General features: G+C 41.0%; 9 protein-coding genes across 27 annotated transcripts in view; 4 read left to right on the top strand and 5 right to left on the bottom strand.

Annotated features, from left to right (window-relative positions):
- Positions 1 to 3,311: 3,311 nt before the first annotated feature.
- Positions 3,312 to 10,540, top strand: adm2b (adrenomedullin 2b). The gene is made up of 2 exons (XM_019273803.2): positions 3,312 to 3,684; positions 8,798 to 10,540. The coding sequence occupies exons 1-2, from the start codon at positions 3,581 to 3,583 to the stop codon at positions 9,192 to 9,194; spliced, it is 501 nt and encodes a 166-aa protein (XP_019129348.1). The 5' UTR covers positions 3,312 to 3,580; the 3' UTR covers positions 9,195 to 10,540.
- A 3,927-nt stretch (positions 10,541 to 14,467) lies between these two features.
- miox (myo-inositol oxygenase) lies at positions 14,468 to 17,813 on the top strand. Its single transcript, XM_010729747.3, has 10 exons — positions 14,468 to 14,617; positions 14,706 to 14,786; positions 15,355 to 15,435; positions 16,015 to 16,177; positions 16,282 to 16,349; positions 16,467 to 16,576; positions 16,863 to 16,930; positions 17,032 to 17,081; positions 17,228 to 17,340; positions 17,422 to 17,813. Exons 1-10 carry the CDS (start codon positions 14,600 to 14,602, stop codon positions 17,528 to 17,530), a joined length of 861 nt encoding a protein of 286 aa, XP_010728049.1. The 5' UTR covers positions 14,468 to 14,599; the 3' UTR covers positions 17,531 to 17,813.
- lmf2a (lipase maturation factor 2a) lies at positions 17,768 to 24,671 on the bottom strand. 2 transcript variants are annotated; one of them, XM_010729748.3, is made up of 14 exons: positions 24,443 to 24,671; positions 22,133 to 22,386; positions 22,021 to 22,049; positions 21,617 to 21,810; positions 21,326 to 21,504; positions 21,076 to 21,214; positions 20,665 to 20,793; positions 20,464 to 20,569; positions 20,238 to 20,334; positions 19,909 to 20,091; positions 19,590 to 19,758; positions 19,066 to 19,177; positions 18,797 to 18,905; positions 17,768 to 18,705 (listed from the first exon to the last, which is right to left on the bottom strand). In XM_010729748.3, exons 1-14 carry the CDS (start codon positions 24,534 to 24,536, stop codon positions 18,274 to 18,276), a joined length of 2,226 nt encoding a protein of 741 aa, XP_010728050.3. In that variant the 5' UTR covers positions 24,537 to 24,671; the 3' UTR covers positions 17,768 to 18,273. The 2 variants fall into 2 exon arrangements, with proteins under 2 accessions (XP_010728050.3, XP_027128855.1); XM_027273054.1 differs by lacking the exon at positions 24,443 to 24,671 and having other exon boundaries at positions 21,617 to 21,833; positions 22,133 to 22,310.
- Positions 24,672 to 25,530: 859 nt separating this feature from the next.
- Positions 25,531 to 46,579, bottom strand: c2cd5 (C2 calcium dependent domain containing 5). 15 transcript variants are annotated; one of them, XM_027272604.1, is made up of 30 exons: positions 46,087 to 46,579; positions 45,525 to 45,633; positions 45,345 to 45,431; positions 45,050 to 45,221; positions 44,864 to 44,959; positions 44,411 to 44,566; positions 44,048 to 44,285; positions 42,682 to 42,797; positions 39,693 to 39,781; positions 37,731 to 37,839; positions 36,216 to 36,269; positions 34,097 to 34,211; positions 33,858 to 33,956; positions 33,613 to 33,724; positions 33,364 to 33,443; positions 32,971 to 33,157; positions 32,718 to 32,882; positions 32,530 to 32,574; positions 31,866 to 32,006; positions 31,720 to 31,783; positions 31,523 to 31,584; positions 31,249 to 31,347; positions 31,053 to 31,142; positions 30,865 to 30,943; positions 30,077 to 30,169; positions 29,496 to 29,528; positions 29,062 to 29,193; positions 27,697 to 27,890; positions 27,445 to 27,591; positions 25,531 to 27,345 (listed from the first exon to the last, which is right to left on the bottom strand). In XM_027272604.1, exons 2-30 carry the CDS (start codon positions 45,612 to 45,614, stop codon positions 27,226 to 27,228), a joined length of 3,264 nt encoding a protein of 1,087 aa, XP_027128405.1. In that variant the 5' UTR covers positions 45,615 to 45,633; positions 46,087 to 46,579; the 3' UTR covers positions 25,531 to 27,225. The 15 variants fall into 15 exon arrangements, with proteins under 15 accessions (XP_027128405.1, XP_027128401.1, XP_027128403.1 ...); XM_027272600.1 differs by lacking the exon at positions 42,682 to 42,797 and adding an exon at positions 41,769 to 41,929 and having other exon boundaries at positions 46,087 to 46,574; XM_027272602.1 differs by lacking the exon at positions 42,682 to 42,797 and adding an exon at positions 41,769 to 41,929 and having other exon boundaries at positions 29,062 to 29,163; positions 46,087 to 46,574.
- Positions 46,580 to 49,318: 2,739 nt separating this feature from the next.
- Positions 49,319 to 68,202, bottom strand: b4galnt3b (beta-1,4-N-acetyl-galactosaminyl transferase 3b). 2 transcript variants are annotated; one of them, XM_027272599.1, is made up of 21 exons: positions 67,717 to 68,202; positions 63,966 to 64,021; positions 63,742 to 63,825; positions 62,311 to 62,406; positions 61,749 to 61,839; positions 61,533 to 61,633; positions 61,353 to 61,420; positions 59,909 to 59,987; positions 59,690 to 59,756; positions 59,343 to 59,477; positions 59,120 to 59,229; positions 57,136 to 57,230; positions 56,704 to 56,771; positions 56,032 to 56,590; positions 55,330 to 55,959; positions 54,712 to 54,974; positions 53,967 to 54,120; positions 53,797 to 53,869; positions 53,542 to 53,695; positions 52,320 to 52,446; positions 49,319 to 50,920 (listed from the first exon to the last, which is right to left on the bottom strand). In XM_027272599.1, exons 1-21 carry the CDS (start codon positions 67,850 to 67,852, stop codon positions 50,809 to 50,811), a joined length of 3,258 nt encoding a protein of 1,085 aa, XP_027128400.1. In that variant the 5' UTR covers positions 67,853 to 68,202; the 3' UTR covers positions 49,319 to 50,808. The 2 variants fall into 2 exon arrangements, with proteins under 2 accessions (XP_027128400.1, XP_019129243.1); XM_019273698.2 differs by having other exon boundaries at positions 55,330 to 56,590.
- Positions 68,203 to 72,220: 4,018 nt separating this feature from the next.
- Positions 72,221 to 77,517, bottom strand: fkbp4 (FKBP prolyl isomerase 4). The gene is made up of 11 exons (XM_010729733.3): positions 77,070 to 77,517; positions 76,492 to 76,636; positions 76,261 to 76,403; positions 76,062 to 76,182; positions 74,944 to 75,100; positions 74,663 to 74,753; positions 74,459 to 74,542; positions 73,757 to 73,942; positions 73,514 to 73,657; positions 73,335 to 73,430; positions 72,221 to 73,224 (listed from the first exon to the last, which is right to left on the bottom strand). The coding sequence occupies exons 1-11, from the start codon at positions 77,166 to 77,168 to the stop codon at positions 73,123 to 73,125; spliced, it is 1,368 nt and encodes a 455-aa protein (XP_010728035.2). The 5' UTR covers positions 77,169 to 77,517; the 3' UTR covers positions 72,221 to 73,122.
- Positions 77,518 to 77,761: 244 nt separating this feature from the next.
- ddx11 (DEAD/H (Asp-Glu-Ala-Asp/His) box helicase 11) lies at positions 77,762 to 86,275 on the top strand. 2 transcript variants are annotated; one of them, XM_027272562.1, is made up of 27 exons: positions 77,762 to 77,861; positions 78,137 to 78,272; positions 78,368 to 78,595; positions 78,677 to 78,763; positions 78,850 to 78,986; positions 79,088 to 79,145; positions 79,257 to 79,364; positions 80,013 to 80,100; positions 80,404 to 80,606; positions 80,744 to 80,818; positions 81,847 to 81,924; positions 82,005 to 82,051; positions 82,151 to 82,230; positions 82,341 to 82,382; positions 82,471 to 82,538; positions 82,631 to 82,669; positions 83,039 to 83,177; positions 83,555 to 83,689; positions 83,780 to 83,892; positions 83,977 to 84,049; positions 84,510 to 84,613; positions 84,722 to 84,871; positions 84,956 to 85,024; positions 85,116 to 85,301; positions 85,410 to 85,485; positions 85,606 to 85,760; positions 85,868 to 86,275. In XM_027272562.1, the coding sequence occupies exons 1-27, from the start codon at positions 77,851 to 77,853 to the stop codon at positions 85,898 to 85,900; spliced, it is 2,718 nt and encodes a 905-aa protein (XP_027128363.1). In that variant the 5' UTR covers positions 77,762 to 77,850; the 3' UTR covers positions 85,901 to 86,275. The 2 variants fall into 2 exon arrangements, with proteins under 2 accessions (XP_027128363.1, XP_010728034.3); XM_010729732.3 differs by lacking the exon at positions 77,762 to 77,861 and adding an exon at positions 77,878 to 77,943.
- Positions 86,276 to 86,423: 148 nt separating this feature from the next.
- Positions 86,424 to 93,709, bottom strand: wash1 (WAS protein family homolog 1). The gene is made up of 11 exons (XM_010729731.3): positions 93,529 to 93,709; positions 92,968 to 93,108; positions 90,825 to 90,936; positions 90,541 to 90,687; positions 88,754 to 88,890; positions 88,522 to 88,657; positions 88,214 to 88,406; positions 87,949 to 88,110; positions 87,564 to 87,722; positions 86,980 to 87,051; positions 86,424 to 86,883 (listed from the first exon to the last, which is right to left on the bottom strand). Exons 1-11 carry the CDS (start codon positions 93,534 to 93,536, stop codon positions 86,741 to 86,743), a joined length of 1,410 nt encoding a protein of 469 aa, XP_010728033.2. The 5' UTR covers positions 93,537 to 93,709; the 3' UTR covers positions 86,424 to 86,740.
- Positions 93,710 to 94,033: 324 nt separating this feature from the next.
- Positions 94,034 to 124,824, top strand: part of iqsec3b (IQ motif and Sec7 domain ArfGEF 3b) — a 31,067-nt gene continuing 276 nt past the window's right edge. Inside the window, exons 1-15 of one of the 2 annotated variants that reach the window (XM_019273690.2) lie at positions 94,034 to 95,647; positions 101,077 to 101,148; positions 104,901 to 105,018; positions 106,024 to 106,425; positions 107,138 to 107,862; positions 108,575 to 108,736; positions 110,421 to 110,543; positions 115,364 to 115,530; positions 119,020 to 119,159; positions 119,313 to 119,444; positions 119,551 to 119,650; positions 120,780 to 120,938; positions 121,042 to 121,134; positions 121,779 to 121,825; positions 122,815 to 122,948. In XM_019273690.2, coding sequence (XP_019129235.2) covers positions 95,127 to 95,647; positions 101,077 to 101,148; positions 104,901 to 105,018; positions 106,024 to 106,425; positions 107,138 to 107,862; positions 108,575 to 108,736; positions 110,421 to 110,543; positions 115,364 to 115,530; positions 119,020 to 119,159; positions 119,313 to 119,444; positions 119,551 to 119,650; positions 120,780 to 120,938; positions 121,042 to 121,134; positions 121,779 to 121,825; positions 122,815 to 122,850 — 2,997 coding nt within the window. In that variant the 5' untranslated portion in view covers positions 94,034 to 95,126 and the 3' untranslated portion in view covers positions 122,851 to 122,948. Of the gene's footprint in view, positions 95,648 to 101,076; positions 101,149 to 104,900; positions 105,019 to 106,023; positions 106,426 to 107,137; positions 107,863 to 108,574; positions 108,737 to 110,420; positions 110,544 to 115,363; positions 115,531 to 119,019; positions 119,160 to 119,312; positions 119,445 to 119,550; positions 119,651 to 120,779; positions 120,939 to 121,041; positions 121,135 to 121,778; positions 121,826 to 122,797 lie in introns of both variants that reach the window. The other variant, XM_019273687.2, reaches the window with a different exon arrangement.

The following is a 124,824-nucleotide window of genomic DNA, read 5'->3' as shown; positions in this document are numbered from 1 at the left end:
TCCCCCCAAAGCCCTCAGCTTATGTACTGCAGTTCAGAAACGTTTAGCATGAGAAGTAATCTAATCCCAAAAGTAGGCTATCCAACACAAAATAACATAGAATCTGTACAATTTTGGTAATAACATATCCCAGACACCCTGGTCTTTGTCAATATACTGTGTGTTTCCAGAGGGGAGAAATCTGAGAGCTTTTACAGATGACATCAAGAGACAAATCCTGGAGCTGCAGTGCTACCAGAGAGCACGTCTGTGTGCACTGACAGCACTGTGAGATAAGCTGTCTTTGTCTGCCTTTTGCTGTCAGTCACAAAAACAAAAAGAATATCCAGGGCCGAAGGCAAACTGATACTGAGACCATGACGTCCCTCAGTTTCACAGTCATAGAGCAGGATACTGTGCTACATACATTACTGGCAATGCAGTAGATGCACAGATAGTTGTTCTCCTCTCTCTGGGAGTGCATCTGTTCTAATCAGACCTTTGCAGAACGCTGCAACAACAAAGGCGAATCATATCTTGAGAAATGTTTTTGTTCAGATATTATGTCACCCACTTACCCTGAATGGGATAAACTGGGAAGATGTGATCAAAGAATTATTGATATCAGTAAATGTGTGTTGAGTTTTTTGCAATTCTGAGCCTGTAGTCCCATATTTCACCACACAGAGGCACCATGTTATAATGGAAACATTTTTAAAAAATACTTGTATATAAACATTTTTTTTTAATTAAGCGGTATCGTATTATTAGAATTTAAAGAACAGTATTTCCTTTCCTTAAAGAGATAAAATATAATTCCATTAAAATTGCAATATTTTAATAGGAATAAACTGCCCATAGCTGTAGAATTAGGTGGGATTTAGTGCTGAAGTGACTTATCCACTGAAAGGTTTCTGGAAAAAATATTTCTTCAGTATAATTGCAAATGCCCTGCAAAGTATGCTCCAATGAAAGCATATCTCTTTCGTCTGCACTTCACTGCCACCTTTCTCTACCTGTGTGCTGCACTCACTGAACCTGTCAGCGAACAAATCTCCTCCTTTAAACACAGCTCATTTGAATTGTGCAATATCAAATCCACATCCAAAAACTGGTCTCTTCAGATTTGACATCAGAATTTGATCTTCACAAGCTTTTTATTCCTAGACTTGCCACTGACGAGTAAAGCTGAAAATTACTTTGATGATACTTACAGATTGTGAATGTAGCCAGACATCTGATTTCCTCTCTGATTTCAACCCAAGGTGTCCGGCAGGCTCGTCAAAGTTAAGACTAAGTCTGAAACTCAGCCTGCATTGAGAGCCAAAGCGCCTTTGCCTGCTAAGAGGGAGAGGGTATGAGTCTGTGTGGACAATCATGCACACACACACACATACACACACACACAAACACACACACACAGACAGGTTTGTTCTGAGGACAGATAGGAGATGTGTTAATGCACATGTTGGACTCAGTTGAGGCTCACGGTGTTGGAAACTGAGCTTAGAAGGTAATACTGCAAACCGCTGAGTCACAGACACACACACTCAGCTCTTTAATTAAGGCCTGAAGCCACCTCCACATACAGAGCATTCTTTTAATCAGGTTCAGACTCTGAGCTTCTCATCTGTGTCCTCCTTCCCAAAAAGAGAATAGTTTTTGTTATACCAGGAAAATGAGGAGAACAGGATCACTGCGACTAAGGCAGAATCAGACCACCTCTCAGTATCTTTTCCTTTCCTTCTTTAGACGTTTGTAAATCAAGGGGCACCCTGACAATCGTAGCCAGGCTGGCTGACTTAAGCCGGTGACACAACTTTATTAATTTCTCTGCACACACACACTTTAATGTCTGATATGAGATCTTTTTTTACATACAACAAGGCATGCAACAGGATCCGTTTAATCATATGATTCCCAACCTTTTTGCCATTTGACCCTCAAGCAAAGACAGCCCGTTGTCATAAGATACATATTTCTATGGGTCGTGACCATTTTGAGGAAAGGCTTCTGACCTTCTTCTGAGGCTATTTCATTAAAATATCAGATGCCTGAAGTTGTCAAACAAAATCATTATTGTGGGTAACTTTATTGTGGTTCAGTGGGTTGCAGTTTGTACAGCGACATCCCCAAAAAACAGCTCTGAGGAGGGGGATTCATACACACTGCTGGACCCCCACATTAATTCATATACTGCTGCACTACAGTCACTAAAATGCAGCAATCTTTGTAAGACAGATCCACATGAGCCCCAAGGGTGATCCCTTATTTTTGGTCTTTATTGAGATTGAATCTTGTGATGGGTTGAAGAGATAAATGTCAGGTTTTGCAGTTAAACTTACAAATGTCACACAAGCCCGCCCTGCACTAGAGGTGCAGCTTTTAAAAAGGGCAAGTTGGCATGAATCTAGACTGACAGGTCAGATGTCAGACAACATGTGATTCGTCTGTTGGGTAATAGGAAAGAACCAGGAATTGTATTGTAAGGCCATTCTTTCATCTCTTATCAGCAAAGTTTCAATGTGAGCTAATTATTGATGGATAATTGTATTTGTCAGTTTACAATCCATTCAGTCCACAATCACATTCACACTTCAAGGACTCACTTAACACCTGCAGGCTTTCAATTTAAAGCTATATAGCTTAATAGCAGTTTGCTACTCTTGATTTTGGTTCATTTATCACTTTTTAAACCGTATTTACCCAACATGCACCCTCTGCAGGATCTATCCTTTTGTAACTCAGCCAGTCTTATTTCTTATTTAGTCAGTTTAACAAAGTGTAAAGCTGGAAGAAACAAGAAAAAATGACACAGGTGCCTCATAATCATTCAAAAAATACTGTTATAGAACATTTTCTTTCAAAACATGACATATAAATACAGTAATGTTGCAACACATAAAACACTGATAAATAGATGGACTTTAATATGACCTCACTGTGTTAATGGCGATGATGATCTAAGTGGGTCAAGCTAAAAAAGAAACTAAATCCAATAATAAAATCTAACCATGACCTCACTTTTAAACAAGACAAAACACCTAAAACAACAAATATGGAGAATGAACTTTTCCTCTATAACCAAGGTTATGTGAGAAGACTGGATCTCATGAGGTTTAATTAGGTTGTGAGGTTTATTAGAGGTAAGGTTGTTGAGTAGGACAGACAATAAGCCTTCTTCCTCCCCCCTCCTCCTCCTCCTGTTCTTCCTCCTCCCTCAATCAGGCTTTATAAATGAGCGAGCTCAGGGCTCTAGTTGTTCCCGATGTGAGCTTCAGTGACTTTCCACATCTTTTTTTTTTCTCTCCTCTCTCTCTTTCGCGGATTTAGTTTTTTTTTTTTTTTTAATAAAGCGAGAAGGCCAGTGTGCGGAGAGGATGCAGCAGCCGAAACTGATGATGCTGTCAAGGTCACTCATCTATCCGGGACAATTTAGTTCTTAGAAATAACTTAAAATCTCTGAACTCCGAGAAAGTTTTCACTGGATTCCTACGCCTTTAAAAAAAAAAAAAAAAAACCCAGCCTATATCTTTATAATATTTTTCTTGTCTGAGATCCGCCTCCCTCCCCTCGGGCAGTGTGTTTTTAGTGCGCCGCCATGTGTGCATTGCTGCCGGCGTGGCTTTGCCTGCTGCTCGGCTTCCTGCCTCTGGAGATCCAGTCCCGGGCTTTGACTCTGCAGAGCCTCACTCACAGACACAGGTACCACTGCTTCAGTCGACATGTACACACTGTAGCGTGAATGCTGCTCTTGTTGACAGTGACTGACTTTTGAAACAAAACTTTTGAGTTTTTTTGTTCAAGTTTTTATGTTTTGTGATTCAGGGAGTCATTTCTACATTGATTGAGAGGTACATTTCTACAGTAGAGTAAATTTATAAGCAATAATTTTCCATGTAATGAATGGTTGAAATTCTAGAATGGAAAAATCCTCAACAAAATATTGAGAATGTTGGTATTTAAATCCATTAGGGACTGTTCTCTATCTATCTATGTCACCCCTTCTCTTTTATTTATATAACCACTGTATATGGATACATATATGCCCCGGATTACATATTTTGTAATTAAGTGGCATTCTTTAATGAAAAGTCAATTTATTTACCCATAATTTCACTTATTTGTCTGGTTTTCCGTCATTCTGATAATCCAATAATCGTTTAAGTTATTTATCAAGAAATGCTTTTCTCTATACGGTTATTGCAGAGTGAATATTTTCCAGTTTCTGACTTTTGGTTGAACAAGATGTTTGAAGATGAGCTTGTGATGGGAATTTTTTAGATTTAGCTAAATTCAAAAAATGATCATTCAAAAAACTAATGAAGAGCTTCACCAACAATGAAAATAATTAAAGTCTGTGTATTGCCCTCTGGCAGTCATTAATGTGAGAAAAAGGTCCAGTAGCAGAATGAGGTAATTCCTCTCAGCAGCAGGAGGTGAGACAGAGGTGAGGGTAATTTAGTGGGATTTGGGACAAATATGGATATACAGGACATACCGAGGGGGCTAAGCAGAAAACAAGCCAGACTCAAAGAGTAAGGTAGAGTCACACCACAGAGACAGCAGTTTGTTGGCTGTGATAGTTGCTGCCGTGAGGGCATCTTGTGACCGAGCATTGTAGGCACAGCATCAATTTCTATCACATGCAGACCCATGCATCATCAGTTTATTTTCCAGTTGACTCTGTGGTCAGATTTTTTTTTTAACTGTGTTATTTGAGAAAGGTCTTTGAGTCTTATATAACTTTCATCACACTTAGATCACAAATACAGTTTGCACAAGCAACGAGAACAATAACAACAGAACATATTATTTTCTCAAGATTAATGATGAGTTGCATTTGTTTTTACAGCAGAAAAAGGAGCTCTGTGAAGGTTTTAGTAACTTGAAGTGAAGTAGGTGTGATAAAAAAACACCCTGGCTGAAGAAAGACAGGAGACAGGGTCTCAGTGTGATTCAACACTGATGGATGTAACATAATACTGCTGCTAGCACTTAACACATTCTTTTAAAAGAAATATAGGGCGAGGAAGAGAAAAATCCAAGGATCCTGTCGTAATTTTAAAAAGACAGAGAGAGAAAGAGAAGGAAAAAATAATGAATGGAGCCATTAACAATAAATGTTAGTGAAACAGTGGGGATCTGATCGGGACAAAAAGTTTTCCTTGCACAAAGTAATTTTAAGGAGCTACGACAGGAAAGTGTGTGTGTGTAGGTGTGTGTGTGTGTGTGTGTGTGTGTGCGTGTGTGTGTGTGTGTTCAGTTGCTCTGAAGAACCCCATGCTGCGCTCTAACTTGGGAGGAATGTTGGAGAAGCTCCTTTTACTCTCAGGCTCTCCACAGGTTTACAACCCGAATTACTATACAATACACACACACACACACACACACACACACACACGAGAGAGGTCCCAAAAGAAAGTGCAGATAGTAAAATAGTAAAGTACAAAAACAAATGTGTGTTCTCCTCAACTGTGCTGTCACGTATTATTTCTCAAATCCTTCTTTTATTTTCCTGTGATTTTCTTCTCTAGCACCACCAGCAGGTCAAAGTTTTAACTTATTCTCTTAAATATTGGCATCATCTACTCCATGTACTGGCACAACACTTTGCACAGACTTTATTGATTCCCGGTTGATCCTAAAAACTTTGGTTATCCCCTGACTTATCACCTGAGTGCCATGATTAGGTTTGCTAATTAACAAGTGTTAACACCCAGGCCCACCAACGATCCACATCTTTGCCCATTTTTAGATTGGCCGAGAAGTGGCGGAGGCAGGACTGCCAAGATGGCGTCTATATTTATGCTATCTATGGTTGAACATGGTGAAGATTAAACCCGCTTCATATCAACCTGTTAATATCATCACTGTGAGCATGTCAGCATACTGATATCAGAATTTAGCACAAGCACATCGGTGCCTCACCGAGCCACTAGCATGCCTATAGACTTGTGTTGCCTTAGTGCTATGCCTGTGTCACGTAAAGTTTATTGCTCTGTGTTGGTGCAGATATTCCACCTGTATTAGTTGTGTTGCACTTGGCAGGCTGTTCAGTGCCCTACATTTCCTTGTTTTGGGAGGCACCTCTGCACCAAATGCTTGTCCCTCCAGAGACCACTGTGTTTTAAACCTCACCACAGGTGGCCTTTTAAACATGTATGTGTGTGTGCATGTGATAAAGACAGTGGAAAAGTACACCTGAGCATGCACATGTAAAACACGCATTGTATGTTAGTGTTTATACTGTATGTGTGCATGTTTTTGTGTCGCTAAATCTTGTCTGTTGCCAGGCAGTCACATGTCACTTGCACGTGTGTGAATGCCTAACCAACCAACACAACCAACTGTGTGTGTGTGTGTGTGTGCTGTGTGACTTTTGTCCAGTTTTACCAGAATTCAGAATCCATTAAAAACAATTCAAAGCTAATAGAGTTGGGCAATCTCACAAGCTCCCAGTCACAATAGTAAGTTGGTTAGTGAGTGGGTGGGTGAATAAGTAAGTGTGTTGGCATTGAAAGGAGAAGGTACCCAGCCAGAAGAGTGATCAGAATACCAGTCAGGATTACAGGATAAAGATCATAGATATTCTGGCCCACTTCTCACTCCAAACAAACACAAATCTCACTCCATCTCCGTTTATTCTTTGAGGAGGCGACAAATATACACACATACAAGGTGATTTTCTCTTTCATAGGACAGCTGTACATCATGTAAATTCAACACGAGAAATCACTGGAAATGATTATCTGTGTGATTGTCTTGATTAGGAAAGGGTCTTTTTCAGATAGATACACAGATAAACGGCTGACTTAATCTAACTGGGCTTCTGCAGGGTTCAAGACAAATGTAACACTTTCTAATGTATTGTTTTTTAAGACTACCTGTTATATGGTCATGCCGGTCAAATTATAAAAGTACAACAGAAAATAAGTAGGCATGATTATGTATTATTTTTCAGTACTACTTTCAGTACCCGATATATTTAGTCCATAATAACATGACCTGGATAAGCAGCATGACATGGATCCATGGATTTAATCATTCAAAATAAAACTTGCTTTAAGCTTCTTTAACAATCTACACTCGGTGCACCGCATGCTCCTTGTCGCCTGTTTGTTGCTTTTTACGTGATCTATAATAAGTATTGCACAATTTCTGACCGGTCACATGACCAAACAGACCAGCTCTATGCGGCGGCTGAACTCTTGAACGTCTCAGAAAGTGTGAAAAAAAGAGGTATTGTGACAATGTGAGAAAAAAACAGAAAGGCTAGACGGTGGGTAGGTGAGAAAGAAAAGTACTTACAACACACTCAAAAGGAGTGGCGGTGTTAGGAGCCTCTTACTACCATCCACATTGTGCTCTGTGGTTTTCATTGTCTTGCTCTCCTCCTCCGTCTCTCCCTCTCCTGTTATAAGATTTGTCAGCTCAGATATTGTTGTTTATTAACTGGGAATATCATTTTTTAGCCATGATGGTGGACTAAAGTGGTTTAAACCGGCGGATTCAACAAAGTTCATACACTGTTGAATCCGCCTGTTTAAACCACTTTGGTCCAGATATATACAGGAAGCAGAGCAACCTTTAGGGGATGCTCATGGGCATTTTAGACTGTTGGTCTAATATCTTAATTATTGACTAAAAGACATAAAAAAGAAACAGACTGTTAATCTTTAACTGTGTTTTGCAGGTCCACGTCAAGATGAGTAAGCAGTACTCAGTTTTACAGTGCAAGTTTTTGCCTTGTTTTGCACAATTCTGAGGCAATTCACGAACTAACACATGCCAGTGAGCACTAGTAGAGATTCATGCATTCATAAGACTCAGATTGTCATTTCTGCTGGCTCTATGTTCGCTAACTGTATCTCTCTGCTATTTAGTGCTGAGCAGGTAGTACCAAGTGGATTATCAGAGCTTTTTGGCTAAAGTGCAGCTGCCTGCTGTGACCCGAAAACTACAATACGAGATTGACAAGAGTGACCCAAAACAGTAGCAGAGAATTTTATACTAAAAAGATTGTAACTTCATTGATCTGACTCTGACTGATAACCTCTGGAATACATGATTTTTACATCTCCCATCAATTACACAAACGGCCAGTGTGAGCATAAAATTTTGATCTTAAAACAATGCAATCAAATGCGGAGAAAAATAGCGTTACTCTGGCAAACCGTGGTGTTGATTTCTTGTTCGTAAGTATCACATAGATCTATAAAGTGCTATGCTGGATTCAAATCATATGATCAGATGTTTTGTTGTAGCTCATTTGAAGTGTTTTAAACGCACTGATTTTGTGGCACCACCAGCTTTCTTCAGATATGTGTAATAGACATAGACTAGATCACACACACACACACACACACACACACACACACACACACACACACACACACACACACACACACACACACACACACACACACACACACACACACACACACACACTATCAGATACAGAGACAGTGAGGCTGGATACGTCAGCCACAGTAGTAGACTAGCACCTGTTCACCACCCTCTGTCTATCTCTCCTTCTATCTTTCCTTCTCACTTTCTCTTTCAATCCACTCTTTCTCTGCTTCGTAACCTCAAGAAAAAAGGAGGGGACCACAGGTTGAGTACAGTCGACATTCCCGCAGTACAAGACTGACTTCTTGTGAGGCATTTCATCTTGTTGTAGTGATTCAGTTTCACACAGAAACCCAAGCAGGTGAAACACGCATGACTGGCCAGCATCATATGTAGACAGGCTTTGTGTGAGGGTATGTTTTAACATAAAACTTTTTCTCTCCTTCTCTGTTTCTCTGAATCTCAGGTTGAATTTACCCAGAACCTCTAAATACCCAAAGTCTTCTTATACCACCATCATGCCTACTGCGTCTGATCTCTCATTTGCCATTGACAACCACATCCCCCAGAGAGACAGACAAATCATCTGGAGGACCCGGCCCCCGCCGAGGTTGTCAAGCCCGTTGTTTGACCAAAGTGACAGTCTGTCACGAGAAGCGCCGGTCTGGCAGCGTGGATCACGGGGTCGTCGTCATGCCAACAGTGGCGGGGCGAGGAGCCACGGACACCTGATGAGGGTCGGGTGTGTCCTAGGCACCTGTCAAGTTCAGAACCTCAGCCACCGTCTCTACCAGCTGATTGGACAGAGTGGGAGGGAAGACGCTTCCCCCATTAACCCTCGCAGTCCTCACAGCTACGGCTAAGACCTCGAAACTAGTGAAACGCCTTTTAATGACATAAGATGACAAGTTACCCAGGTCATCTGTTGCATCTGTGACACAAGTAGGGACAAAAAATAAGGCTTTGCAACCCTAGAAATTGCATTTATATCATACTAAATCATTTCTTCAATTGTGATGTGATCGCTGGCAGGATTATGAGCACTACATTTATGTACCATCACAGGGAGGTGGTCAGAGTGGATCCCAGGTGTACAAAGTGCAGGACTTTGACACCGCAGTTTGGAATATGTTGTCAGTGAACATTTTATCGATACGTTCAGTATCAACATTTTCTCATTATGTTAGAAAACATATAATTTCTTGGAGACAGGGTTGCACCTGAATCATCTGCTCTCAGCTGCTTGGTTGTAGAAGGATAATTATGATTTATAACTTATTTTTGTTGTTTTGACTATCATTCTCAATGGTCATAATGAAATCATACTCATCAAGTACATTACAGACCTTAACAGTCAAACTCAAATATTAAACAAAACTCCAAACGGGAATAAAGACAAGGAACAGTAGAAATACACCCAGACTGTTTGTTGCTTTAAAGGCCTAGGTCACATGACATAGAGACAGCAGCTATCAACAGCAGTCCAATGTAGTTTTTTAGTCATGAAAGTCAGGGTGGCAAAGGATAACATTGTATTTGCCAGAAGTGAACATCCTAGCAGATTAGCACAATAGTACTAGCCCAGCTAGTCCTGTTGGACACGTGACCCTTGCTTTGCTGGTTGTATCTGTCTCCCCACAGTTTACAGGCCAACTTCCAGGTTACACTTATCACGACCAACATTTTTGGTGTCCTCACATGTGGTTTTACCTCCAAATTAAGCATTTTAGGTGGCTAAACATTTGGCTCAAGAAGATACAAGGAGTTTCTTGCCCCATCAGAATATGGATGTACTTCGATGATAAGTACGATATCGTAATAACCTATGAATATGATGGTCAACACTAAAAATAAAACAATCCAGAATCTCTGAGAGTTTCTTTAATATTATGGTCTCTAGTTTCACAGTGGTTGCACAGATTAGAGTGTTTCCGCCCATTACCACCAGTTAACTGCAGTGAAACTAGAGTCCTAGGCTGTTTGGCATTTAAAGGACCAGTGTGTATGATTTAGTGGCATCTAGCGGTGTAGTTCCTATTTGCAACTCTTTGCCTCATCCTCTACTTCCTACCATGAAGGAGAAACTACATGAACATTTCAGAGGGCCCAGTCTAGATCCAGTGTTCAGTTTGCGCTCCCTGGAAGAGGATCCACAGCCTTTGTAGATATAAACATTCATTCTAAAGTAACATAATGATTCTTATTTTCAGCTGATTACACATTAATGAAAACATAATTATGCATATTATGTTTAATTTCTGTCATATTTTCTAGATAGAGGTCCATAAATCTTACACACCAGACCTTTAAAGAGTAACAACCATTTAGACACTATGTATGTAAACATGGAAAAGTGTGAACCAGAGAAACCTCTGTCAAACTGGCCTACCTATCTACTGTCTGCTATCGTCATCAATGGTGATCCTGTTGTACCTAATGTACTTCAGCTCAGAGCTAATCCACCTTGTCTCTCAAAAGCACCTTCATCTCCGTGTGTGAACAAGTAGCTTTACTTCAGTGTGGGCAGAAACCAAGAATAACCTCCAGTCAAACCCAGTTAACCCTTCACCCAAAACCCCACAGTGTGCACAATTAGCCAAAATAACCACTAACCCTAATCCACAAACTGCCGATGCGCTTCTTAACAGATGATTGTCTCTTAACAAGTTGAACCAGAGAGGAAAATACTGTAGAGTGCTTTTTACTTGCAAACTGTAAATCTATGGTGCATTATTTTGTCGTCACTATAAAGTCTGATTTTAAGCCTTAATGGGTTTAATCATCTGTAAGGCCTTATAATGTTTTGCCTTTCAATTATCCATATTAAGCATCATGGTAAATGTTGACTATTAAAGTGTTATTTGAAGCTTTATAGTCTGCTTTTCTCTGTGTGTTAGTTCAGTATAACTCCAGTATCGGTAGTTCTTAGAGGTCAAATGTTAATAGGAAAGCATGAAAGCACTTTATTGTTCTTGACATTCAGTATGACTTGAATTTGTGTTATTTAACTTAAAATGAATGAGACTGTTTTGCTGTAAATACCCAACTTTACTAAATCTACATGTGACACTCCCCTCAAGTGTCCTTTTGTAAAACATCGGTGTTGCTTTTATCTAATATCATCTCTGTTTTTACAACAGCAGTGTTGTGTAATAAAACTCCCGTCAAACCTTCTTCACGTGTCTGTTATCTGTCCAACAGCAGTCTGAGGTGCAACTGTGATCTTAATGTCCAAGCTCATATAGTCTAGTCTGTAAATGGAAAATGGCTCACACAATATTAATGATAATGATTTTTAATCTGGGTTACTACACACACACACACACACACACACACACACACACACACACACCTCAGTCCACAGTCCAAAGCAAGTTCAAACCAGTGCCACATTTAACAAGTTCAACATGACATGTGCATATCTATGTTCTTCTTCAGACAGTAAAAAACATTTCAGTCTTGTTATCATAGAATTAATAATTAAGCAAGCCTATGAATTAAATTAACTGGACTAATTGGGCGTTGTGAAAGAAACATTGTCATGTACAGATTTGCTTTTAAGTGGTAAGAGTAATTTAAGACAATTTGTGTCAGTCCAAACCTGTGGTACAAAGCATGAATAGATTGTGTGATCTGGTCTACACAAGAAGGCATAATAATTGTGGCTCAATCTAAATAATGATCCATGTCGAAGGTTTCTATTTGAACCTCCTTGAAATTTGCACAAAAAAAAACAAAACAAAAAACAGATGTAGTCAGAAAAATAGTGATGACGGTGTTTATCTTTCAACCCCCCAAGGTGCAAACAGTTCAAATACTTACAAAACTAATAAATTAATGAATGAATGATTAAAACAAAATATTCTATATACAATTCCAAAACCAAAAAGAAGTCTCTAGCAAGCTCAAAAGACGTTACCTCCACTGTCACCACACAAGACTCCTCTCACCTTGGCCCAGGCAGCCCAATTTATACTTGAAGCCCTCTCACTAGGTCTAATATTTCTCTAAGAAAATAGAGAAAACATCTTTTCCATATGATATTAAACATTTATTGTCGCCGTCTCCAAATCTCCAAAATGCACCAGGTAAATTATAATAATCTGTATGAATGTATACAGGTGTGCATGCAAGTGTGCAGCCTTGGCCGTGTTACTAGACAGCGACGAAGAGGAATGTGCAAATGAGTGGAACAGGTAGCCTTACATTACACGCGTGAATATGTGGCTTAACGGGCTCACACAAGCGATTTACAACAATTTTCTACAGTCAAGAGACTTTGGAGAATCTGATTTGAAACACCTGTACAAGCAAGCCTCAGAGAAAAGTAAGAGATCTTCAGGATAAGATGATGAGAATGTTCCTGCACGAAGCCCATTGGCTGATAAATCAGAAGGAAAAACTGAGTAGTTCTTTCAAGGTGATGCATGCAGTAAATGTGAGACATTTTCTCCACTGACCCTGAACCAAGAACCGAGGAAGGAGTCAACGTTGTGCCAGGCCTTTTATGAGTTTCATGTGATTCTAATAAAGGGCAGCTAAAAATCCTCAGGAACACACATGAGAGAGATGTATTTTAGTTCAAATGTGTGTTTCCAGTAATGCAACTTGATGGCATCTTTCATTAGACACACCCTGCCTGATGGTCTTATAAACTCCAGCTTGTTTCACAGGCTTTCTTTTATAAATATAGTCTGTTTTCACTGGGCGAAGTAATACTAACATAACAAATAACGAGAGTTATGAATGTTATCATTCTTTCTCCTTGTCAAGAACTTGGCGCCTTCATTACCCACAATGCAACTTGAGCTGCCAAAAATTGTGGGTGAGATTCAGTGTTTTATCCGAGCAGAGGTGAGGAGCGGGCTCCAGTGGTCTGGTGCTCACCACACCATCAGATTTTTATTATTATCAGACTTATAGGCAGCACCAACCAACACTGACTCAAATGACATCACTTGAGGCAATTCATTACGTTTCATGTGGCTCCCTCTGGATGTCAGATGTCTAAAATTGTTTGCGTTCCACTTTAGGTTAAAAACGTGGTGAACTTGACCACAGTTAGCCAGTAATATGGGCTTTGAGGGTGGCTTCTAAGAGGACCAATCAGATTTCAGGGTCAGACCAAGCCTCTTCCACCCCGAGGCACGTCCCAGAGTTAAGCAAAAGTAAAACAGGTACTTTTCTGACTCATATGTCTGGTTTGATACCAAACATAAAAGCAACAGATTAGTAGATGTGTTCAATTTCAGTGTTCACATCGACAAACAAATGATACAAAACACTCAGACCCTCAGAAGGAAACAGTAGGGCAAGTCAGCCAAAGGTTAAATTCTCATAAATCCTACACAAATCCATGACATGTAACAGATAACGTGCCTCTTTTACTATGCTTTAAACTTATTTTATGAACACATTCAGTCCAGTGTGTGTGAGAGGGACACCTGGTGGCCTGCCGTGCCTCATGACAAACAAGGCATCTGGTCATAGGAAACAACACATTATATATCAGTGCTGGGTCAATGACTGAGGGTTGTTTAAACATTGTCGTCAACTTTACCTCTGATCCAACAAACAGAACTGATTTGCCCCCTAAAAGAAGTCTGTTTGTTTGTCCTCACTGACCCAATAAAACTGGACATTTGATACTAAGAACTCACTGGTTGGGGGCATTGTTTAGCTCAGTTGGTAGAGCAGCTGCCCCAGGGTCAGTCCATGTCGCAGAGTTTGAATCCAACCTGCGGCCCTTTGCTGCATGTCATTCCCCCTATATCTCTCCCCACATTCCTGTCACTCTTCAGCTGCATCTGTACAATAAAGCTTGAAAAAAGGCCAAAATAATATCTTTAAAAAAATAAATAAATAAATCACTGGTTGGATCTTGTTGTATGTCTTATATAATGCAGTCAATACCCCAAAATCAAGATGAATCTATTTAAACTTATTCAGTTTTACTTGTGTTTTCTTTTCTTAAAGAAATATATTACGTGGTTAAAAAATAAACAACTTTACTGTGGAACTAAGAACTACTGAGTCACTCTACATCGGCCCAAACAGGTAACCTGCTGATCATTGAAAAACTCTTCCTGGGATGGACACACACACACACACATTTTCAAGGACAAGGTTCAACACAGGGTACCCCGTTAGCTGCAGTTTAGTTAAAGTGTGACTGAACATTGGTGCAGGATATATACAGGGAGGAAAGTGTTTGGTCATCGCCAGACAGCAAGACAACACAACACAGACTTCACCACAGACGTCAGCCATGAGGATCGTTAACATCGTATGTATGGCTTCAATGCATACACTCAAGTTTTGACTGTTGCTCTTGGCAAAAATGTTGTTGTTTTTTGTACTGTCTGTTATTTCAGGGTCCAGATCCGTCTCTGTCATATCGTCCAAATCTAGAGAAGAATGAAACTAAACAGAAGCAAGACTACAGAAACTTTGAGGTAAGCATTCAACACTCTGGCTGATGACACTCATTTGATGCTGCATTCATTTAGAGGTAAGAAACACACCGTTATCGGTTAAAATGTTCCTGATGACTGGACCAGAGCCTCTAACTGAGAGGACAGGCAGGACGAGGATGCAGAGCTGCGTCCGTTTCAATCAGCCGATCGTTGTTCCTTATTTACCCCAAAGACACTAGTTTTTGAAAGTCGTGCTGGTATATGAACTTATTTTCACTAATCATGTTTCGACAGTGACTCATCATTTTTGACATCCTATTTTATTTTATTTGTATATTTATTTGTAGTAATAAAAAAATCAGTTTGTGTTCATTCATGGATTATTTTTTCCTTAAATAATGTGTAGTAATGTTTCACTCCATCTACAAATTATAAAACATTGCAAGGGTGGGATAATTATCTTGTTTAATCCTCTGTGATTTCTGTGTGAAAGTAATACAAAGTAATACAGTGATACACACAGGACAACGGAGAGTGAACGTGGGTCTAAACCTGAGATGCTGTAAATCTGTTTAGACTGAGGTGTGTGTGTGTGTCTGTGTTTCAGAGTGGAAGTCTAATTGAGCGTGTGTTTAACACATACAAGCTGATGCACACCAACCAGACGGTGGACTTTGTAAAACAAAAGGTGAGCAAACCAGGAGCACATGCACATAAATTCAGTCACCTAAAAGGCTCTTTACTGAGATACTAGGGGAATAAAATACATCTAATATACAATTTATTGTGATGGTGCATCAAAATATTTGTTGTCAAATGTCAGTGTTGTAATTTTATCTTAGTCATTTTGTATTTTCTTTTGTATTATGCTCTGTAACACTGAGCAAGCAAAGAGCTAACGGACTAAGGACTAAAAGTTATTTAATGTCACTTTCACTTAGGTTACACACAGAAACACCTCCCTGTTTTTAGAAATGTGACCCAGCTATGGTCACCTGCTCTGGGGCTGTTTTCTGGACTCTGTGGGATATTTGAGAATGTTGTTAATATTAAAAGAGGGGCTGCCCTTTTAGTTTAAGGTGACAGATGATAAAAACATTCAGTAGATAGGCGTCATCTGAATAACAGATTACCCCATTTTAAAGTATATAAAGTACAGATGAATCTAATCTGTTTATCCATAAAAGTCAACAGAAAACAATATTTAAAAAAAACATTTGAGAAAGAAAAGCTTCCCTCTAAGGCTGTGACGCTTACCTTCATGCAGTACTCCGAATGGACCAGCTGCAAACGCACTCAGATGGGGATGATGGACACCGTCATGTCTCTAGACCAGCTGGTGGACGAGTCCGATCCTGATGTGGACTTCCCCAACTCCTTTCACGCCTTCCAGACTGCTGAGGGCATCCGCCAAGCACACCCAGACAAAGGTACTATAACAGGGAGAAAGACAGAAATAGACACAGAGGCCGTGTACAAGAACATACAGTATGATATACCAATATTAAATATCTGTATTCACTTCACCTTCCAGACTGGTTCCAGTTGGTAGGTCTGATCCATGATGTTGGGAAGACAATGTCTCTTTGGGATGAACCCCAGGTAGGAGACAGGTTCAACACTGGTAGTGTTGGTAATGTTAGGCATGCATTCACTTTATGTGACATATATGGAGAGATCTTATGAATTCTAACAGCTGTCTATGCATGCGTCCTACAGTGGGCTGTAGTAGGCGACACTTTCCCGGTGGGCTGCAAGTTTCAAAACTCGATTGTGTTCAGAGACAGCACCTTCCTGGAAAACCCAGATGACAAAAATCTCAGATACAAGTTGGTAACATGACGAGTCTGTGAATAGCTGGCTTAGATCCTTTCAAAACACAAGCTATGACAGTTATCTGACCAGTCACCACAGTGTTGTAATGCCAGTTTAAGGATTTACGCAGAAACACAGCATTTATTATTTGAAACAATAAAATAGACTTTTGAAGTTTTTGCTTTAAAAACATTGTTAAATTACCCCCTCGATATCTGAAGTGCATAATCTATCAGTTTTAAATGAAAGGAACAAAATAAAATCAAACGTTTTACATAAGGATTTATTTTCTCCTTTTAGTACTGAATATGGGATCTATGAACCAAACTGTGGGCTCGAAAATGTCCTCATGTCTTGGGGCCATGATGGTAAGAGGCACACAAACACCCACAACTTTTAAAATAAGAAAATGTGTCCTGACTGTTGTGACCTGACTGTTTATCTATGATACTCTTACTTTTGTCTTTAGAGTATCTCTACAGAGTTATGAAGTTCAACAACTGCCCCATCCCAGAAGAGGTGAGTAATTTATTACATGAAATGATTGTTTAGTTGTACCTTCAGTCTTTACTGGTCTTATATTAGAAGAATTAAAAATTAGAGCAGAAAGGGTCCAAGGATTTTCTTTCCTCACCCTCTCTTATGGATCTTCCGTCTTTCTTCAGGGGTTGTACATGATTCGCTTTCATTCATTCTACCCTTGGCACAGCCATGGAGACTACATGCATCTGTGCAATGATAAAGACCGGCGCATGCTGCCCTGGGTTCAAGAGTTCAAGTAAGTATATCCCTATTATGTTTCTAGTATTATCCTACTTACTGCTTTGACCTGAAGCTGCATCTTACATCCCTTCCACAGCAAATTCGACCTCTACACAAAGACCACTGAGTTGCCCGCCGTCGAGAAGCTCAAGCCATACTACCAGTCTCTGATCGACAAGTACTGCCCTGGAATACTGAAGTGGTGAAACAGACAACGCAGAATTCAACAGCAACATTATGTTGTCAGAAATCAAATGATCCAGAGGATGATTAGAGTTGTTGAGTAACTCATAACGTACACACATTACTTATCTCCGGATTTATAACTACTCATAGTATAACCTGAGTGACCGTATCTATCTTATATGTAGTGACAATTCATGTTAAAATGTAAATATATATATGTACATTTTCAAATTGTAAAAAATCCAGAGAAGCCTTTATATTTTTCTGTATTTTAATATGATATAAAAAGACATTTTAAAAGCACCACACTGATTGTTTGATGGTTCCTTGCTAATGGAAACAAAAGACAGAAACTCAAAGGCAAAAGTGCAGATTTTAGTTCTATACATACAGTAAGAGACCACAGTGACAAATATAAAAGTGCAACAACAAACACCACAAAGAAGAGAAGAGTACTATGAACACCACATATTTATTCTCTTGATGGGAGAAACAGAACCCACCGTATATTTTTATATTCCATACTTCTCTTTACTTCTGTTCAACACGATTTGATCTGGTGACTGGATTTCACATTGAATGTTTCGACATAAGTTGGAACCAACCAGGGGTGGAAGGTTGGAGAAGGCAAATAAGAGATATTTTTTTCCATGAACAGCTGATCAGGAAATACAAACATTACAAACAACATTTTTGGTCATTTTGGTAACAATTTACAAAAGGCAGGTGGTGACAGTCCACTATGGTTTTTCCTGCATCTTATTTAAGGCCTTCTCTTTCGGACAATCTCAGTTTTTTCGTCTTCCTCTTCTCTTTCATCCTCATCATCATCCTCATCCTCATCATCTTGTGCCTCATCCTCTTTGTCATCACCAACAGTGTCTTTCTCCTCTCCCTCGCCCTGCTCCACTTCATCTTCACTGCCCTCCCCATCTTCCTCCTCCACCTCCTTCGCTGCCTGATGTTCACCTGACTTCCCACAATGGTCTGAAGAGCCATCAGGTACATTTTCTGCATGATCACTCACAGTTGTGCATTTTTTTCTGCTTTGCAATCCCTGGAGCAGACAGAACATGACGCCACAACCCATGAGGGTCCAGATTAGTATGTGGGCAGGAACACCTCTCACCTGAGAGCGAACCCACCTGACCGCCTGAGCAAGAGGCTTGTTAGACAATCGTGCGGGCGATTTGTCCTACACACAAATAAAGATGAATATTAATCACTATAGATTAAAGTTTTACATAGTTATTCAGAGTTTTACTATCTCGCTTATTAAAATATACCTTAAGTCCATACTGGGTGATCATGCTGTCCAGGAAGGTGTTGCCCAGGTGCACTGTGGGATAGAATTCCTCATCATAGACCCTCCTCCACCAACGCTGCGGGTAAGAACTGACAAAGACCAGCCAAACAATAAACATCCTGCTTGTTTGTGTGAGGTTACTTATAAAAGCAGGGCTAAGTTTGAATTGTATTCGCTTCTCTCAGTGCATGGTGTTACCTCAAAGCCAAGTATTATCAGATTTCAGAGGGAGAAAGAGAAAGCACTGACCCGTCAGCCTTTGGTTCAGTAAACCAGTATCTGTAGCGGTGGGCTCGCAGGTACGCTGGAGGTTGCTCGTGAAACGGATACTGAGATACATCTGTCTGGATCAACTCTATCACTGCAGGACATGAAACAAAGCATTCAGGATTCTGCTTGTTCTTACTCATTTTCAATTGTAATTGACTGAAATATTTAAAAAAGGTGGAGAACACAGAACATTTGCCCTATTGGAAAATTATTTTACTCAATAGTACCACTGGGAGGCACCAAAGACCAATTTTCAAATTTTGCACACGGTGTCTTTAAGTGCAATGTTCCTGCACAGATGTGCTGATCCAAAGTTAGATTCTTTCATCAATTAGATGGAGGCATTGGCAATAAAATGATAAAACACCTACTTGGACAACACTATTTGTGTTTGGTAAGAAGTGTAACTTCTAACTTATAAAAGAGCAGTTTGATTTGTTGAATTGTTCTTCAGGGAGATAAAAGAGTGAGGACACACAGCAAAAACAAAAAACAATGCATACCATCTCTTTTGCCCTGCAGCAGTCTGTGCATGAGGCTGGTGAACCATGGAGACTGTGTATGAGGCCCCAGGGCAGCAAACCACATTTGCCAATCCAACCTGGGCTGGTGGGGTGTCAACACGGGAGGAGGTGCACTTAGATTACCTGGTTTATACATAAACTCAATCTCCTACAAGAAGAAAAAAAAAAGAAACACGCTGAGATGAATAACTTCATACAATCACGCCTCCATTACTGTACAGTACAGCATTGCACAGAGCATCACAGAGCGCCCTGTCATCTCTATTCTGTTTAAACCAGAATAACTTTTGTCCCTCACCGTCCACGACACGCCATCGTTGCTTCCCTCGATGACAACCTCTGGCCGCCCGCTGACCCCAGTCATTCTCCTGAACAGGCCATATGAGTTGACGAGCTGGTAGCGATCCACCAGATCGTAGGCCTGACGCACTCCTGGCCACAACCTAGCGTTAGAGTCAAACTCTATGTAGGTAAACGGCACCTGGAACAGAAGAACGTGAAAAGAAATGAGAAATCATTACAATGGATGAAAAAGGTGGTCTTCAACTTGCACCAACGCCAAAATAAACACTGATAACTAACAGATTTGCTTAATTATGAGGCTCAACTGCCCAACATGTCACCCACCAGACTGATGGTGAACATAGCAGCGGTGGCAGCGGCAAACACAGTCCACTGGACAGTTCCACAAAGCCTCTTCAGGAAACCAGAGACACACGCACACCTAGAAAAACACATTCCATTTTATTTTTGTACCTCTGCTAAGCACTTTCCTATAAAAAGAAACCTCATTAACATGCAATGTAGAACCGCATAATGAAGCACCCATCTGCACACACAGGGAGAGACCTACCTGAACATGGATGTGACAATCTCCCAGGTGAGAGAGAGGACACCGATCCAAACACAGGGAATAGTGACAGTCTTCAGAAACTGGTTAAACTGGTGGTATGTGAATGCTGCAAGCAAAACAAAATGTAAACAGAAAAAAATGGCAAAATGCAATTTTCTCTTATTCACATACATGCACGCACACACACAAACACAGACGCACCTATTCTGGAGTTGACGAGTTTCTTTGTTGTATCCACCTGCAGATCAAAGAACACAATTGCACCGAAGATCATGAGAGCCCAGACTGCCAGCTCCAGCAGATAACACAGCCACGTCCACAGCTTGGAGTCTGAGCAGAGTAGAGAGAGATAAACAGACAAACAACTCAGGTCCAAATTCAACATTTGAATGTGTGCCCCTTTGGAACAGGATTCAGGTGTTTTACCAGTTTAAAAAATGAAAACATAGTGTTTTTGTAGGCGATAGAGGTCGCTTGATAAGCTGATGAGCCTACAGCTGTGCAAAATTTTTTATTTAAATCCTAAACTTCAAAACCTAGGCATTGTGATACTAATTTTCCTCATTTTTAATTTTTTTGTAGCCTCATTGTGTATACAGCCGTTTATCATACCATTGTTAGTGATCTTTTCCGCCTTGCGTAGCCAGAAGTGTACATGCTGGTCATCCAGAAGCGACAGGCAGAGGGCCACAGTCAGTAGGTTGAAAAAATTGTAGTTGCCAGTCAAAATGATGAGCACTTGAAGGAACACCTACACAAGAAAAAACACAAACTTAACCAGTAATTCTTAAAAAAACCCCAAAATGTTTCTGAACAAACTAAACTGAGACAACAAAAACAACAGAAAGGTATTTCTATTCACCTGCATGTAAAAAGCCCCGAGCCGGAGTCTGCGCAGAGGGCTGAAGAAAAGCGGGGGTGCAGCAATCTCTATGACGAAGGTTGCCATCACACTCAACTTCTGCCACCACACGGGCAACTGGTGGGCAAACCAGGCCAGCCAGGTGGGGATACACTGAGTCTCATAGTGGTAGGTCAGAGCTGTTAAACACACAGTGAATGTTAATCAAAAGAACAACAGCAGCTGGGATGTTCCCCCTTTAGGGATGTAAAGCCTCAACACACACACTCTGCAACTAATTTGCATCCTTACCTGTAAGGCCCCACCATGTGGGACAACGTGACGTGAGTTTCACCACACCAGAGGCAAACATGAGCCTGAAGAGCAACCAGCGGGTCAGCCAGAAGGTCACACGATCGTGCTCTCTGACCCCTCGTGACCCTCTGATGATTGTCAGTGGAGCAACGAGGATACAGAGAAAACCCGTCTCCAGAAGCAAGTTGTCCCTGGACAGCAGTGAGTAGAAAAACTATTAAATAGATGGAAAGAGCAGCGAATGAGGGGGCACTGGGGTGTAGCGATGGTCACAGTGTCAAACATTACTATGATGCTACAAACAGTGGATGACACAAACCTATCAGCAAACTGCCAATGCTATCTTGGGATCTTTTAAAAAGCTTTTACTTGTAGCACCAAATTTACAAATCATCACTCACCACTGGAAGTAGAGAAATACCTGGCCCACCTGAAATGAGAAGAAAAGGACAGTCAGAGATGGGACAGCAACTACAGCAACCTATGAAAGAAATCCATGTGCTGTAAACTCACCTGGTACATGGACAGGTACAAAACCCAGAGGCATAAAAATACCACGCTGTCTCGGAGAGCCTCAAATAGCATAGCACCGAGGCTCAGTGCAGCCCCTATAAGACACAGCAGCTCCATAGCGGTGTGCGTGTCCAAGCCGAGCCGAGGTCCCAGCCACAGCAGGGTGGGAGAGGACAGCAGCTGTTCCCCCAGAGGCTTACCGCTGTATCGCAGCTGCCAACGAGCAGGCAACAGCCCTTCATTACCATAGAGACCTGGACATAAACATAGGATGCAACAACATCAATCAACATAAAGTGTCTCAGTAAGTAGCGTTTAAGGCTGCGAGGCTCCAAGTAGCTCAGGGGATGAACACCATTCTTCCAAAACAAATCTGGTGTTTTGATGTGTTAGGGTTGAGCATCATGAGTGTTACACTCTCTTTAATTGAGACTGAATCATGGATTGAACACGTTTGCTTTAAAAAGGATCAGTGTGTAAAATTTAGGCAGCATTCAGACAGGAAAACACAGGTTTTTCCACTAATCCTGCGGCACAGCCATCCCTGCGACCAACTTTTGGAAAAAATGCAGCCCAATGTCACACTGCGGCCACCAATCACATGCTCGGATCGGGCAAACGTTCACAGTAAGCATGAAGTGTCTCTGAAAGATAGACAGATAGATACCTTATTTATTAGGGATGCACCGAATATTCGGCAACTGAAAGTATTCGGCCGAATATTGAAAAAAAAAAAAAAAGCCACATTCGGCTTTCGGTGAAGTGGCCGAATAGTGGCGTGACGCAATTGATGCAATGAAACAACGTGCGCGGGTGATCGGCCAGGGTTGCTGATTCTTTTCTCAGTCACACACATAAAACCCACCAGGATATAGGAAGCAAACAAATACACTGCCTCTTTAGCGAAGCTGTAAACTTCTCTCTAAACTACGGCGTCTCACACATGCGAGGTGCGTTCAATGACCGTCGGAATGACTATGATGCGTTCATAACATGAGAAAAAATTCACGGAAATTAATAAAACTAAATAGTTTTCTTTCAAGAACAAATTAACAGTGATTAAAACAACATGGGCTTTCTAACAATAAATGAATAATAAATTATACTAACTGGAATTCTACTGGAATATTTGAAGGATATTAAATAAACATTTACTTTCTTTGAAAAAAACATGTCTACAAATTTATTCTAGGCTATTTATGCAATAGTAAAAAAAAAAATTGTGAAAAATTTAACAACCGCATTTCATATTTGGTTTCGGTATTCGGCCAACCATTTAATTTTTATTCGGTTTCGGCCGAACATTTTCTTTTTTTTTTATTATTTATCCCAAGCTGGGAAATTACAGAAACTGACCATGCAGCTGGATTCATTGACTAAACTCTGCTACCTGTTGTATTGTGGCTTTGTTTATTTCCGCATAGCCAGCTTCTAAATCTGAGTCTGGCTTGCAATTTACTATGCAAAATAGAGACTAGACAAGAAGTTTAATTTGATTTGTGCCAGATTAAAATGTCCAACTTCACAGCAGAAATAAACCTGCCTGGTTCAGACACTGGTTCAAATGATATTAAGGCTTAAAGTTGCGCATAATTAACAGTGTGGCTGCTTGTAAGTGACAGATAAGTGCTGTTACAGATGACTTATTATAGCACGCATTAGATGCACGTCTTTGCCAATATTTAGATTAGCCGGGAGGTGGAAGAAGCAGTGTCGCCGTCTCCTTCTAATAACTAAAAACAATGGTGGCGGAAGGAAATTACAAAAAACATTATTGGCCCTGTCTGAAGTCACTGTTTAGTTTGTCTATTCTGGGCTACTGTAGAAACAAATCAATTCAACATGGTGGACTCTATGGAAGAGGACCCACAGCATCTGTAGATACTCATGCTGAAGTGGTAGTAGTATTTTTCATGATTACACAGTAATGAAAACATATTATATATCATATATATATTCCATGTCTGCCATGTGAATAGTGCACACTGGACCTTTAACACATGGGGCGTGGGCGACGTCTGGACTACTAAAATAAAGCGTCCTTAACTGATGAAAACCGAGGTTTTATGGGTAATGTAGTACAATTACTATCATGTGTGCGCATTTACAACAGGTTGTATCCGCTCCGTTTCCCCGCGTAATGCTCGTGAAGTTAGCCAGCAGCAGGGAAACCTTTAGAGAAACTTCAGGCGTCTGAAGTGTGAAAGCACAGGAAGGCAGCCCGCCAAGTCCCCAGCTAACAGGCTAACAGACCTCCAGCAGCAGCTGTGGGTAAGTTAGCTCCCACAAAGCAAAGTTAGTGAGTCTCACCTGGCATCTGCACGTACAGGGACACAAAGGCAGCCAGGTAAATGACCGCCATGCACCAGAGGAACATGCGCCGTGGTAGGATGATTTCCCCCATGTCTGACGGGACAGTCGCTGCCTGTTCCTGGGGGCTGGACGGGAAGCGGGGAGCGGGATTTAACGTAGCCGCCGGGGGAGGAGAGGAGGACACGTAGCGATGAGCGGCCGGTGAAGAGTTCAGTCGAGCGGCCTCAAGGGGGCGCTGCGCCTCGTTTGAACGCTATGGTGCATTCACGTGGCGTCGGAACAAGCAATGCTGCGTTCAAATGTCGTCAGTAGATTTTTTAAAAATTATTTCTAATAATACACTCATAGCGTTAACTATTAACGTTTACTAACTTTACTTATTTTCGTGCTGTGGGTAAAGCAAACACTCACTTATATTACAGGTTAGGTGTACCATAAAATATAGTTCCTGTTCTGAATTAAGTACTTAAATATAAATATTTATTAAATTATACTAATAGTAGTGTATAAAATAAATCTTCACAAAAATATATCTACATCTTCACACAGTTACACTTACAATTAAAGAACATGTACATTAAGAGAATACATAAAATATTAATAATATAATTAACACACAGGGTTCATATCCACGTGAAGATTTTCAACATTGTACAGGTTGCTATAGTTTGAATTCATTTTTAGAGAATATCGGATTAAATAAATGTGTTGTTTGAACTCATTATTAAATGCAAAGCATTGTTTCCTACCAGTAAGTTTACATTCATGGATATGGAATTTGGCAATTATAGTAATAAGATCAATGATTAATCGTGTACACAAAAGAGTCCTGCTACTCCAACAGACTCGATATTACACATTTCCTAGGCAAAACAATTATTAGTAGATTTTATTTGTTCTTAATCACCACTCTCAACAGTCCTTCCTGTTTTCCACACTTTTATTGCAAGACTTTTACCTGTTAAATAGTCTTACATTGTTATATTTGTACTTGTACTTAAAGGATCTGAATACTTCCGTCGTCTTCGTCTGTTACAAGTGTGTGTTGACAGCTTTTTTTATTAAAGATGATAATCAAACAGACGTATCTGTGTTTGAGTTTATTGTGCAAGACGTATCAGGCAAACATACAGATTCATGGCAATAAAAAGTGTGTCTGCATGCTGCTAGTCAGAAAGCATTTAAGTATGTACATTCAAGTTTTAGACACACGTAAAGGAAACCGATCACACAAACAGATTAGAGTACCACTAAGTCTGACACTGACTGAAAACATCAGGAACTGATTGCACAAGCAACACGAGCAAGTAAGTTTCATAAATTTTATGTTACAAAAATACTAAAATCTGATTTTTAGAGAACATTTACACAGTTTATTTTATAGGTGGCACCTACACCAGAAGATTCTTTTTCCAGCATTGGACATCAACAATGGACAGATCAGTAGCAGGACTATTACTCAGAAAATGAATGTCAAAGCAACAATGATGACACCTGACATAAGGTATCTGAAATTTAACGATGACAGCAAGAAACATCAAGAACAGGAAGTGATCCTTGAACAGCATGTAAAGCAAGAATAGCTTCAAAACACACAGCTAAAGGTTTACTTCAGTAAAATCGACCTCAAAGACTATCCTATAAAATGTCCTTGCTGCTAGACCCTAAAGGGCTCCATTACAACCAAACTCCATGTCTGTTTCGTTTATATCCAGCTGGCACCATACCCATCACCATTTGCCCATTCAATCCAGATATAAGTGAATATAATGCATACACATCATGCCATTTGAAGCCATTTTTAAGATAAAGCAATAAAAAAATCCCAGTAGTTTTAATTTATAAAATAGTCACTGGAATAAATGTTCTGACAGGGAACGTATTGCCCTACAAAAATATGTTCATATGCCTGTAATCCTTTACTGATGCATGTAAAAACAAGACTGTAATCTGTGACATCATGATTTGACACTTTCTGAAGAAATTTGGTTACTTTAGGATACTGCCTGTGAGCAATACTGTGACAGTAATTAGGAAGATTACCCATTAAAACAAAATCTAATCTTAGATAAATATTAGAACGGGACACCGATTAACTAGTAGATAATTATAACAAAATGGCATCACAGGTTTGTCTGGTTTCTGGATTCTAGTGTGAACTTTTCTATTTTAAGCAGCAGCCTTGTTAAAATTTAAATACTAGTCCTGCCTGACATAGTTACTATGGGGCCACTCTGATATGAACGGACGGGAAACAACCGAACACTGAATGAGAATCTGAATTGAAATTATTCGATGGTATACAACTGTGTCCCTTTTGGCATGGCCCTTTATTGACTCCTCCTGGGAGCTGTGGATGGACAGATTAGTCATAGCTGCCTAAAAAGCATCATTTGTGCCCACACACAACAAGATGGCCAACATACTGTAGCTTTGAGTGACTCCAGTATGGACAGTTGTAATACATACATTAGATGCAGAGGGAGGGGTCTTTTGGCTGTTGTTTGAAGTCTGGAAACACTCTTAGATTACCTTATTTCCAAAGAGCTGTATCAATATATCCTGCACAAATTCTCTTTCAACAAACAGAGGAACATCCCACACTCCTATATTTATACAGACTGCATGTTTGTGAGTGTGTGAGTACTTGTTCTTTATTACCTGTCTCCATACCTTTGGATCTTTTACAGAGTTTTAAGGCAGATCAAAATGACTCCTATTTGGACGGCTAGACTCAGATTGTGTGCCCTGCAGACAAAGTGAGGCTCTGCGTTTCACTGTCATGTAGCCCCATCTGTTCCACTAGTACAAGTTTGTCCGATATTTGAGGGAACGGACTCCTGGTCAGTTTCCCTGACGCAGATGACGGCATCGCCACTCACATTGATGAGACACTGAGCCTAAAGGAGGAACAAGGACAGGGAGGTTAAACAGACTAATAAATATGAGGACTTAAGTGTGTTTGGAAATGATAAGCATAAGTTTTTCAGAGTCAGTACCTGGTTCTTGTTTGGATTTTCCATAAACACACACTCTTTCATGCTGTAGGACACAACTGCATTGCCACCCAAAGCTGCTACGTGGGCTCGAACCATGGCAAACACCTCTGCTATGAATGAATGAAGGAAGCCACTGACGCCGCCTTCCTGTAGAGGACAAACACACGCATTTCATGTGTTACAGGTATGTCTACACGTTGCACAAGATAATCCTGGGGCTAATGCATATGTAGTATGTTCTTGCAGTCGTACCTCCCGCAAAGATGTTGTCTCTCTGATAAAAAACATGTTGATGATCCCAAGGTATTTAATGATGCGTGTCCCAGGGAGGAAGGAGAGAGGTGTCATCTTCACCACAGTGACTGAACTTCCCCCAAATGAGCGGTTGGAGCGCAGCGAGCGGGATCGTCCCTCAGGCAGTGGACTGGATCGCTCCAAAGATGAGACTGCAGGTTCAGAGAGAGCAAGTAGACGTCCAAAAGAGAGAGAGTGATATGAAAAGAAGAGCAAAAGGAGGAGAGGAAGAGAAAAAAAAAAGACAAAAAAGGGAATGGAGATACCAAAAAACACTCAAAAGTAGTGGAAAAATTAAAAGCCGATATGAACTTTAAAGCAGAAAGAAATGTGAATGTGGAATGTGCATGCAAAAAAAAAATCCTGAATCCAGAAATCCTGTTATTGTTTGCACAGCATCAGTAACACGTGTGCACGTTTATATGTGAGTGAGTCAGTTGTCTGTGTGGTCATAGGTACATGTGTGACTTGACATGCAGTGGTGCTGATGTGTGGTGCCAAGACAAATCACGTGGAAAGCGTGTGCTGCCATGCATGTCATGCAGTTGAGGCAAACGGACAAGACAGTTACACAGTGTCTGCAGACAGACAGACAGACCTGGGCACAGCTGTATATGCTTACGTGTGTGAATACAGTATTTGCAGTACATGAGAGAGTATTTATATCTGTTTGCATTGGTGAAAGAGGTTTGAGAAATGGAGACGGACAGAGACAGCTATGAGCTGAGCTGGGCACATGTGCACGAGCCAGAGTGTGAAAGATGTTCCATTACTTTTATTTAAATTTACCTGATGTGGCTCACATTCATCAAACCAGGAACCTTCAGAGCCACACATTAGATTGTAGTTCACTTACAGTGCACAGGAGTGAAAATCATACCAGATCTTGCAGAAAAGCATTGCACCCCCCACCCCTCCACCCCACTGTGATTTCTGTACAGTATATTTCACGTGGCAACTTCTCAGCTTAAGCAGATTCACGAATGCAAATGCACAGAAAAAAAAAAATCAGAGAATTTCCATCAGATTCTTGCAAGGTAAGCGCGCTGAATGCAAAAACAAGCCTCCTAATTCATTTAACATCATGGTTACCATGGCTACCATGGCTTCAGGCGTTTCAAAGCCAAGCTGCCGATTGTAGATCCATCTGAGGGGCGGGGCTTCAACTTTCACACTCTAAAAAGCTGGTGCTTGATTAAGATGCTCCGCCCCCCAGCGGCATGCATGGAGGGGTGTGTGAGTGTATGCGAGCGTGTGTGTGCGTGTGCGTGTGTGTGTGTGTTTGCTTGTGAAACGGTGTTCTGTATTTGTGGGTATGATCACCAGAGTGTGCTAGAGACTGTGTCCTCCTACTTGTCTTAACTGATCCTCGTCTTATGGTGTGAGCTTTCAGCCTAAGCAGCTCTAGCCAGGTGCTGCATCTGTCTGCAAAGGAACCGTAATCAACGGAGGCAGCTGGAGAGAACACACACACACACACACACACGCACACACACACAAATACACACGCACACACAGCCCACACCCGAACATACACAAACGCAACAACAAGGGGAAAAAAAACACAAAAAAATAAAAAAAGAAACAAGACACGAAAAACAAACGAACAGAAAAGAACAAAAGTGGATGAGGTTTGGGAGCGGTGCAAGATAACTCTGTCCGAGACAAAAGGATGAAAAGTCAAAACAGGGCAGTGTAGTAGTTTTGGGAGTGGGGAGGTGGGAAAGGGGGAGATGTTTGAGGAGAAAGGGGCTTACCTCTAGTTGAGACGTTGGCAGTCTCTGGGACACCTGTCACACACACACACACACAAACACAAACACGTCACAGTCTACCCTTGTCCTTGACAGAGTTCAGGGTTAATCCCTTGTCCTTGCCACAAGGCTCCACAGCACATGCTACTTAGCTTTCCCCTCCAATATCTATCTATAGTCAGTACTTGCTAGGGTACTCTTGTTACAGTGTTCGTTTCATGTGAATGGAAAGCAAGTCATGCAACTTTAGTCAAGTCAAGCCAGAAATCACAATTTGGCCAAGGGGGCTTTACAGCCTGCCCTTTAAAGGAGCGAGATGTCTCATCTACATCATTCTGCCATCTAAGTTCACATCAACAGAACACACTGAGCTATGACACACTACGGTTTATTTACCTGCTGAACGAACCATAACCAGCTGATTGTGGCAGAGTTTTGCAGCTGGGGTGAGTAAAGAGACTGTACCTAAAGTGTTAGTAAGGAGATGGGCAATGCCTGTTAAGTAAATAAACAAGGCAGAGCAGAGGAGGAAGTTCAGGAGTAAAGAAAAAAAAAAAGAGAGAAATGAAATAGTGAAAGGCTACCTGAGATTCTGGATGATGTCTGAGAGTTGGCGGATGACGAGTCTGCGCACAACTCCAAGGGAAACTGCAGCTGCTCTTCGGTCTCACTGCATCCTGAAAAGATGCACAGAGTCACCCAGGTACGTTCAAACACAAAACACAAGGGAAGTGATGTTTCTTTGATGGGTAACACTGTTTACTTGTGTGCTTTTGAAAATATAGTTCTGTTTTCATGTATGACTACTACTAAGACAAATTACTGAAACACAAAAAGGCTTTGATGTTTCTGTATAAAATGTCAAGGTTTATAAAGTATTGATATTAGTCTATCTCAGCTCAAACACTGCATGTCTATCAATCGACACACAAGTAGTAGCTCCACTCAGAGATACAACTTTAAAGTTTTCCAAAGACACCTAATCTACTAATTTTACTAGTAAAATAAAAACATATCCGTCTTACACTGGATGTATAACTATTCATCTAGTCAGAATAAATGACTGACTGAATGAAGAACGCTATGGTTCAACAAAAACATTCCTGTTAACACTAGACTAACAGGTACAATGTACACAGACATGCAAGAAGTAAATAGACGCCTTTAATTTGAAGGTGTCTATTTACTTCTTGCATGTCTGTGTATATAAGCCTCTGTGTTGTCAAAGATGTGATTCCCTACATTTTAGCAGAGCTGTAACAGATGCCACAGACCCAAAAAACTGAGCAAAGATATGATGAACTACGTGCATAATGACTGACAACATAAAACACTTCCCCAAAACCATAAATAATCTCCTTTAAGCACAGACCTTTGGTGATGGGCTTGTCTGGTGGCTTCTCCTGAGTCTGGTCTTTGTCAAACGTCATGGCAACTGCTGTTACTGCGACCTAGGAGGCAGACAGACAGAGATACAGCAGTAAATACGAGAAAAAAATATATGTTTTTCTGTCATTTCTGTTGCGTTCCACAAATCAGAGAGTGCCTGAAAGCTCTCACCTGTATGAGTTCTTCTTCTGGCACTGCTACGGTGAAGTTGAGATGACAAAGACAGCAGGGGATCATGGAGCGCAGCTTGAAGTAAAAGCTCTGTAACAAACAAAACATTGCGAGTGCCATAATTGTCATCGTCAGTGTGTAACCAAGGATTAAGCATGATTAATTAATTCTCAGCTGATCAATAAGGGCGTTTTACCTTTAGCAGGTTCTCACATAGGTCAGTGAAGATCTTGTTCAAGCCTTGGTTCGTAAGATTGACGTTACTCAACCTAAAGACCCTCACTGATGTAAACATCTAGGAGACAGTTACAAGAACACATAGCATAAACAAAAAAAGACTACCTCATTGGCAAACTTGTCATTTATATGTTTAAATTGTAGGTTTGCTGTAGATGTGAAAAATATAATAATTCTTTCAAGGTAACAGGAGGTTAATTTGTGAAGGAAGCAGTTGTATTATGGAGAGTGACCTGAACTGCTGAAGTCCAGTTGTAAATCCCAGGCATGATCTCAGTGTTGCAGCTGTAGAAACCTGAAGACGTAAAAAAAAAAAAAAGCTAATGAAACAGAGAAATTCTGACATTTTTAAGAGCGTCGACCAAATCAGGACATAAACGACACAATACTTTAATTGCTGTGGGGTGAGCGTAGATAGAATAGAGCATACCTGCGGGTGTAGGGGCATCAGTGAGGAGGGAGTGGATGTCCTCCACAGCATCAGTGTCATCAATCTACAGAAATAATGACACAAATGGTTACACTTGTCCGTGAAAATAGTTGCGTATAAATGTATTTATTTTCATAGATACACACCTCCAGGACGAAGGCATCCTTCTTGCCATGCGAGAGGTCCAGTTCTGACACTTCGTCTGAGCTCTCTGAGTGGGAGCGGAAAAGTCTGGATCGTTGCCTCGGCTCAGGAATCGGAGAGCCCACGACTTCCTCGCTCACCTCCTGCATGCAAAAAAAAAGGAGGGGACACGAGGTCCGAGTAGACAGGATGTCAATGTGAACAGTAGAACACCACAGCAGCAGCCCACATCTGCATCTCACATCTGTCCACACTGTACAGCTAGTAGAAAGACTGTTAATAAACACACCACATGCTCACATTCACGGTAACCAATCAACTGTACCATTACACACGAATGACTGGTGTTAATTTGAATATGGATCTGAAAGAGCAAGGAGTGGCGCAAACACACACACACACACACAAACATACACAGGTGAGCGTGTGAATGGGCAGAATAGATGGTCATAATACACATACATTAACACAGATACAATGAATCTACAGTGGGTTGCCCTCGAGAGGTGACTCTGGAGTGGGTTACACATCTTCCTGCTCCCAAACGTCCCCAGTTAAGAGCTGTTATACAGTTATAGTAAAAGTGGTGTAGTATTGCGATTAATATAGTGAAATATTTGTCATGCTTTGCTGTGTCTCACAGCTAAAAGTTGCCGTGCTCAGTACCATGTTTATGCCGCAGAACACCTCAGGGTCCAGGGCAAATAATTTCTTTAATGACCAAAGAGAGACAAGAGGGGTAAGTTTTCCATTTACAGAACAAAATTTTGTGTTAAAGGTTTCGAGTTTACTACATCAGGGACCACGGGCTAGAAACCTACTGTTACTGCCCATGCGTGTGTTGTGTGTCTCACCGGAGGGTTGATTTGATAGAGCTCTTTGTTCTTGGCTATGGTGTCGTTGATCCTTTTCTGGATGGTGAGAATGTGGTGCTCATTGCTCAGGTCACCAGGAGTCTTCCCCGCAATCTGGATGCCGCCAGGTGCCGGCAAGGCTGTCAGGTACACCCCTGTAGCAGACTGATCGCACACATTTTAAGAACCGTGTTGAAGAAAACACATGTATGCCTGATTAAGCTGTGAATCTAAAAACAACAAATCAACCTACAGCCAGACCCAGGAGCATGTTCTCTCCAACGCTGATCTGAATGTGTAAGCCGAACAGGGCGTTCATGCTTCGCAGCTTCAGTTTGTTCATCAGTTGAGTGTGCAGCTCGTATTCCATGAAAGGCAGCAGGTTGGAGATGGCCGTCGCATTCACTTCACCCTGGGCTTTCTTTTTTAGACGACACAGTCTGGAAGACAATAAAGATCGACATTAACTTTCAAAATGTCTTTTAGCACGTGTGTTGTTCAGCCTACAGGGGGGAAATATTTACACATATCACAAGAGTTCACAAACATTTTTAAATCTTCCCTGTGTGCTACATTTTACTGCACCAAATCTTCCTGTTATTTGAAATATTTTTGTTGCTACTGAACTAACTAAGCGATGTTATACCTGGCCTGTATAAGGCAGCCCTTCCCCGTGACAGCTGCTTCCGATGGCAGGTCAATTGTTGTGAAGAGCACATCAGGAACCTTGAAAAGAAATATTACAGTTAAGTCATACCAGAACTATAATGATTCTTATTTTCAAGTGATTATACAACAATGAAAACATAGTTATATTACATTTCTGTAATATTCTGTAAACAGAGCCTCTTAAATCGTACACACTGGACCTTTAACAACAAAATATATGTGAGACCTTCTGTCGCCTGCAGTGATAACAGTAGGTGAGCTGGGCGGGAAAGGGCATGTTGAGCTCATCGTATGGGATGTGACAGAAACCACAGCTCGGGGGAGACGGCTCCTCGAATCTGACGAACAACACACACACACACACACACACCACCTGGTGTCAGCCTCCGTAACTCAATTCAAGCTGTACTGACATAAACTCTACACGTTACCATGATGTGAAATCAGTTTGCTCAGCTGAATAAGAACAACCTGTGGTCTGTGATTCCGATGTCTAGGCATCCTTCACGCATATACCGAGGATTCAGTATGGCTGCTGTGCCTGATGCCGACAGGATACACACCTCCTCGCTGTAACATGAAACAAAGCAGCAGACTATGAATCCGTGTGTGTTTAAGACAGATAGCAAACCTTTTTAAAAAACACACTGATTCAACAACAGTGTTTTTGAAATAGTTCCTTTCCCAAATATGTATGTACTAGTACGTACCAGATGCTCGTGCTCTCACTGTACCCCACAACAGCATGGCAACCAAGAGCTTTGGCATGAGATTTGATCTCCTGGCGAATCTCCTCCCACCAGGCATCGCGTGTCTCTGGCTCATCTGCAAAACACAAAATTCTCAATCAAAAAGCTTTCACAAAAAAATTCTGATCTGCTGAATTGTCTATAAAAAAAATCTCTAGCTAAGAGTTAACAATAAAACTAAATATCTAACAGTCGCCAACATAGTTTGATAAAAAGAAACCGCCCTGACAAACAGGAAGTCTGTATCTAGTTACCTAATCTGACTGCAGACAGAAAATAAGTACACATCAAACAGTACAAGTACAGTTTGTATTTTTTTTTGATGATTTATGGGTTATATGGTGTATCAAAGCAAGCCGAAACCAACCATCAGTTTGTGATACAAAGGGACAGGGAGAATGATTTCATGAGAGTTAGAGGATGATGATGAAGGCAAAGGCAATGGATAGGTTAGCTGTGTGTTTGTTCTCATTGGCATTTCTTCAGTGCACACTAACAGAAAGGACACGTGAGAAATACAGCCATCAGATTTTCTATAGAAAAATAAATACATAAATAATAATGGCTACGGGCCAAATTCATCCGTTATTGTGTGTTTTGTCTCTTTTTTGACACTCAAAAACCGAGTGTGTGTAGGTGGAGAGAGATTCTGTAACTGTACTACTATAACTATAAAAGCGTATGAAAAGAACAATTACTCTGGGTGTGAACTACAAAGCGAGAAAGAAACAGAAGTTATTTATTTAGAAGATTATTAGAGAGACGCTGGATTAGTTACATGATAGGAGTTATCATCACTACTTGTATATTTAGACCGCCATCATCAATTTGATATGTTTTGACTGTAGTGGTTTGACAAGAGAAAGAAAATCTTGCTTACATAAAAGAAGCCTGATATTGATATTTCCTTGTTGACAAAGGTGTCAATTTCACAAGGATTGAGCCTTCATCATACTAAAACCATGGGTGTGTTTCAATAGTCTCATGAGGCTTTGCTCCATTACCACCATTGTTTTACTAATGGAGTTCAGAAGAGCTTAATTGTTGCAAGTTGTGTGTGCAGTTTCACTCATTTATAGTAGTTCTGGGTAACTGAACAAAGAGCACATGAAGGAAGCAACATTAGAGTATTGAGCCGCACCCCATGACTCCCTGAAAGGGCCACATGCTGACAATGCCCCAGAAAGAGAGAGAGAGAGAGCTGGGAGAAACAGTGGGGAGAGGAACGAATGAGAGGAAAAGAATGGAAGATCAACCGAGGACATGAAGAATAATGGCTGATGGTCAGGCATCAGGCCCACCAGGTGGGTTCTTTTAAACCAGAAGCAGCATGTCACACAGGCACAGGCTCACCGACGTGCACGCTCATGACCATGTGTACGCTCATGGGCAGAGAAGGGCCATATTCATTCACCAGAGTCCATCGGATCTAGTCTAGTTTTTGAGAAAATGCTGAGTTATGTAAAACCCTCCTCAAGCTGACATCTTTCCTTCCATCCCCATCATACATCCCAAATCCATTTCTTTAAATTTTCCTCAACCTGCCTTTCATACATCATTTCATCCATCCATCCTTCTCTCTCTCTTTCTCTCAGTATGAATACGGCCCAGTGAGTTAGGGATGCAACATGCCCGGGTCAGTGGCTCTTTGTCACAGAGTAAACCTCCTAAACCTCCTCTGGTCTAGAAAGGTTTGACCACGATGCTGATTCAGGAAGCGTTAGAAAAGCGCTGGGGCAACGTTAGGGGAAAAGAGCTCTTCTGTGCAGCGGGATGGGCTGGGTGGGGTTGGAGGAAGCCAGGCTGGATGGGGTGGGAAGCGGGGATACAGCGCATGCTCAACTCAGCTCAGCTCAGCTCAGCACACACTCACACAGATTAGAGAGAGGAGAATGGCAGCTCACTGAATTCATTACATTTCAGCGATACGCTGAATACACCTAATGCTGAATTTGTCTGTGACTATTCAGGCTAACTGGTCTATTTTAGTTAAATTAGTCGGTGCTGGGTGCATGAGAGGTTTAACTTCACTGAGCTGCCATCACTCCTTTGGGTGAGAGCAGTAAAAGGGGGGAAATACCTGCAGTGACACTATTCCAGTCTAGCAGTTTGTATGAGCGCGTGTTACCCAAGGCTGGGCCAGAACACACCGTTAGTACAGAAAAGAGAGAGAAAAAAGAAAAGAAGAGATAGTCTAACAAACAAGCACAGCACAACAGCAGCACTCCACAGTCACTATGCAAAGACAGACAGCACTTCACACGTCACTATGCGGAGACAAACTATATTCAGGCCTACAAAAACAATCTCGAAAGAAGAAGACTCGACGAGGAAAAAAGAGGAGAATAGAGACGAGTGAAAGCTACAGGCCTAGCCAAAATCTTAAAGAGAGAAATTAGGCTACATAATACTAAAAGAGTATTCTAAACTTAAAAAGGTGCCCTGTGGAGTTTTCTTGTAACAAACATACATAATAGAGTTGTGTGCATCTTCAAAGGTCTGTAAACTGAACAGAGTATGTGTCGTGTCCCCGTCGTCATAAACTCCACGGGGTACCTTTAATATTACTTTGTAGTCAAAGCATAGCAACAGTGAACAGGGCTCTCTTCAGAATGGTTTTCAAATTAAAACATGCAATTTGGATCAGGGAAAACTATGTGTGAACTATGCTCTTGGCATTTGTTTAGATATTTAATCATTGCACTCATCTAAACTTTTTTAGAGACTCATTTGAGTCGATTTTTTTGGTTGCACTGTCCACATCTGAAAAGAACCCTGCTTATCCTAACCCAGCCAACATTCACCAGAACTGTCCTCTCACTAAATTCTCAAACCTCCTTGATTCAGAGCCGTTTATGACCATTAAACTGAGTAAAAGTTACTGAGGCTGTCAAGTGGACAGTCCACAACACCTTCAACAGGCTAGTGAGCAAATATATCATTAGAAAGTCTACACAGTACACAAAACATAAGGATTTCACACAGACAAGAAGTATATTTGAAAACTCGAGGCAGCAGAGGAGGATATATAAGACACCACAGTATCACACCACAGCGCCACCTGCAGCCAACAACACCAAACGACAGAAGCAGCAGGCAACAGACTGGAGCCATGCACCATTATTGCACATCACGTCCAGGGGACAGCACACAACAACATAGCAACTAGAGCACACACGCACACGACCGGGACAAGACTATACATTACACAAAGTCAAACCACGAGGTGAAAGTTGCCCCTATCCATAAAACGTTTTGACACTGGTGATGACAGCCTATCCGAACGTTATTTCCATCAAAAGGCTACCAAGCTGCAGGCTAGAAGTGTGACCAGGAACAGCTTTCACCTGCTTTAGGACTCAACTGAAGTCGTTCAACATAATTTCGCTAAACAAACAGATTGGGACTTGGACCATACACAGGAAAACTCTTCAATACAAGAGGATAATGGGCAGCATTAACTAACAGCCAGTTGCAAACAAGACCAGACACTCACACGATACTGTAGGCCAATAAAGGAGCTGACTCATATCATTTCACAGGACAATGGACGATCTGCGTTAGGACATCGTGTGTTTATGCGCGCTGAACTCACCAGGGTTGTGTATACGATCAAGAAGTTTGACAGAGCGAGCGCTGACAACTCCACCGACATGAACCAGAAAACCAGGTGGGAAAGACGTCAAGGTAAAGAAGGGGAACTCCTGCAGATAAAAAAAACAAAACAAACAGATCACTTACAGAAGGGGAAAACACACTGGAAATTTTTTTCCAAATATATTTTCCATATTCAGTTCCTGCTCCATGAATGTAACATGTTAGACAATAAATTTAATGGTATTTTTAATGACTTAAGGTCTAGAATATCAGTGTGTCTGAGTTCAAATGTTACTTTTTGTTGACCGACATATAAGCACTTACATTTTCAGGTCTTCAACAACAACAAAGAGCACAACATTTTATTTAAAAACTAAGAAATCAAATCTTCAAACAGCAACTACAAAATCTACAGTGATCAAAACTGGATGCCAAATTTTATATCTAGCTGTCTCTCTGGGCTTATTGCAGTTTTTCAGTCCCAAACACTATGTACTATATGTGTGTAGACTTGATTACAGTGTTACAGGAAAAGTTCCAACATGCAGCAGAGATTGAGTGTGATGGTGTCCCTCCCCATGCAACGCTTTTACCCCCAAGGAGTCCCCCACTCGTTTCATTCCAACCTACACCCATAGACACAAACTTGAGAGCATTTCAAATAGATCTGGAAGTGATTGAGCAGAGATATTTTGCATCACAGATTCAGTGATTCATTCAATCCTTTCAAATCTACATAAATGCATTCATTTGGTTTAAAGGTGAAGAACAAACACACACATTTGCAAGGTCCTGGCTGAGAATCAGGACTTTTATTTACATGCTTACTACTAACATGAGAACTGGTCCTCTGCCTCCAGTGTCAAATGTGATGCAAATCCATGCAGTCACTCGCAAAATAATCTGGAAATACTTGGACTACCTGTTACCATTTGGTGTTTCTTCTGTTTAGTTCAAGTGATGACCACCTTTTATAGGAAACCTGAGAGTTGTGATTTCCAACCATGCAGACATGATGTGATTAGAACAAATCAGATGGTACTACCATTAGTTTCTTTCTTGTCCAGTACCCCAGGAAGGATGAAAGCTACTTATTTGACTGACAACTCCTCCCACTCAGAGCAAGAAGGCAAGAATGAGGTGATGAGGTGAGCGTGCTCATTCTCGTCATTGACACAGAAAAACCAAATCAAAGTCGGGAAAAGAAATCGAAACAGGAGGGAGGTGTTCGTTTATGCAGAAGACACACACACTCAGTCACACACCCCTTCAAAGCTGAAGGGAACAACAACACCTAGCCTCAACCCCTCCACGCTCACATGTCTGTGAATCTTTTATAGCGAGGTGGGTGCTGAGCGAACACGCTAACAGGTTCACGCAGGGACCTGCTACCATGTTGCTCAACCCAGCCTGCCCCTTTGAGATCTACAAACAGCAGAGAGAAGGGGGTGGGGTTAAGAGTTGATGCAGACTTGGTGGTAGTCAGGGTGTTAGAGGTAAGGTGAAGAGAGAGAAAGTGTGTCACACTGATGGGACATACCCTGGCGTTTAACAATAACCCAGAGGAGGACGTTCCCTGGGTAGCACAAACGGTCAAGAGGACACAGAAAGGCAATATTACTTGCTCTTACACAGACCCACTCCCCAGTAAACACTTGACACCTCACCAATGTCATTTAGTGATCTTTCAATTCAGCTGTGTAAAAAGTGGGCATTAGGTAACTGCCCGATCCTGGGTGCAGACATCTGAGGCAGATGTGTAACACAAACTGCATGTCAAAGCATAAAAGTAACGCAGAAAGTCAATGGAAGCAGAGCCTGGGGAAGAAAATGTGAAATTCTGTTGATAGAGAGCACTTTGATTTGGGTTTTTGCAGTGCACTTCAGTCTCAGATGTCTGCACTTAGCAAGTCAGTAAATACATGTTTGAGCCTGTGTGAGAGTTTGAGTGTCACCGTACCCTCTGCTCGAGAGCTGTCTGGGTCTGCTGTCTGAGCAGGGTCTTCAAAGGCCCTGCTTCCTTCCCGGCGCTTCCCCCACTGCCCATTCCTGATCACAGAGGAGAGTCTGGCTTCAGTTTTATCACATTCGGCACACAGGACTAAAAAAAGTCAGTTGATCATTAATGTTATAATGACATGTAACTGCTGGAGCTGCACACAACACCTTAGTTTGAGAATAGTTAATAGACCTGCCTCATCCTATGTCTAGCCTACTCTTAACATTTTCTCTTAATTCAGGCATGAATACTGGATCTAGAGTAAGATGTGAGTACGCCTAATCAACACATCACACCAGTCAGTCAGTAGTGATGTTTCACAATGACCTCTGGGCTGTTACAACATGCATGTTGAGCTAATGTTTCTGATAACACCAGTCAAGTGGATCTGGGTGTGGACAGACCTGCTGTTGACCCAATATACAAGGGAGACACCGACACTACACTGTTGTAAAGGTTCTGTTACTTGATGACACACAGCAGTCCTACTATACCGGAGGCTGCCAGCAGCAGGTCCTCGGTGAAGGACACGCTCTTTCTCAGCAAGGCAGAGTCTGAGCGGGTGGAGGAGGGAGGGGGCGGGGTGGTGGCTCTGGGGGCAGTGCCGTGACCGCAGCCCACTGAGCCAGAACCAGGAAGGGACAGAGTATCTGTGGAGAGGGTGGGGGAGCTGGGGCAGAGGAAGATCCCAGGCCTGCGTCTCACTGGCTGGGGCCCCTCTATCCAGCAGAAAAACAGATTGAGGGTGCACAGAGAAAAACAGATATATTGAGAATGGACAGGCAGAGCAATGAAGAGAGTGGTTCAGGAGCACAACAACCGAGAAGGAAGAGAGAATGTGATGTGACAGGGAGAAAGTGGACATTAGTGTAGAGACAGAATAGACTGATAATCAGACCGAGCTGCCATTTTGTTTCACGTAATTTATTTAGCGTGGTTTTGTGTTCAAGGTTTGTTTCGCTGTAATCGTTCACTCATCTGATCGAGTCTAATCACTCAGTGTCAAGTTACAGATCCGTTTTCAGTCAGCAGAGGAGCTGTATTAGAGGCTGCTGAGAGCAGGGAACACGATGATTTCTAGGACGAATAAAACATTTTTAAAGCTTAGAGTTGTTATTTCTGCAAGTTAACAACAACAATCTGAACGACTGCTTCAATCTGATCTAGCAAGCTGTACGCCTACAAAGTTCTGATGCGTTGGTTGACTGTTTCTCCAACTAGTGGAAACAGCCATCGTTTGGCACAATACCAGACCAATTTAAATTGCAGAACAAAGTGGAGCCGAGCTACAGAAAAGAGGTGTGCAACAAATAAAGTTGGGCAAGAGTGAGAGAAGGGAATGGGAGAATAGAGGAGCTAAAAGAGGGGCGGAATATGAGAAGGTGAGATGAGAAAGAAGAGGAAATATGAGAAAGAAAAGCATAGAGTGGGAACCAGGAGGAGGGATATCGGCTTTGGGGGCTGCTGGTCCACTCCTGAGGGGTTTGGGTTCTGCCGCTGGTAAGGTTCTTCAGGAGTTTATAGCTGAACTGGATTTAATGTGCTCAAGTTGTCCTTTGGGCAGACTGTGACTACACTTACCTTTTCCTCAATGATTAACCATAATGGCTGCTAATGAAAAAGTGACCTTAGATCAACAACAGCCCCCCTATGAGACACAGTGCTTCCATTAGGGACCACAACAACAAGGGGACAAAACTAATACAGAGACCTGGTGTGTCTTCACACAAGCATTAAGCACTTGTTTTAACCAAACTGCTGTATAGAATATATTTTTTCAATAGTGTGACATAAAATGAAGACACACCAGGCCACAGGACAAAAGGGGGAGGATGGGATCCAGCTAAACAAATATTTACAATACCATTTACAATAAAATAATGTTAAATTCAACCATGATAAAAATGTAAAAAATAAAATAAAATACAAATAAAGAGAAATTCAAAAAAACACCACCAGAGTAGCACCACAAATGAGGTGATGGAGAAGGGAGGGATGAGAATGGGGAAGGGCTGGGGTGGGGCCAAGTGTTCTTACCCGTCTTGGGCGTCAAACTGAGGTCTGTGTCTGATGATGAGGACTGGCGGCTGCATGGCTTGGAGGGAGAGAAAGGGGGAGGAGAGGAGGAGGAGGTGGGAAGGGCTCGGAAAGGGGTTGGCGGGCCGGAGGACGAGAGCAGGTCCTCAGCAAATACCGGCCTGCCAGGAGAACATGACACACACACACACACACACACACACCCACGTCAGTCACCACCTCACCCTTTTGAACATGTGTGCATATATGAGAGTGGATCAGTGTTGTCATTGGGTGGGAACGTTGACTATTGTCATTGTGTGATTTCTTTGCTTTGGTTGGGTGAGGTGTGTTTGAGGTGCTACAGATGGCCAGAGAACAAAAACAAAGGAGCAAGCATGGAAAGCAAAAATTAGATAAACACAAAAAGAAAAAACACACACACACACATATATTAAACTAAAAGAAAGCAACATGGCAAAACACAACATAAAAAGGCCAGATTCAAAAGAAGATGACGTGCTGAAGCATGTGTCCCAGTAGAGTGAAACAACAGTCAGGTGACTGTAGAGAGATCACAGGCCCCTCCTCGGGGGTAAAACCACACCAGAAACACCTTTTGTTCAAAAAGGCCAATAAAAATGCAGAACCAGGAACCGGACAGCCCGCCCTCTATCGTTGGAAGAAGACATGACAGGTGGAGGGATCGGAGGCTACTATGAATGTTTGGCCTTTCCCTGACAAAAGGTATCTGCCTTCCTTCCTTCCTCTTTCTGCATTGTGTCTCATTGCTACTACTTGGCTGTCAATCTACCAGACTCCAGCAAAAATATATTCATTTTTCTTTCCATATAGACACCACCACCTAGTTCTTATTGTATTTCAAACTTCTTCTCTGTGTCCTGTATCTATGTCCTTCCCTGCCTCTGCGTACCAGTGAAGATGAGTGTGGGAACAGAGACAGAGAAGTTCTGGGACAATCTCTGGGAGCAGCAGGCCGAATGCACAGGGCTGTTGTGGGTGGAGCGGCATCCGTGGGCAAGAGGAGACCTGGGCCAATCAGCACGCAGAGAGAGGAAGACAAAGAGGGACGATTTGGACACAAGCAGCGAGACACGTCCCAATCCGAATGTAGCCAGAGAGGGAAGAAAAGAGACGCACACAAGAACCAAACACCACAACATTGCAATAGAGTGAAAAAGGAGACAAAAAGGAAAAGACGTTTTTACTCCCCGTCTTCACCATGGCAGGAAACTCATGCATAGCTCTCAGCTAATGAGCTCAGTCTCGCACAATCATAGACAGCAAAGATGCAAAGACAACAGAAGCAGATGACCAAGGTGAAATTAAAGCCACAGATAAATCGACGGTAAAAAAAAAAAAAAAAAAAAATCTATAAATAATCTACTGTTGAGTTTCTCTTTATACATAATAATGCTGACTGCAGTCAGTAAGCTACGATAAAAGCAAACTTGATTTCATTTTTAAAAGACTACATTTAACTAATGATCAAAAACAAATTAAGTCAGGTTTATGTTGCTACAAAGTTTTCATCGAGGTAACTAGTTCATTGAATAAACACTAAAAGAGAAACTAAGATGAGCAAAATGTGTCTTGAAAATTACACAGGGTATAGAAAAATATCATTTCATGAAACCCCACAGTCACTCAGCGATTATACAACCACAATGACATGAACAGGGCAAAATTCATCACCACACAATATTTACATCCCTAATACAAACACACGCATATGCTGTATGAATGCAAATAAGGGGAACACATGCACTCAACTGTAGTTATGCTTACAGTAATTGGAAGAAATCACAAGCTAAGTACTCAATAGCCAGGGTAAGAAACACAAAGTTAAAGAGCACACTGAGGCTGGGCAGAACATGTGTACTAGATACTCACTAAAAGATGCAGCACTACGGCATGCAGAGAAGAAAGCCATGCAAGAGCAGTCTAAAAGAGCAGACAAGGGAGGAGGGGGTTTGAGGATGGCTGTGTGTGCACCGTAACATGTGTGTGTCTCAGGACATGTCGTGTGCTGTTAGTTTCATGATGCAATACACGTGACACAATAGACACACAAACTACAAAGGGAAATTAAAGATGCTGAGACACACACAGGACTAACTGCGAGACAATAAACAAACACAACATACGGTATACGTCATCCACACGTTGTCCCTCTCATGCACACACGCCGATCATCTTTCCCCATTCTACAAACTAGATTTGCATTGAAACATAAAACGAGGCAGGGTCCATGCTTGTGTTGTTGGTGTCATACTCACTCCTTTCCATCCTTGGATGGGGAATTGCAGGCATTAGAAGCAGGGGCTGTGTTAGGGTGTATATGTGTGGTGGTGTTGGGGGCACTTCCAGAGCTGATTTTGTCCAGTGTGCAGGCAGTACCTATGGCCCGCACCACCAGGCCAGACTCTCCTTCCAGGTCAAAACACTGCAAGTAGCCCACCACTGCATTCCCTCCCATCTCCAGTACTTTGAGCCCTATTTTCCTCTGTAGCTCTCCTAAATAGGAAGCAACACAAAGCCACATTAACAAGAGAGGGGAAGAAAAGAGAGGAACCAATTCCTCCTCCTCCTCTTCCTCCACACAAACACAAAAAAAAGAAGATTACTGTGAATTTCCCTACCAGACATTAGAGAGATGAGCCTCTGACGGGCCTCGTTGGAGGCTCGAGGAGTTCTAATACGGTCGATCCACTGGTATTCTGGATCTTCGTTTACCACAAGTTCCTCCACGAACCCATGCACCATCGCTGCCCGGTAGCACCGTGGAATGGATGTGGCTATTAGACACATGAGTGAAAGTATTTTAGATTCAGTGGAAAAAGTTGCTGGGAAAAGGCACTGACATAGCTTAGAAGTTTGCAGATATGTTGGAAATGACACGTCTCCTTTTTATGCACTCATTATGAGACTAAAAAGACGATAAGAGCATCAAAATGTCATATAAATAAATATCTTTAATGCTTTTCTTCCTGGATAACTGTCGACCAGCATTTCATTCACATAAATTGGGTCTTCTGATGTATTTTGAAACTGCAAACAAATAATCTTAAAACCAAAACTCAAGTCAGACGTACTGCAGAAGAACTTGACGCCGCAGGAGGACTGCCTGAAGCGGTTCAAATCGTTAAAAAGCTCCACTTTAACGAGGACATTGATTTCCCCTCGGATACCTGATAACAAATGATGCATACATTAAAAAAACATACATACATGAAAAAAAAAGGTGTGATAATCGTGGTCAGAGGAGTTTATTTTTGTACCGTGGATGGTATCATAGATGGGAAACCAGCCAGAAATGACAGAGGCAGCCTCACTGCACAGCAGCGGGTCAATGTCAATGTAAACTTTCCCTATGGCATCATTAGCACTGTATGTGTCGTGATCCAACACTGTGACCTGCAACGGCTCATCCTGCAAGTCCTCGTCATCGACCTGTCCAGGAAGAAGAAGGAGAGGGGAAAGAAGACAAACGGAGGGAAGACATAAGAGATGTTAGGAATTCATCCGCATTGTGTAATGCATTCAAATAATGAATTCATTAGAATAAAACGTTACCTCAAACTTGAACCACTCTGAGTTCCACTGTGGATTGAGGGATTTGGGACAGACATCGGTTTTGAAAGTTGTGTTTCCAAACTTAACCTGACAAAATAAATTTTAAATAATGATGAAGCACAATAAAAAAAAATATATATATATATATATTTGTTGTGTGTTCCTCAAGCTTTCACTCACCTCTACAAAAGCATCAGTAAGGTCACTGGCTCTGTCCATCACAGGCAAGTGGCGCCCTGCCACAATTTTGGCCTTCAGTTTCCCAGGCATGGCTTGATTATAGGTTGATCTGTTAACACACACACACACATATACATATACATATACATATATAACAATAATACATGCTGTGATCGCCCCAGCTGTCTCCAACAACAATGTCTCCCTTTAGAGTGGGCTTCTTAGCTGCAAGGGCATATGTTGTTGACAGTGTGGAGAGCCCCCCTTTTCACTATTTACATGCTCGTTAGAGAATAATCAAGCTTCCCTCAGCTTAAACAAGACTGAAAACGCCACAGACGTAACTCTAAATATCCCGTAGACCCTGATACGAGTTATCTTTTGAGCTACCGTGCTGCAACCGTGTTAGCAGAGCTAGCAGGAAAAGCCACTTAACTGCATTGCAGTCACAATCTCCTTAGCTCTACCTGATCGGCCATGTTTGTGTAATCACACTGCAAAGCCACCACCCATGTATAACAACACTATCACCTCTCTGGCTACCTCCAGGAACCATCCTTACCGATGCTATAACATCAAAAGACAGCTGTCAGAGCGGCGGCAGGCTCGTTTAGCTCCGACATTGCTGTTGTTGACAGTCCCCCGCTCGTCTGATCTCCGTGTTTCTCCCATAACACGAGACGTTAGTTCCCGATCCTCCGAGGCAGAAGAGTGTCCCTCACGTTCATCAGCTGATAGAAAAGGCTAAACAGACACGGCTGTACAGGTGAGGTCACGACAGACTTGTTTAGTCGTCACACATGTCGCTGGTTAGCGCTCAGAGTCGGCGGTTAGCGCGATAAGGACACGACTCGTGATGAATGAGCTTTCAGGGGTTAGAGTGTGCTGCCTTCAGGTGCACCTCGTACACTCGCGTTGGGAACGCCACACCAATGCCTCTCCGTTTAGAAATAAAATAAAACAAACATCTGAACAACTAGTGTCACCGGCTAAATCGAAACATGTTTATATTTATTCGCACAGTAAGCATTAAAATAGACTTTGGTCAGTTTTAAAACAGAATTCCGAAGCTACCTAAAGGCAGCGCCATTAGATTTGTGGGCATGCGCAGTATGCGCCGCCTCATTTCCAAGTGACAGAGGAAATAGATAGATAGATAGATAGATAGATAGATAGATAGATAGATAGATAGATAGATAGATAGATAGATAGATAGATGCATGAGACGCAGTAAGCATACATTACATTTAACCTAGACTACAGTAAACATACATTACAATTAACATGTACTATAGTAAACATACGTTACTATCAGGAAATCCTGATAGCTAAGCATGCCCTTGCCATCATACATACAGCTCCCCAATAACATTAATGCCTTTCAAAGACCATGGTTTAAAGTCCAGTGGCTTGTTTCAAATCAGTACATTCATGTTGTGCCAGAAGGGGGCAGGTGAATATACATGCATGAAAACATGGTTATGAATATTATATTCCATGTCTGACTTATTCTGAAAATAAAGGGATTTCCATGAGACACATCCATAAGGCCATGAAGCAAACATGCTATGATCCAAAGCTCATCTGCAAATGTTTTCTGTTGTCAGTTCAAACACTGAAGGGTACAACTCAAACTCCACCTTGAAAGTTATGACAGGACAGTTATGAACATGAATGCATGAACCTGTAAACATCCTGTCAGAAATATGAGGAATATTGAATTTGTGGTTAGCACTGCCACCATACATCAAAGAAATGTCATAGGTTTGAATCATATTTGTCTTGTTTGTTTGTGTTTACTTAAGTCAGGTGAACTGGGGCATGCAGGGACTCCAGCCAGTCTGTCTCCCAATATACAGATATGAAGGCTGGGTGAGTATTGCAGGATGAAACTTTGCTGTTGTTTCTGAAGTGTGCATAAATACACAGAGCTTGTGCACAAAGCATAGCAGTGCTCCTCACAACAATCACTTGCTGTCTCTTGGTCTGAATTGCAGTTTATTGTATGTCAGACACATACATGTTTTAATGTTTTTATTTATACTCTTGTTTTTGTTTTATGAATAATTTAAACTTTGACACTTGGGAAGGTCATTTCTATTACCACCAGGTTCCACCATTATTGAGCAGATTTCACGCCAGGTGGTCGGGCGTGGCTCCAAAGTGCAGGCTTTGGCATTATTCATCTGTGCAGTAGATGACTCAAGTAACCCTATATCATGAAAGTAAATCAACCATTTCCTAGTATTAAGATCATGAGGTGGTAGTCATCTTTGCACTAGAATTTTTTTTGGCAGCTGTGAGGCCGCTCAGTAACAGTTTGCACTGTTTATCACTTATATGCAGTTGAGAATCATCATTAAGGAGAAATAAGATTGGATTGCATGTTATGGCGGTATCTAGCAATTCAGACAAGACTTTGGATACCCAGCCCCAAAAGGCCTGAACAGAAGGACACTCCCACATCATGTGTCTGTAACACCCTATTGCATTGAGTTGGCACAGCTTGGACTTGGTATCAGTTTCATGTGAAACCTAGTGACAGGTGTATAATAGAGTCTGTGACACACTTTAGAATGAATAAGTTGGTGATTCGGATTCTTGGAGGCGAGGAAGATGTTCTCCCACACATTGTCCCAGGAAATGGCATCATCCTTCAGATCAAAGGAAATCCTGATAGCTAAGCATGCCCTTGCCATCATACAGTTCCCCAATAACATTAATACCTTTTAAAGACCATGGTTTAAACTTTAAAGTCCAGTGGCTTGTTTCCAATCAGTACATTCATGTTGTGCCACAAGGGGCCAGCATTGTGCCCTTCAAGTCTTTATCAACAACCCTGAAATTCCTGATTGAGTTGGCAATAATAGGGCCACAGTGCAACATACAGTATTTATCTTTAATGCCGGAAAATAAAATGTCCTCCAATCTCCTAGGGTGAACTAGGTTCACCCTAGGAGATTGGAAATTTCCATGAGACACATGAGCGGCCGTCGAGCCAAGCCATGACAGGGCGTAGCTGGAAGGATTGATGATATATTTAGTATAAGTACTTACTTCATTTGGGAGGGGGAGCCCGTCCTGATCTTTTGGTCTCTGTAGCACAGAAAACTTAAGTTTTGGATGGCAGTTATTACAAATGTATCCACGTAACAGTTTATCAGTTTTAACCCAGTAGTCTGGAGAGCCCTGTCTGGAGTCCGTATTTAATTTATCTGTTCATGTAGAAATATGGTGTTTCAGCATGGTGGTCTCTGTGAAAGAGGCCCTGTTCCCGGTGTAGATATAAAAGGCTCATTTTAAAGATTCCTATTTTCAGGTGAATATACATGCATGAAAACATGGTTATGAATATTATATTCCATGTCTGACTTATTCTGAAAATAAAGGGCCCAACTCTTATCATACTGCAGCTTTAATGAAAATGTCCATGTTTATAATTTACTTGTTGAAATGTCTCTGAAGCTGAGAGATAAAAAGAGAGAGAGATGGCCTCGATAAAGCTGGTTAATCAGCGAAATAAAGTTATTTCCTGCCATTTCCATCTGAGTTCCTTCCGAGTCCATGCTTGCTAAGCAGGTAAAATGTAAACAACATCATTGGGTCAAGGACATCTGTCAACCTGAGTGTGACAATCTGCCAATAAAAACACACACATTTTGTTTCTCATCGGATCTCATAAATGGACTCTGAACTCTACTTTAATCCATGTAAATATTTCATACCTTAGTTGTTTAACAGTTGATTTCTTTTTTAATGTATCATATGACAACTACAAAGGAGAACCCAATAAGAATGAAGACCAAAGAAATTTATTCCTCAGATTTGTCAATGACCAAAACTGTCCCTGAGAAAAGAGACTCTAGAAGTGTAGATTAAGGCAGAGGTTAACCCCCATCACAAAGAGAGGGATGAGGTATGAACAGTTAAGAATACTAATTTAAAAAAAAATAAACAAGGGAAGAAAAAACAAACAAACATTTGGGCCAAACCAGAAACCAAATTACAAAACTGTCAATTCTTGAATGTGTAAAAAATATGGCATGTTAAATGACCTACACGGCAATTGTGTATTCGTTCCGAAAGACTAAAAAAGGCACACCAAGTTTGTTAAACAATCACAAAATGCTGCTATAAATCTTAAATAAACATAAAACAATAAAAATACAAAATTTCATCAATAATTTTCACATTTCCTGTCCACAGTTCCTGTCGGCAATAAAAACAACATTTCCCACAAGCTTCAGAGACTAAAACATATTTTTTCACCAAATATTAACCAAAACAAACAAACAAAAATATATTTATATATATATATATATATATATAGATGTTGTCCTTCTACTTAAATATTATCTTTGGTAAGTGGCAGTGTAAGACAAATGGGCAGACATGTTTGCAACATATTTAAAATTGTCACAATAATTCATTATAGAGATCAGAGTTTTCTGATATCTGATCAGTTTCAAATGCAGCACAAACATTTTTTCATTGACTGTCCTCTAAAAGAACTTAAATATTGAAGTGACTTTTACAAGCATTAGGTATAATTCCAGTTTAGGGCTTTTCCTGCCTGTGTGGCCCCAGTACCTGAATAACAGTCACAAGAGGAGAACCAATTAATATTAATGAAAACAAAAAAGGGAGGGTACTAACTAAACTGAGGTACACATGTCTCACATGTTATTGTCCATTTCTAGAAATAAAAAAAATCCTACAAACCTTGATATAATAAATAAACAATTTTCCATAATGTACAAACAAGACAAATAAGGCTGTGTTTTCCAAATACACAATCTGCTGTTAAATACACACTTTTCATTTGTCACAAACAAACACTTTTTTTCTTTCTCCAGTTAAGACTCATGTGCAAGTAGATCTTTATTATGATACAGGACACTTGTGTGTGTATACACCCTTGAAGTGTGAACTGTCATTTAATTTACATTTTGTCTTTGGATCAGCTAGTAGTGGAGATCATCATTGTGAACAGCAGTATCTTCATATGTAATATTGCAGTGGTCAGCGGCATTCATCAACCAGTACCCTCTAAGTAGTCAACAATGCATCCAGTGAAATAAACTCTCACTATATCAGTAGTATATCTTTAGTATAACTCTGTTTCACAGAGCATAAGTGACTGAGGTGAGCCTGTGCCAGAATCCTAGGTCACCCTCTCTGTTGATCAGCAGGTATTACCATAATGCGTCAGCCTTAAAGTGCTCTGGTTGCCGTGGTTGTAACCATGACGGCCGCGTTCATGTTGCTGCGGCAGGTGACAAGGTCACCTGTGGCGATCCGGTATCTGATGGTTCCACATGCCACGTTTGGAGTGATAGTGGTGGTAGAAGTTCCTCAAGTAGACCCTGTCCAGTTCCAGTCCTGCCTGGAAGATCCTGGAGCAGAGAACAGAGATGTTCATTTACTTTAGATTTTGTTAGCCTTTATCAATATTAAGTGAAATACAGATGTTTTGAAGATGTTTTATACTGCTGTGCAGATACACAGATAAATATAGGAATGTAAACTAATCATTGCTTTTGTTCTGTTCAAAATTAAACCTGCAATAAATGATTTTTTCTTTTGAGACTCATTTGATAGTAGCAGCTGAAGAGTAACAGGGAAGTAAAGTAAGAGGCAGAGGGGTTGACATGCAGCAGAGAGCCACTAGTTGGAAACAGGGCTGTCTTTATTTGGACAGAACAGCTGAAGATATACAGGAAACAAATATTAACATAGTGGGTGTTGTTTGCAAATGGCTGCTTTACATATCCAACAGTTACAGAGCAACATTATCTACTAGTGTAGTCATGTTTCTGGTCACCTAGTCCAGTATTCACTCCTGAGAAAAAAATATTTGTCTCTTTAGATGTTAAATGCGCAACTATTTTACTACCTATTCTCTATCTGTGTCTGTTTGCCGTTTGATGCTGCGTAGGGAGTGCACAGAAGCTTTTTTTAAAAGCTTTTTCACTGAAAACAGCTGCCTGTTTTAAGCTATGAGAGTAGTGAGAGTGAACTGATTTAGGTGGTGTTTTGTCACTACGAATGACCCCTTTTCACATCAAGCATTAATTCTGTTCTTCATTTCACTCTAAGTAAACCGGCAGCTGTTTTCTTGATTGATGTGCACTTTGGAAATTATGTTTAGTGTTACTATGCCAGCAGCCAACCTGAAACTGTAGTCACTAGACTAAGCTGCGGCATACAGCATTTTTTAAAAATATTCAACATTTTTGCTTCACTTTTGAATATAAAAAAGCAGACAATGTAAATATGGCTTAATTTCTTCATGTTGTGAAACTTTGGCTAATTCTTGCAGGTGCCCACTTCAGGATCCACTGCTCTAAGTAAATGAAAACAATAATTATACCTTCCCAGTCTGCCATGTTCAATGCCTTCCAGCTGTTATTTTGCAATGTATTCATACTGTATCTGATACACTCAGTGTTCATACACTCAGAAAGATTTACAACAATTCTGAAGTAACATGCATGAACTTGTTTCACTCAGCGCATGCAAGTGGAGAGACTTATCACTGTCAGCAACAGCAACATAGTGACTTTTCCCCTACATAAAGCATCTAGTTATTCTGTCATTCAAAATGTGTCTACTTCTGTTGGTGCAGAAATGTGTATCACACCGGAAAAACAGCTATTTCCTAAACAGCATTCAAATGTTTCTATTTCCTATAATTTTTCTATACATTTCAGTGGAAACAAAAAATCCAAATAGAGGAAATAGACTGAAATTAAGTCTATCTAATGTCCAAGTGTCATTTAGAAAGAAACACACCTGTCTATAAGCTCCCAGTCCTCTCCTCCCCAGCGGTTTTTGTATTCTCTGGTGTTCAGTCCTCCCACTGCGTCCAGATCTGACTTATAGATCCCCAGCATCCCTAAGCCATTGACCTCCCAGTAACCTGCAACACAGATGGTCACATTTTAAAATGTAAGGTCACTTACATCCATCCATAACTGCTTATCCTCATCACAGCGACGGTGGAGATGGAGCCTATCCCAGCTGATTTTGGGTGAGAGGCGCGGTACCTCCCCACACACTAAAAAGTTTTTTAATTTAAGTGCCTAAAATCATTTACAGCTGTTCATTTTTGTTCTACGTGTCGTTTGTGTTGCTTGTTCATGATTCAAGAACACAATACAAGTCTTACTACGACTGCTGCCTTTCTTTTAAGATCTCATATCAGTGTGAAGAAAAACATATTCTTTATATACCCACGTGTTGCAATATAAAATCAATCCTATGAGTCATTTAAAAAGGTGTAGCCAGTAAAGCATATTTGTTGCGCTGTGCCTGCCTATAGGCAAAAAGATAACATGAATCGAACAGGTCAGTACAACATCAGATAATGACATGACTTGACATGAGGTTGTTGTGTAGATTCACGTATCTGCTTGTTTAATACTGAATTCCTAAATCAATGCCATAAAGGACTAAAGAGTGAATGAATCGACTACTGATATGGTGTATTCATTTAATAGTCAAATACAAATGACAAATAACCGATTCACTGACTAATCGTTTCAGCTCTAGTTTATACACTCATTTGGACACGGACATGTTCAAGAATTTCTCACTGGTTTAACATATTCTTGACACATTAAAGAACTTCAATTTAGAATATTGTGGAGTAGATAATGACTACTAAATGAGTATGTTTTTTTTTTCTTCTGATCCTCTGTTAATTTTAAAACTACACTGTTGCTCATGAAGTTGGAATTATTTTGTTTTCAGACACATTCCTCTTTTTATTCCTTATTGTGGTTTAACTTTCACTGTGATATGTTTGGAAGAGATTGATCAATAAAGTTTTGTGAAGATACACTTGAATCGATCAAGAATAATTCGCATTGTCACAACTATTTCATGAGAAGAGGTAAAAATATTTGATTCCAACTTCCTTGGCAACAGTGTAGTCATATATGAACACTATTAACAAAATAAACAAAAACAAATATGTTATATAAAACAAAAGATGGGTGTATCAAGCGACTACCTTTGGCGTCGAATGGTGTAGCCCCACAGTCCAGTCTCATGACTACTGGAGCAAAAGCCATGTATCCCTCCACAGTGTGTTTCCTGATGGTATCAATGATGAAGGTAGGGAAGGTGATGTGGAGGTCACTAAGAAACACAATGCTGTGCTTGTCCTGAGGGAGAGTTAGGTGAAAAAAAGAGATTTGTTTTTGGTCTATTCATACACTTATTCATACACTCATGCTTTAATACAAAGTGATGCTGCAATACTCACTTTTATGAGGTCTACACCTGCTTGCAAACCAAAAGCGCGCTGAAAGGATCCTTTTAGCCTCACGTACCTGTACCTGATGAATTTCACATGCATAGTTAGCACGTAGTACATACATATCCCACTTAATGAGCTTTACAAGTTTAGAATCAGGGTAAAAATTAAATACATACATCGGGAGTGAGGATTTCTGTAGAGCCTTCTCCACATCCATGTCAGTGCTGCTGAAGTCAGTGACGATAAGATTAAAGTTGGTGTCTTGAGTCGCACTGAACACTCGTTCCATCTCAGAAATCAGCAGCCGCACCCACCGAGCCTGGTTTTTTACTGAGGGAGACATACAGACAAATCACCAGTTTATTGAGGTCATGCATAATTTACACAAAAAGGTATAACGAGGCCTGTGCACTTAAAATACATGCAGCCACAATCAATTAATTCAGTGCTTATTAGAAAAAATGTTTTTTTTTTTTTTTTTTATATTTTTGATTGAATTCAACAATGAATTGAATTGTGGTGCTCATTAGTAAGCCTTCTGTTTTGACATTTTACTTTTAAGAACTTGCCCAAGGGAGGCTGTCTTTTGTGGTTTCCATTTCAGAGACTGGTTTTTATGGATCATGGCCAGAAAAAAACTTCACTGAAATCGGAGTATTTACACAGCTTTGAATCTGACATTGATGGAAAAATAAGGGTCAAAAACACATAGTAGAGGCCTTTATTACCTTTATTAAGTCAGTGAACTGTAACGGACAAGGATTCTGTGTTTAAGACACGCCTGTGCTGTATATGTCAACATGGTGCTCCCTACAAACGAGTCTAATAAGTAAATGTTTACATATTGAGGTTCAGTTCAGAAACAAAAAGCAGAACCGCAAAGGACAAGGAAAAAATGGGCATGGTTAAAGGTCTGCATACCTGGTACTATAATGTGGACGGTGGCAGCTGGATTCCATTGGAAGCCCACAGGGTTACACAGCAGAAGGTGAGGTTGCGACTCTTGGTAATTGAAGTCTGTGTTGCTGTTCTTGCTGTAGCGAAGCAGTGTGTAGATGTAGTGCGTCAGGCGCAGCAGCTGGTCATTCACTTCATCTTTAACCTCCAGCTCCAGGAGGTAGCGGCCACCCCGGACCCCATCCACACGTTTCACCACATGAAGAACACGCACCAATGTGAACCTCCTGCATTAACAGAGAGAATAAATACAACAAGTTCAACTGTGCTGCAAAACAGTTATAATACACGATTTCAGTATTGAGGTACATCAGGCTACATTCATGAAATTATTCAGAATCAAGTTTCAAGGCATACAGTCAAATATTCTCCAGACAAAGTCAACCAACCCGTTCTCATTCCCATCACGTCAGCTACCAACAATACACACCCTTCAGCGTCTCATACAGATTAACAAGGGACATTCCTTGAGTGTCTGTATGAGACACTGGGGTGGAATTTAAGGGGTCTACTTTTACCATTAATACATGTTGTAATCAGGTGATGCACAGGCATAGGTTCATATACAAAAACAGTACTTACCCATTGTGCTTTTGGTTGAGTTTATCCATGAAATTGTTAATAATGGGCAGAGTTTCACTGGACTGGAGCAGCAGGTTGCCTGAGATGTTGCATTGTAGGTCGATCCAATCCGATCGGTGCAATTGAAGGTCCAGGTGGCTGACATCGAAGGTCTGGTTCCAGTTGATCACACTGTCAAACACTGGTGGAACGCTGAGTTCTTCATCTTTTGGATCTACATAGTCTTCCTCTTCTTCCCGCACAAAAACGTGCTCACCCTCCTTGACGTCCCTCTTCCTGAGATCCCCGTTTTGAACCTTGTCCCATGCTTGATCCTCCTGTCCTTTTGTATCCGACTGCTTTCTGTCCCTTTGTCCTATTTCCATCATCTTGCCATTTTCTCTATCCTGTTGCAGAGGCATATTTATCTCTATCTCCTTATCCCTGAAGTGTTTTCTGTCATCCGTGTCCCCCTGATTCAGCTTTAATATAGGACGGTCTTTATTGGTAGTGTTAAGATGCCTGTCTCTGGTTTTAAATCCTTGCTGCTTGGCGACTGTAAGTTTTTCAGGCAGAGGAGCATCCCTTTCTAAGAGTTGAAGCTTTGAGTCTTTGAGTCTCTGGATTTGGGTCTGGTTCATTTTACGAGATCTCTGGATATGATGCTGTTTAGCATTGAGCTGCTCTGATGGGACAGCCGGTTGTTCATTTGCTTTACGGGATCTCTGGATATGATGCTGTTTAGCATTGAGCTGCTCTGATGGGACAGCTGGTTGTTCATTTGCTTTAGGCTGCTCCTTGTCTAATGGCATTGCTGGATGTCCTGGTTTCACAGCTGACCCTACTGATTTTAGCTTTTTTCTCTTTCCTCGTCTTAACTTTGCGTCTGGTTTTATCGGTTCTCCTTTTTTAACCTGGGTCTCTGTGTTTGTCTGGTTCTGTTGCAGGTCCAGTTGATGTTTTGACGCTTCTGTTGGCCCCGACCACAGAGGTTCAACTGGTTTCTTTGACTGAGACTTTGACTGAGGTAGTGGAACAGCACGACGCCTCTGCAACTTCTTTGTGTGCAGTCTTGTATCAGAGGTGTTCTTTAGCATGTTGTTTGTTTCTTTGACTAAGGAGAAGAGTCTACGCCTGCGTTTATTAGCATAATCATCATAATCATCACCATAGTCTGGAAAAAGGGACTTATGCATCACGGTTTCCTTTTCTCTTTGATAGGCTTCATAGTCAAACTCATCCTCCTTATTTAGCACAGATTTCCTCCTCTGGAAACTAAAATCTAACATTCACCAGAAGCAGAGAGAGAAAAGGAAAGTGTAAAAGGACTGACAATGCAAACAGAGATACATAACTTCATTTTTGTTTTTAAGAAAAAAAAGAAAAACAAAATACCTCTGCCTTCGGATTCTTTTTCCTGTGCATCAGGATGGTCCATTCTCATGTATCTCAAGTAGCGAGAACTTAAGACAAGAGTACAAAACATAAAATGATGCAAAGATTTAGAATATGTTCACACTTTCTTCCTCTGCGGAACCCTAAGTATTGAGTATTGAGGTACATCAGGCTATTAAACAATACAGCGCTAGAGGGTAAGTATGGATACTGTACTGCTGCCAGAAAAGACGCTAAATGACGCTGTGTGATCAAATATTCTCCAGACAAAGTCAACCAACCCATTCTCATTCCCATCACGTCAGCTACCAACGTGACACACCCTGCATGCCTGTGAATATGTTCACACTTTCTTCTTCTGCCCCACCCTACTTTAATTTTGATTTGTCCTACTGTATGTATTTTCATTTAGTATAGACTGTGAGGTCTTACCCCCAGTTAGGGCCCGCAGGGTAGAAGCAGCTTGTCTGTGTCTCCATGTGTGTGAGTCGGGTGTAGTCATTGGGGTAGATGTAGGACAAGTGGATCTAGAGAGATGAGAGGAAATGACACATTCTTAAAGATATCAGATGAATCATCAAGGTTTTGTATAATAAAGGATAAACAGATAAATAAGAACATACTGCATGTGAATGTTTTTGCATGAATATCAGATTTCAGATATCGAAACTAACATTCTAATACAGGGGTCGGGAACCTTTTTGGCTGAGAGAGCCATGAAAGCCACAGATTTTAAAATGTATTTCCATGTGAGCCATTTTTAACACTGAATACAAATAAATGCGTGAATTTTTAAGTAAGACCAACAATTTTAGAGTATAATAAGTGTCTGAATGTATTCTTTTTAATAACGTTAGCTAACCAATAGTAAATAAAATACTTCTTAACATTAATGCGACTTCTGGTGCTGCATGGTCCCGATCGTGCACCAATCCCCATAGCAACCGCTGTGTTTCAGTATCTTTTCCGAGCTGTTTTGTATCGTTAAATTGAACAAAATAACACGAAACATAACTGCTTACTCTCCTACTGATTTTAATTGGGACATTTTGCAACCAACGTAAAGACATTAAACGTGTGGTACATGTTTCGAAGGGTGGGCGCAGAGGAGACCACCGGGCTCTCTCCGAGGGGAGGGGGAGAGAGGGAGATGCCCGGCCAAGGCTCCATCCAGTATGGACTAAAACACAGCACGGACAGTTCAGAAACTATTTGGAATGAGTTAAAAGGAATAGGACAAAAGGAACAGACAAAGTAGTTTTCAAGACTGCATATTGCTAGCGGATCTATTTTATGAACCAGAGTGCAGCCGTGACTGCATACCGCCACTGAATCTTTTAGTGGTACGCAGTACCAGCTTACTTTCACCCCTGTCTGCGAGCCAGATGCAGTAATCAAAAGAGCCATCTGGCTCGCAAGCCATAGGTTTCCGACCCCTGTTCTAATACATTAAAATGGTACTTAAAAGTATCTAAGTGTAATCATCAAAATTATAAACTGCAACTAATTATTATTCATTATGGATTAATCTTTTTTATAAACCAAACAATTAATTAAAAATAATAATAAATCTCAAAATAGTGAAGCTGTCACATGTTCTCGCAATCCTAAGAGACACTTACACAATGATTGTTTTTGTCCAAACCTCAAACTTTTTGATAACAAATTCAGATTATTGAAAAGGAAATACAGCAAATAAAAAAAGAGTGTCAAAATATCTGCCAATTAATTTTCTGTTGACTGATTTGTCTGAGCTACTGACAAATCAATTACCAGCCAAAATTACAGCAGCACTTGAATGCTGTCAAAATATCAGCCTGGGAGCACCTTTATAGCTCACTAACTAATATGTTACATCTTGTTTGTTTAATCTGTAGAAAATATGTAGTCTAAAAACAACACGCCTCACAGGGATATGTGCAGGACTATTACTTGGCTGAGCAGTGACATCGTGGGGTCTTGTCGTCACTATGGGGTTACCAGGTAACCAGAAGAGAGTCCAGGAAGTCACTGCGAGGTGACTAATAATGAGACTTTAGTATGATAAGTCGAAGAATCAACTGAGAGAGACCAGAAGCTGTGTCACTAAATGTTTTTTTCTATTGCGTGCAGCTTGTCTCTGTCCCTTTAAATAGGCCCTCAGATGACATTTTGTATGCTGGCATAATTAAGATTCAACTACTCAGCACAAATTTAAAAACAAAATAAGAGAGGGCCATGAAAAATGGGAAAACTTTCCTGTATCCCTCTGGGGCAATGTACACAAACATAAAAAAAAAAAAGCTTACTATTGTATCCTTATCTTTAACATGGTTTGTTAATGCCAACACTGTGTGCAGGAGCTTGTATGTGTGAATGATGAGCTCTGTGAACGTGAAATCTATGTGAAATAAAAAAACATTATAATAATACATACTAACTGCACTCCTTGGTAGCGCTGCAGAGGATGGTTTTTCATTACGTAACTGGGTTTGTACGTGCAGTCAGGCAAAACACCGTGAAGATACTTGCTGTTCATCAGAGTCACTACAAACAAACAAAGATTTGAGACAAGATTACTTTGTGTATAAGTCGCAAAATACTGGTGTCTTCCTCGGAAGGAAATGAATGATTTATTTGCTATGAGGCAGACGACTCACTCTGGTAGATTGTGTCTCGCGGATCTTCCCTCAGCATGTCTGCTACAGTGCCATGCTCTTTTATGGGGGTGTATCGGTGGCTTGCAGCAGTCTGTGGTATGTGGGCAACTTCACCCAGTGTCAAGGCAGACTCATCTGTAGAACGAAGCCATAGAGGGTAAGGAAGGAAATGTTATGTATTTGTTGTGCACCAAAACCGCAGACTTCATTTGCCGGTTTGAGCATAGTGGCAGAATAATAAAAAGGTAAACAGGATTGTGAGACAACCCATGATGATGACAATGAGCTCTAAACTAATAAAAATTCAATAAGACAGCAGGAAGGATGTGCGGGTTTTGTCTACTTACTAACATAGAGGGAGATGTGAGTGGATTCAATAACCCTGAACCTAAAGCCATGGTCCTGGAGCTTCCACTGTGTGAAAACAAACGTAAAAAAAAACTGCATGCCAGCTTCACTTCATTTCAAACATTGCACACGAAAATGACAACAGATCTGACATGAGAGATGGAACCAATAAAATGAGACAAATAAAGAAAGAGTGACTGCTGAGTCCAACTACTTACTGCCACCTCCACATGGTCAGTCCCTTTCTCGTCTTGCTTGTGGATAACTTCAAAGAAATACCTCTTCTGGGCAGACAGCCTATCAGACAGTAAACCAGTTCTACGTTATAGCCACAACAGATCATCAGATCAATCATACGGCTGTGTAGATCTTTGTTAACTTCGCTGCTGAAGTGAACACAAAGGCTACAGCAGTCTCTTTCCACTTGGCCTCTTTTGTGGTAGATGAAGCAGATTGCATATCATATTAATCAGGTTATTTCTGGGTATTGCACACATTAAAAAAACAAAAAACAAAGAAAACCTACTGCACACTTGGTTTTCTCTGAATACACTCCTATATATTTCGGCTTATCTTACTGTCACACATGTACTGTATGTAACAACCAAACAACTGTCATTTCATCATCAATAAATTATACCTTCAAATGTTCAAACATTTACACTCTTGTGGGTTAAATGTAATACGCCCTGCTATTCAAACATGTTCATTCAAAAATGCCAACTCTTCATAAACTCAGCATGGGCTGATTATTTGCTGATATACATTCTCACTCTCAGTCAACAAACTGGTCTAAATTCTATAGCGTACTAAATTTCCTGCTCTGTTACAGTAAACCACATGACACAGTGTGACAAAGCTTTCCAGTATGTTATATTATATAGCATGAAGCAGTGTGGGTTTTTTTTTCCTTTGTCGCAACGATAATGTTGTAATGAGTTTTTCACCACATCAGCACAATTCTAGTTTGGATTTCCTAACATATACATTTTTACATAGAAACGCCTATGCTTGCGTTATTACATTAGAGGTGCTTAGGTTTAAGCATTGGTTTGATGTGATTAAAGAGGGACTCCTGCATTCTAGTTTTTGCATCCCTATAAAAAGGTAGACACTACTGCTACTAAAAGAGGCCACTACTGTTGCAGCAGAGGCTGCAATAGTGAATTTAAATCTATAGTATGGTTCTCAAAACTGCCAGATCCTACAATTCCTACAATGAAAACTCCATCATTTCTTTTTGTTTATATGTTATATTAGTAGGAATACTACACCCCATGAGTAAACTGATCTTGATGTGTATAATCGGTAGAGTGCCCCTGAAGGTTGAGATAATGATATGATATTTGAGGACAGTTAAAAAGCTCCTGAAAACCTTTTTTATGTCTGTGTTGTTTTTTATTAAGTTCTCTGGTTGTTTGGAAGAGAAATGACCTCAGCAGGACAAACATGATATTCAATATATCTGTGCACTGACCAGAATTTCAACAATATTTGAATGGGAATCTGACGACAGTCTTCGGGTTGTTAGTTTATGTGGAAACCACACCCACATATAACTATGTGGTATTACTATATTGTGGTGCACTCTATAATCATTTCGTAAAACAGTTGGTGCTGGATGTTTATCTTAGAGTAATATGTAGTTTGAACTCAACTCACCAAACTGGTTTGGAGGTCTGACTGGCATATTTCTCATATTCACCTGGGGCTGTCCACTCTGTGCCACTCTGGGAAAATATCAATCACGTGCAAAACTGACAACACGACAAAGCAATGAAAATTTGAAATTAAGGGGCACAATGTTCCTCTGTCACTTCAGAAAATGACAGATGTGCATACCTTTCCAACCCATGCTAAGAGCCGCACATTGAGAGGAGACTCATCTGTGCTGAGCCAAAAATCTGAGTTGTCGTCAGAGCTCACAGCAAACACATAGTCTCCTGAGAGACAGGGGGAATAAAGACAGGAAACAAATACATAAATATTTAGTTTGAGTGAGAGATGAGTGAGAGATTCAAATATGTGGTAACCAAGCGGAACTAGAAAGTGTTGTACCGTCAGAGAATGGATGTAGATAACCAAATATCCTGAGCCCGTAGTTGGTCCATTGAGGAGAGACGGCCAACTTCTGCACTGTAGTCCTGGACTGAAAAAAGCAGGGAAAAAGAAACACAGAGAATCAGCCATGATGTTTACTCAAAGTGAGACTACACCTTGAGTCTAGGCACATGAGGATCTCGCACATTAGTGTAGAATGCACCTCTGAGGGAAAACTGAGTGTTCGTCTGTTTGCCTGCGCTTGTGTGCACAGGGATGTCTTTGCCACATAAAACACTTTTCAGTCAGCTCAACAATTCAGGCATTATCCTGAAAGTGATAACTGTATGCGATAGCTTAATAATTGACGATGTTGTCCTGTGGTGTAAAAGTTGACACCCATAATCGATTTATGATGATCACTTAAAAATACAAATCAATCAATCAAGGGGAAACTCTCTTACATTAATTGCTTCAATATTTTAGTCTGGAACAACATGTGAACCAACTGACACTGCCACCCTTTGAGGGATGTTGCTGAACTGGTGAATAATCAAATTAAGGTAAGGGTTTGACTTACATGAGGATACAACGGATAGTGTATGTTCTTGGAGAGGCCAGCTGTAGTGCCGCCACACCAGTCCTCAAAGACGTGCAGATTGGCCTGTCCCACATACTGCACAAAAGAGAAGAGTGAGCGATGACAATGTTAGCAGCAGCAGTGTTTGTGTTGCAGTCAACTGAAACTTAAGACTTTAATTATTCTGACATCGGCACTATCAGTACTCAGTAGTGTAGTGTAAAAACAACAAACACAGAATTCTTTAAATGCCACCATTTTATCTATCTGGATGACTGCTAGTCATTAGAACAAGTTTTAGTTCAGCGTTAGTTTCTACTAGTTTTATTTTTTAGCTTGTTATTTGGGTAATTTGATCTCAGATAGAGGTGGGTGGATCACAGAAGTTGCGGGACAATGGAAATCGCAGTCAAATTACCCCTCCCACACCTCACACACACACACACACACACACAAATGAGAAAGAAGTTTAGTATTTGCAGGGGCCCAGATGTCGGGTAAACATACACCATGTTATCTGATATGTGTGTGCTGATTACAGCAGAATAATGCAGATAATAGCAGAGAGGTGACCTACTACAATTGTGTGCGTCTGCCCTGACATCTCCCTGAATTCAAGTTCCTCATGTCTCATACTTGAAAATAATAAAACTTTGTTGTTTGTTTGTTATTTATATGTTTTGAGTGTATTTCAACAGGTTGGACAATTTATTTTAGAGCATCTAATCATGTCTCAGCCTCCTGTTCTAGGAAATGAAGCCTCAAGCAAATTCCTCAGGCAGCCGCTGGAGACAAACTCCAGAAGTGAGTCGATTTCTATAAGCACTTGTATTAAAATGTCCAAATTCACAGCAGAAATAAACATGTTTACAGCCTGGTTCAGATAACAGTTTTGGTCTCTATAGCTAATTTCCCCATTCAGACGTCATTCGGCCTGCCTTAGGTCCGCCAATGATCCACGTCTTTGGCGAGATTCAGATTAGACGGGAGGTGGAAAAAGCATCACATTTAACATTGTGGTGTCCAGCACCGCATATTTACAGCTTCAAAAAAGCGCTGACGTCACTTAGGCTCTGCCCATTCTTTATACTGTCATTGCGTCCAACCAATAACTAAGAGGGAAACCCACACAAACATGATCACTGGGACTATTACACAGCTTATGTAAAGTTACACTGGTCTGTAGAGACAGCACCAGTATTCCCCATACATGAAATATGAGGTGCAAGCAACTGGTGAAAGCGCAGTGCTGCCTAATATAGTGGAAATATGATGACCCTAATACAGCGCAATGGAAGCAGACTCTACTGCAGGAAATATAGTGTACGCATAGGCAAACATACTGAGGTGGGAGGGAATTGGGCAGGCCTGGGCAGGTTATTCAGAGTTCAGAAGAGGTGAGATAGAGTACAGACACATACACACACACACCTCTGGTTTCCAGGTTTTTAGAGTGTAGTTGAAGCTCCAAGCAGTTGAATCCTCAACAGAGTCGTGTTGATGGTACCTTCTGATCTGAAAAACACACACACACACACACACACACATACAAATAATTACTAACTTTAGCTTGTTTTCTTCCACCCCACCCTGTGCAAACACCCCTTGCCTCACCATATTTTCTATTACTTTCTTTTTCCATGCATCATCCTTACCCTTTCCTTAAAAAAGGCCTTCCTCCAAGTGCTGCTGTCAACATCAGAATTCATACCTGAGAAAGTGGACGAAAAACAATCAGAGCAGTCCAGGGCTGATATGCAAACATGCAAACTTGATCTGCTTCTTCTGGCTGGTGGCATAGGTAAATCAGTTAAGTAAACAACTCACACTGCAAGGATGTGCAGAGAGGAGAGGATGAATCATACAATGTTCTGCTTCTATTGCATGAAAACAACCACACCTCAAAAATCTCCTTATCTATTTTCTAACTTGCATGATGCAGTCAGTCATGTAACACAGGTGTTAACACATTTCCAGTCTACCTATATGCAAGATGCTTTTTCATCCATTTATTGTGGTTTATGTTGCATGAACAATGAAGCCCAGTGTCCCACCAGAGTCCCACCCACTCCCTGTTCCAATTCAATGCTGATGACCACTGCGTGTAACTCATCTCAGTCACAGCCTGGAGCCAATGAGCTGCTATGGCACTCCTGTGTTGGCAAAATTCTTTCGCAGAGGAGAGGAGAACTGTTATTCTTCTTCCTCTTTCAAATTATAGAATGGAGTATAATGAAGCATTTAAAAGTGAAGCTTGCTATTTTTTGAGCTAGTGAGGTTTGTGGCCATTATCACCAGGGTGGAGATCCACAAACACGGGCCAATTTTGGCAACACGAGTAATTCTAGACGGGAGTTAAGAAAAGAAACAGAGGAATATTTTTATCTCCGTCTGCACTCATCCAGTCTTTCTACAACCCATATTCCAAAGGAGTTTAGACGCCGTTTGAAATGTAAACGAAAACAGAATGCAGTGATATGCAAATCCTTATAGTACAAAGGTAAAGAATCTGTCGATATCTAGTAATGCAAGTTTAGACCCTACCATGCAAAATGAAAGCTGTATAACAAAATCTCAAGCTCAGGAGCTCATCTGAGGTGGACTAGAAGAGAGTGGAAATTGTGCTGTGGTCTAACGAGTCCACATTTAAAACTGTTTTTGAAAATTATGGACTTTATGCCCTCTGGGTTAAGTATATGTTTTACCCATCATTTTTGGAATTGTACAGTCAGTACGTATCACGAATTGTGTCACAGTGACTGACAGCGCTTCATTTGGTGAGGTCCAGTGACTCAAAGTTAAAAATGTTTCCAGGGACTGGAGGACTTTTTATGTAGTTACTGTATTAATGTGACATTTTTGACACTGGGACACTCCTATTCCTGGTTTGGCAGAGCTACTCTCCTGATACTGATACTAAACAATTAGTCAGACTTAGCAAACACTGTTGCACTTGCATGTAGATTTCAGGGCACAGGGTATTAAAAATACAGGGGAGACAGTCAAATATGCAGTTTACATTGTCATACAAACAGTTATGGGAAAGCATCATATTGCAATGTATCATATTGTAATGTCCGGTCCTCCAAACCCTACCATTATTAACATCTTATCATTAACTCAACAACACTTTAATCTTTTCAAAGGACTATTCGAGAGAAATGTTGGAGAGGTGCCCTTTAGACACAATCACCACATAACAATCACCCATCCACACAGTCAGCCATTTCCCATTGGGACATTTATTAACCTCAGCACTTCATAAGTTATCTGCGTTCTTAAGTGCCCATGTGATTTACGTGTGGGAAAAACAAGCCGTCCCTTAAAGACCCATATGTGCAGGGTCGGCTAAGAGTGCTACTGTGGTAACTGATGTCGACAGTCTTAGTCAGTTTCGTCTCTACAGTTCATCTGTGATGAACATGTTCCTGCTCTGCTGCACAGGAGGAAACCACAACAGTAATCATTTGCAGTAAGAATGCCTTGTGGTTTTAAGCTTGACTGCGGCGAGCACATGAGTTTTAGAATGATGAGCTCGCCTTTTTTAGACGAACGATCCATAGTCCACAGACAGATCTACTTCCTTTCATTCTCTTTGATGCTCCCTTTTAATTTTATGACTTTAAAAAGGCTAACACAGATGTGATGTGCAAGCAATGCAATAAAATAATTAGCTACGCTGCGTTTAGTTAGAACAGCGACCAAAGAGGAGGTTTATGGATGCAGTGAAAGAGGACATGAAGGTAGTTAGTGTGAGAGAAGAGGATGCAGAAGACAGGGTTAGATGGAGGCAAGTGATTCGCTGTGGAAACCCCTGAAGGGAAAAGCTGAAAGGAGGAGAAGAAGAAGAGAGAAGAAGAAGAAGAAGAAGAAGTGTTTAGTTAGAACAGCGGTGTGTTAAGACGAACAGAATCTTTTACTTTATGATTTCAAAATTTTCAAAAGAACACAAATATGGATAAGGGTTACAAACAAGTTTAAAGATAAGGATTGAGTTATGGGGCATCGGTCTGTACAATGTATTTCTCCCTGTAAAAATAAACCTTAAAAATTCAGGATGTTCCATTTTCAAAATATAGCAGAAATGGAATATAATATGAACTATGTTTTCATTGGGGTATATTCACGTGAAAATGTGGATCTTAGGTTTTTGTTAAATTAGAATAAACTTTTCATAGCAGTATATAAACACATTACTTCCTCTTCCACGTAAATTACCTTGTTGAACCACACCTTTTTACATATGGCAGCAGTTTCTAGTGTGACAAGGTGATTGTTATCAACGCAACTTGATGCCAAAAGACAGACTACACTGGTTCATCAAACAAATGGTCCATAACAAAGCAGCAGGCACCAAATGTTGGACACACCCTGATTAAAACAATTCCAACTGCTTTAAAATCATTTACCGTTTTATCTTCATCTCATTAAAGTGGTTAATACATTGGTTAACAATTTCAATGCTACCTGAAATCAGCACAAACACTTGTAACATAACTGACAGTCTTCTATAAACACATTTAGATCTTTACATTGCTCTCTCAGCTCTGTTTAAAAGCTAAGTGGAGTCCTTCCCTTGAGAGAAGTCCCACTGTGACGAGGGGGCTTACAGGCCAGGAATGTGTAGACAGGCGAGCCCTTTAATGTAGCTCTGAGGCATGCGTTTACATGTCAGGCTTTGTTCAAAGTGCCTATGTCATGTTTTGCTATTACCCTCGTGTAGGCACCAACCTGACTATTTCCACTGGTTTTCATCTCCGAACATGCCAGTGTGGTGACACCTTGATGTTATACTTGTGTGTGAATTGCAGTGCAACAGATGGCAAAGCTGAGGTGTAAATACGGTGAAGGGCAGGAAGTTTGGTTACCCAGTGTGAGACGTGACTTCCTTTTGAGTGTAAAAACCTGAAGTCTGACCTCACCATCCCCCCTATTTTTTTTTCTTGGTTTAAAACACACACACACACACACACACACACACACACACACACACACACACACATACATACACACACAGCAGCTCCATCTCCTTACAGGTATATATAGACAAAGAAATCTCTTGTACTGACACTTATCTACATAGAACATATTATACATATATTTAATTGGCCACAAGTTTAAGATTTGCAATACAAAACAACTTATAGTAGTCCTATTATTAAACAGCACACAACAGTATAGCTTCGAAAGAGTTAAGTAAAGGTAAGTTATGTCATTGTTGCACCATTTCTGCTTTTATTGTCACTCTTTGCAATGATGCACACTTTTTTTTAAAACATGTGTGTTTGTTGTTGCATGCTGAGGCTGCTGCATCAGTTCCATGTTGTTGTTTGTTAACTGATGAATGAATTCAACAACACACTTAACTGTGTAAGACCTGTCATGACTGTCAGTCCACAAACTTACCGCTACCATCGCTCCTCACTTTCACAGCCGTCATCTCGTGGTGGACAGTTAGGAGTACGGCCAGCAGGACGGTCCCGAGTAGTAAATATTTGCTGCTGCGCCGCAGTTTCTTCAATGGGAAAGCTATCGAGATCATCTTGCTCTCCTGGCGAGTGTTATTTATCCGTGAGGTCTTTGTCACCAGGAGCCAGGACCGACTCCGCTCACACGCTTCTTCCAGGCGGCGTGAACTAATGTGCGCACCTCCCGGTGGCTCTCATCCCGCTAAAAAACAACAACAAATCAATCCTACTATGAGCCGTGAAAGCCGGCACTCAACACGGATCACTCTCGATCACATGAAACTTTCAAGAGGGACTCCTGTTGCTCCTTCTCACGGAGTGCTCCTTGCATCAGGTGTCACAAACAACGGTATATGAGCGGTGAAACATCACATCAGCCCTTTTAACTCCACGTGTGAAGCTGCCGGCAAAGACACCGGAACAGAGACGATTTATCTTCAAAGTAAAAGCACGTGTGTCACGCCGACGGAAAAAAACGCTCGGATATCGGTGAGTACATGTCTTCAATGTACTGTATATTACTAAAATACTGTTTATTTTTTTACATATAGTTTGGTACACTGTAGTATAGACGTCAACACATTTGTTACCGGGTGGTTTATTTTGAAATACGCTACCGGATACACTTTTTTCTACCTCACTAGCTTGACGTCACTCGCCCTGAGATTGCAGGGTGGGGTAAAAATGGACAGCACCCACCTGTATGAGGTTGAGACCGCATTTAAAAATACACCAGTCCAGTTTTAAACACAACACCCCCGCTTTAAACATGTTATATAACTAAACATATGTGTAGCCTCACATTAGATTACTCACGGTTAGCACTTTGTCCACTGCTTTAACCGTCAATAGTTAGTTTAGTAGTTAATGAAAGTAGACAGCGTGTCCCTTCAGTGTATTTGTAATAATAACTTATAAATTCGAGTGGAAATGTTCTGAATACAAGTGTTACATGAGCCAGGGTTAGTGTATGTCTGTAAGGAACCATGAGCTAGTGGGCTGTACTTTGAGTCATGTAATTGTCCTAATTATAAGACGCCAGTCCAAACATAGTAACCTATATTCAACATTATATCATAAATCATCAGCAAAAGTAGCTGAGGGGGAGGGGTGGCAGGTTAATTAAATATGGGTACCAATAAATAATTAAGAAATTAGATGATTACAGAGAAATAATCCCACAAATAATGAGTAATTACTTTCAATTAATAGTTTAAAACTGTGTAGTAAAAAGAGATGCAGGATCACAGAAACATCACGCTGGCCAGGAGGTGTGTAGAAAAACAGGTTGACTTTTATTCTCTCATCAAACAAAGATAGTCTTTCAACAAAGAAAAATGGGACGCTGCTTTTCCCATAGCATACAAACAAATATATAATAAATAAATGTATAAGTAGATTTGTGAAAGGGAGGATGGACACGATTAACAATATAAACCATAATTTCCTTGATTTGTTGGTCCTAGTAAATACATATTAAATTCTGTAATATAAACAAAAAAATACAGTACATTCAGAATTAATCAATTAAATGCACAACATGAACAATCCAACTTAATTAACTGAAATATTTCCACCCATTCCGTCATCCAATCAAAACAATACCTACCTCCTTCTAGTCTCCAATAAAGGGGTACCCAAAGAGGCATGCTCCCTCTTTAAGCCCATGCCCAGAAGCACAAAGGACTGGAAACAGGTGACAAACCAGTCTGTCTTGTGCCATTCCCTATTTCACTGTTTTTAGGAATACATTTAACTAAGAGATGACTATGCTCTATCTTTAGAATCCAACATAGCAAATCAGTTAAACAATTAATATTGTACACAGCATACAGTGAGGGAGTTAGCACTTCGCACTTTGCAGAAATTCTTTATATTGTTGGATTTTGTCCATCACTGAAACAAAACACACTTAAAAATAAGTAAATATTCGCCTCTCCAAAGGAGAGAGGAAACATTACCCTCCCAGGTGAGAGTAATGTTCCCACACTAATGTAATCCTGAACTGATGGTCAAAAAAACAAACAAAGAACCGCCAAAGCAAAACAAAGATTTACCATTGATTTAATAAATATTTATTTAACATATTTAAATATTGTAAATAATCCATTAACTCTTCCTGCCACCCACCTTTATTCAACAGACAGTGCTGGGCCATTAATTACACAGGAGACAGATCACATCCGTAAAATGACACCAGTGTCCCTGTGAGAGAGCTGGAGGATCAGATCAGATCCTGTTCGCCCTCGGAGAAGAAGGCTCTCACTCCCAGGAACAGAGGTGTAACCATGTTGTTGACATGTGCTGCTAGATGCTGGCTGTGTCTGCTGTTGCAGACGTCTGTTAACCGTCCAACCATTAACCATCCAAGGCTATAACAGGCCTCAACACTGTACACTACTATTTTACACTGGGGTCATTTTCAAAATACACAAAAGCCACTAAAATACAAATGCTATAAAATTCTCTGTGCAGATGAAAAGTGAACCGATTTAGGTCTGTTACTGATTTTCCTGATCAATCACTCTGCCTGTGTTTAGCTGTGTATAGGTGAGGCTACTTTACAAACCGAGTCTTAAAATGACAAAACAGATCTGTGGCGCCGTCGAAAACACAATAACTGATAACGTTGGTTATTCCAAGGCAGTAAAAACAGACATGCCAATGTGATCCGTAGCTGATTTTCAGTCATTAGACCACAAATAAAGAGGTTTACACTCCAAACACAGAGGAAAAACTAAACAACTCAGCTGAAAACTGAAAACATCAGCTCCACATTTGGGAAACAAATAACATCATTCACTAGTAACAATGTGGATGTGTGACCATGAAGTAAATATAGACTGTAGATATAGTCTGAGATCATTGTTGAAGTTGTTTTTTTCATTGTTCGCAAATAATACAATTCCAGTCACTACTCTCTGCCTGCTGAAGAGTTGCCAAGTCCATGTTGATGCACCTGTAACAGGTGTCACACTGAATCTGTAAAAGGGCAAATTAAGCACATGCAAGAATAAACTTTAATATCTAGCCATGATGGACACCAGATAACCACGATCCATGAGTTAATATTTCCCTCTTTGAAACACTTAATACAGATACAGTTTTTTTCATATTTGTAGGTCTTTCTCTAGATATGGTGATGGCTTCACAGTGTGATATTTTGGTTGATGTGATCCAAATATGATATTCCCAGAGTCAAGTGTATCAACATTTTTCAGAAATTATGGATTAAAGATATTTTACAGTAGAGTAAATTTTGCACATAATGCCTTTTTTCAATTCAAAAGAAGTAACTTCGAGGCTGAATTTCTGAAAACTGATACAGTAAATATGCTTGATACTGAGTGAGTGAACAGGTAGGATGGCCCTGGGGTCAAGTGTATCAACATTTTTCAGAAATTATGGATCAAAGAGATTTTACAGTAGAGTAAATATTGCAAATAATGCCTTTTGTTTTATTGCAAACTTTGAGGCTGAATTTCTCCAAAATGTTTGCTTGCTCCGTATCATGGACTACCTGCATTTGCCATACATTCTGTAATACGGGCGCACTTGAAATTTTGGTGCGGCTGATTTGACCACGAAAAGATGAACGACGGCAGTTTAAATGGACGCGCGGCGTTAGAGCAAGTTGAAACGGTTCATTACTCTCTCATTGCGAGAGTTTGTCGGTAAAATTACTTACAAATTAAGGAGCAATCAACATAAACCCGAGTTTAATATGCCTAACCTGTTTTCATGTCAGCAGTCTTCCATGCCTGCAACGGAAATTGCAGGATTGCAGCAAGTCAGAGACACCAAAATAAATGCACCCGCTGAGGACGTGCAGTCCCGCATGTAGGATGCGGTACGCCTGTCATTGCTGATCAAACAGGTTATTAAAGGATGTTTTTGTCTTCTAAAATTCTTCGAAATGTACCTTTTATAAACTTGGATTTAGGATTTGCGTGCTGTCGCAGACAATTAGACTGGTTCTATGTAATGCAGTTAAACAGTACAACGAGTTAGAAATCTTGATACCACGAAGAATGTCCTTATTATTGACCGTGATATAATAGCTGTTACCAAAGTTGCATTGGGTCTCTGGCTCTGTTCCTCTTTTAAAAGTTAAGTATGCAAAACATTACCTAAAGATATAAATAAATATGTAACTATAACTGAAAAAAACAAAACAAGAATATCACACATAATAAAGTTGAAACTATTGTTTATTATATCCTTCTGTTAGGGCAGACCAGACAGTGACCTTTCCAACAGACAAAGATAAACTCAACACACAACCTCACAGCCCCATTTTAAATTAGCCCCACTAGTTCAGTTTCTGCCCCACTCTGCAGGTGTCGATGACTAAAATGAACAACCAGGACTCACACGTTCCTCTGGCATACCATCTCTAACAGCCTGAATCTGATGAGCCTGATATATGCACACGTTCATACTTTTTTTTTTTTTTTGTTTTTTTAACAGCAAATTAAGACTTTACTGTTTATTACTTAAGTGTGACCACAAGAAGCTGATTAATCTCCTTCTAGCTGGTTTAAAAATGCACACATTCCAGTTAAGTAATTGGTTGTATTCATCATTTTGAGAACAATACAGAAATCACAAGCACGCCACTGGAGGAAAAAAAAAAAAAAAAAAAAAAAAAAGTACAAAGTCAGTATTTTCAAAGAAAAGTTGAACAGTCCTGTGCCCTGGGGGCTATAGCGGAGCTCCATATTTTAGATTGCAAGAGAAGCTTGAAGTCCGACAGCTATTCCAGGTCAACGTCTTATTACTCCACCTATCCACAGTGCTGCTACATACGTACTTTGGGACACAAGCACTCTAACATTCAGACACATCATATCTACACAACCATCACAACTTCAGGAATTGATCAGTAAGCCCATGAGCAGTGGGTTGGATGGACAGCATAAAATGTGAGGAGGGGTATAGGATAGAGGGGGTAGTGCAAGGTGAATGGTCTAGCCCTTGACGGGTGAGGGTAAATTCTGTACTTAACACTTGGATGCACTGTTTTTTCCTACCCAAAACACGGTGCAAACACATGCACAGTTCAAAGCTGTGAGTTCAAAGAAATCAGGGGTGGAGTTGTGGTACACTTAATTTAGTAGAACCATGTCCCACAGTGCCATCAGCTGGGGAAGCCCCACCTAGCAGCCACAGCAACAAGCCCAGACACAAAGAAAGCCAGAGAAGACGCGCCCAAACATCAGTGCTCTTGTTGACACGCTTGTTCTCTCTCTTTCTCACACACATACACACACCCCTTAAACACAAATGGCTGAAGTTACAAAAGTCTGAAGAACAGATGAACCATGAATAGTCACATCTTCATCTACGCCTTTGCTTCGCTCGCAGCATCATTTTCTCTGTTCTCAACCTCCATCTCGTCATCTCCGTTCTCCTTGCTTCCACCCTTCACTCTCTCGGCTTCTTTCTGTTTGTGATGGCGGAGAAAATACAAACCAAATTAGTATTTTATTTTCCCTTCTCACTTTTCCAATTGCCCAAACTCTGGTGGCTGCAGTAGAAAACATAATCCCTCACCTTTGAATCCCTCTCTGCAAATTTCTGGAACATGTTGGCATAGATACGTTTGTCTTTCTCGTGCTGCTCCTTGAGACGTTTCTGACAGAGAACCACCTGGCAGAATGATGAAGGAGAAGTCAATCAACCATATATAATCACAGGTACAGCAAAAAGATCAAGATCAAGAGCAATCATACCTGGCTCTTGGCAGCTTTGTTGGCAGGATACAGTTGAACAACTTGTTGGAAGTCATCTTTTGCCCTGTCAAACTCCTTCATACCAAATAGTGCTTCTCCCTTTCGGAACAAAGCCTTCTCATTGGAGGCATCCAACTCCAGGGCCTACAATCATGAACAGTATGATCAATTGTTTACAGTTATTAACTGCATAAAGTTTTCAACATATATTTAACATAATACCAAACTTAAAAGTAAACATACCTTGTCACAGCTTTCTAGGGCTTGGTTTGGCTCCTGCAGTTTCAGGTAGCACATGGCCAAGTTTAGATGTGCTGCCAGTCGCAATGCTTTCGCTTTCTTCTCATCCTCCTCAGACAAACCCGATTCATGTTCCAGCCATGACACAATCCTTTTGTACTGCACTGATGCCTGCTTGTATTTTCCCTCCTGAAGCATATGGAATCAGATCATGCAGATACTTTACTACTTTATACTTTAAAAATTAGCTCTTCCACAATTCAGTTGCCTCTGACAAAATTTCTGTGTAAAGGAAAAAGGTGTGACTTTCATGAATGTTCCCGAACGCCTTCCCTCCAGTGTTTAACCTCAGCTTAGAAATGAAGTACATCTGGCACAGACTACAACACACCAAGTCCAAAGTCAAAGCTAACATTACTGCAACAGATGTGAAATATATTGTGATATTGTGGTCTAGTTTACCCAGCTTAATGGGGCTGATCTGACGTAAATTGGCATTTGCAGGTTACAGAGTTGGCTGTTAAAAAGCAGAGTCCTCCCTGCAGCAGCCTGGGTTTGATTCCCTTTGTTACATGTCATCCCTTTCCTGTCTATCTGCTTACTTTCAGTCATTCACTTAACACCCAAAGGGTTTAATGAGGGTTTTCTGAATGTTACTTTAAACGTTTCTTTATAGATGTGCGCTTTTGTGTCCACTGTGCATACCTTAAAATACTGCGTTCCTTTCTCTTTGACAATGCCGCTCTGTTCCAGCTTCTCTACAGTATTCATCTCCCATGATTCTTTAGCCTAAACAAAACAAAAAAAAAAGAACAAAACAAGCATTCAATCTTTTCTTTAAAAAAAATGAAAATTGTTGCTGTAGACAACTTACATGTAACTGGCCAAATTGAGATAATATCCGTTTACCTTCTCAAAGGCAACCAGCTTGATTCTGTAGTTCAGTGTTGCTTCACCAGGAATGTTATACTTTGCATTTCCTGCATTTCCATAACCATACCTGCAAAAAAAATCCACTTACATTAAATACAATATTTATTCTCAATACACATTTTCTCTCTGGAGGTCTTCAATACATATTTGCCAGTACAAGCTGACCAAAGCTTCGTAATTATTTGGAAATAAAAGTTCTCTTCCTTACAACACATCTGTACAGCAGAAAGTACTTATCTTAATACATATGATCATACTTAGGCTTTATATTGAAGAGTGCCTCCTCTCCCTGCTCCATGGCCATGATAGCTTTCTCCACTCCAACTGGCAGGCCAAGACTCACTCCATCTCCAATCTCGAACTTCAGCTCTCGCTCGTCGAATATATGGCCCTCATATGAGCCCTCCACAGTTACTGAAAAGCGTTGATGTTAGAGTTAGCTTGTTTTACAAATCATACTCTATTTCTTTTTTGCTTAGGAGTGACATGACTCGAAAGCATTAAGTAAATATGTGTGTGGTAGCCATGATAAGAGCTCTTCAGATCCTCTTTCTTTGACACCAGCTTTTACCAAAGGAAAGGAGGTCATGCCATCATACACTTCCTTACAGCAGCAACACTTAAAGCATATGACTGCAGTCTGACCATGTCAGACCCTTGTAAATGTAGAAACCTTATGTAAATCCTTGCATGATTGGCTGAGCTCCAAATTGATAAATATGGATTTCTTCTCTTTCTAATCCATCCAGTTAGAAGTTAAACTCATTTTAATGGCTCAACTTATTCTACTTGTAGATTCCTTATGTTATTTAAACATTCCAACCCTTGATTTTATTTTTAACAATATCTATTTTGTTGTTGCTTCCTATTTATGGAGGTGCCATTCTGTTTTGGACAGGAAACTTTACTTGAATTGCACACGCATGTGCTTATCTTCCATGTGTTACAAATAACGTTAGTGCAGTCAGGTTCTCTTAGCAGTCCTTATGAATTCTCCTTCATCTTTTCTTGACCTCATGATGTTTTCCATCAAGATCAAGGAAAGTACATAGGATGCATGTTTTTTGGACTGCGGCCTCGATTCAGCCACCAACTTGTTAATATGCAGTAGACTGACAGCTGAAAACAAATGAAGCAATTTCTGTCACTAACCGAAACAAACAAAATCTTTTGCTTTATTAAGGATGCTTGTAAATTATTCACAGCAAAGTTAGTTTACAGTGGAGCACATGATGTGAATACATTACAGTAAGATACAGTCTGACATGGGTGTAAACTATAACTATCTTTGATTCTCTTAAAAAAAAAAAACATCCCCTTGTAAACAGGTTATTTTTTTTCAATGCAATGAAAAAGCTCTGTCTGGGTGCGTTACCTTCAACAGCAGCTCCTTCATTAGGCTTGGAGTATCCCTGCCCTCTAGTGACAATGCGACGAATGATTCCTTGATCCTCATCTTCAGTTATGTCCTCGCCTCGAAATTCAAACAGTTCCACCTGGAAGTGTGCAGAAATGTGAATGAATATCTTCCGACACCAATAACATCAAAATTACCGGACATCACTGGAGCTTACCTCAAAAACAAGAGTGGCACTAGGAGGTATCTTGGGTGGGCTGCCTGAAGATCCATAGGCATACTCTGGCTTGCAGATAAACTGGGACAACTCCCCCACTTTCATTGTGGCTACACCGATGTCCCATGCCTTTATTACTTGACCTAAACACAGTAAAGACTGATTACAAACACAGACTCTGTAACCACGGCAGATAAAATGCTCACGTTTTCTGCTCGATATGAAACCAACCTTTGCCCAGCTCAAAGGAAAACCTCTCTTCTCTGTCTCTGCTCGAGTCGAAATGAGTGCCGTCCAGAAGTGAGCCCACATAGTGCACAAACACTTTCTCACCGATCATTGGCAGCTCTGTACCTGTGCCTTCCCTTTTCACCAGCTGGGGAAAAAAAAACAAGAAGCAAAGAGAGAGTGGATTCAAAATCAGAGATTTATTTTAAAAAGTGACAGATATGGAAAGTCAGCTGCGTGCACACACCCTGCTGCCTGCTACTTTGCATTTTTAAGAAGTGAAGCTGCCTTCAAACCTTCATCCTGTAATATCTCATTCAGACTTGTAACTGTATCTGTGTGTGTGCCATTAATAGCTTTTGCATTTACTCTCTCTCCTCTCGGATCCTTCTAGAAATGTGTGCCTGTTACCCACGTTGTTTACATCCTGGTAATAAGTGATCTATGAGAGCAAAGCTGGGAGACAAACACTGCAGTTAGCATTGCATTAGCTGTCAGCCAGCTAACGACGCTAGCCTAGCTGGATGAGTAGACACTAAAGGAGCTAGGCTAGCTGGATTAAAAAAAACAAACACATTTACCTTTAAAACACCCCCATCCTTCTTTGGTGTAATGTCTTCTCCCTCCATTGGGATGCTGTGTTGTCCTTCACCTGTCTGCTCGTCTGCAGTCATTGTCATGAAGTAGCTTTTTCCCTCCCTCCTGCACTAACAATTCAAACTAAAACACTCGCTCGCAGCAGCAGTGCTGAAGCTAAAGCTACTTCCCAAACCACGCAACCTGACTTAAGGTCAACGCTAGCTGCCGAGCTAACTAAACGCTTTGCGCTGGCTTCACTTTTTGTTTTTTGTTTTTTTTGGGAGTGCTTCTGCGGATTAAAAATACCGTGCTGGGACCGTGCTATCGTTATGCACCAACACCAGGGAGGATATGAGCTTCAAGTCCACGTTGTCTTGCAGCCAAAGCGTCTGACAAGCGCTTAAAGGAGGCTCGAGAATTTTCCAGACATTTCTAGGAGGGACCGAGGAGGGGCGTTATTGTGATACATATATAAACAACACACGCATCTTCCGGAAAGGCGGTGCGCATACAAAAACAGCACACAAACGCACACTTGTGAGGATATTGTGCCATTACGTTAAATATTTAACAGTATTCTCAGTTTGGATATTCTGTGACAAACATAATGCCAAGAAATAAGCATAAACGTTTCATAGCCCCGCCCGCGCAAGCAGCGCCGTATAGTAAAACGTGCGCGCTTCGTTTTTTATCTCGCACCCTATTGGTCAGAATCTGCGCCCACTGCTCTCCGTTGGCGCGGTTGTTGAACCGTCGCAGGCAGATAAACATTAAGACAAAGTGATGAAAAGCGGGTGAGTATAACAACGATCTCTGTGAAATAATAGTCCAGAAGCAACGTATAAGACGTCGGCCGATACTGAGACTTTGTTTTCTGTAAGCTGGCTAACGTTATTGCTGTTAAAATGGCCAGACAAAACAACGCTATCAGAAGTTATGGCTGGTAGCTGATACAGTCTAAACACAGTGTGTGTGTGTGTGTGTGTGTGTGTGTGTGTGTGTGTGTCGCTCATTTCATGATGAATACATGTGCACTAAAATGTTTTTTTTCCCTTTTGTCAACATTCAGGGACAGCATGGAGAATGGAAGGACCCAGTTTCCATTTCCCTATCAGCCCTATAACATCCAGGAGCAGTTTATGCATCACCTGTACAGTGCACTCGACCAGGGCAAAGTTGGCATCTTTGAAAGTCCAACTGGAACGGTGTGTATATATATAAATAAGAGAGATTACAGCAAAAGCCATTTGATTATATCGATTGATTTTTGTGTCTTTAACATGCATGTCCTTTAACCCAGGGCAAGTCTCTGAGTCTGATATGTGGAGCGCTGAGCTGGCTCACAGACCATGAGGAGAAGAGGAGACAGGAGGCAGCTGCTCTGCTGCAGGAAGGAGAAGCAGCTCTTTCCACTTGTAATCCTCAGTCCTCCTCCTCCTCCTCCGGCAGCTGCTCCTCGGCGGAGCCCGACTGGATCACTGATTTTGTTCAGAAAAAGGCAGAACGTGATCTGGTGTCAAAGTTGAAGGTAAAGACTGTCATTGCATTTCACATGTGGTGCTCTGTGAATTTTGGCTTTTGAATCTTATGGGATGTCTTTTTGTATCAGGAGGAAGAGTTGAAAAGAAAGAAGAGGGAAGAACGATTAGAGATGATCAGAAACAACGTTCAACTCAAATATGCAATGAAGAGAAAAGTAAGTAATTTTACACCGTGGCGTTTTTAACTTAGTCTCTACAACTCAATATGATATTTCTGATATTTCTGTGTGTGTGACTGCAGAGCTGTGAGGATGAAGAAGCATTCAAGTTGCTCCAGCTCAGTAAAGAGGAACAAACAGAGACACAAGGAGATCAAGAGGACGAGGAGCTTGTCGTCGCAGAATACGAGAGCGATGACGAGTCAAAGACCAGGAACAGGTGAGAGCAACCATCGGTTACCACTCATATCGAATGTTACAGCCCATGAGAAATTGAAATGAACAGGTAATGACAGCGGGTGTGTTTGCTCACATGCTCAGATTTTGTGCTGCTGAAGACGACACAGATGATGAACTGGTTGAAGAACATGCTGCTAAGGTGTGTGAGGGATACTTTCAAAAAGTAACAAATACCCCACTGGTATAAAACATATTAATAATAATGAGTGTCATGCATTACCCTGAAGTGAGACTATATTCGTGCCCTCAGATTTACTACTGCAGTCGCACTCACTCCCAGCTGGCCCAGTTTGTCCATGAGGTTCAAAAGAGTCCCTTTGGCAAGGACATCAGCGTGGTCACACTGGGCTCACGGCAGGTTGGTGCACGCTACACACAAAAACAACCAGCAAAAGGTTTTATTATGTTTGTGTTTGCAAGGAAGAAGTATGTGAAAATAAACTACTTTCTTGCAAATTTCCTTCATTCCTGAGAGTAAAGAATAGCACACATATATAACACATTATTTCTTAAGCTTTCAGATTTTAAGTTTCTACACAACCTGGGTCCATGGTGATGAATGCAAGGCGACTGAAATTGTTTTGGAGAGTAAAGCATTAGTTGATAGTTTAGTCATGGCTCAAAAGTGCTAATAAAATAGATTATTTTGACTTATCAGATGTAAATAATTACTGTCTTTCTCTGTGATAGTGAATTGGGGATTTTTTAGTTGTAGCACCAGTTTGCAGTATGTTGTCCGCTACAGACTCCCACAGTCTGTTTTCATGTAGAAGTAGGCTGTTTTCTAACAAAACACATTTCCAAAATGTTATTTTAACCTTTTTACTTGTGTTTTCTAATTTAGAGATAATTACAACAGTATATTAAATCTCTATTTTTATCCATCCCACACAAAGAAGCATACTTGGCGTTCATCAGGAACTATTATTGGTATTCAAACAGTGTGACATGATTGATTACATCTGACAGCATTTGCCTAGTAAACATAAAACTGTGTACTTTTCAGAATCTGTGCATCAACGAGGAGGTGCGTCGCCTGGGCAGCATCCAGCGCATTAATGACCGCTGCATGGAGATGCAGAAAAACAAACATGGTGACAGTCCCTCACACACTAGCTTTACTTTCTTTAAGAGATTTGGAGATTTTAAATATTTTTCTTTAATCTTTATTTGAACCAGGAAAGCCCTGTTGAGATTAAAAATCAGCAATAACAATGACCTACAGACAAATGACATAAGATTGATGACACAAATTGCAATAAAAATTAAAATGCTAATATAAAATTATAAATAACATTTCAAATGCAATCCGAAAAAAAAGAATACAACCCAAGAGCTGTCTTAAAACATAAAAACTAATAAGACGAGTTTATCTTTGCTTGTTTTCCATCTTGTAGCGAACCAGAATCATGAAGAGGGTGTAAAACGAAAGCGCGGCCCAGCAAAGAGTGTGTGTCCCTATTATAAAGCTTCAGCACTGCAGCAGATGAGGGATGATCTTCTGGGGACAGTCCACGATATAGAGCAGCTGCTGAAGCTGGGCAGAGAATTACATTCATGTCCTTATTACTCTACACGACTCGCTATCCCCCCTGCACAGGTAACGCCGTCCTCTCTACTCAGTTCATCCATTCCCATGTCTCATTACTATGGAGATTGCTTTCTTGCTGTGCTGCTAACATCACTACTGGTTTTGCTTAATATGTGTTGTGTGGTCTGTTTATTTTGTCTGCATAGTTGGTGGTGTTGCCCTATCAGATGCTGCTTCATGAAGCTACAAGAAAGGCCGCAGGAGTTCAGCTAAAAGGACAGGTGGGACGAGATGTTATTTTTATAGCATTTCAGATTCTATCATAGATTATTTTGCTTACTTGTAATGTTAAAAACATAATTTCTTTCAAGTAGTTTAAAGGTTAACCTGAATTTCCCTTATTTTTGTGTCAAAGTGACTAATGGTGACGACAGGTTTTGAGTTTGGTCCAGTACTGAGTAAGAGGCTACGACATAATCCTCGTGGGACATTGTGCACTGTCATAATAGTCCATTTAAAAGTACCTTTTTTTACCACTGACTGGCTTAGATTGTTATTATAGGTTTCTGACAACATTATAAAAATTTTCCAACAGAAAAAAATAAATATTATCGGCACCTACCAGTTGATTTAGTCTGTGAAATCTTCCCTGTGGGCATAAGATCACAGCACTCACGGGAATACCACCAGTCTCCCGAGCTTCACATCATTGCTGTAGCTGGTTCACCCTTTTCTGCCCTTATTTTCTCTCTCTTTCTCTCTCCTTGTCACATTGTTGAAATCTGCCAAACAGTCAGCCATGACATTCAAAAGCTTTTACAAAACACTTTCTTTCCAACACACAAACAGCTCTTCCCAGCTGCTGCATTACTACGCTCATGTTTCCACTGCAACAAGTCACAGTGGAAACATGACCGCACCTCCCCTGAGACCAGAAGAGACTTCTCCTTGAGTGAGATTTGATTAGACATACAGACAAGCGAACAGAGCAGAAAATGTTTCAGTTTCAAGAATTCTGTTGTAGCCCATTTCAGGGCTGCGGGATTCAGCACTCTCACTTAATACCGGGTCAAGTTTAAAAGTTGTTGACCCCATTTTAGTCAGTTTGACAGCCAACCTCAGTCAACCACAGACACAAACACACAACTAGTAAGATTGTGGGTGTTTGAGACTGTTTGTGCCTCTAATAATACTGTCATCAGTTTCAACAATTTGAAGTGGAATTTGATTTGACGTTTTTACAAACCGCAGAAATACTTCTGAAACTTTTTTTTAAATTAATTTATTTATTTTTTTATTTTTTTTACAGGTGGTGATCATAGATGAAGCTCACAATCTCAGTGACACACTCTCCTGTATACACAGTGCAGAGCTCACTGGAGCACAGGTAAACACATCTCATATACAAAATATAGATTTGAATAATGTCTGTTCACTGCAAAGTGCTAAAATATGAATCTGCTTCAGCTTTGCCGTGCCCACTCTCAGCTCACCCAGTATGCTGAGCGTTATAAGTGAGTATACACACACAGACTGACACGTTGCACTCATTCACTAAATAAATAATGTATTACCTTCCTGGCTTCCTGATGTTTATGTTTCTTCCACATCAGGAGCAGACTGAAGGCAAAGAATCTGATGTACATCAAACAGATTCTGTTTGTGATTGAGGGGCTTGTCCGAGTGCTGGGAGGTGAGCAGGTTACAATAAAATATTCATAATTGATTATAGCCGGCCTGCAACATGGGTAGAAGGGGAAATTGGTGGACAGGGCACTTATGATGTTAATGTTGTCCCTGCAGGCAAAGTGGGGCAGAATCCACAGAGCCAGACTACACAAACAGGTCAGTAAATAATTAACATGCATAAACACACACCTGTACACACCAAAGCAGACGCTGCTAACCACTCGTGTTTCTTTTTATCTTTAAGGAACTGAAATGCTCACCATCAACAACTTCCTCTTCAAGGGGCAAATCGACAATATCAACTTGTTTAAGGTAGTTAACTAAAATGTGTTAGAACGCTGGTTAAAAATCACAACATTGGCTTCTAAACACCATATCTATTTATTTTGTCATTCTCTCTTTAGTTACAGAGATACTTTGAGAAGAGCATGGTCAGCAGAAAAGTAAGTATTTAATATGTATGTATATGTTTTGATTTATGCCTCATAAATCATGATCTTTGAGAGTCTTTGAAAATAGCAATAAATAGACATTGGTCATGAAAATGCTTGAATTCTTATATTTATCTCAGTAATAGCAGTTCTGTTAATCTTTTTTTAATTTTTTTTATTTTACTTAACGTTAGTAAGTGGTCTAACTTCTGCTAGTTCTCATTATGAAAAATAATAACAAGTAATTAACCTAAAGCTAGTATGGAAAATCCTTGAAAAGCCCTTGAATGTGACGTTTAAGAGGGAGCAGGAACCCTAAACGCTCTGAGAGTCATCTGTTGTCAAAATCAAATGAACACCACACATGTCTCTTCTCTGCAGCTGGGTGGCTTTGTGGAGAAGTACGCAGGAGCCGGTGTGAGCTTGCACACCCAGACCAGCTCCAACAAGGAGAACCGACGCACCGAGGGCTTAAACCGCTACCTTCAAACGCTACAGAGCAACCAGAGCGCTGCACCAGGTTAGAGGGCAGATGTTTGTGCCAGACACACATTAAAACCAAACCCTTGGAGGTGGACATCCTCATTGCAGATGTGTGACTTTACGGTAGATAGATTATGAAAAGAAACTGGATCCTGTTCAGTAATGTGACATGATTCCTACCCCTCTACCCCCAATTTAAATACTATCATAAGTATTTCCCACATCTCTGTTTGTAAAGAGCACAAGCAAGAGAAGAAATATCATGTGTGTTGTTAGCAGGTTGGTAAAATGAAGACATTTAGTGTGGTGCAATGAGTTGCATGTTGCATGTGTACATATATTATTGTTGTTTTCACACTGCACTCACATTCAGACGATGTTTTTTTAATTTGTTGTCTTCTCCCACGTGAGCAGTTTCTTCAGCTGACCAGCAGGGGTCTACAGAGGCAGAGAAAGTGCTATCTGCATCTCCCATGATGCAGGTGGAGGGTTTCTTCATGGCCCTCACCAACAGCAACACTGACGGCAGAGTGGTGGTGCACAGACAAGGTACTATTATGAAAACACAACAACAAATAAAAGACAGTGTTGAAATCAAAGTGTTATAAAGTACACTTTTTTTTTTTAAATAATCTGCAGGTACTTTGTCAGAGAGCAGCGTCAAGTTCTTGCTGTTGAATCCAGCGGTCCATTTTGCCCAGGTGCTGAAGGAGTGCAGAGCGGTCATCATCGCAGGAGGAACCATGCAGCCTGTAAGTTATTTAAGATCCACTCAAAAAATAAACAAAGCCTTTTGCTGTGTGCGTTTCTCGAATTCTAAAAGATGTTATATGTAGGTTTCAGACTTCAAACAAGAGCTCCTGTTTTCTGCCGGAGTGCAAGAGGAGCGCATCACTGAGTTTTCCTGTGGTGAGTGGCCCAATTTATTAAAAAAAACGCAGTACTTTGTGGAGTCTCTCTTTTTGTGTTTTTATAATGCACTCTATGTTTGTGACGTGTTTATCAATATTTCTGTTTGTGACTCTATGTTTGTGACGTGTTTATCAATATTTCTGTTTGTGGGTTTTTTGGTTTGTCTTAGTCTGAGTACTAATTTTGCACTGGGTTATGTATTCACATTGATTAAATATGAGTCATGATTCTTTTTTGAGATGCCAGATTATATTATTATTATGATTATTCAATCAGTACTGTCCAAGAGGAGATGATGAAATTTGTACAAACAAACATCTCATGAACTAAACTATGAAATAATTGTCCATGCACAAATCACACTGACAAAACTATATTGTTTGAGCTAAAGCATGTAAAAATGGTAAAATAGTATTGTTAAATTTAAATGAATAAAAAACTTTCTTTTTGTCTGTAGGTCATGTAATTCCCCCCGAGAACATTCTTCCCCTTGTCTTGTGCAGCGGTCCATCTGGTCAGGAGCTGGATTTTACTTTTCAAAACAGAGACACTCCACGCATGGTAATAGATATATGCCTACACATTATTGTATGAAGTTTTACTCTGATGTTAATGAATACGTTGTCTTACAAAAACATTAACTGCAAATGCGTGCCTGTTTGTTGACAGATGGATGAGACAGGGCGCATCCTCTCCAACATTTGTAACGTGGTCCCCGGTGGTGTCGTGTGCTTCTTTCCTTCTTATGAGTACTCGAGGCGGATCATTTCTCACTGGGAGGCCAGCGGCGCGCTGACTCGTCTGGCTAACAAGAAGAAGGTACATCACATTTTAGCTACACGAGCTGAAAAATAAAAATAAAAATCCTTCTTGATCACGCCTTAACTCATTTCACTTTCTCAGATCTTCCAGGAACCAAAGAAAGCCAACCAGGTTGAGCAGGTGCTGAGCGAGTTCTCCCGCTGCATCCAGGTAAAACCGCCGCCGCTCAAACGTCAGTCCTCATCACCGTACATTAATGTATTCATCATGATTGTTACGGTTTGTCTTTTCTTTTTCTTAGAGGTGTGCTGCGGACGGTGGTGGTCTCACAGGAGCGTTGCTGTTCTCTGTGGTTGGAGGGAAAATGAGTGAGGGCATCAATTTCTCTGATGACCTGGGTAGGTGTGTGGTGATGGTGGGAATGCCGTATCCCAACATCAAATCTCCAGAGCTGCAGGAAAAGATGTCCTATCTGGACAAACACCTGGTGAGACTCTCTTTACAGTCCTAATAGTCTTCACTGTATCCATAAAACTGTCAAAACGGTCACAGGAGTATGGAAATTAAGCTCACCACAGTTTTCTTTTCTTTTTAGCCTCACAGCGGAGGGAGGAGCCCTGGTCAAGCACTAATAGAAAACCTCTGCATGAAGGCTGTCAATCAGTCCATAGGTAAAGATGCAAGACATGACACAAACATCATTAACAGGAATTTAATTATTCCATAGGTGGTAAGGTCTTGTGATCAGTATTGATATGTATTTGATTTATTTATTTTTTATCCGCCCAAAGGAAGAGCTATCCGTCACCGTGGCGACTATTCCTCCATGGTGCTGTGTGACAGGCGTTATTCTCGACCTGCTACGCTCGCTAAACTTCCCAAATGGATCCAAGATCGCACAAGCACACACTCAACTTTTGGCCCCGCTTTTGCTGCCTTACGGAAGGTGAGAAGCGAGTACACTTTATGTATCCACACTCAAACCACGGCGTCATGATTTCAACACTTTTTTTTTTACACGTTGCCTGTATGTTCTTTTTTTTTTTCTCCTAGTTCTTCTTGGAGAAGAAGCAGAAGCAGATGTAGTTTCAACTGACAAGAATTCAACCGGCCCGAACAGGATTAGGAAACCCAGTGAAATTCACTCTGCAAGCATAAAGAGAAACTGAATGTGTTCTCATAAAAAAATACTTTAAGATAACTAGAGGGCCTCTGTAATAAGTTCCTTATCACGAGATTGCCGCAGCTCTTTTATTCTGCTTTATGTTTACAATCTTGGAACATTTCAAAGCCATCAGATCTCAGAGTCCTCCTGGCTGGAGGTAAAGGGTCAACCATGGAAGCAGTTTCTGTTTTCAGCACGTCATAGTTGCCTTATTTAACTTTCATATGTTGTCTGTTACTGTTCTGTTTTGAGAAGTCATGTTGAATTTGAGAATACTGGTTCTAAAATGTCTTCGAATTCAGTCCTGAAACATGTTAGAGGCTAAATGAATAATAAATACTGAACTACAGAGATATCAGGCACAGCACTGGCTTAGGAATCCATGTGACTGATTTACCCTTGAAGAATATATTAAATATTTAAAGCACTCAATGTGAAGTGTTATGCAATGCAAAAAAATACTTTTATTTAATAGAGGGACATTAGTAAAATGGTTTCAGTGAGTGTTCTAATATCTGCTTGTTTAACTTTATGAAAATATGTTCTACAATGAATACCAGTATCAATAAATGGTTATCCTTTGAGTTTTAGTGATGTTTTGTTTAACTGAGTGGACAAATTAATACACTTATTATTAAGACAATTACATTTTCAAGTTTCTGTTAGCAGGAGAGCTTTTTAAAATATCGAGTGATTCCTTTGTACACATAATTATCCAACACTTTCGTTATCAGCGCTTCAAGTGTTCATTGTCCATCATGTTATGCCTCCCAGTCATCGTCGTCTGTTGTTGAATGTGGGGCAGGGAGTGGTGGGATGACATCTGACATCCTGGCAAATGCACTGCCGGTCCCAGCGGGAGCTTCCCCTGTCTCTCCACCTACTGGACCCTTACCAGATATGCCTACAGAGGCAACAGGAGGTATAATTTACTGTCTGCAGTTCTAACAACATGAATCAGAAATTTAAAATGTCATTTGACATAAAAAGGGATCCTCACCTTTCCTTCGCATGGCAAGCTTATTAAAGAGATCAGACATAAAGTCTCCGCCACTAGATGCCGCTCCCACTGCTGAAAGACAAAGACGAGCAGTTACTACTTCACTTCACTTTCTAATTAGTCACCGGAGCAGTGAAACTCGTTTCCAAGTTCTCCACTTTAAAGTGGAGCACATCATTATAACAAGACTTTTTATCTCGTTAGTCAGTTAGTCGGTGTATCAGCTCCCTCTATAAATGAAATGTTAGGTCATGACCTGACCAACCAACCAGAAATGAAGGCGAATATATTCTGTCTGATGTTAGGTCAGACAATTTTAAAAAACGACCGTAAGCAAGTCAACCTTTAAAATGAGGTTGGCATGAAACAAAAGTCACAAAGACACGGACTGTAGGTGAGATATGATATACGTACGTAAACGAATGTTCACTTTCTAACATGTAATGTGACAATCACGAACACTAACTAGTGACTGGTCACGCTCTGCTTTGATTGCATGACTTTCCCATCATTGTTAGAGCTGCATCATGTAGCGGTTAATAAAACATGAGCAGAAACACATCCCCGCTCAAACAATCTGACACCTTGTTCTTGTTCCTTCTGTTTCTTCTTCTCCATCTTGCGTTCTTTAACGTTGCGTAGCTGTGCTTTGCCAATGCCTCCGGCGTTGCGGATAGACTCTAGGAGACTGGCACGGCCGTCTGACGGTTTAACCACCTCGCTGGGAGCACCAGACACGGGGCCTGCAAGTCAGAGGAGACAGTCAGGAGTGGAACTGTGATTTGAGCCCATTAATATCAGTTAGGTCAAGCTAATTTAACAGAATGAACAGGGTTATTCAGTGTGTGTGTGTGTGTGTGTGTGTGTGTGTGTGTGTGTGTTTAATAAAATGTCAAGCTTGATCATATTTCTCCAAGTGTGTGCTGTGTAGCCAGTACAAGATTTCAGAATTGCAGGCAGATGACAAACCTGAACTTGGTGCTTGAGACACCATAGTGCCGTCAACAGGAGGAGGAGGTGGAGGTGGTGGTGGAGGGGGAGCTCCTGCAGGGATGGGTGCAGCCAGGGTAGGTTCAGGAGGTGGAGGTGGAGGTGGTGGAGGAGGTGGAACATTAGGTTGGAGCTGAGGTCCTGAAAAACAGACGCGAAAAGTCGACACAAGTTCACAAACACAGTTTATTACACAAAGCACGACGAGATAGTAGAAAGAGTGTGTGTGTGTGTGTGTGTGTACCAGGAGCGTTGCTCTCCTCAGAAAAGGAGGGCAGCTCAGGGATGTGTGTGGGTCCTGACGGGGCGAAGCCAGGCCCGAGATCCGCACTGTAAGACAGATCGTCTGCGATGCCTGGCAGATCTGGCAGGTAGGATGGCACATCAATCTCAGGCACCTGGCCCAAGTCTGGCACATAGAAATAAGACTCTGCTGTCTGATAAAGAGAAAAGAAGATCAAGATTGAAGATGATTATTAAAGATTATTTAAAGTATTATTAAGAATCCTACATAAAAAAAAGTCACAGTTTTAAAAAGAGTGTTTGAAGCACCTGTCTCTCCAGTTGCTCTCTCTTCGTAATGGACAGCGGAGCATCAAACGGCTTCTCTTCTTTTTCGGTCTCTAGTGTTGTGTGTGTTTTTGTCACTGCTCCCGCCAGAGGATCAAGGAACACATACTTCTTATATCTTTAAACAGATAAGAACGAAAAAAAACTTGATCTAATCTGTGTTTACACTTTGAATCTGTGTGTGATTTACGTGTGTGAGAGTGCGCTGACTCACAGGTTCTCTGTAGTATTAAAGAGCAACAGGGAGCTGACAGATGAGATGTTGCGTGGCAGACTACCCAGCCCCTCCTCTGTCTCATCCTCAGACTTCTTCTTATTGCTCACACACACTGGGAAATACATCAACTTCTCCTGAAAGAAAAACACGCAGATATAGAGTGAGAGGGAGATCTGGAAAATGTCAACTAAATCTCGAATAACACAAATCACAAAGTGCTCCTTGCACACGGATGCACAAAAACACTGCAATACCGGATTATCTGGTCGGGGACATTGCTTCTAGGGGATACTGAATAATGCATTTCTGCACCAGAGAAAATTGCCAGCAGTGTTTTCTTTTTTTTTTTTTCTCTCACTGACAAATACAGGGATGCTTAACACACTTGCAAGACCAAGCACACACACAGCAGAAAATATGCTGTACGGTAACGGGAAAACTGCGGTGTGCTCTGTTAATAATGCAAGAGCTTAGGCTGAGCTGCACACACACACAAAACCACTTAAACAAAAAAAAAAGTGCACTTTTCTACGTCTATGTTGTTTTCATCTCCTAATCAATTTTGGAGCAAAAATAATGACTCGCTAAAATAAAATTGGTCTGCTCTACTTTGCTGCATCTTTAAACCTGTACAATAACCTGTCCCAGCATGATGAATATCCTATCCTAAAGGGGGGAAAAAAAACAGAAACATTTCCCATTATAGCTCATGTAATACTTCATTAAGTGGATGTCAGTTTGTCACTTAACTCAGAGGTGTGAAAAATTGAGACCGACATGGATGAAAGGTTATCAGTTCCAGCTGAGTGATGAAATGTTTTTAACGTGCGCGCTGCTAATCAGAAGAAAACAGCTGTACCTGTGAGAAAATGATTAGTCCGACAACAAACCGTGCAGACTGCAGCACAAGAATGTAAAGCACATAACATATTTTTTTAACTAAAAATGTTTATTGTTAGAGTATTATTGTAAGAAGTATCCTAAACAAGTCAGATAAAACTGGGTGGAAAGAATCAAAGCGGAGCGTACTTTTATGAGCGGCTCTTCTCGCTGCCATTCGAGCAACTACTCTGCATTTTAAAATCTCCATGGTAGGTGCTGAGAGCTCGGATTGTCTGGTAGCACAAGTCTAGTTTATCCACACCAGGTCAAATAATTATTTGAAAGTTTTCGTTTCGTTAATCTGAAATTCTGATTCGGAGGCTCTACGTGGAGTGCAGTGTTTTTCTTAGATTCAGATCAGAAGAGCCTGGCCCGATGACGATCATGACATGTAGCCAAATTCACCTGAACTCCCAAATCATGTGTGTGAATTATGTGCAGTTTAAAATCTGAGAGATACATAAAAAAACATCCATTTTTCACGAGTGATCTCATGTTAGTATAAGCACAAAAAAAAGCCCAGATTTCCCTCTCTGCTGCGTCGTCCCAGTCTCCCTGGTTGATCCCTGAGGTGATTTTAGGTCAGACAGGATATGTAATACATCCTGAGGGAGATCCAGAAGACATCAGATGCTCACATCACCTCATTTGGCTTATTTGGCTCAGAAGGAGCGAGAGCTGCAGCATAATTCTCAGTAGTAAGAAACAAGCTGTGTAAATGGAAATGAATCATGCCTCTCTTTTTATCCTTATTTTGCAGTTAAGTTAAGTAACACTATAGCTTGTGGGCTTCAAGACATTAGTTGTAGAAAACTCAACGTGGCCACATTTTTTTTTGAACCACTGCATAATTGGAAGCATTGCATGTCCTTGTGTAATCAGAATTTTAATCATCATCTTACCTGCAAAGCCTTTTCATCAAAGGGTCGAAGTTTATTCTGTATCCTGTGTCTGGGGCGAGTTTGTGAGGAGGGGTCTGTAGCCTCGATAAAGATAGATGAGTAATCCCGAAGTCGATCTGGGGCCGGGTACTTGGCACTGGAGAAAACCTAGACACACAGAAAAGGGCTGATGTAACCTACAGACAGACTAATTCTTGTTTTCAATTATCTTGATTGCATGTCTTTATTGTGTGATATAGGAACAATATGTAACGCTGCCTTTCAAAGTGAAAGTGCTGTATTACCTTGGTTGCCTTCTTACTGCCTTTGATCTTGTCTACGCGGGCCTGAGCTAGTCTGATCCGGTCAGTGACGGTCTGCAGCTGGCGGCGGTTCTTCTCTACACTGTCAGACACCCTGGAAGCAACGCACACACATATACACCAACATGAATATAGACATACACACGTCTACACAAAGAGACCATATTGCAAAATCCATTATCACGGCGTGCTTAACTTTTTCCACCCATGTCCCTTTTTGCTTCGTTATATACACTCTGCAGGGTGCCGCTTCCCAAAAATGAATTCATGAAATAACTGTAGAGTTATTGCTTTTCAAAAAAAGATGAAGTGCAAGAATTACACGGCTGTTTTCGGCATTGATATCAACAGTCTAATATTTAAGATATCATCTTTCAAAAGGTTACGTTGACAAAACATTTCTATTTCTGCATAAAAGTCATGTTTTCACGTAGTTACAGGAGGAACTATTTTCACAGCCAGATAAGACCATCTGCACTAAAACAGGTGCTGTGGAATATAATGTGGCTTACAATATGGATAGCACATGTATTAAACTGTTTAGTGGTCGAAAGGGTATTATGAACAGGCCTCCTTTGATTAAATTAGTAAGTTACCAATTAGTCAACAACGTTTGAAAACGTTTTGGCATTTTTGACTATATTTAACCAAATAAAAACGGACAGATCAAATGGTAATCAGATTCCAAAATTAAAACTAATAAATCTCTCAATAATTGACCTTTTATGTTATTTATTCAGTAAAAATGTCAAAAATAAAAACAAACATTGCACCTATAAGGGGTAAATACATTGAGAAATGCCAACAAATCTTATTATTTGCAAATATCCTGTTTCATCAGAGTAACTGATAATTTAACTTTGTTTCCAGCGACTAATCGAAACATCAACAAATCCTTACAGCACTACTCATGCATGATGCAAACCATTGTAAGCACGATGCTAACATAACAGCATACATCCTATAAACGACAAATCCCCTCAAGCAAATCCAATAGTCCTCCATTTGCATAACAAGAGGAAACCGTGACACAATCATACTACTGATAACCGCTACAATTCCTTGGGTTTCAATGAGGCTTAAAAAGGTGAAATGTGTACGAATGTGAAGCAACATGTGTCACAGCTCGTATTAATCGCCTTATATTGCCAAGTGTGAATGTGTTATAACATTCAGTGACTGATTATTATGAAAAGGACTCGAGGGGGGAAAATCCAAACTAACCAGTGAAGGCAGTGAACACTAATCAAAGTAGGGTGATTCATTCTGCCATTTCACCATAGGGTATGAAACTCCCCTACAGCTCAAACAATAAAACCATAAACAACATGTGCAACCATAGAGTATAGAGCAGTGGTTCTTAACCTGGGTTTGATCGAACCCTAGGGGTTCGGTGAGTCTGTCTCAGAGGTTCGGTGGAGCCTCCGCCCTGGAATTTTTTATACCATTTGTTACAACATATCTTTGTGAGCAATCGTTTTCGAGGATGCTGGACATAAAAACTAAGAAAAGGAACAGACTTTGCTGTGAAAATGACATGAGACTGGCACTTGCCAAGGTGAAGCCACGCATATCTGAACTGGTCTCTCAAAGGCAACAGCAGAAGTCACACTGAGGTAAGTTGTTGTGAGTTCATGCACTGTGTTGGTTTTGTTATTTGAACAAGGTGATGTTAATGCACGGTTCATTTTGTGCACCAGTAAAAAAAAAATCATATTTTATTTTTTACTAAAGAAGGGTTCGGTGAATGAGCATATGAAACTGGTGGGGTTCGGTACCTCCAACAAGGTGAAGAACCACTGGTATAGATAATAAAACAGTGTGCAGTGTCTAAAACAGTGTCTGACTTATCTTATCTTAATGTAAAACACGATCTGAGTGGGTATGTTAGTTGGCTAGATGTACAGCTATTGTGGTCCGTGACACTAACTTATGTATTAAGACATATCATTGTTTTGGCCAATGCCCAGGATGAGCAAATAAGATCCTGACTGCAGTTCACTTAACAGCCACTGATGTCATTAAGAACAAGGATTTTCTTTAAGTTCAACATAACCTTTAAGTCTGTGTGTGTGTGTGTGTGTGTGTGTGTGTGTGTGTGTGTGTTTGTACGGAGAGGGCTTGCCTTTTGAAAATATCTGTAGAGATGGTCTCCAAGTACAGTAATGCATCTGCTATCTGATGGACAGCCTCCTCTCTCCTCAGGTCTGGCTGGATGAGAGGTACTGAGTACACCTGGCCCTCCAGGCAGTGTTTCTGGGTCATCCTACAGCAACAACAACACAGAAAAAAAAAGTTTGTAATCAAGAAAAGACTGACACAGTCAAACAGGGTCAGTATGGTAATATAGCAGTAGATCAAACTTTGATATATGTGGTGATTAAATAACAGAGAAGGAGCCATAGTTTCGTTTCTCTGGTCTCATCTGACTCTCACATGACACGTGTGGGAATATACAAACGCACCAACATACAACTATGTTTCTTTGTACATTTGTTTCCCTGTTTCATTGTGTAAAATGGCTCAGCTTGACCCCTGCATCTGTAAATAACAACATTAAGAGCTGACAGCTGATATTCTGTCTGATATTCCCACAGCGCGTCCGTGCTACAGAAGGCATCGCCGTGAGCTTTAACCCGAACAATGCCGCTTCAACGATGAGTTACAGTTCAGACATTATCCTTACCTGACCATGGGTGTTGTTTACTTGTTATTTACGGACAGATTTAACAAGAAACAGACAGGATGTCGCTGATAGCATCGGAGCTAATAATTAGCAAAACAACGGTTCCGTATTTCCGCACCCCGTGACACGAGTGTTGCCTTCACGTGCTCTCAGAAATGTCAGCTTTGGGACTTGAACGCACCTGAACGACATGAATGAACGGAGCTGCTGGCGAGTTTTGTAAAATACACTTTGTCTTAATAAAATACAGACATATGCATGAATTTGTAAAAAATCCTAATTCAAGGTTGAAAGAAATGTTTTATTTCTCTATATATATTTTTGCTAAACCACATTTTTTTAATGCTTCAAGACATTGTTGTGCAGCCAAACATATATTTTATTTAAGACACAAAACAAAAAAATAATAATTAGAGTTTAAGATGAGATAAGATAAGATAAGATAAGATTTATTGATCCCACACTGGAGAAATTCTTCTTCTTGCAAGAAATTGGTAAGCTACATACTAGATTTGAAACCATTTTTCCACTTTGAGTTTTTTATTGTTTTTATACATATGCAAGCAAAACAAAAAAATATCAACATAACTTACAACTGCACAGAGAGCTTACATCCAGTAGTACATTTGACTGTACTGCTGACCTGAACACTTCAATACATCAGTTTGCAATCAATATTATGTTATCAATCAAATTTTACATTATACATTTCTGATGTATTCACGTTTAAACTTACATTTTCTTTCACTCTTAGAGATATAAGTAATTTTTCCCATCAAGAATATTTCCTATATATATTTAACTAGACTGGGTCCCAGACATGTCTGGGTGATAGATAGATAAATAGATACTTTATTGATCCCGAGAGAAATTCAAGGTGGGTCCTTATCAAGCCTTTTTCTTGTGATGGTCTTCCTACTAGCTGTGAGTAAGTACTCTGGCTAAGTAATTATCTTCCTTCAGCACCACATCAGTTATATTAACCAGTATAGAATTGAACATTTTTTTAGGCAACTCCAGAAAATATGTGTATGATTGCATCTGTATGTCCACATTGCCTCCAGCATGTTTGCTGCCTTAAGAGCTGTTTACCTTTTATGTTAGGTGTGATAACGAAGAAGAATATTTTTCCCCCCATGAAATTCTCTCCAACTACCATTCTTCAATTTAAAACTGTTTTTAGATGTTGTGTGCAATAAACCAGGCACGGGAGAGTTGCTCAGATGTTGAACCTACTTTAACAGCCTATAGGGTGCGTGCTTGCTCCGTAGTTTTCTCGTTAATGTGCGTAATGACGCGTCCGTCTTCCAGCGCCTCTCCTCCCCTCCTCCCTCTGTCACATCTGGATCTGGCTCCTCTCATCAGCACCACTCAGCAGCAGTAAGAGAGAGAGAGAGACAGAGGGAGGGAGGGTAACCACCGGAGAAGCGGAGGCTAGCTCGGTCGGTGCAGCCTCATCCACAACCGAGCAGAATCAAGGAGAGGACAGCGGGAGGACATCTCACCTTCTCATCCGCACTCACGCATATTGTGCATCTCTCTGCCCTCCACCAGTTATTTTTTTCCTTCTCCTTCTCTTCCCTCCTCTCGTCTTGACTATGATGAGCTCCAGCCTGCTGGAAAACCCAGTGCAGGCGATTCTGTACCTGCGGGAGCTCACCACCATCGTCCAGAACCAGCAGAGTCTCATCCAGACGCAGCGCTCCCGGATAGAGGAGCTGGACCGGCGTGTGGACGAGCTCATCGGAGAAAACAGGCACCTGCGGGACGTTAGAGTACAACAGCATCATCCTTACCATCACCATCATCACCATCACCCCGACCCCAGCTGCCTACAGCACCACCACCACCCTCAGGACCCTCAGCTTAAGACTAGTGCGGGGTCTAAGCCAGAGCATGCGGCTGCCCCAGTACAGGTCGAGGCGGCTCCGGTGGTCCAGCCATCGCCTGCACAAACTATGGACCCGGGGGACATGCAGCTGGTCCCAGCCGATGGATCCACGATCTCCCCGGTTGAAAGTGACCCAGAAAACTGCGGAAGTTTCCACAGCTGTCGCTCTTTGGTTCCGATGACCCCCACAACCCTCTGTCGATCCTTGGCCGTGGCAAGGAAATCCGAGTGAGTAGACGTTATATTTGTTTGCACATGAGTGTGTGTGTGTCTTAAAATAGTCCAATATGGAATAAACAGGCCTGTGATGGAGTCTTGAGAAGGTTTGTGGTCCTTATACATCTTTTAAAACCTCCTATATGGTGTTGGCTTCCCTGCAGTATATCGTCCTATAACCTAAATAAATCCTCAAACCGTGCTTGTAGTAGACTGTTTTGAATCCTTCACAGTTTTTTTTTTCTGTAGCATCCTTCTAAAACTGTAGCCTATAATTATGAGCGTGCACGCGCGCGTGTGCACGTGCTGCAGATTGAGAGGCGTTTAATTAATGAAGAAGGCGCTTGCAAATTTCCAATTTTCAGCTGTTCACTGTGTCGGCTGAAGACTGTGCCAGAAGAGGAAGAGGTGGATTATTTAAATGAGAAACTGGATCACGATCACTGGCTCATTACATAACAAACAGCTGTAGGCCTATACGTATGTGTGTGTATGTGTGTATGTGTGTATGTGTGTGTGTGTGCACAACAAACAGCACAGCGGTCAATGTCAGCTCGAGACGGGAGCAGCTTCACGTGTGATGATGAGACACAGCGAGTCGCTGTCCGCGATGCTGCTGCTGGTTTCTCTATTAATTACTGCACGGGATCTGACAACTCTCACGGGACCCATGGGCCTCTGATGTTGCTGTGTGAGATGAGACACGTGCACACACTCATACATACACACAGACACCACACCATAAACCCCCTGCTTGGCATCAGAGCCTCATAGTATATCATCACATCACCACGAACAGTAATGAGAGAAAAACCCATTTTGGTCTTATTTTCTCATTCCTTGTGTGTGTGTGTGTGTGTGTGTGTGTGTGTGTGTGTTCTGTTCATAAGTTGTATCCCGGCAGGAGTCCTGATTGGTCTCTCTGGGACTCCACCTCCACTGATAGGGAGCAACACAAAACAGAGGAGGAGTTGAGAGGAGCAAAGGAGTGCAGAAGGGGAGACATGTATATTAAAAAAAAGGGGCTGATATTAATTGCACAGTAAATGATTAACCTGCCACATACATTATCTGCTCTTGAGGTGTGTGTTTGTATGTGTGTGTGTGCAGTGCCTGTTGCTCTCATCTATAACCTGAAACCTGAATTGAATCCTGCTGCAACTTTTTGTCATTTATTTAACAAAAAGTAATAACTTTTTGCTATTATTTGATGGAAATCGGTGCAAAAACTAGTTCTTTATTTAAATTACTTCTCCTGGTGAGGAAGAAATTACAATAAATTAATTGTTATCGAAAAAAAAGAAGCTCCAGGCAGAAAGCAGCACCGCCATCCACCAGTTGATCAGGCAGCAGAGAGGGTTTATTACACGGCCTTGCTGGTTGTGCAGTAGTTGATGATGTGTCCTTGAATGCAACCTTACCTTATTGATTTTAAGTCGCTCCCGATGAGATGAGTAGCTTTCGCTTCATTTCTTGCTTTGCCACTGGCTGTCCAGGCAGGTGAGGGAGGAGGGGAGGGGGTCAGGCTTTCACTTGAATTTTTAGAGGATTCACCTTCCTGTCATTGGTTGGTGCATCCTCTCTGCAGCTGATTGGAAGTCAGATGATGCCCCCTGCTCTTCCTGTTGTCAGCCACTTGTCTGTGTCAGCATGTTTTTGTGTGCTTGTATGGTGCATGTGTTGCTGTCTTTCACACGTATGCTTTTATCTGGATGTTAATGCAACTCAGCTTTCCTTTGCCCTGCAGTTAAATTACATGTGGGCTGCATGCATAGGGTTGACTGTGAGTGTGTTTGTGTGCTTTACATTGTTGTCAGTGCAGCCGAGGCACGTGGATGGGCCTATGTGGGGGTGAGACAGGTTCCTCTCCTCCGCTCATTCTCTGTGTGTGTCTCTCTCCAGCTGAGCCTCCTATCTGCCCCACTTAGCCCATGGAGCGAACGGTAATCAGCCATTCTCAGGAGATAGAAAGGCAGAGAGAGAGAGAGAGAAAAAAAAAAGAGAGACGCACGCTCATTCGTTGTCTTTGATGGAGCCCTTGGAGGTGTCTAGAGGAAGGAGCTTGAGGCTGACATTGGAGTGGACCCAGTGAATGGGAAGGAGGCTGAGAGAGATGGAGGAAAAATGGAGGAAGTGGCGATGAGAGGATAGAAGAGGGGGGTGGGTTTCAGTTCACAGAGGTGGAGAGCTGTCTCTAGAGTTTACGTGACGTTTATCTTGCTGACGGATAAATAGGCAGGACTAGAGCCCGACCCATATATATCAATATGCATTTATCGTATGATATTGGCCTATAGCAGTGTACATGTTGTCTCATATGTATGAAAACTTATTTTTACAGGACAAAATCCAGAAAACGACAACGAAATTCAGTATCAGTATCTAGGCTCTAATAAAGGGACAGGTTGTGTCCTCCCATGGTGCAGTGGGAGGTGCACACAATGTACTGGCAATGTTTTGAGCCCAAATGGAGCTGTTCTATCTGCATGTCAACACTCTCCTGGATACTGATGACATTTAAGTACAAAATAGGACAGAGGAGAGAGAGGTCGTGTGAGTGAGGATGGAGCGCAGAGAGACAGCGAACATGGGCCGACAGAAGGAGGAATGTACTGTTAAAATATTCACCTGTTCTCTTTGTAAGCGTTGTTGGAGACGGATGGCCCTTATGTGTGTGTGCCTTGTACAGACAGATGGATGGACCTGCAGAGTGTGTGTGTGTACGAGTATGAGCGTGTGCAGGGATTCAAGCCGCATGGTCTCTTGTACAGAGATGAACTGTTTTATATCAGCCTGGCAGAATAATTTAGCTCTGTCTGCGAGCAGGAGTGAACATTGCAAGTTCAGTGCTTTTACATTTTGGCCCAAAGTTTATTGTTTGATCTCTCTCCTCTAACTCATATTTAAACTTTAATTTGTATAAGTATGTTGTTGTTGTTGTTTTTTTGTTGTTTTTTTGCATGTGTGTGTGTGTATGTGCAGAAGGAGTTTGAATGCTTTTTTAACTTTCTATCATCTAACTATCTAATCTTTTAGGACATTTTTTTTTTCAATTCAGTTTTATTTATATAGCCCAAAATCATAACAGAAGTTTTCTTATAACCTTCCATATAGAGTAGGTGTAGACTGTCGAGCTATTATTTGCAGAGACCCAACAATTTCCTATTTTTCTGTTTTTGTTTATATTCTGCTGTCTCATTTTAAAAGCAATGGATCAACAGTTTGATAAAAATGTTTATTTGCTAAGAGTTAAATGAAAACATAGATACAAAAAGCACCAGCAAGCTTAGTTTAGCATAAATACTCTAAAGTTCATTATATCTTGTTAGTTTAATTTGCACAAAACCCAAAAAGTAAAAACAGCAAGCTGTGGTTTTACAGGGATTTTTGTTCCAGGTAACTTCCATGGAGTCTCTACTTGTTGCTCTGTCCAGCCAATAGAGACACAACTTGTTATTTTTGCACTTTGGTTATTCCAGTCTTTATGCTATAGGCTATGTGTGGTAGTACCTTTATATTAATCATGCAGAGATGAGGGTGGTATAAATCTTCTGAACCTCAGCATGAAAGAAAAGAAGTGTATTTCCCAAAAGGTCAAATTATTCCTTTAAGGATGTTATTTATTATTGATGTGGTAATTGTCTCTTGATGAGACTTTTGTTTTTACAGCCTGTGGCTTTAATATCAATATGTTGTTGTTTCACATTGTGAATTTAATGCCTGACAAAGGTCCATGACTGAAACATTATGTCTCTAATAAACTGCTGACACTGTGCTGTGCGGGAATTCAATTTTCTCCCACATGATTTAATTTACCTACACGTCTGTCAACCAGGTGTGTGTTAGACACTACACTATACACTGACTTTGACCTTGTGAAAAACAACCTATAGAAGGTGCCTGTACATTTGTACTGCACGGATTCACAGGTCTTTAATTAGTTTATATATAAAAGAGGAGGCAGATTAAAGAAATGCATTAACTCTGAAAGGACATGGATTTTTATTTTTATTTTTTTCCAAACGTCAAATAGTTTCAATATAGAAATAAACTAATCTCACACATCAAAAACCTTTATGTAGATCAAGGGTAAATTTGATCAAGTATTAAAATGCTGAATTATATTAACATGCTAGTAACCAGGGGGGAAAAACTCTATCAGTCACGATGCATGAGAGTCTGATTGATTCATGCTGATTAACGTGACTGATTGTAGGTAGTGTATTAACTTGGTTATGGTTCTTTGATCCTGGTCTTTGAGACATGGGCAAGAGATGCTGAGATTTAACATAATTGTTTTAGAGATTTCTTTTTACCCCCTAGAATCTATTAAAGAACTGCATGAATGCAACACTGGGGCTCCAAAGCGTTCTCTCAAAGACCAAACACCATGATCAGCTGCAGAAGTACTGCTAAGTGGAAAAACAAATGATTCATGTATGTACAGTATGTCTGCGTGAGTGTCTGTCTGAGGGGCGTCAGTGGTGACTTAGGTGTTACAACAGATGGAGGAGTCTTATTCATAGATGCCAACTGTGAGGTCTGTTGATCAAAGATGTTAAAAAAAACATTATTGTCTCTTTAAGTCTGTGGAAGTTGCTGTGAAAATGTAGCTTTTTATAGCTCAGACTGTCACACTGAGTCTTGCGGTGACTCTGAGTGCCTGTCACTGTGGGTCTGTGTCATAAGGAATATGCTGCGCCCAGGTCAGAAGACTTATTGTAGCGTAACCAAGAAATGTACTGTCATCCGAATGCTTTCAGCTCATTGTCATCCCCACCTCCTTAAAAACAGAAGAAGATACAACCATGGTCATTTTTACATCTCTAGAGATGGAAGCTGTTGTGCATTCAGAAGGTCAAAGGGTTGGTCTATGCACCAGCTTAAACACAACATGGCTTTGTTTAATTCTGTTTGCTTATTTACCTTTGTTTGTTTCACTCACTAGGCAAGATGCCTAAAATATGACTGTAAATGTAAAATGTATGAGAGAGGCGTACTGAAGAAGTGGAAACAGAGCTTAAGTAACCATCTGTCCAGATTGGGTTTGGGAATTCTGCTAAATCACCACAGATCTGATGAATTGAAGGGGAGGGGGGCATAAACCAGCCCATCCAGACACAGTACATATAAATGCTCACACTCATTCTAAGCGTTCCCAGCCTTGAATTGACCTACATAGGGTATTTACCCCGGGATCAGTGCCAGATTGTAAACAGAACCCATGGAAATAATCCAGAAGAGTCTAATGAGAGCTTCTTCGGGATCCTTTGGGATGTTAGACTAGGAATGAACATAAGGAGGAATATGGAAACAAAGCAAACATCCAGTAGCAGCCAATAATAACTGCATGACATACTGTCCTTCTGAATGCTGTCCTCCTCTCCTCTTTCCTCCCTTTGATTACCTCTCCACCTCCTCTCTCATCTGCCCTTCTACAGGAGTGATGTGCTGCATCAGTTTTGCTGCCCCGCCCCTGAACATCCAGAGACTGACACCACTGGCTCATCCGGGTAAGAACGACCAATCACAAACACCTTTAGTTCCACACTTTTCTCTGCGGTAGGTGCGCTCTACCATTTCTTCCAATGTATGTGTCTTTAAACTGAATCACGTCCACACCCAGGCTTTTAATCATACCGGTTAATGTGTGCACAGTACTGTATGTGAGTGTGAAATGATGTATTTATGGGCATGTGGAGCCTGGAGTTACACAGAGAGAGAGAGAGAGTTAAATGCTCCGTAACAAACCTATAGCTCTTACAGCCTCAAGGGTAACTCACATATAGACAGAAAGGGGGGGAGGAGTAAGGTGGTGGGGGTATGAACTGATATTACCACTATAAAAGTGCCCATGGCAACCCAGTAATGACGCTATGAACAACTAACACTACCATAGTAACTGGAGAATGCAACTTTGAGGATCTACAGTGGCCACTTCTGTTTCTACGTGGGCAGCTCGTCTGTGTGTTGTATGAGTTTGGGGGGGTGGCGTGTGAAAGTATGACGTATCACTTGGATTGAATGAGCAGAGCTCCGTTGTAAAACTTTAAAAAAGCTGATTTTGTCATGTTTCTCAACGATTACTGTTTGCCCTCCCTCCTCCAGAACACCTTCCATCTTTTAATCCCCTGTGCACCGTGTCTAAATCCACTTTTTCCCAGTCATGCCTACTTTTTCTGTCTCATCTGTCTTCATTTGATGTCTTTCCTCCTTGTGTTGTTTCTTTATTCATCTTTATTTGTCCGTCTAATCATCTCATCGGGATGATTTCTATCACATCCCTCTCTATCAATTCACTCTCTCATTCTGTTTATGTTAATAACACCATCTGCTGGTCTGCAATCCCTCTCTTTTCTCTGATCTGATGACTTAACATCTACACCCACATAGCCCTGATTGAATAAGATAATGGCACAGCAGCAGTGGACTGCCACCTGAGACGATGTGATGTACAGTAGAGGAGGCGTGTAACACCGTGGCTCATTATTATCATCATGTGAAGTTGTGTGTGCCTGGTGGCAGCAAACCTGCACCACCTCTGTTCACTGACTGTCAGCCATTAAATCCATTGGAGCACAAAAACCTCCCAGGAGATTTCATGAAATCTGCCTCTGGACTAACCTGCCATGCCTTTTCTCTCCTCTACTCCACCTTTGTGTGTGTGAGTACAGTACTCTGAGTCTATAAAGGATGATGCCATTTCACAGACGCTCATGTCTCTTCCTCCATGATGTCACACATGCATTTGTGCCACTACATATATGAGCATGTGTGCAAGAGTGTGAGACAGAGCGTCCATATCATTATGGAGGCTTTTGCTGTCCAGATACATTAATAGCTCAACTCTTGGTTCTAAATCCTCTAATGTATTCTAATGTACTCTAATGTATTCTGATGCAGTGTAGGGGCATGGCAGTGTTTTAATAGAGGTTTTGATAGAGGCAGCCTCCAGCATGTACACACCAACACAGTCTCCTCTGTGAAAATCTCCCTGTTTCCTCTCTTTGTTTCTGTCTCAGTCTTTCGTCTGGCTGAGCTCTGTTCTCATTTTTTCGCTCTGTTTTTTTCTCCAACTTTTATCTCGTTGAAAGATATGACCAAGCGTCTCTGGCCCTATCTCTGATTTTTAGCTGGGGACGCAGGATATTTGCTTTCACAGCAATCAAAGAAAACAAAAGAGGAACTTTAGTGATGCACTCATTATTTAACCATGAGCAGGCTTTTTAGTCTCCCGCAGTCCTGTTTTGCACAAATCCCCTTTGTGTAAAAATTATTAGAGTAAGCATTATCTGGGTGGGAAAAAAAAAGATTGCACAAGCACACAATTTCATGCACACACACACACACACACACACACACACACACACACACATATACACACACACTCATAATTGCACACCATTATAAAACCTCTTAGGGTGTGATCATACCTCTGTGCTTACATCAGTCCAACCTATAAAAGCTGCTGAATATCAGTGCCTTTAGGAAGTGGTGTGATGCCAGAGACCACTACACTCTTCCTTTATAAATGTAACCAAAATGAAAAAAAGCTGAATTTGTCCACAACAGAAAAGAACTTGGGTAAAAAGGTCACGTTCTGCTGTGTCATGGCAGTAATTTGCTCGGTAAGCCTTACATGGCTTTCACAGAATTATGATAATGCTGTCATGGAGAAGAACATTGTTCCATCTGTGGACAGGAGCTGGGATTATGTGAAGAGTATGGTACACTCTACCAGCCTCCACAGTCGACTTTGTTGTGTCAGATTCAGGCTGGATTTAAATATATTTTTGTGAAGTTTTTGCTTCCAGCTACAGAATTGACTGTTTATTAAATATCTATTGCATCAGAAATGGTTATTCCCTTATTTTTCCTGCAAGTCATGTTTGACTTTGAGGATATAATAGTCTGTCTTTTATCGCCTTGCATTGCTGCCAGTGTTTTTGCTTATATAACCTCATCACCTTATTATCCAATAATGTAATCCAAGCAGCACAAGATAGAAAAAAATGTTATAAAAGAGGTCATTTTTATCACTATATAGGAGACTTTCATTGCATCTGCCGCAGAGATGTTCTCACAAATGCCATTTCCATGGAAACATATCAGCTTTCAGAGTCTCAGCACTGATTTCCATGGCAAACATGTGATGAAACATGGATGACCATTCCAGAGTGCAGGTCCAACTGTGAACTATTCTTTTATCTCCATAGCTGTGTCCAAAAACACTTCCTATTTGCTACCTACTATTTATGCTTCTCACTATTTTAATCTGACTGACCAAAGTATCCAGTCCAGTCTGGGAGCAGATTGATTTTTAAGGTTGGAAGTACCCAACTGATGAATGTTCGTGTGCATACATTGCCTGCTGTGCTGGAGATGTGAAGTCGATATTATGAGTGTGCGCATAATTGAATATTCAATGTTTAAGTAGAACATGAGAGATGAATCATGGATATACATGACTGCAGGCTGCATCAAACATGTGACTATAGAATGACAACGGTGCCTGCTTGAACTAGCGCAAGGCTTCATTTATGCTACGACACTACACCTCAGCCAGAGAGGCACAAAATGGTGATCTGAATTTACTGCACATGATGAAATAGGGCTGAAATGATTAGATTAGCTCATTGGTTGCCAATCTGACAGTCTGGACTCTCACAAGATGAATCTGTAGGTTTGAATGCTGATCACCCAGGTAGGAAATAAGAAAGGATTAAAGTCTACCACACATAACAATATTTCTTTTTCTGACTTTCTTTGTGAAATATATACCGTCTAACCTCAAACTCCTCGGGCTTATTTGATGTTTCTATCTCTGGACATCTTACGTTATAGACTGTTGGTTGACAAGGTTTTGATAGACATTTTTGATTGAGATGGCAATGAAAATATTGATGCTTGCCACCCTGATATAGTGTGAAGTTGTTTTAAGGAAAGAGTAATTTATGAAGGAGGGAATGATTTTGAACACAGCACAAGTCAATTTAAAAACAAAGGTATTTTCATCCTAGTCCCACATTCAGATTTTTATTTCTGCAAACTTCAGTGGAGCCATAAATCTGACCAAATAGGACTGGACATATAAACTCAGTCATCCTTGCCCCGAGCCACCAGAGCCACACATCACTTTCCACCTGCTCCCTCCTAAACCTCCTCACACTCCACATAGTTGATGACCTGCCGCTGCGATAACAGAGCTGAGTTTTGAAGGTCAGTAGGGAGGACTGATATCTTTCTGTTCTTATTTCTGTGGCAGCGGACAGATGCTGAGCCTGGAGGATGGAACGTCCTCTGGCGGTGGACATGAAGTGGAGGGGACCAAGAGAGAGGGACCCAGCGAGTACGAGATCAGCCTGGAAAATAAAAACAAACAGGTATGGCTTCTATTTTTTAAAGTGTGTGAGTGTGGGCTAAGTAAGCACATGGTGGAAAGGAGTGAATACTGACTCCTCCACCTGTTTTAGTGTGAGGAGGTGTGTGAGGGATGATCATTTGACAATGTGCCATGCGTGACAAAAAAGATTGCCATTCAGATCTATTTCTGTCCGTGTTGACATGAAAAAGAACACCAGCGATATGGCTGCCACAGCGACAGGAACACGAAAGATGCTAGGTTGTCATGGTAACAGCTAATAACTGCTTCTGGCGGCTGGAGATGTCTTTATTTCTCATACCAAACTGCTGAAGGGTCTGCTGTTGCTACTGCCATTGCTGCTTCAGTGTGAGTGTTAGTATATGACTGTGTGTATGTGTGTGTGCGTGTGCACACAGACACATGTGTGGCTGTCCTCCTTTTTCTCCCTCTCTGTCTCTTCTTCTCTTGCCTCCCACTTCCCCTCCATCGTCTCCCACTTGCTAAAAAAAAAAATAGGAGGGCAAGAAATTCTGGAGGAAGCTGAGATTTTGGGTTGAGTTGCTGTGCCAACAAACGGCACAGAAATAGGCTTGTGCGGGTGTTTACTTTTCTCATTTTCTCAACAGCACCTTTGTCACAGTCCATCCGTCCTCCTTCCCGTGGCCCTTCAGACAGTATTAGCAGTTGAATGATGATAAATGATGTTTACTTTGGCTTTAATACTATAAACCCTCACCAGTTTTAAAATAGTGGACAGATAAGTAAGAAGGATACTTCTAAGAAGAAGAGTGTGAGTGTGAATTTTATGACTCAGGCACTGCTCAGATTCTTTTGATCTTTTGTAGACATGGGCATAAAATGGCAACATGATGTTTGTCTGCTGGTGGATGAATAAATATATTTCAGTAGCTACTGTGTGCTTTTCAAAATCACTCTTGCAGTGTCATCAATGAATTTCAAAGCCTTGTAAACATGTTTGATATTTAAACTCACACCTCCTCACTTCTTTCCTCGCCATCTCCAGATAGAAGACTTGGAGCAGAAATATGGAGGCCATCTCATAGCAAGGCGGGCAGCCCGGCGTATCCAGACGGCCTTCCGGCAGTATCAGCTGAGCAAAAACTTCCAGAAGATCCGTAACTCTCTGTCGGAGAGTAAGTTACCCCGCCGGATCTCCCTACGCCAGCCCAGCCCTTCAGGCCGAAACCGGAACTCAACCCAGAGACACAGTTACAGCCTGCATCCAGGGGGAGGACAGATACCTTTACGCTCCAAAACTCCTCCTCCACCCCCGTGTCGCTCCACCTCTCTGCCCCCTTCCCCTGCGTCTGCCCCAGGACCTGCTCCCTCTCCTGTCCTTGGCCAAGCCCCTCCTCAAACCCCTGGACAAACACTGACGCAGCTGGAGGACTGCTTCTCTGAACAAGTGAGTGTTTTTATTTCAAGCTACACCTCCTGTAGAGGTAGTTTAAGTGGGGATGTAAAACAGTTCAAGAATAATAATAATAAGGTTTCATTAACTTGATATAAGTTTAAGTCACCGGCTACCAGAATGGCTCTAATAACGGCAATGTCGATCACCATTTTGGGTGAGACTAAATTATCTCAGGTTTTCTGTCCTTGAACTGAGAACACGGCTGGAGGATGTGTGAAGAACATCTCTTTCAACTATATCTTAACAGTTGTTAGAGTGAATGCCATGAAATTTTGTTCAGACTTTCATGGTGTCGAGAGGATGAATGTACTGATACCTTCACTTTTCATTGATTGCCACCAGCAGGTCCAAGTTTTCACTTATCTTTTGAAATATCTAAACATCTCCAAGGTAGATTGGCATAACTTTTTGTACAGACGTACGTGTTATATTCCATCTAATGCCACTATCATGTCAAAATTTAAATTTGTCTAATCCCAAGCCCTCACACCAGCAAAGAGTAGATTCTCAGTGGCCTTGTATCCACGTTTTATCTGTTTACACTGCACTACACTGGCTGACTTCGCTGGCTTGATAGGCAGCCATGTTTCCATCACTGCTTATCTATTTGTATTTCTTAGTAATAAAAAAAGCCACAAAATAGCAACCGCTCTGGTATCAGAAATGTTTCTCAACACATTTTTTTTAATCTTCACATCTGCAGCTTCATTCTTTGGCCCAGTCAATTGACGACGCCCTTCGTGGTTGGAGCTTGTCGGAGAGCGGGGAGAGTAAGGGGCTACTGATGGACCCTGGCGCCCTTCGTGCAGCTGCTGAGAGCGCTTGTCTACCCCGCAGTGCCAGCTCACTGCTCATGGCCTTCAGAGATGTCACTGTTCACATTGACAGCAATAGCTCCTACACCATCTCCTCCGCCACCACCACAACCACCACCTCCTTAGGCAATGCAGGTGGAGGAGAGCCGGGCAGCAGGAAGACTTCTGTGAGTGGGATGGCTGGGAGAGGAGACAGTCTGTCAGCAGAGGAACCAGAGTTTCCTGCACCTCCACCCAGCGAGGAGCTGGAAATTGCTGATTTTGGATCCAGGAGGGGTTCAGCAGTGCCAGCTCAAGGAGGAGGAGGTGTGGAGGGGGAGAGTGGCTCAGATATACTGGGGTCCACCTCCACTTCTACCTCTACTTCCACCTCTATCTCCACCTCAGCCCAGTCTAACCAGCAACCTGCACAGATTTACACCCAGTACCAGCAGTACCACTACACTCATCCTCAGCAGATCCCCGGAGGGCCAAGCCCTGAGGCACTGCAGGCTCTTGTTGTCTCTCTGCCCAGGGACCGCTGCCAGGATCCAGCCTCCTGCCGATCGCCAACACTGTCCACAGACACACACCGCAAACGCCTCTACCGTATTGGACTCAATCTCTTCAATGTGTGAGTGGGCTGGCAACACATACATGCACGCTGACACACAGAAAAAAAATATTTCTGCACCCTGTGGCTCAGGGTTTTAAGCACACTTATTACTGGCAGTGTCCAACAAATCTCCAACAGCACAGCAAAACTGCTCTAAGCAGCTGCTCATTAGTGTTTGTAATAGTTGGGAGGAGCTGCCCGTTCAGTGCTATCTTGTGATGTCGTGATGTCAACCCAAAAAGGAGATAGAGAGCGAGGCAGAGGATGAAGAGAGGAAGAGGGAGAAAGATGACAGAGAGAAAAAAAATGCATTCAAAGAGGCGAGAGAGAGCAGTCAAGGAGGTCATGAACAATAAGAGAGCCTCTCAGTTTCTATAAATAGAGTCCACGGTTGGCCTGCACTTATTATTAGTTAATACAAATGAAAGTAAATTAACTCACATGCATCAGTGACAGTGGGACTGATCCAAAAGTCCAGAGCTAAAAGCTTTTTGTGCATGAATGCACATTTCCTTTCCTTCTTTCTCTTTGTGCTTCCTCACACGCATTTACTAATTTTCCCTCATTCACACACACACATTAAACATGCTTTCCTTTAAATATACTGTTACGCATTTTCTATCTCACTCAGGCCAACACACCTATTCGCCTGGACGCACAAAAACATCTCACACGCACCGTTTGACTCTTAACACTAACCGCTTTTCTGCTGCTGGCTATCCGTGGGCAGGAACCCAGAGAGAGGCATCCACTTCCTGATCACGCGTGGTTTCGTCCCGGACACAGCAATCGGAGTCGCTCACTTCTTGCTGCAAAGGAAGGGCCTGAGCAGACAGATGATTGGAGAGTTCTTGGGGAACAGCAAGCTGCAATTCAACAGAGATGTCCTTGAGTAAGTCCTCATTATTTATACATGGCAACACAAACATGTTACACATACATATATATATATATATATGTGTGTGCTTATGTTGTGACTTTCAACTTCATCTCATCTCGTCTTGATCAGTGGCTGGAGTCCTCTCAGTTCTCATGGAAATGACTTTGGGTTTTACAACGTTTATAAATAACTTGATACCACTTTCGAAAAAGACATTCTTTTTTTTATTTTAGAGTTTAACAAATGGCTTTATTAATGGTAATAAATGATTTCTTAATACTTAAATCAAATGAACAAAGCCTACACATCCCAAATTTCAAACTTAATAGTCCCCAAATACACCCAAGCCAACACAAGTCTGTTGTCATCATTAGACTTATTGCTCTAGAGAGAGAGAAGCTCCTATACAAGATGTTTTTACAGGTGGAGTGTTCCTCATGACAAGTAAACCCACCATAATATGTAAAATTGATGAAGTGCCCCTTTAATAAGATTTTGAGCTGCCAGGTTGTGAACAATTCGTCTTCCTGCATGACATCTTTTAGCACACCATGAAGGCTCATCTAATGAACTGCGGAGCATCTGGACAAAAATCATTTTATCAACATCTTATTAGCATTCATAACTGCAGACTTGATTGGATTATTATTATTATTTGCTACTTCACTAAATGACTTGACTCACCTCAAGCTCCATTTATTATTTTTTCGTCATCAGCAGACTGCGTTTGCTTAATAGCCACTGAAATGCAGATACTCAAACTTTGAATTACATCATATAACACCTTTAGGACTTCTCCTCCATGGCTACTTTAAAGTGAACGATCAAAGTTTCTCCATGACCTTGGAAATAATCCCACCTTTATGTCCATTTTGTTGCAGTTCTGGAGCTTTCAATTGTATCTAAAGAGAGGAGATAAAAGATTAAATGAGCGATTTGTTAGACTCTGACTTTGATGTGTTCAGGTATTTTAAAATATCTAAAATAGAACAAGCTATTGGGACATGCTCTTACAGCTACACACACAGTGACACAAACACACACTTCATATGCTGCACTTGTAACACATCCATGAAAAAACACATTTACTTAATGCTTTCACCCTCACCCTTTTTGCATCCAACCAGTGTAGACACAGATCCAGGAAAGAGAGGCTTTTTGCTGAGGTTGTTGCAGAGACTGTAGAAATAGGTCACTGCACTGCACACACACAAGCGCACACCCTCACTTTCTTTTATTCAGACACATAGACACACAAAAATACACACATGAAATAAACGCGCAGTCTTGTGTATGTACTTCTTCCATTGCTACAGCCTGTCCTCAGCCTTTCAAGTACTTTCTTTCCCCTCTTGCACTTAAGATATCATTATTTTCATCCTCTCATACCTCTCTTTCCTTCCATCTTATCTCCCAATGTTGTCAGACCCCTCTTCCACATTGATTTTTGCACAAAGTGTACGTGTGTGTGTGTGTGTGTGTGTGCATGCATGTCCAAACATGTTGTCTCTATGTGCATCTTCCAGGTCAGTGGTTATTTAATGGAAGCATGACTGTAAGAGGAAGATTTGCCATCAGGGTTCTCATCCTTGTGTGTGCATGCACACTCACTCACTCACCTTCTCATTACAGTGACACACTAAATCAGTCTCACTTTCCTTCCTCTTTTGTTTTTTCTCTGTCTGTCCCTTCACAGTTGTGTTGTGGATGAGATGGATTTCTCAGGCATGGAGCTCGACGAAGCCCTGAGAAAGTTCCAGGCTCATGTCCGTGTTCAGGGAGAGGCACAGAAAGTGGAGAGACTCATCGAAGCCTTTAGGTGAGACTGTCAACTCCCTCACAACCAGGCCTCACTCACTAACAGGCTCTGGCTTCACTTTTTAATACGGTTCGACACAACAACAGTCAATCACATGACTGAGCTGGGCTGGTAAAAGCACTTTAAGCTTTTTAAAATTAATAGCTCTTTTGCCTGTAGCCACCTATGCAAAACAAAAAACATAATGACATGTAACCAAGCTCATATATTTTGCAATACAATAGAAAAAATGATCTCATCTTGCAGCCGTGGGGTTGCAGTCGTATCCAGAATGGCTGACTTTATAGACAAAGTGTTTAACTTGTTCTGCTAGCTCACTGTGGCAGGCTATGATGAAACCAAAGCCTTGTATCATTAACAAATTACACTGATTGCCTCTAACCTTTAAACTAAACTCAGCAGTGTTTGATTGTCAGCCAATCACAGCAGAGATCTGAGCTGCAGGCAATCAGTGTGCGTTCCATCAGGACAAAAATAGATGCTCTATTTCACTGTCTCACTAACTTTCTCTCCTGGATGAAACTCCAGGCTTTTGTAGACTGTTTGTATGTGCTTGGTAGTTGCGTGTTCATATCCATCCAAACTTACATGAATATGCAAAAGTGAATGTTTGGTACTCGTTAGGTTTTGGCCTGAGTTGGTTTTCCACTCTTTTTGTCAGTGCTGACTCCTGCCCTCCAGTTACTAAAATTCACGAGCGCATCGGCTGAAAAAGACATTTAAATACCAAGAAGGCCTTGAAAGACCCACCATAGCTTAAACACTCCCTTTGTGCCTTTCATGGACTGTCTACCGCTGCCTCTATCAAACTCCTGGACGGAAACAGATTTTTTTTTTATTTTTATTATGGTTATTTGACAATGTACTTTCTGACTGAAAGTCCTATGAGGCAAAAGACAGTAACTGCGACTGGTACCTTATCACCTGGCAGGAACTGTCCTTGAAATGTCCTAGTAAAATCCAAAGATTGTTCCCAGAACTAAAAATTGCTATGAAATGCCCATCATTGTTTTCTATTTCAGAGTAATTGGGTGCATTGCCATGTACATTTAATCTCCCTCTGCAGATATGCTGCTCTTTCCCTCGGGATTACCAACAGTGTACCCCCGAGCGCATGATTTGCGCCACTGCCCCTTTCAAGTTATTAACCAAGATGTCCTTCTGAATTACACTAAATTGCTAGTATAATTCAGTGTTATAGGAGTGTAATCACCATAGAAAGTGATGCATATTAATTGTCTGCCAACCCCTTTCTGTTTCTGTGATGTATGGCCGTTATTTGTCTGAGCTGCTGACTTTGATGTTGTTTTTTTGTCGTGTTAAAGCTGCTAAGAAGCATTTCAGGGTTTTATATATCATCTCAGAAAAAATCAATAGTATGTTAGACTATTTCTCAACACTTTTCAACTTTCTTCCCCATGTCGGTGGCACTCAGCCTATTGGTTCCTTTTGAGACTCTGTAGTCATGGTGGTGTGGGGTTGAACACTGTACATAGGCTCAGCGGTCCTTTGAGCTGAATTCTGTGGATGTCAGCATGCTTGCAGTGACATGCTAACACGTTGTATAATGTATAATGCTTACATTGTTCAACATCATGTGCTTGTCAGCTTGTAGCATTTACTAATAAGTACAGAGCACAAACAACAAAGTGCTGAGGCTGATGGGAATGTGTAAAGTTTTGGACAAATTGTGTCAAGGTCAGATTTTGATTGTGGCATTAGATGAAAAGTCAGAGATGTCTGAACCCAGTTTAATCCATCCAGTGTTGAGATATTTAGACATGGAACAAAACTGCGCCCCAACCCTTAAACCAACATTGCCATCGGTAGAACCACCAGCTAATGTGGCTGCAAATATATTAATTTTTTATGTTTAATTTATGTTAATTTTTTTTAAATTGCCTAATATACATGAATATCTGACATAAATAAATAACACATATGTTGGGAACTCTTCTCAGCTGTGGATTATTTACACACTTGGTACTCTACATAGATAAATACTTTATAATATATTATATAATATTGATCCCGAGGGAAATTCAAGAAGGTATTTATCTATCTAGTACTCTAGGCAGTACCAAGTAATTACAGCAGTAGGATGGCATATGTGGGCAGCAGTCATGCATGATCAGGTAAATTTGTGGATGAGGTTCATAAATGTACTGTGGACAGCACAGGGGTCCTTTTAAGTGACACAGGAAGACTGTGCATGTTGTGCAGCAGATGTAAATGATGTGCAGCATGTAGTAACATTGTGCTAATGTGCTTGTGTGTATGTGCAGAGAAACAAACCCAAGTATAGTTTTTATTTTGATCTTATGCACAACTGGAAGTCCCTTTTTGCTGTCCAAGTGTGCAACACATTACATATGTAGGATTGATTTAAAATGAACTCCATGTTCATCATCATAAAGGAACATGTCACTAAGTGCAGAGGTGTGTCTCATTGATGTTTTAATAGTTATAGCAGGAAGTGAGATAAATGGACACTAATTGTTAGAGTGATCAATTCCTTTTATTGAATTTTAGAACAGTATGAAAAAATATAGATTTCCATCACGACTCCTATCCATCAAGGCAAAAGAGGTCTTACTCCAAGCAATAAGTGTTGGGGGAAGAGAAAAGGAGCTGTCATGACACACTACTACTCACTGCTTCTGATTCGAGGGCCAATCAGAACACCCACCGTGGTCATCAGTTAATCACATCACACTCAATCATACATGCTGAGCCGCGGGGTGCAGATTACAAATTCATCAGCAATCAGAGACAACGCTGTCTATATCTGGAGTTGCGAGTATGGGTCAGAAATGAGCAGGCTTTATTGGGACAGCCAGACATCAGATTTCCGTGTCTGTTACGTAACAGCTGTTATATCATCTGTTTGAAGCGTGTTGTACACATTACTACTCCCGAGTAGTTCCTTTTATGCGATGTGGTATTTCTGCCAGCTGGCATGCAACTTTCATATGCAGATATGAAGATAAAAGATCGGGAGCTAGTGTTTAAATAAACTGGTTACATAAGAGTGAGATCCGTGCTTGGAAATGTGTGAATCAAGCACAAACAAACACACAACACACACACACACACACACACACACACACACACACACACACAAAAGACAAAGACACACAATGCTTCATGTTTGCATAAACATGTGTGCACTCACACATCCTTGCATATGTCCATCTGCATACATGCACACTCACACATACAGTAGATCTTGCCTTGCATTCAATCTTTGACAAATTTGCCGCAGAGTTACATCAAGTTGGCAAATCAGGGGGCTCGTTTGTGCTTCTGTGGGTCTATGTATGTGCATATTATATCTGTAGCAGCGTTTGTGCCGAGCAGGATCTATTCTCCCACAAAAAAAAAAAACAGGCATCGCTACTGAACTGGGCTGTTGTCGATTGATACCCTGTGATTTCTCTGGCCTTAGATCTTGTGTGGGGTCTGGGAAAAGGCTTTCTGGTTGTGCAGGTCTCAGATGTGGCCTCTCGCTTGCATATGCTCTGACAAGTACATAGTCCTTTGGAGCAGAGCAGCCCTCTCCATGTCTGCATCCTGCCTGGCTACAGAGATAAAAGCCTCCCACCACTGAAATGGCCCACTGTGTAAGTGTAAGTGACAGTAAAAAAGGGAGATGTGGGGGAGGAGGGGTAGAAGGGAGAGTTTGTGAAGCCTGTGGGCAGCAAAGGAGCAAAGCAAGTCCAAATGCAATATCTCTGGTTTCTAAACAGACTGGACATTGTTACCTTACCTATAAGGCAGAGACATTTAGAGCTGTCAAATGTCTCTTGTGTCCTGTCAGTCTCTTTTATGGTAAAGTGCTCCTCACATGAGTAGGAGTTACAATCAGTCAGTTTTCGAGTCAAATAATTAGAAACTAGTGCAGCTCGTATGATGACATAGCCTTAAAATCAGTCTGAATGCTTCCATCTCACAGCAGGAACAAGCTTCTTTTTATAGGCTATTCTCTACATAGCCATGAAAATGTTCTCATCTCTTGCGATGATGCACTCCCTGATTTTGTTATTGTGCCCCACTGTACCTTCTAAATCCCAGGATTTCCTTTTGAAACATAATACAGCTCGAGCTGAGAGGAAATCTTGCGATTTGTTTGCACATGGGCACAATTAGAAGGTCACTGTGGTCTTCATTAGGTTTTGTTAGATTTGCTCTGTGAGCCACAAGATACAGGCGTGTTAGGAAGTGTTTTTAATATTCAGTTCTCCCTGTGATTCCAAATGGGGTGGACACAATATTAGAAACACCACAGCAGTACAATTAAACAGCAGCACGTCCACCAAAATGACCACAAAGTTGAATCAGATCTAAAACTGTTTCAATATTAAAGCCTTCATTAGGTGTGATTGTAGGACTGTGCATTCGTTTTTTGTAATTGTCAGTGTGCCCAATAAAAGAGCAGCTAAGTGTAATTTGACATCAGTCATGCAATAAAAACCCATTTCAGTTGATGTTGTTATTCATTTCTATGTTGCAGTAGCTTGGTTGTTGTCATGATTTGGTAACAGCTAAACAATATGATTTGTACAGGATGCATTAAATCCAAGAATCACACACCAGACTTACAAGTACTTTGCAATCTTAGTTTGTTTCTGCTGTATTTAACTTCTTTGTAGCTGCCTTTGTCATGCCAGAGAAAACATTCAGTGCTGCTTATGGGAACCTACAGCATCTCTTATTTTAATCTATAATACTTGTATCATAGCCAAGAATCCAGACGAGTATTGCCAGTAAAATGTGACATAAAGGCTAACCCCGTTCGTTGTCTTATTTTTCCACCACAGCCAGAGGTACTGTATGTGTAATCCTGATGTGGTGCAGCAGTTTCACAACCCAGACACCATCTTCATCCTGGCCTTTGCTGTGGTCCTCCTCAACACTGACATGTACTCGCCCAACATCAAACCCCAGCGCAAAATGGGCCTGGACGACTTTATACGCAATCTAAGAGGTTAGTGTGTCCAAAGACAGATGACTATGTGCATGTATGAAAGAGATGGAGAGTGTGTGCCTATATAGTGGCTGTATGTCATTTCAGGGAGCTGTTTTAATGAGTTGCAGACACGTTTCAACATTTATGGCAAGTGGTAGTAACCACACGTACACACACGTGCACATTTCACATTTCACTGCAGATCATGATGAGGAGATCCACTGGAGAGATATGCTAGGCAAAACGATAAGAAAGATGGAAAAAAGAGAGCAGAGGGCAGGAGAAGTTTTACAACAAGCACTCTCTTATCAACCTCACTATCAGCAATTTGAGTTACAGACTCTTGAAGTGAAATAAATTACTCAAAGCATCTGCTAGCTGGCATCAAGAAAAACCATCAGCTGTGCAGGAGGAGATTTCAGATATCCTTGAGTCAGAGTTCTGCCCCAGAGACTGTGGCGTCGACCCATTTAATTGAGGTTCACTCAGAGTTAGATTTAACGATACGAGCTCTGGTTTCCGGAAGCATCTCATCACCTGCACTCTCTGCCAGCTCTCAACATGTTCCCCCTATCCAACATTTACTGCAACCAGACTGTAAAGAAGAGCAATTTCACTTTAATTTGAAGTTTTGGTTAACAGAAATATCATTTTCTATTTTTATATAATGCTCAGTTTTAATATGTACAGAACAGATTGCTCCAACAGACTGTAGTGAAAATGTCATTGTGCTGCTCCATAGCGATAACGACTACCAGTCCACAATGACAGCACACATATTGGGATAAAAGCGTATCTTTCTGATTCACGGCTGCTGGTACTACAGTAAAATAAAACTAATTTGTCTGTCTCTCTATCTTAGACAAAAACTACATCAGCCCACACAGCCAGTCTCAAATTCAGTGATTATGAAGTGTGTAGTTTGGATCTCCATTAACTTCCAGTGTAGCTGTTGTTAATCTTCCCAACAATCAGCACAGTAAAATGATTAAATTCACATCTGTTAATAATGAAATCATTCATAAAATAAATGTTAATTAAACATTTTCATTTGAATATTTTGGCCATTGTTTCTGTGTTACCGGGTTACATTTAAGCGGTAACCTCACAAGTGCTAAAAACTGTAATTTTAATAATGTTTGAGACATGCTGCAGAAGTGAGTCTCTATAAGCGTCCACATTAAAATGCCTAACAAAGAATGGTTTTGGTCTCTCTAGCTAATATCCCCGTTCGTGACGACTGCACAGAGGCTGAATTTTAAAAAATGATATTAAGGCTTTAGGTTGCACATAATTAACAGTGTGGCTGCTTTGATTGACAGGTAAGTGCCTTTACAGATAGGTTATTAGAGCACCCAGGCATCATTCCAGCCTTAGGTCTGCCGATGATCCACGTCTGCTGATATTTAGATGAGCCGGGAGGTGGAAGAAACAGTACAGCCAACATGGTGATTGGAAAGTGACTGAAAAAATACTGCAACTATTTTCTTTTGTATTATTTATACATAACCAAAATAAGAGACCAATTTAGTATCATTCTTTAACATTTTTACTCATAATTAAGATGTTCAGTTTAATTTATTTCGAACATGTGCGGGTAACACAACAAAGTGAACTGAAAAACAAACAAATCCAATGAAAATAGTCAAAACAACAATAACAATAGTCAATACAAAAAGTAATAATGTGAACACAACATGTCCGAAAAGGAGTAGGATGAATCATGTGCTTATTTAAACCTACCCCGTCTCCACTATTCAATTAAAAATCATACTCCCCAAACGTACATTTCTAAGTAATACATATTTACAAAAAAAGAAAATAGAGAAATAGAAAATAAAATAGATTAAACAAACAAATACATAAATTATTTATCATTAATGAAAACACCCATTGTTAAAGCCCTTCTTCCTCCCTGTACCTCGTGGAAAACCATGTGTTTGTGCTGCTTTTTAAACTGGATCATGCTTGGACATTGCTTGAGCCCCTCACCCAAGTCAGCATGAAGGTACTGAAAAAAGAATATGTCATTTCAACAGTAATTTATTGGTGACCTTTAAGTAAACCCCCAGCAGTTAATCAGAAGAGCAGGGAGGTGAGCTGACTGTAGATAGACTGTATGGACTGTACAAGTCTCTGTGACATTATCTATAGGTTTCTGAAGAGCCGGTGCGAAGCTCAGTGTGGTCGCTCTGGCCACTGTCACACAGGCATCCCTGCCTGCCTCTGACAAAGACATGGAGCGTGGGTGGACCTGAGGCAGGCTGAATGAAACCTGGGGACTCAAACAAACCACCTATGATGGCACCCACCTGTCAATCAAAACAGTCATGCTGTTAATTATGCATAATTTTAAGTCTAATATAATTTGAACGGGTGAGTAAAAAAGACTCAAGAAGCTGATGATTGTTTGGGGAATTTTGAAGAAAAACTCTTAAATAAGGAGGATTGGATTCAAAACATCAAAGTTTAATTTATTGTTCTTGTACAAGAGGAGCGTTTCACAGTGCAACACACTAAAGGGGTTACAGAGAAAAGGCTCCCTGAGGAGCTCTGAGAGTTGGTTCTTATACATTTTCCTGAAGATGGGCTGTCTCAACCCCTGTAAATGGTTAACAGACAATTTGCATATAAAGCATCTAAACAGTTTTCCTCAACATATCCCCTAATGAGTAGCCAGTATGTCCCCAATCTAGATGTAACCTCTCTGACCTGTCCCTGGGCCTCATTCTGTTCTGAAATCCTTCTATTAATACATCAACCTGAACTTTACCTTACCCTGCCAGTCTCAGTAAAACAGCAATAAAGTGAAGTGCCCTCAAGACATGTAATAAATAGGAACAAACATCGTATAAGTTAAAACATTTAACTAGCTGTGTAACCCTAATTTTTATGACAATGATCAGGAAAATTAGCTATAGAGACTAAAACAGTTTTTGTACCAGGCTGTAAACATGTTTATTCCTGCTGTGAAGTTGAACATTTTAATATGTAGGGAAACTGCAGTTCACAGACTCACGCTGAATAAGTAAATGTCTCCCTCTTAAAACGAACTTTACCACAGAATTCATGTTATCTTAATTAGCCAACTACAACTGATGAATACATAAGTGTTGTCAGCTAAAATTACTGAAAGTATCAAAGTAAAAGTGCTTCTTTCGCCCTGGTAACTGATGCCGTCAGGTTGTTAATACTGTTAATGTGTGTAAGCAGTGTTAAACTGCTGTAGCTGCTCAAGATGGAGTTAGCTTTAACTGCTTTACTAGTTTAGACCAGTGGTCCCCAACCTGGTGACCGGGCCCCCAATGAGTCACAAGATAAATCTGAGATGTCATGAAATGATTGATGGGAAAATCTTAGACTTTGTGACATATTTTTTGCGAAATATCAGATAATTTTTTACCTCTTTTAATCACTTAATCAGTGTTAATAAAACTATATTAGAAGAAGGGGAAATGTTAAGAAACGTAAAGAAATAGACCTTGATAGTCACCATTGTTCCCTCAGGTGTGGATGATGGAGCAGACATCCCCAGAGAGATGGTTGCAGGCATTTATGAAAGGATCCAACAAAGAGAGCTCCGCTCTAACGAAGATCACGTCACCTATGTGAGCCGCGTGGAGCAGTCCATCTTGGGCCTGAAAACTGTGAGTGATATTTGTGTTTGAATCTTTCCCCTCTCTTTTCATTTCAGTGAACTGTCTCCTTGCACTTGTCTCCTTGCTCTCTCTTGTGTCATGTATTATTTCGCTGCAGTCTTACTATCTGTCATCTCCATCTCTTTAACCTCGTCTCTGTAGATTCTCGCTGTGCCCCACAGACGTCTGGTGTGCTGCTGTCGCCTGTTTGAGGTGCCTGACGCCAACAAGCCTCATAAACAGAAACTGTCTCAGCTCCAGAGAGAGGTCTTCCTCTTCAATGACCTGCTGCTGGTAAGGAACTTCTATTCAGTGACTCAAGTACTCTTGTCAGTGCAAAATATAATGAATGTAATATATCAAATTCAGCCATGTTGTGCATTATTTGTCTCTACCGTAGATCCTAAAGCTGTGTCCTAAGAAGAAAAGCTCGGCCTCATACACCTTCTGTAAAGCTATGGGTCTTCTGGGAATGCAGTTTCACCTCTTCAGCAATGAATGTAAGATGCTTTTTTACTATTCAGCAGTTTATTCTTAGTACAGTTTCATAAAAATGCTGAGCTGGCTTCCAGAGCCATCAACAGTATTGTTGTCCATCAAGTAGGGTCAAGACCCAGACTTTGAATGAGTTAGCAAGGGGATGCTTGCTTGGATTTAAGTATTACTTTTAAAACAAAGATGAACTATTTGAGCTGTTGTCTATGATAAAAGACAATTTTAAGGTAACTGATCCTGCAATGGACATCAAGTTTTAGTAAAAAAAAACAAAATATAGATTCAGAAATCAATAAAGGTGGAGAACAGTGTATGTACTGAATAGGTTTGCTGCACAAACACAAATGGTCTATTTCACTTTCCCACACAGTTTTATGCTTAGATCACCGAGTGCAAGTAAGACTGTACTCAGGCACAGTAGTGATTTGAACTACAGTGTCCTCATTTAGCATCTTAGTGGCCTGAGGGTAGAAACTCTTCTTGGACCTCTGAGTGCTGGCTTTTTTTTTTCCGACTGCAGCAGAGAGAAAAGGCTGTTATCCAGGTAGTTTCTATCCTTAATGATTCTCCTAGTCTTATTCCTGCAGCGCCTGGTGCAAATCACTATTGTACATTCAGCCAAATGAACCCCCTTCGCAGGACCTTGCAGTTTTTGCAAGTTACTGCAGTTCCTTGCAGTTGCTCAGGCAGTGATGTAAAAAATCCCTCAGTGTTTGATGGTATAATTGGAATTTTCTCAAGTGTTTGATGTGAAACAAATTTGACCTGATGATGGTGCTAGATGAAAAGTTGCGGATGTAAAGTTATTACAATTAATGCCGTAGGGAAACAGGAACATTCATTGAGCCACAACGTAAGCAAAGCTGTTTGCAGACATATGAGCTTTGTAATATTTCTGCAAACCTCTAGTCGCAATATTAAAAAGACGTTGCTGCCAACAGAAACACAATTGGTCATTGACCTTAACACATGAGTTTTGTAAGTCTAAGGAGAAACCTTTTGTGAATTCAAAAGTAGAAAGTAAAGTAAAAACTGCAGCACTGATTTGTTGAAATTCTGCATCCTTTTTTTTTTTTAGAATAAAAGTTATGGTCTTCTTTTTCTCTTTGACACTTTGTCTGGGTTTCTCATCAGACTATGCCCATGGCATCACAATGCTGAGCCCGTTTACCTCAGAGAAGAAGCAGCTGGTGAGTTTCTGCTCCCCGAGTGGAGACGAGCTCAGGAAGTTTGCGGAGGAGCTCCGAGAGGCTATCACAGAGGTCAACGAGATGGAGCAGATACATATCCAGTGTAAGGAAGGAAGCACACACACCACAACATATGCAAATGCAAGCAGACACTGCGCTGTATGTGGGTGGTTGCAGGCAATCTATACATATTTTTTGTGTTGTAGGGGAGTTGGAAAGACAACAAGGCATCCAGCCACATGGCATACACACCAATGGCGGACAAGTGGACACACACACAGGACACGGCTCTCCCTCAGGTGCTGGTTTTGCTCATGCAGCATATAATACATCACACAGCATACATTACGCATGACAATGCATATATTACTCAAAGCAATGTTGAAAATAGGACAACTTCGTGGACTCGGATGAAAAATCCCACCACACTGACAAAGAAAATGGAAAACAGAAAAAGTAACTTCCCTCTAAAACCATAAATTGGTGTTGAACGTTTAAATATTTTTCTATGAATTAAACAAACAAGATACAAGTTAATTAATTTAACTTTAGATCTTTGGACAGATCCAGGCTAGCTGTTTCCCAGTTTCCAGGCCTTATGCTAATGTAAGCTGCTATGTTTTCCAAAACGATGAACTATTCCCTGATACATATGTCAGCTTTAGAGTTTTTATAGATGCATTCATATTTTTCTCACTTTGGACAGAGCCAGGCTAGCTGTCTTCTCCTGCCTCTCGTCTTTGTGCTTACATATGAACTTTAGGAGAGCAGTCAATTTTATCATCTCACTCTCGGACATAAAGTGTGTTCTGAATATTTCCTTCAAAGAAATCAAAGTCTGCATGTATGAAAAGCTGTTTCTCAGTTGTTGTTTTTTAGGATTGTGCATATGAAACTGAAATCTACCTGTTGACTTACAAACAGTCCTGTTTCTCCCCGACAGGCCTGCAGGATCCATATGATAAAACCGGCAACAACAACACAGTAGAGGTAAGTACTAAAGTCATACATGTCACCCTCAGGTAAGTGCTTGCATCTCTGTGGGTGTGTTTTTTATGTGTGTGTGTGTGTGTGCGCGTGTGAGTATGTATGTGTGTGGTTAGACAGGGACTGTGCCTCATCCTGAATAGAAAGTCTGCTTTATGCTTTGCTTTAAAAGAGTACCGCCAAAGGCACATCCCCACTAAACAGCCCGGGATACAAAGGCTGCTGAGAGGAGTCTGCTGTAGTGCCACTAGAAACAGTCTCTTTCTGTGCCTCATGAGTGGATCAGCAGCCACTCTACTCGCTATACAACATCCCTTCTTTCATCAGCTGCTGCTTGCCAGCCTTACTGTATAAGCCTTTGCAAGCCACCATAAGCCTGGCTGGCTCCTAGAATACCATCAACAAAGCCAGATAAGCTTGATATCGTTAACAGTCTGTTGAGTGTGTGGGTGGGTGGGTGCGTCTGTATAAACCAGCCCTTCCTTTAACTATGCATAGTGACAGTTGTTTTCCCCTTTCCAGTTTTTATTCCTTTGCCCATTCTCTCCCCCCTCTCACTCTCCTGCCTCTCAGTTAGTCCTTTAGAGACAAGTGTGTTAGGGAGACACCACGCCCTCGGTGTCACCTCTCTCCTCTCCTGACACTCCCTTTATTGTTTAGCTTCTCATTCTGCCACTCATTGACCATGTTCACACACACACACACACACATAAAATTCAAAATGTTCCCGCCAAATCTTCTCACCCCACAATCCTTTTCTCTTTCTGGGCTGGTGTGTGTAAAAAGCATCATTGAGAGAAAGTATAGATCATGTAAAAACATGATTGAGGGAAAAAGAGTGTGTGTATTTTGCATGCGCTCATACAACCTAACTGCATGCCTGCATGCCCATGTGCGTAACACACCAGAGGGCTGCGTAGAGGCTGCGTTCAGGCTGGTAACTCCTCATGCGTTCTCTGACTGTTCCTAAACTAGGTGTCAATTCACAACAGGCTGCAGACCTATCAACTGAGCCAGCCCAGCATTGAGTCCACGCCTCTGGCCCTGGCTGCACCACCCGCTCTACTCAGCCCCGTCCAGCCCGGGGAGCTCCGCCCAGAAACCCTCATCCAATGCCAGCAGATTGTTAAGGTGATCGTTGTGGACCAGAGCGGGCGAGGGCGGATGGAGGCATTTCTCAGCCAAGGCCCGGCTACCCATCAGCTCATCCAATCGGCCATGTCCACGCCCGTGCATGTCAGAGAGGGCGACGGCCCTCAGCCCCCTCTGCCGCCCCCTCCTCCACCTTACAACCACCCCCACCAGTTTTGTCCACCTGACTCACCCATGCCCCTCCACCACACCATGCCTCTCACCCGCAGGCGTAACTCCAGCGGCTCCCGCAGCATTGTCTGAGTCGCCGGCTACTCAGATACGAACCCTGAGGACCAGATGGTCACATTCACACACAACAACAAACTCATGCTGGAGCACTAGGTGACTCACTTTGAATGGTAAGAAAAACACTGCGAAAAAAAAGAGAAAAAAGGAAGGAATAAACTGTACAAGTCAAAAAAAGGACAAAGAAAAGGAAGGATCTATTCATAGTCTTGACTGAGTGGTGTTGTTTTTGAACATCAAGTAGTTTTGATGCCATTTCTGGTAGGCTTCTCATCTTTCTTTTGTCTCCGACATATCACCCCAGTACCTGATGGTGTTGTCTCTCTAGATTTCACACTCTTCAAAAGATCTTGTGACTTTGCATTTTTAAATGTCACCTGTCCAACAAATGTGTTTGCGAGCTATGACCGTGAAACCGAGGGGCAACGTCACTCCAGGAACTCTGAAAGGACATCAAATCGCTTTATATATAAAGGACAAAACTCAGTTTACACCTCTGTTTGGTCCAGGTTTTCAGTATTAAATATCAAACTCATTTCAGAAGAGCTAAACTAGCTTCTCCTCACTGTAAAAATCTCGGCATAATGTGAAGAAACAAGAGTACCCGCTTATTTGTTTCCTCCATTTTCTAGGGAACAGATAATCAGAATATGTGAGGAAGAAGGCGAAGAAAAGGATAAAATATCTCTACCCTGTCATGTGCAGTGTAGTGTAACAAGCAAGGATGTTGCCACTCACTAAACTAACCTAAAACCATATCCTGACGACAATCATATTTTCTCATGCTTTGGAAAACTTGTGTGAGCAGATGTCTTCACAGTAGTGTGTGACTGCCCCGATGCTGTAGTGTTTTGCTCTTGCAGAGCTCAGGAAAGGATTTGCTGCACTGTAACATGTAATTTCTGCACCTCTGAGTCGTATTGAGAGCAAGCGTGCTTGTGTAGTGTGTGTTCAGTCTGCTTACTCATGGGCAACAGAGAGTAGGACTGGTAATTTATCTAAAACAAGACTAAAAGAGCCAGCTGAAGACTTTCTTCTCCTGTATATTTACTCCTAATGGGTTACATTGTGTGAATACTGTTTTTACCCTTGGATTTAGGCAATATCTCTGCCCAGAAAACTATTAGCTTTAGTTAAAAAATGAATATCCTGCACAGGGTAAATGAAGGTCACCTTACAAAAGCATCACTCCCCTCTCATGTATTATATTTTTCCTTGCACACTGAAGATGTTTTAAAAGCAGAGATGCATTCCTTTGCTGAATGTTAATCAGGGGGAAAACCGAAGAGGTCCATAAGATAATATGATTTCATCGCCGTGTCGTTTGTCCAGTGTTGACGGTTTGAGTTTGAGCCAGTTTGTACAGCAGACCACACATCCAACTGAGACACACCGGACACGTCTTGTACCTTTTGCACCACAGAATATATTGGATATATTGTAAATAGATAATATAGATTTATTCTGCAAAAGTGATTGGTTTGCCCAGTGTGTGTATCTACATATGTATTTGTACAGAGAAGATCTAGTTTAAAAGAAAAAAAAAGGATATTATAGTTATTATAGTTATTATTATTATTAATATTATTATTCACATTTAATATCAGGGGGTGTCCTAAATC

The sequence above is a fragment of the Larimichthys crocea genome, chromosome XXI, assembly GCF_000972845.2.
Source record: "Larimichthys crocea isolate SSNF chromosome XXI, L_crocea_2.0, whole genome shotgun sequence".
NCBI lineage: Eukaryota > Metazoa > Chordata > Actinopteri > Sciaenidae > Larimichthys > Larimichthys crocea.
The sequence above is the reverse complement of the archived record's forward strand: the minus strand, read 5'-3'. Positions and strand labels throughout refer to the sequence as shown.

Excerpts from the sequence above, each read along its gene's own strand:
- lmf2a (XM_010729748.3), bottom strand. The coding sequence starts at position 24,536 with ATGGGGGAAATCATCCTACCACGGCGCATGTTCCTCTGGTGCATGGCG. Across the intron at positions 21,505-21,616 it reads CACATGGTGGGGCCTTACAG|CTCTGACCTACCACTATGAG; the intron begins GTAAGGATGCAA and ends TGTGTTTAACAG. Across the intron at positions 20,092-20,237 it reads CTATGTTCACCATCAGTCTG|GTGCCGTTTACCTACATAGA; the intron begins GTGGGTGACATG and ends CTTCTGTTCCAG.
- c2cd5 (XM_027272600.1), bottom strand. The coding sequence starts at position 45,614 with ATGCCTGGGAAACTGAAGGCCAAAATTGTGGCAGGGCGCCACTTGCCT. Across the intron at positions 44,960-45,049 it reads CATCTATGATACCATCCACG|GTATCCGAGGGGAAATCAAT; the intron begins GTACAAAAATAA and ends ATTTGTTATCAG. Across the intron at positions 32,883-32,970 it reads ACATGCTCCTGGGTCTGGCT|TCTGCTACAGGGGTGTACCT; the intron begins GTAGGTTGATTT and ends GTGTGCGATCAG.
- adm2b (XM_019273803.2), top strand. The coding sequence starts at position 3,581 with ATGTGTGCATTGCTGCCGGCGTGGCTTTGCCTGCTGCTCGGCTTCCTG. Across the intron at positions 3,685-8,797 it reads AGCCTCACTCACAGACACAG|GTTGAATTTACCCAGAACCT; the intron begins GTACCACTGCTT and ends TCTGAATCTCAG.
- fkbp4 (XM_010729733.3), bottom strand. The coding sequence starts at position 77,168 with ATGACAATGACTGCAGACGAGCAGACAGGTGAAGGACAACACAGCATC. Across the intron at positions 74,543-74,662 it reads AGCTGGTTGCCTTTGAGAAG|GCTAAAGAATCATGGGAGAT; the intron begins GTAAACGGATAT and ends TGTTTTGTTTAG. Across the intron at positions 73,658-73,756 it reads CCCTAGAAAGCTGTGACAAG|GCCCTGGAGTTGGATGCCTC; the intron begins GTATGTTTACTT and ends TCATGATTGTAG.
- miox (XM_010729747.3), top strand. Across the intron at positions 16,931-17,031 it reads CATGTCTTGGGGCCATGATG|AGTATCTCTACAGAGTTATG; the intron begins GTAAGAGGCACA and ends TTTTGTCTTTAG. Across the intron at positions 17,082-17,227 it reads ACTGCCCCATCCCAGAAGAG|GGGTTGTACATGATTCGCTT; the intron begins GTGAGTAATTTA and ends GTCTTTCTTCAG.
- wash1 (XM_010729731.3), bottom strand. Across the intron at positions 87,052-87,563 it reads ACAGAAGGAACAAGAACAAG|CAGTGGGAGCGGCATCTAGT; the intron begins GTGTCAGATTGT and ends TTTGTCTTTCAG. Across the intron at positions 86,884-86,979 it reads GCTTGCCATGCGAAGGAAAG|GCATATCTGGTAAGGGTCCA; the intron begins GTGAGGATCCCT and ends TTGCCTCTGTAG.
- ddx11 (XM_027272562.1), top strand. Across the intron at positions 81,925-82,004 it reads CAGAGCTCACTGGAGCACAG|CTTTGCCGTGCCCACTCTCA; the intron begins GTAAACACATCT and ends AATCTGCTTCAG. Across the intron at positions 82,231-82,340 it reads GCTTGTCCGAGTGCTGGGAG|GCAAAGTGGGGCAGAATCCA; the intron begins GTGAGCAGGTTA and ends TTGTCCCTGCAG.
- b4galnt3b (XM_019273698.2), bottom strand. The coding sequence starts at position 67,852 with ATGATCTCGATAGCTTTCCCATTGAAGAAACTGCGGCGCAGCAGCAAA. Across the intron at positions 62,407-63,741 it reads TAAAAACCTGGAAACCAGAG|TATGTGGGACAGGCCAATCT; the intron begins GTGTGTGTGTGT and ends TCTTTTGTGCAG. Across the intron at positions 54,975-55,329 it reads CTCAACCAAAAGCACAATGG|GAGGTTCACATTGGTGCGTG; the intron begins GTAAGTACTGTT and ends CTGTTAATGCAG.